We start from the raw sequence: 144,179 nt of genomic DNA, 5'->3' as shown, positions 1-144,179 counted from the left end.
AAGTACCATCTTCTAAACTGGGTCAAAAATTCATAGGACCTTTTCAAATTTCTGCACAAATTACCACCAAATTACTACCATTTTGAACTTCCCAACAGCCTTAAAAATTAACCATGTGCTCCATGTGTCCTTGCTCAAGCTAATCAGTGAGAACCCATTTCCAGAAAAAACTCAACCAGCTCCTCCACCTGATAAAGTCCATGGTGAAGAAGAGTACATCATGGATAAAATTCTGGACTCTAGAAAATTTAGAGGGAGACTACAATATTTGGTGCAATGGAGGGGTTACAGACCAGAAGATAATTCATGGGAGCCAGGAGCAACGTCCATACTCCCAGACTTACAAGAGCTTTTAATCTGAGACATCCAGAGAAGCCAGCACGTGAGATGTCCAAATGCCATCCTGGAAGGAGAGGAGTACTGTCAGGATTCGAATCCAGCAGCTCCTGTGCACCACATGGCAGCTCTTCATTCTGAGCTATTCAGCTCGCTGGACAGTTTTGTGCTAACCCAAATACTTGTACCTATGTTGTTTCTGATGATCTCCACGATGAGTTCCTGTTGGTCACCACCCTGTGTTTCGGATTGGCTCCATCCTGATTGAACACCCTATTTAAACATGGAATAGCACTCAATTCCTTGCAAAATTATTGAGTTACCAGCCTCTAGTCAAGCTTCCTTTCACCTGCTGCATATCCTTAAGATACTACATTGCTGTTCCTGTGTACTGACTTCTGGCTATCCCTGACTACGCTGCCAGCTGCTGCTGCCCCTAGTGGTTGCAACACTACTGCTCCAAACCAGGTCAGTCCATAACACTCTTAATATTCTATGCATCACAATATGGTCAATTTTTTCACACAAAAAAAGAATATGCTGCAGCTATATATTTTGCAACAGACTGCAAAGCCCTAATCCCTGCCTAGAGACTATATTCAACCACTTTCACTGCTCCTGCGACTCTCTCTTCCTCACTATGCTAAATGCAGATTGTATCTGATACAAACAGCAAAGCACAAGATTGGCCCTTACAAGGACTGTTAGTATGATGGTTCAGCTTCAGCACCAGTATCGACACTACAGGACTCTAATTTGTTAAACTGTGCAACACACATGCCTGGATAAGCGCTCGCTCCCTCCAATAATAACTGTCACTGATGATCGCATTGCTCCCCCAAATGCAAGCACAAAGCCGATGGGTCAGTCAGCGACTTTCTAATATCGATCACAGGAGTGCTCTACTGACCGAAAACTCTTGTCTGTTGGATAGTCAGGTGAACTGGCTGTTGGCCGAACAATGGGATAAGTATTATTGAAATCCACCGCACTCCCTGTGTGGAATATCTTAGAAACAAAAGGATTTTTTGAAATTTGCTAATTTATTCAAGTGAAAAACAGAAAATCAAATGTGACAGATCAAATAGTAGGCAGTATAAGCGACTGAGTGATTTGACGTTTCGACCCTCCCGGGTCTTACTCTAAAGTCGCACTTAATCCAGGATTTATGAGTGGCTCTTATGGTAGTGAGGATGTTATCCCTGTAGTGTCAAGGGGCAGGTACAGTCTTTTTGATACCAAGTATGGCCTGATAGTTGATTTCTCTCTGAGTATGACCTTGCTGAGGAATAGCAGCGGTGCATCAGCGTCTTGCTGCTGTTTTCATACGCGATTCAAATAGAAAGTTGGTATGTCACTGGAGACAACCTTTCTTGCAGGTGCCAATGTATCAGCCTTAAATTGCTGGTAAGTTGTATGTGGTTTAATGGATTTGCCAGTTCTGGATAAAGCCTTGTAGTGGGGTAACAGCGGCGCAACTGCGTCTTGCTGGTGGACATGTAGGCTTAGTACCCTTAGTGGATGGGGGATAGCGCTCCTGCGTCCTGTGGGAAAGCTGCTATTCCTCAGCAAGGTCATACTCAGAGAGAAATCAACTATCAGGCCATACTTGGTATCAAAAAGACTGTACCTGCCCCTTGACACTACAGGGATAACATCCTCACTACCATAAGAGCCACTCATAAATCCTGGATTAAGTGCGACTTTAGAGTAAGACCCGGGAGGGTCGAAGCGTCAAATCACTCAGTCGCTTATACTGCCTACTATTTGATCTGTCACATTTGATTTTCTGTTTTTCACTTGAATAAATTAGCAAATTTCAAAAAATCCTTTTGTTTCTAAGATATTCCACACAGGGAGTGCGGTGGATTTCAATAATACTGATACTAGACCTTACGGTCTGTCTCACCAGCACCCCGATCTAAATTTAGAGTGCAGGCCAAATTATATTTACATTTATGAACAATGGGATAAAGCATTGTTTGTTCGACAGCCATCTAATGTGTATGGCCGCCTTAGCAACTTTTTAGTGAAAGTGGCAAGGCAGGAAATAAAATGTGCCAGATTTTTTCCATCAAATTTGTCATTTTCTGATGCAAATACTGGTTTAAAGTATTGTGTATTTGATAACATGTAGTCTGTATTTGTAATACATTTGGAACCTTTTCTGCCTGTTTAGTCTAGTTTTATCCTATTCTTTACAATATGCTGAAATTATACTGAAATGTGCCCTGATCTTCAAATATCGCCACTAATTCTGGGTTCTGCAGCTCCACTTCCAATCCTGTTTTCCTCTGTTGGCACAGGATCAATGCAATGTGAAGGGGGTTGGCTAACTTGTTCATTTCAATATCTAACCCAGCCCCTTTTTCTGCCATGGCTGATGCATAGAAAGAGAAGAGGATTGGCTGGGCTATTGAAATGAAGTCAGTCAGCCCCCTTCATACACAGCAGTAGAAGGCGTGATAATGCTTATTGCATAATACTGACTGCACTGCTCAGCTTATGTGACGTTTCTCATACTAACCCATTCATGCTGCAAATAAGTATAATGCACTCATGAAAACTCGGATCACATGATTGGAGCATGCACTACATGATACGGCTGTATGACTGTAATGTGCATTCCTTTGGAAGGAGCAGAGGCCTAATGTGAAGACCTTGATATATATCATGTTTCCCTCCACTGCTGTAAACAGAAGCCAGAAAGTGTCTGTTCCCACTCCTGCTACTGCAGAGCAACTGCTCACTACTTTTATGTCATGTGATGCATATGAAATTGGTTATGAATAATACATTGTTTCATCCTGAGCTTAGTTGTTATATAGTTCTATTTTTACTCCTCAAAACTTCCCATTTCATGTGTTGCGGACTTGCACTTTTCTGTACTGAGATACAAGATTCAATCAGTCCTCATAGAGGACACATGAAATGGTTTGTGCCCTATTGGATTATTGTATTATGCAGATACCATTCTTAGACATCATTTGCCTGATGATACAGAGTCATGTTATTTTATTATTATGCATTGCTTATATAGCGCCATCATATTCTGTAGCGCATTACAGATGTCATCATTACTGTCCCCATTGGGGCTCACAATCTAAATTCCCTATCAGTATGTCTTTGGGGTGTGGGATGAAACCAGAGAACCCAGAGGAAACCCACGCAAACATGGGAAGTAAAAAAAGAGTATGAACCCCACCTTCAAAAATCATACATTGATCTAATGCTGCTAAGCAAAAATGTATATATAACTGAACATGAGGTTCTTAGTATAATATTATGATCAGACTGTATGAAGCCCGCTACCACTTCATGGCGAACCTCTTAGTGGGTCCCTATCACTCTAACGGAGTGAAGCCTTACTCCGACCATCGCCGCAGCGACAATGCACCGGCAGGGCAGATGGCCTGGTGCCTCACAGCACCCGTGCTACAAGACTGAGTCCCCATGACTTCAGACCACATCACCCCACCAGCACAAAACCACAGCAACAATGGCCGCCACACAGCACTCACAACAAATGAAAGGAGCATTGAAACTCACCTTCCTCAAGCCCTCCAGTGAGAGCAAAAATGGGCTAGACCCTTTTCCTTGCAGTCTCCTGCTATGTTAAATCAACTCTGCCAAATGGGAGGAACGCTGGTCCGAGAAAGGGGAAAGAACATGCTATATACCAAAAAAAAGAGCATGGACCGCACCTCTAATAATCATACATTGATCTATGCCGCTAGGCAAAAATGTATAAATAACTGAACATGCTCCGTTAGGGCGGTAGGCCCCACTACGAGGTTAGCCGTGACGTGGCAGTGGGCTTCATACAGTCTGATCAGAATGTTAAACTAAAAACCTCATGTTCAGTTATATATTTTTTTTTTGCCTAGCGGCATTAGATCAATGTATGATTTTTGGAGGTGCTGTCCATTCTCTTTTTCAACATATTGCAAACATGGGGAAGTATACTAACTCCTTGCAGATGTTCTCCTTGGTGAGATTTGAATTCAGGACCCCAGCGCTGCAAAGCAACAGTAGTAACCACTGAGCCACCGTGCTGAGTCTAATGGGTCTGCTGAACGGCTAATAGTTTGGTGGCCAAACGCTGGACCTCGTAGTGGGAACAGTATTTCTCAATGCAAGATCTTTAGGCTATGTGCACACGTCAGGATTTCTAGCAGAAATTTTCCTGATAAAAACTGGACACTTCTGCCAGAAATCTGCATGCGTTTTTTTCGCGTTATTTTCGCAGTTTTTGACGCGTTTTTGACGCGTTTTTTTGTGCGTTTTTCATGCGTTTTTTCCAAATGCATAGAATTGCGGGAAAAACGCAGAAAATCCGCAAAATTAATGAACATGCTGCTTTTTTTACCGCGATGCGTTTTTTTCGCGGAAAAAAATGCACCATGTGCACAAAACATGTAGAATGCATTCTAAATGATAGAATGCATAATGCATGCGTTTTTAATGAGTTTTTATAGCGTTTTTATTGCGAAAAAACCTGAACGTGTGCACATACCCTTAGGCTTCTCTTCACCACAACAGTGGGAAACAGCATCCTCAAAAGTTTGTGTACATTTCATTATGGTGTGGCTGCCTTCATCTTGGATGTGTGCTCCTATCATCTGTACAAGGATGTTTTTTATTTAGGGCAGGATATTGCTGGATTTTTCATGTCCTTAGTTTATCGTGTAGGTACAGGAGAGGTGACTTTAGTAGTGTCGGGTCTGCCTGTCTGAAGAGTCCAGTAAATGACTTTGCAAGCCTTGGTCTGCCTCTTTAAATTAACATAAAGGGTCCATTTATACAGTATTTCCTTTGGTAGAGAGGATACACACATGGACATAGACACGTCTACATAGGCTTGCTTACCAACCAATAAACTTAATTCTCACTTTTGGTGGTAAAACTCCCCATTGTTTTGCTTTGTTTGCCTATTTCTTACACAAGGACAATATGTCTCCTATGACTTCAAAGCGGCAATATAGGGAACTCTAAATGGAAATGAAAGCTTTCTCCTCTCATTAGCCTAGAAGTTAGCACACCATCCGCAATGAGTAAACACAGATGAATATAAAACAAGCATTATCACTGCTCAATGGGCAAATTGTTGTCACATGAGAGCGCTGCTCCTTGGAATGAAAACCTACATTATTCCTGACGAAAAACCAAGAGCTGAGAAGGATTCCTACTTATGCAGAATGCATGTAATGCTTTACTTTAAATAAGTCTGGAACATTAGACAATTGGGCATGTGGTGAATACCCGATGATATATTTGGTCCTCCTGCACAGAAAATATTTAATACTGACAAATGGTTGTCTATTTCCATGTTATACCATGTATATGCTTTGAAATACTGTTTCAGACACGTTATTTTAGCACTAACCACCTGTTCAAATGCCCCTATCAATCTGATTAGGGCAACTAGTGCATGAAATTCATAGCCCTCTCTATGGTACTCTCTCGTTATGGTACTTAGCTTTTCTTCTACATCTGACTTTGCAGTGTTGGTTCTCACTGAAGATTAATGTATGGACACTTACACGCAATGCCCCATGGAAATAAGTATGCAATTTAGATGTCCTCCTAAAGGAAAAAAATGGTCTCATGTCAAACAAACCAAACAATTTCTATTTCACAACCTAATGCCCCTGTATTCTTATTACATTAACCTATTCTGTGAAATATAACCCACATAATGGACCTCTAAAGTCCTAGAAGCCCTAGTGGAGAAGGGGAGCAAAAAGAAAAGTACTCTATGTGCCGACAGACCTTTCAGTTAGGCCAGAAGACAATGTCTCTTTCTATAGTTTCCAAACTATAGGAACTTTTAAGTACGATACATATGCCTAAGTTTCTGATTTTTTTAATGCATTATAACAGTTTTGACAATGCCGCTTTTTGAAAACCAGCAATCTATGACATGTATTCTCAACAGCTCAAGGTGAGTGCATAATACATGTCCTTGATAACAGCACAAATCCACAATAGGCTAGTACAAAAATGCCTGACGGGATATAGACCTACAGCGCTGACCTCATATTACAGATTAGTATTCCAAACCTTGTATTTGGAAGTTGATTATTTGGAGCACTGAAAGGTCAAATGATTACCATTAAACCCTCTACCAGCAGAATGAAAGAGACATCGAGGACGTTCCTTTACCGCTACTGACAACACTCCAAAAGACAAATACGTTTTGGAATCATGTCTTAACGACGTGCTCTGGAGAACAAAAAAGTTGGATTAGTAGCTTAGACTTTAGTTTGTGTACTTCTTGGATGTAAAGCTAGCATTAACAAATCTGTCAGATTCAAAATAAGGCTCTGTTCACATGGAGGTCAAAGTATCTCAAACGCCATCAGAGATTGCAAGCTTGGGGCTCACTCACATTAGAATATTATGTGATTAAATGAGTCAGTGCTCATCTGCGAGTTTTTTCTTAGCTTCGGACTGAGAAAATAACACAGTATGCTGCGATTGCGAGAATCGTATTTCACTAGCCAATGCAAGTCAATGGTTGGGAGAAAAAAAATCGCGCAGCACACAGACCATGCGTTTGCCGTCCAATATTTACTCACACATCTCAAAGGAAACCCAACGTTTCATCAGCCAAGTACAGTAAATTCACAGCCAGAACCGTCACAGCAGAATAGATAGATTAGTCAGTTTGATTAGGTCAGTTTACGCAGAGTCAAAAAGAAGCAAAATGGGCATGGGATCGTTTTTGATGTAGCAAAAATATGCAGTGTCTAAAACTCATCGTGGGCACACAGCCTAGTTCACTAAAAAGGCAGCAAAAATGCAGTAATAACCTGTTTGCTATGGTTTTTTTGCACTTTTTCCCTGCTTTGTATGGGTGAGAAAATGCTGTCAGAACGCTGAAAGAATTCAGTATGTGCATGACATTAATGAAATCTCATAGCTGTTGGTACTGTAAAATGGAGCTTTTTTTCTGCAGAAAAAAAAAACACGGCAAAAAATGGTGCAGGTAAAACATAGCCTTAGAATAACTATTAGTTTATTAACCCTGTAGTGATCCGACCTGAAAGGGCCTTTTTACATTGTTTCAATGGCAGGGCTATGTGAGTCTTTCTTTCAAATTGCATTATTTATTAGCGTTATTTTAGGTAATCAAAACATGAGAAATCCAGCTCAACAAACTTGTGAACAAACTCCTTCTTTATTCACCAAGAGGTGCTCAGCAGAGGATAAAACAACATCAGCATTGACAGTTATATGATATGCGACATCAACGCATTTCAGGTGACTACACACCCTTAATCATGATTCGTTGAGCTGGAACATACTGACACATGCAATGTGTATGTCTATATGTATATACACTGCTCAAAAAAATAAAGGGAACACTTAAACAACAGAATATAACTCCAAGTAAATCAAACTTCTGTGAAATCAAACTGTCCACTTAGGAAGCAACACTGAGTGACAATCAATTTCACACGCTGTTGTGCAAATGAAATAGACAACAGATGGAGATTATTGGCAATTATCAAGACACACTCAATAAAGGAGTGGTTCTGCAGGTGGGGACCACAGACCACATCTCAGTACCAATGCTTTCTGGCTGATGTTTTGGTCACTTTTGAATGTTGGTTGTGCTTTCACACTCATGGTAGCATGAGACGGACTCTACAACCCACACAAGTGGCTCAGGTAGTGCAGCTCATCATCAATATAAGCTGTGGCATGGTTTTCTGTGTCTATCAGCGTAGTGTCCAGAGGCTGGAGGCGCTACCAGGAGACAGGCCAGTACACCAGGAGATGTGGAGGGGGCCGTAGGAGGACAACAACCCAGCAGCAGGACTGCTATCTCAGCCTTTGTGTAAGGAGGAACAGGAGGAGCACTGCCAGAGCCCTGCAAAATGACCTCCAGCAGGCCACAAATGTGCATGTGTCTGCACAAACGGTTAGAAACTGACCCCATGAGGATGGTCTGAGTGCCCGACGTCCACAGATGGGGGTTGTGCTCACAGCCCAACACCATGCAGGACGCTTTGCATTTGCCACAGAACACCAGGATTGGCAAATTCGCCACTGGTGCCCTGTACTCTTCACAGATGAAAGCAGGTTCACACTGAGCAGATGTGACAGAGTCTGGATATGCCATGGAGAGTGATCTGCTGCCTGCAACATCCCTCAGCATGACCGGTTTGGCAGTGGGTCAGTAATGGTGTGGGGTGCCATTTCTTTGGAGGGCCGCACAGCCCTCCATGTGCTCGCCAGAGGTAGCCTGACTGCCATTAGGTACCGAGATGAGATCCTCAGACCCCTTGTGAGACCATATGCTGGCGCAGTTGGCCCTGGGCTCCTAATGCTGGACAATGCCAGACCTCATGTGGCTGGAGTGTGTCAGCAGTTCCTGCAAGATGAAAGCATTGAGGCTATGGACTGGCCAGCCCTTTCCCCAGACCTGAATCCAATTGAACACATCTGGGACATCATGTCTCACATCATCCACCAACGTCATGTTGCACCACAGACTGTCCAGGAGTTGGCGGATGCTTTAGTCTAGGTCTGGGATTAGATCCCTCAGGAGACAATCCGCCGCCGCATCAGGAGCATGCCCAGGCATTGTAGGAAGGTCAAACAGGCACGTGGAGGCCACACACACTACTGAGCATCATTTCCTTGTCTTGAGGCATTTCCACTGAAGTTGGATCAGCCTGTAACTTCATTTTCCACTTTGATTTTGAGCAGCATTCCAACTCCAGAGCTCCGTGGGATATTAGTTGTGATTTACGCTGATCATTTTTAGGTTTTGAATAAAGATTTACAACTGGAATATTTCATTCAGTGATATCTAGGATGTGGGATTTTAGTGCTCCCTTTCTTTTTGAGCAGTATACATATATATATATATATATATATATATATATATGTACAGTATATATATATATATATATATATTATACATAGTATATACATATATTTTTTTTTTACATAATTTGTCCACTAAGGAATGATATTTATTGATCACAATTGATCATTTTTTTCATTGTAACTGAGCTGCAGTTACAGGTAAAAGTAACTTCTGATTATGACAGAAGTCACTGGCAGAGCTGATATAGATCTGCTAGGTCCCATCAATAGTGCTATTCCAGGCAGAAACCTGGCAATCATCTGATCCCAAGGTCCTACAGAAGCATCGGCAGCTTATGTTCGTTACATGGTGTTCACTAAGCACTGTGTAGCCAAAAAAAGGGAAGTGAGACATAGTAATAAAAACGCTTCTATCTTCTCAGGGTTTTGGGCTGTGTCTGCACCACAAATTTACAGCGCTTGGTTGTATTGAGTTAATTTAAATTTCCGTTCCTTCTGGTCTTAAGATTCCAATGGGTAATCGTGCTCAGTCAGTAAATAGTGCCACCTGCTAGTTTTCTAAGTCCAGAATGAACAGAAGTTTAACAGGTTATCGAATACTGAAAACTTTTTTTATTACCTAATCACCATAATCACCCCCTGTATCCTGTGCAGGCAGCTCTGGAGGTCAGCACCAGTTCTGAAAGCAACATCTGCGCTGCGTTGAAGTCAACAGGACTGCTGAAGCCTGTGTTTGGCTAGAAGAGTGCGCCATCAGAGAAACCCTCGATACTGTGCTCTTGTAGTCACCTGACTGCTGAAGACAAACACTGACTTCAGAGGATCTGTTGACATCCAAACAGTGGAGACTTCACTTCTAATTGTCAAAGAGAGATCCACGTTAGTGACAGAAAGTGGACTATGTCCTCGATTGCTATGATAACATATGTGACTTATAGAGACAAGTTGCAGTGTTGGACAAAAACAATCCCTGTAGATGAATAATGAATGAGTTCTACAGAATCGTTACCCACAAATATATATTACAACCTGCAAAGCCCAGTCTGCTCTAAAATACAGGCCCAGGGAAAACATTTTTAGCACAACAGTTTCTCATTTACCAATGGACAGAACTGAGCATTGGAAGCATTGTCGCTTCCATTATGACCACTTGTCATCATAGCCTGTTTCACATTTCTTAGTAGAAAGTTAAGAACATACAAAAGTAATGATATTTAAAAACTGCTAAAATATATAGAGTATCTGCCATTAAAAAAAATTGTACTGCTATTAGAGAACAGTATAATGATTTACATGATCACCCACCCCTGAAAGTGCCTTCTGCTACATGATAAAATAATACTACCATATTGTGCTGCCCTAGACCTAATGACATATAATGCTAGGTGCTAGAACTGCAACATTTCACGTTACAATTATTTATCTTCAGGAGATAAACTAATCTGCAGTAAGATTTCGATTTGATCTGCAGCACAGCTAAGGGACCATGTTCATGAACTGACCAGCGGAACTAAACGGTCGAATAATAGCCTGTTTACACAGGCTGACCAAAGTAAATAATGCACACTGAGCGATCTGTAATAGATTGTTCAGTGCATACAGACTGCCATGTTTCTCGCCAGTAGACTCCTGTTTACACAGGATGATGAACTACCGAGAACGATGATCTTTTGCACTGCGCCAAAGATCATTTCACCTGATGATCTCCAGCCTATTTACAAGCAAAGATTATCACAAAATTAGAGTTCTTAACCCCTTTCTTGGCATCTGAGATCCATACTGTATAGGGCGAAACTCAGGAGCGGGCGTATGGAGCTGGTTCAAAGGCCAGGATGTGCTTGGATGGTGTCATTGAAAACTGCAACTCGTCCCACAAAAAAAAAACAAGCCCTCAAATGTAAAAATTAAAAAAAATGACTTTTGGAAAAAGGGAAAGAACAAAGAAAACACAAAAAACGCAAAAACAAAAATTAGTCGCAATGGGAAGGGGTAATGATCTTTTGTGTGTGATAATCTTTCAGCGTAAATGAACCTTTAGGATCAGTGTTCTGTTCCTATGACAAAGAGAGAGAATGGAAGTGAAGAATAATGAATATAATGAAAGTAATGGATCTGTCTCACAATGGTCTCCTTTCACCAGGCCTAGTTTAGAGATGATACAAGCAGGCGTCACTTACATTGCACGTTCCCACACCACAATCCTGAATTCTAAACTATACGTTACAGTATATTTCTGTGCCACAGCTCTGTCACTACACAACAGGTTATCTTTTAAGCATCTATCTATGCTTGTAAATACACAAAGGCACCATGTTTTATTACAAAGGTTTGGGGATTTTCACACAATAAACAGTTTACTCAAAGTCAAGTCTGAGTCAACCGGGTTATTTGCAGAGTGCACGCTGGTATTTGTAATTGTCTTTGTGAAATGTTTTACTTTTTAATCATAAAAGATAGCATATCATTCACAGATATTTGTTGAAGTTGTGGCATTGTTTCATTTGACGGTATCAGGAACTGGCCATAGAGAAAAGCAGTGAATAATATTGACAGCATTCAATAGCTAAATTATTACTGCAGGTTTTCAGAACTTTTTAAAAACTTTTTTATGTCACATTTTGCATGTGTATTTTACAGTGTTTTTAAAGCACCACTCCAGTTTGTTTTTGTTTTTTTTCACCACTGGAGGAGTGCTTTAAAGGGAACCTGTCACCCCATTTTTTCCGTATGAGATAAAAATACTGTTAAATAGGGCCTGAGCTGTGCATTACAATAGTGTATTTTGTGGACCCTGATTCCCCACCTATACTGCCGAAATACGTTACCAAAGTCGCCGTTTTTGCCTGTCAATCAGGCTGGTCTGGTCAGATGGGCGTGGTGACATCGCTGTTCCTTCCCCCAGATCTTGCTTATTTTTCCGTTGGTGGCGTAGTGGTCTGCGCATGCCCAACTGCCGAATCCACTGCACAGGTGTGGAAAAAGAGCGCAATCTGCGCTATTCCCCTGGTGATCGGTGGGGGCGGCCATCTTCCTGAGGCCGCGCGTGCGCAGATGGAGCGCTCTGCTGCCCGGGGCTTCAGGAAAATGGCCGCGCATGCGCAGATGGAGATCACAGTGGCCATTTTCCTGAAGCCGAGTTCGCATCTCGGCTAAGATATGGTATCTTTGGTAAAGTGCTGTGTCTAATGACTTTTCAATATGTTAAAATAATCTTTAAGACATTCTTCCAATTATACAGAACAACTCTAATGATGCAGAAGTGTGCATTTTTTCTACATAACTTTTGTTGTACAAATCAGCCCATGGTCAGTGGTGTCTTCTACGGTCAAATCTCCAGTGACCTTACATTCTACAGTACTGGAGATGGAAACCAAGGAAACAGCTTGGCCCATGGTCAGTCTTAATGACCATTAAGAGCAAAATAATGTATAAAAGTAACTTATCACAATAATGTCTCATACTGTATAATTCAAGGTACACTTTAGGCTACATTCCCGTGAAGAGTATATGGTGTGTTTTTGATTGCAGATTTTCTTCATCATTTCTGCACCTATTTTTGTTTTTTGTCTTTTTATAGCGTCTCTGAAGCTGAGGTTTTTGGTCTCTTTTTGATATGTCATGTTCTAAATAAATCTGCTTTGTTTTTCATAGAATCATAGAATAATAGAATGAGTTGGAAGGGACCTCCTGGGTCATCTGGTCCAACCCCCTGCTCAAAACAGGATTCACTAAATCATCCCAGACAGGTCTCCACTACTCCCACGCAGGCGCAGTAACAGCTGGGTCGTTACTACCCATGCGCAGGAATAGTGATGACGTGTATGTCCAAGCATTATTTCGGCTCGCCACCAGGTGTTGCCTCCAGGAGTACCGCGATGCTCTGCCTGGAAGCTCCGGTAGGTGGCGCTGGCATGGGGGAGGGGGAGGAAATGATGCAGCCAGTTCCTCTGGGTCGGGAGCCATTATCCGCATGCTGCATGGATGGCCTGGAGCTCCGCGGGCTTAGGTGACCCGGACACCAGCTTTACCCCGCTCTTCTCAGCACACCAGGGACCGAGAGCCACTCACACTGCAAGGGTGAAGCTGCCTGCGTCTCCTGGAGGACAGAGCGGTGAGTGAACAATAGAGCCCGGGCCATGAGCCGGACAGCAGGGGGCCAATGCCCGGGAAAATGTGGAAGACACGCCGCCTGGGGGAGGGGTGCACCTGTGTCCAGACCTCCGAACTCTGCGGTCCCATGTACGGGGGTAATATGGGTGAATACTGGGGTTTGTATATGGGGAATGCTGGGGTCTGTATATGGTGGGATACTGGCATGCAGGCTCTGAATATGGGGTAATACTGGGGTGGGGTCTGTACATGGGCAAATAGTGGGGTTCAGGCTCTGATTATGGGGGATATTGTGTTGCTGGCTCTGTATATAGGGAGGATACTGAGGTGCAGGTTTTTATTTTTCAGGGGGATAATGGGTGTGGGTTCTGTATATGGGGGGATACAGGCTCTGTATATGGGGCATACAGGGGGGAGTGATCTGTATATGGGGGGATACAGGGGTGGGTGGTCTGTATATAGGGGGATACAGGGGTGGGTGGTCTGTATATGGGGTATACAGGGGTGGGTGGTGTGTATTTGGGGATACAAGGGTGGGTGATTTGTATATGGGGGATACAGGGGTGGGTGGTCTGTATATGGGGGATACAGGGGTGGTGGTCTGTTTATGGGGGAAACGGGTGGGTGGTCTGTATATATGGGGATACAGGGGTGGGTGGTCTGTATATGGGGGATACAGGAGTGGGTGGTCTGTATATGGGGATACAAGGGTGGGTGGTTTGTATATGGGGGATACAGGGGTGGGTGGTCTGTCTATGGGGGGATACAGGGGTGGGTGATCTGTATATAAGGGGGATACAGGGGTGGGTGGTTTGTTTACCCATCATTACTGATTCCACCACCTTCATCATTTCCTCCTCCCTCACCACCCCATCATTGTCCTTTCCACCGCCATCATCATTGTCTTCTCCCCCACCACCCCATCATTACCCATTCCATGACCTCCATCATTTCCTCCTCCCCCACCATCCCCATCATTGCCCTTTCCACCAACACCACTGTCTTTTCTCCCACCACACCCATCATTACCCATTCCACCACCCCATCATTGTCCTTTCCACTGCCATCATCATTGTTTTCTCGCCCACCACCCCTATCATTACCCATTCCACAACCTCCATCATTTCCTCCTCCCCCACGGTCCCCATCATTGCCCTTTTCACCACCAACATCATTGTCTTTTCCCCCACCACCCCATCAATGACCATTACACTGCCTGCATCATTTCCTCCTCCCCACCACCCTATTATTGCCCATTCACCACCTCCATCATTTCCTCCTCTCACATTATTGCCCTTTCCACCACCCTCATCATTGCTTTCTCCCCCACCACCCCTATCATTACCCTCTCCTTCAACCCAATCATTGCCTTCTACCCCATTACCCCATCATTGCCCTCTCCGTCAACTCGATCATTGCCTTCTGCCCCATCGCCCCCATCATTGCCCTCTCCTCCACCTACACTTACACACCTCCCTTTGTGCATGGTATCCTGAAGCAGCACCATCGCCGGCAGCTTCCTGTCTCGCACAGCTGTGGCGCTGAATGATGATATTTTCGCAGTTTCAAAGGTGAGAAAAGGTTGGATTCTCTTTTCGCTGCTCTATCTAGAAAAAATCTTTACCCTGCATGAATCATCGCACTCTTCAACTCCTGACCCAGATGCTCCTCCTCCCTGCCATGGAGTTTTGCAGTGATGACTCTTGCAAGTAAAATAGACTTTTTGTTTCTACATAGAGCTTAGAAGGATTCAGCCAGTCCATTTTTAATCAAGTAATGTCATAGACCTAATGGAAAAGAAAAGAATCAAATGAGTATAAGGGCAAAATTAGCAATTGTAAGTACACAGTGCTATATAAAATGATGACTGCAATGTACTAATAGTATAAAAGTTTTGATGGGTGTGCTTCTTTAAGCATGACACAGTGCTCATGTAAAACAGTACTTATCTGTGTAATGCAGGAGCAGAAGACAGGTCTTCCAACATGAAAGAGTCTGTTTGTAACTGCTTTCTCCCCTGGCCAACAGATGAGATCATAAGGCTATGTGCACACGTTCAGGAATTTTCGCGTTTTTTCACTTTTTTTGCTATAAAAACGCAATAAAACCACAAAAAAAATGCATACATTAAGCATCCTATTTATTAGAATGCAATCCGCAATTTTTGTGCACATGCTGCGTTTTTTTTCCTCGGCGCAATCGCATTCCGGAAAAAAACGCAGCATGTTCATTCTTTGTGCGGAATCGCTGGGATTCTACACACATAGGAATGCATTGATCTGATTACTTTCCGCATGTGGCTATGCCCACCATGCGGGAAGTAAGCGGATCATGTGCGGTTGGTACCCAGGGTGCAGGAGAGGAGACTCTCCCCCAGGCCCTGGGAACCATATAATTGTTAAAAAAAAATAATTAAAATAATAAATCGTGATATTCTCACCTTCTGGCGTCCCTCGCAGCGTTCCCACTCCTCGCGATGCTCCCGTTCCCAATAATGCATTGCGAGAATGACCTGTGATGACGTGCGGTCTCGCGAGACCACTACGTCATCTGGGGTCATTGCCACAAAGCATTACTGGGACCGGAGCATTGCGAGGAGCGGGAATGGCTGCCGGGGACCACGGAAGGTGAGAATATCACAATTTATTATTTTTTTTATTATTTTTAACATTATATCTTTTTACTATTGATGCTGCATAGGCAGCATCAATAGTAAAAAGTTGGTCACACTTGTCAAACACTATGTTTGACAAGTATGACCAACCTGTCAATCAGTTTTCCAAGTGATGCTACAGATCGCTTGGAAAACGCTAGCATTCTACAAGCTAATTACACTTGCAAAACTTAGTGTTTAGCGGGAAAACGCATGCCAATTCCGCATGCGTTTTTCCCGCGGCAGGAAGTTGCGGAATTGCCGTGGAAATTTCCGTGGCAATTATGGACATGTGCACATAGCCTAAACAAGGATTCCTCCTCACCACCTAGTCACTTAACTCTGAATTCTCAGCTTCATTAGATTAGACATTTTTTGTACAGTTAAGTCCATATATATTTGGACAGAGACAACATTTTTCTAATTTTGGTTATAGACATTACCACAATGCATTTTAAACAAAACAATTCAGATGCAGTTGAAGTTCAGACTTTCATCTTTCATTTGAGGGTATCCACATTAAAATTGGATGAAGGGTTTAGGAGTTTCAGCCCCTTAACATGTGCCACCCTGTTTTTAATGGGACCAAAAGTAATTGGACAATTGGGACCAAAAGTAATTGGACAATTGACTCGAAGGCTATTTCATGGATAGGTGTGGGCAATCCCTTTGTTATGTCATTCTCAATTAAGCAGATAAAAGGCCTGGAGTTGATTTGAGATGTGGTGCTTGCATTTGGAAGGTTTTGCTGTGAAGTAAACATGCGGTCAAAGGAGCTCTCCATGCAGGTGAAACAAGCCATCCTTAAGCTGCGAAAACAGAAAAAACCCATCCGAGAAATTGCTACAATATTAGGAGTGGCAAAATCTACAGTTTGGTACATCCTGAGAAAGAAAGAAAGCACTGGTGAACTTATCAAAGCAAAAAGACCTGGGCGCCCACGGAAGACAACAGTGGTGGAGGATAGAAGAATAATCTCCATGGTGAAGAGAAACCCCTTCACAACAGCCAAACAAGTGAACAACACTTTCCAGGAGGTAGGCATATCAATATCCAAATCTACCATAAAGAAAAGACTGCATGAAAGTAAATACAGAGGGTTCACTGCACGGTGCAAGCCACTCATAAGCATCAAGAATAAAAAGGCTAGACTGGACTTTGCTAAAAAAACATCTAAAAAAGCCTGCACAGTTCTAGAAGAACATTCTTTGGACAGATGAAACCAAGATCAACCTCTACCAGAATGATGGAAAGAGAAAAGTATGTTGAAGGCGTGGTACAGCTCATGATCCAAAGCATACCACATCATCTGTAAAACACGGCGGAGGCAGTGTGATGGCTTGGGCATGCATGGCTGCCAGTGGCACTGGGTCACTAGTGTTTATTGATGATGCGACACAGGACAGAAGCAGCCGAATGAATTCTGAGGTATTCAGAGCCATACTGTGTGCTCAGATCCAGCCAAATGCAGCCAAACTGATTGGTCGTCGTTTCATACTACAGATGGACAATGACGCAAAACATAAAGCCAAAGCTATCCAGGAGTTTAGTAAAGCAAACAAGTGGAATATTCTTGAATGGCCAAGTCAGTCACCTGATCTCAACCCTATTGAGCATGCATTTCACTTGTTAAAAACTAAACTTCAGCCAGAAAGGCCCACAAACAAACAGCAACTCAAAACCACCGCAGTGAAGGCCTGGCAGAGCATCAAAAAGAAGGAAGCACAGCGTCTGGTGATGTCCATGAGTTCAAGACTTCAGGCAGTCGTTGCCAACAAGAGTTTTCAACCAAGTACTAGAAATAAACATTTTATTTCAAATTATTTAATCTGTCAAATTACTTTTGGTCCCTTTAAAAACAAGGTGGCACATGTTAAGGAGCTGAAACTCCTAAACCCTTCATCCAATTTTAATGTGGATACCCTCAAATGAAAGCTGAAAGTCTGAACTTCAACTGCATCTGAATTGTTTTGTTTAAAATTCATTGTGGTAATGTCTATAACCAAAATTAGAAAAATGTTGTCTCTGTCCAAATATATATGGACGTAACTGTATATCAAGCTTGTCAGGAATATTCACTCACTTACAGTATCATTCAGTGCCAAGAGTAACATCACAAATCCCATATATGATGCTAAGGGGTGCTTTCACATTGCCTTTCTTTGTGTCCTTGTCAGTGCATATGTCCGAAATCCCCCACAAAGCGAGCTCCGGACACATGTGCCGAAGGGGCCATAGATGGTAATGGTGACAGCAAAGTGAATTTGCACTCTTCCGTGCATAATTTTCTGGAGTGTACGGCTACAAGAGGCGGACACTCAGACGTAGTAGACTGTGCCTGAGTGTCTGCCTCCTGTAGGGGTACACTCCAGAAAAAAGTGCACGGCAGAGTTAAAATCTGTTCTGCCATCACCATTACAGTCTATTATCCCCATCGGCGCATGTGTCCGGACTCTGTTTTGCGGGGAATTTAGGACCTATGCCCCGACAAGGACACAGAAGGCAATGTGAAAGCACCCTAACTATTGACCTGAGCATTCTGATGTGTATGCATGAAAATCTAATAACATAATAACATCTTTTATTAATATTGCTATTTAAGAAATTAATTGATATGTAATAGTGATGAGCGAGGGTGCTCGGGTAAGGAGTTATCCAGCATGCTCGAGTGCTAATAGAGCATCTTCGGCGTGCTCTAATGCTATGTTTAAGTCACCGCAGTTGCATGTCTCGCGGCTGTTAGACAGCCGCAACACATGCAGGGATTGTCGGTTTATTGTGTTGAGACATGCAGCCACTGTGACTCAAGCAAAGCATTAGAGTACACCAAAGACACTATTAGCACCCGAGCACACTTGGATAACACCTTATCTGAGCACGCTTGCCCATCACTAATATTTAACAGCCACAGAATCAAACTAGTATTAGTCATGATATTTCCTAATGGCATTTTATAATGCTCTTATTTGACGAAAAGAGAAAGCTCATCTTTCTGTCATTGTTAAAGTGTTGGCAGATCTTTCAGGTGATTTTCTAAATGGAAAAGTGCCAGTGGGTTTAAAGTGCACATTCCATAAACGTAGGATGAGGCAGATGGTCAGAGGCCAAATTAACCCAATATTCTTAATTATTTACTCCTCTATGCAACTACCTTTGAAACTATGCTAAGACCCTTCAACTGAGAGCAGTGACCAGTGCCCCACATTGTTTGATAGTGATATAACACAAGTCTTACTGACATACCAAAAATGTGCATGCCTCGGAAAACTTCAATACAGAAGACCTGTCGTACATGTTGGTTCCACACTCCCTCATTTAACCATATTCAATTCTTTCTGAACGTTGCATTATTTGCGCAGGTGTGTTTATTGACATTTGCCTTTTGTTTTGGTAAGAAGAAAAATGTTGACAAACTTGCATAGATTTACAGGTCTCTCCCTTAGTGGGAGACCTGTCAATCACCTGCCACAACGCTAGGAGAAGCCTGTCTAGCGAGGTGCTGGGATAGTATCGTCTTCGGCTATGTCCCATGGCCAGAACTCCAAATTATATTTGTTTTGAGTTCAGAGAACAATATACCTGGATGCAATTGCACAGTCAGGCTCTGATTCATGCTGACCGTGGCCTGGGCAGTGGCTGAATCCGCTGAGGTTGACGGGCTCATCTGAAAGTCTAATGTGTATGGGGGTCTCCCGACTCTCTCATGACTGATAAAGTTGCAGGAGATAAAAATCCAGCATATTCAATTTTTGACTGCAGATCCTTTTGCTATCGAAGAGATAACTGCTAGGAATCTGGCAGAAGCTCTCTAATAGACAACACTGCTATGACGTGCACTCCTGTATGAAGGAGTCAGGAAAGATCTGGTCTATCTATTCTACAGCTATCTATTACGTATCCATTGCTTAAAGGTAGTGAAACACATCAGTATCAAAGAAATCCATATTTTTTTAGTACGTCAAGATCTATGGGTCGGATATATGGGCGTTACCAGTGTGAGACATTTAATGACTGACAGTCTGCTCTCCTGATCTGGTAACACCCCCTGTTATGGACTGACCTGAGTTGGAGTAGTGATATTGCAACTATTATGGGCAGCACCAGCAGGTAGCGTAGTCAGGGAATCGCTTGAGGTCGGTAACGGAGCAGCAGTGCAGTTGGGAGGATAAGCAAGAATCGCAGTCAGGAGATAGCCAGAGGCTGTACACAGAGCAGCAGTGTAGTTGGTTGGGTAAGCAGGAATCAAAGTCAGAAGATAGCCTGGGGTCAGTATACAGAGCAGCAATGTAGTTGGAAGAGAAGCAGGAATTGTAGTCAGGAGGGAGATAGCCAGAGGTCGGTACATGGTAGAAGCAGTAGAATCTTGAGGATAAGCAGCAGGTGGAAAGAAGCTAGACTAAATGCTGGAAGCTCAATAATCTCTCAAGAAAGGAAGAGCAGTGCCGCCAGGTGTAAGTAGGGTGTTCAATCAGGAGATCACAGGTTTTAGCCAATCAGGAACTCAGAGTGGAGACCATCAGGAACAACACAGGTACTAGCATCTGATTTAGCAAGAAACTGTGCAGCAAGCTGAATAGCTCAGAGGGAAGGGCTGCAGCCTGGTGCACAAGAGCTGCTGGGTTCGAATCCTGACAGTACTCCCCTCTGCTTCCAGGATGGCCTTTGGATATATCAGACACTGGCTTCTGGATGTCTCTGGTGAAAAGGCTCTTGTAAGCCTGGGTGCATGGATGCTGCCATGCGGCTCCCATGAATTATCTTCTGGTCTGTAACCAAATATTGCAATCTTCCAGAGTTCTGAATTTTATCCACAATGTACTCTTCTTCACAATGGATTTCTGGTGGAAGAGGTAGCTGAGCTCTACCTGGATTCTCAATGAATGGTTTGAGCAAGGATAAATGGAATACAGGATGCATTTTCAAGCTGTTTGGAATTTTCAAATGGAAAGCAACTGGGTTAATTTGTGCAGAAATTTGAAAAGGTCCTAGGAATTTTTGACCCAATTTAGAAGACGGTTCGTTTGTTTTCAGATTTTTTGTAGAAAGCCAAACCTTGTCACCAACCTGAAGGGTAGGAAGGGCTTTGCAATGTTTATCCTCTGTTTCTTTGCAATCTTTTGGGGCCTTTTGTAACATCTCAATTAGTTCTTCTTGAGCTTTCCGCAACTGTGTAAAGGTACCTTCACACGAAACGACTTTGTAACGATATCGCTAGCGATCCGTGACGTTGCAGCATCCTGGCTAGCGATATCGTTTAGTTTGACATCCTGCTGTGATGTCGCTGGTCGCTGAATAAAGTTCAGAACTTTATTTGGTCGTCAGATCGCCGTGTATCGTTGTGTTTGACAGCAAAAGCAACGATACCAGCGATATTTTACACTGGTAACCAGGGTAAACATCGGGTTACTAAGCGCAGGGCCGCGCTTAGTAACCCGATGTTTACCCTGGTTACCAGTGTAAAATGTAAAAAAAACAAACAGTACATACTTACATTCACATCCCCCGCCGTCTGCTTCCCACACTGACTGAGCGCCGCAAAGTGAAAGTGAAAGCACAGCACAGCGGTGACGTCACCGCTGTGCCCTGCTACTGCCGGCGCTCAGTCAGTCAGTGCAGGAAGCGGACGCTGGGGGACGCGAATGTGAGTATGTACTGTTTGTTTTTTTTACATTTTACGCTGGTAACCAGGGTAAACATCGGGTTACTAAGCGCGGCCCTGCGCTTAGCAACCCGATGTTTACCCTGGTTACCCGGGGACCTTGGCATCGTTGGTCGCTGGAGAGCCGTCTGTGTGACAGCTCTCCAGCGATCAAACAGCGACGCTGCAGCGATCGGCATCGTTGTCGCTATCGCTGCAGCGTCGTTTCGTGTGAAGGTACCTTAAGTCTATCAGTAACAGCAGGAACCAAAGTATTCAATGGAAGATTAAGAATAAATACCGGATGCAATCCATAGTTAGCAAAAAATGGGCTTTGGGCTGTAGAACTGTGCTTGGAGATATAGGAAAATTCTGCTGTTAGTAAATCCACTTAGCCATCCTGTAGGTAAGAAATAAAATGTTGCAGGTATTTTTTGAGAGTTTGGTTAGTTCTTTCAGTCTGACCAATGGATTGTGGGTGGAAGGCAGTAGACAAACTGACAGTAACTCCTAAAGCTGTACAGAATCTTTTCCAAAATTTTGATATAAACTGAACACCTCTATCAGAAATTACATTGTCAGGAATTCCATGCAGCCTAAATATCTCTTTACCAGTAATTCTGCGGTTTGTTCAGCTGTAGGAATCCTTTTAGTTGGAATAAAATGGGCCATCTTTGTGAGCCGATCCACCACAACAAGGATAACAGTCATTTCTTTAAAGGGAGGTAGGTCCACGATAAAATCCATTAAGATTGATCCCCAAAGCCTGGATGGAACTGGAAGAGATTAAAGGAGTCCTAGAGGTGATGATCGTGGCGTCTTTTTCCGTGCACATGTTAAACAGGAGGAAACATATGTTCTCACATGCTTCCTACAACTAGTCCACCAAAAAGAACAAAGCAGTAGTTCTTGAGTTTTCATGACTCCAGGGTGTCCTCCAAATTTAGAATCATGGACAAGTTTGAAGACTTCAAGTCGAGCAGATTCAGGGACATATATTTGATGGTTCAGCATCCAAAACCCCTTTTTAAAAGAAAGATCACTGTCTTTAGAAGGATGGTTAAGAAAAAAGTCAGTTTGGTATCCATCTTTAATCTTTGTTAAAAAATCTTTAGTGTCCAGTATTCCCCAAAAAAAATTTAGGGGTAGAAAGGTGCAGCCAATTTTAGATCTCTCCTGAGGTTTGGTAAATATCCTGGACAGAGCATCAGCCTTGCCGTTTCTTGAACCAGGCCGATGAGAAATTATAAAATTACACCTGGAGAAAAATAAGGCCCAACGTGCTTGTTTTGCAACCTCTTAGTTGTAAGGATGAATTCTACGTTTTTGTGGTCAGTAAGGACAGTCACCAGACGACTGGTCCTTTGCAAAAGATGTCCCCATTCGGAGAAGGTGACTTTAATAGCTAAAAGTTCTTTATTTCCAATGTCATAATTCTTTTCTGAAGAAGACATGATATGAGAAAGGAATGCACATGGATGAAGCTGCATCTTGTCTCCAACTCGCTGTGATAACACGGCTCCCACAGTAGAGTCTGAGGCATCTACTTACAGAAGTAAAAAGTGTCTTTAGTCGAAAGCCACGTGTGAATCTGGAGACCAGGAAAACACTTTGGTTTTCTTTGTGAGTGAAGTAATTGGTAAAATGATTTTTTTAAAGTTTTTAAAAGTTTTTAATGAATCTTCTGTAGAAATTTGAAAATCCTAAAAAGTTGAACTTTTTTTAGATTTATTGGGGTAGGCTAGTCAACTATCGCTCTAATTTTACTGGGATTCCATGTTCAAACCTTCTGGGGAGATTATATATCCCAGAAATTGAGTCCTGGTTTGTTCAAATTCTCCTGTAGACGTTTCAGGACTAACTGGACATGCCTGTGATGCTGTGTATCTGAAAATAAATATGTCATCGAGATAAACATCAACAAATCAATCCAAGTAATCTCACAAAACATCATTAATGAAGTGCTGAAAGGTGGAAGGGGCATTGCTAAGGCCGAGATCTAGTTCTAAAGGCGGTTTTCCACTCATCTCCAGGGCGAATTCATATGAGAATACAAGTCCCTTTTTAATCTAGTTTGGTAAAAATTTTGGCAAAATGCAGTCTCTTCAGCAATTCAGGAATTAGAGGGAACCTGTCACCTCAAATTGGCGGGATATGTAAATTGGACCGGAAAAAAGGCATTTACATATCCCGCCAATTTGAGGTGACAGGTTCCCTTTAAGGGGAGTGGGTTGAGACTTTAATGGTAATCTTATGTATTTCCCTATAATCAATACATGCCACAGGGTTGAGTCCTTCTTTTCTACAAAAAAACAATCTGCTACCTCCTCATCATTCTTGAATTGCTACCTGGAGCATCCATTCAGTTTGGGCGAATTTACAATCTTTCTGAACCGGAATTGGAAGTACTAAAGGAATACTTATATGAAAATTTAGAGAAAGGCTTCATGCAACCTTTTTCTTTGCCAGCTGGAGCACCCTTGTTTTTTGTAAAAAAAGAAGGACTCAACCCTGTGGCATGTATTGACTACAAGGAAATACATAAGATTACCATTAAAGTCGCAACCCACTCCCCTTAAAGGGAACCTGTCACCTCAAATTGGCGGGATATGTAAATGCCTTTTTTCCGGTCCGATGGGCGGCGTTTCGTCTTCATTTCTCCACCCCATCCGTCCCTGTTGTCCGCAATATGTTCAAGAATTAGAGTACTTGTCCTCCATAGTTCACGCGGGAGCAATGCAATCTTTGCTCGCGCATGCGCAGTATGCTTTGCCCAACTGCGGGCCAAGCCGAAAAGCATTACTGCGCATGCACCTGCGCACTATGCCCCGGAACACAGCAAAATACTTCCGGGATATAGTGTGTGGGTGCATGCACAGTAATGCTTTTCGGCTTTGCCTGCAGTTGTGTTAAAGCGTTCCAGAGTTATAACCTCATAAAGTGACAGTGGTCAGAATTGTAAAAATTGGCCTGGTCATTAAGCTGCAAATTGGCTCCGTCACTAAGGGGTTAACCAAAGCAGGACAGTGCCATTTTACCTCGTTTCCTGAGCAGGCACATTTTCAAGTTTTTTCTTACACATACTTTTAGCCAATCTAAAAAATTATTTCATTGTCCTTAATTTTTAGGTCAAATTCTATATTCCTTTCTTTTTTGCTGATATTGGGGAAAATGTAAATAAAGCTAGCAAATGCATGTCAGTTTTAGTGATGAGCAAGTATACTCATTGCTCGGGTTTTCCCAAACACGTTTGGGTAGTCTCTGAGTAAGTGATCGGAAATTTTGTTTTCGTTGCCTCAGCTGCATGATTTACAGCTGATAGACAGCCTGAGTACACGTGGGGATTCCCTAGCAACTAGGCAACCCCCACATGTACTCAGGCTGTCTAGCAGCCGTAAATCATACAGCTGCGTCAACAAAAACTAAATCTCCGAGCAGTTACAAATACTCGTAGACCACCCGAGCAACGAGTACACTCGCTCATCACTAGTCAGTTTTTCACATTTTTTTGTGCACCAGCAGCATTCCAGAAGTGCTGTGTTTTACTAATTATTGCCCACTGACAAAGACATGAACAGTCTATAATTTTAAGGTTAGGTTAATTTTAACATTGAGAGATAGAATATCAAAAATAAATTATATATATTTATTTGCATTTTGCAGTGAGAAATAAGTATTTGATCCCCTACCAACCTTTAAGAGTTCTGCCTCCTTCAGACCAATTAGACGCTCCTAATCAACTCATTACCTGCATTAAAGATAGCTGTCTTACATAGTCACCTTTATAAAAGACTCCTGTCCACAGACTCAATTAATCAGCAAGATTCTATCCTCTACAACATGGGAAAGACCAAAGAGCTTTATACGGATGTCAGGGATAAGATCATAGACCTGTACAAAGCTGGAATGGGCTACAAAATCATACGTAAGATGCTGGATGAGAAGGAGACAACTGTTGGTGCAATAGTAAGAAAATGGAAGAAATACAATATGACTGTCAATCGACATCGATCTGGGACACCATTCAAAATCTCACCTCGTGGTGTATCCTTGATGATGAGGAAGGTGAGAAATCAGCCTAAAGCTACACTTGTTAATTATCTCAAGGCAGCTGGGACCACAGTCACCAAGAAAACCATTGGTAACACATTGTGCTGTAAAGGTTTAAAATCCTGCAGTGCCCGCAAGGTTCCCCTGCTCAAGAAGGCATATGCGCAGGTCTGTCTGAGGCTTGCCAATGAACACCTGGATGATTCTGTGAGTGACTGGGAGAAGGTGCTGTGGTCAGATGAGACAAAAATTGAGGTCTTCGGCATTAACTCGACTCGCCATGTTTGGAGGAAGAGAAATGCTGCCTATGACCCAAAGAACACCGTCCCCACTGTCAAGCATGGAGGTGGAAACATTATGTTTTGGGGGTGTTTCTCTGCTAGGGGCACAGGACTACTTCACCGCATCAATGGGACAATGGATAGAGCCATGTACCATAAAATCCTGAGTGACAACCTCCTTCCCTACAGGACATTAAAAATGGGTCGTGACTGGGTCTTCCAACAAGACAATGACCCAAAACATACAGGCAAGGGAACAAAAGAGTGGCTCAAATAGAAGCACATTAAAGGGAACCTGTCACCACGTTTTTGGAAGATGGGATAAAAATAGCGTTAAATAGGGGCAGAGGTGGGCGTTACATTAGTGTGTGTGTTATGCGTTTATTACCCACCTAAGTTGCCGAAATAACTTTGCAAAGTCTCCGTTTTCGCCTGTCAATCAGGCTGGTCAGGTCGCATGGGCGTTGTCTTCCCCCAGATTTGGCGTAGTTTTCCGTTGGTGGCGTAGTGGTGTGCGCATGCCCAAAGTCCGGAATCCTCTTCCAGGGGATTTAAAATAGCGCGGTGTTCGTTATTGCATTGGTGATCGGTGGGCGCGGCCATCTTCCTTTGGCCGCGCGTGCGCAGAAGCGGCGCTCTGCTGGCCGCGGCTTCAGGAAAATGGCTGCCGCGATATCCATCTGCGCACGCGCGGCATCCCGCGGCCATTTTCCTGAAGCCGCGGCCAGCAGAGCGCCGCTTCTGCGCACGCGCGGCCAAAGGAAGATGGCCGCGCCCACCGATCACCAATGCAATAACGAACACCGCGCTATTTTAAATCCCCTGGAAGAGGATTCCGGACTTTGGGCATGCGCACACCACTACGCCACCAACGGAAAACTACGCCAAATCTGGGTGAAGACACCACGCCCATGTGACCTGACCAGCCTGATTGACAGGCGAAAACGGAGACTTTGCAAAGTTATTTCGGCAACTTAGGTGGGTAATAAACGCATAACACACACACTAATGTAACGCCCACCTCTGCCCCTATTTAACGCTATTTTTATCCCATCTTCCAAAAACGTGGTGACAGGTTCCCTTTAAGGTCATAGAGTGGCCTAGCCAGTCTCCAGACCTTAATCCCATACAAAACTTATGGAGGGAGTTGAAGCTCCGAGATGCCAAGTGACAGTCTCAAAATCTTAATGATTTTGAGATGTTCTGCAAAGAGGAGTGGACCAAAATTCCTCCTCACATGTGCACAAACCTTGTCATCAACTACAAAAAAGTCGGACTGCTGTGCTTGCCAACAAGGGTTTTGCCACCAAGTATTAAGTCTTGTTCGCCAGAGGGATCAAATACTTATTTCTCACTGAAAAATGCAGATAAACTTATATAATTTATACAATGTGATTTTCTGAATTTTATTTTTGATATTCTATCTCTCAATGTTAAAATTAACCTACCCTTAAAATTATAGACTGTTCATGTCTTTGTCAGTGGGCAAACTTACAAAATCAGCAAGGGATCAAATACTTATTTACCCCACTGTATATGCAGCAATAAGATTACTTTGTCCTGGTTGCATTACTTTACATTTATCTACAGTGGGTACAGAAAGTATTCAGACCCCTTTAAATTTTTGACTCTTTGTTTCATTGCAGCCATTTGGTAAATTCAAAAAAGATCATTTTTTTCTCATTAATGTACACTCTGCACCCCACCTTGACTGAAAAAAAGACAGAAATGTAGACATTTTGCAAATTTGTTAAAGAAGAAAAACCGAAATATCACATGGTCATAAGTATTCAGACCCTTTTCTCAGACACTCATATTTAAGTCACATGCTGTCCATTTCCTTGTGATCCTCCTTGAGATGGTTCTGCTCCTTCATTGGAGTCCAGCTGTGTTTAATTAAACTGATAGGACTTTATGTGAAAAGGCACACACCTGTCTATATAAGACCTCACAGCGCACAGTGCATGTCAGACCAAATGAGAATCATGAGTTAAAGGAACTGGCCAAGGAGCTCAGAGACAGAATTGTGGCAAGGCACAGATCTGGCCAAGATTACAAAAGAATTTCTGCAGTACTCAAGGTTCCTAAGAGCACAGGCCATGCGGATGTATGCGGATGCCTCCATTTGCGTCATTTTGAAGCTGCGCCAACCGCTACAAAATGCAACATGTTGCGTTTGATGCAGGTCAGTGCAGCGTCAAGACGACACATGCGGATGCATCCGCATACATCTGTATGGCCTGCGTACCCAATGTAAAGGATAGGGTAAGCAGTACGCATGCAGACATAGGCGGAGCTGAAGGAAGAGGTGCAGCAGTGGGCGGGACTTCACGGAGGAAGACTGTTTTTGTCCGCAGCCTTGCCGAACACTAGTGTGAAACTAGCCTAAGACACCAATATTATAAATGGCACATGGTTTTAGAAACTGTTCCCAAACTATCAATCTGTGAGGCCCAAAGGTTCCCTCAGTTATATTTAATTCATATAGTGTGCAAAACTCCAAGCTTTCTACACATGATTGGGTATTGCCACAATGCAAAATGTCCTAAGTGTGCAATTGATGATGTGCATTTGATGCATAAGATGTGGGAATGTAGACAGATAGGCCCATTTTGGAAAGAAGTCATCTCCTTAATAGAAAAGGTGTATGGAGTGACACAATTAACAGATCCCCATATATGTACTGTATATTGGGATTATTTGAAGATGGAGAGAATCCTGACTTGCCCCTATTCATAGGTATCTCTTGCATCCTATTTCAAGCACATAAATGTCTTGCATTACACTGGTTAGATACACAACTTCCAACTAATGGAGAGCCAAAGTGAAAGATAAACACTATATACTCTGGATGAAAAGAGGAGTCTATCTTAAAGACAACTCGATTCGCAATCTTGAAAAGATATGAAGACCTGTTTTATATTGGATCCCTGGCAGATTTCAAGTTATCCTTTGTGGTGAGCAGGGCCGGACTGGGACTAAAATTCAGCCCTGGCATTTGAAGTTACACAGGCCCACTTGTCACATGGTGACTGTATAATATCTTTGTACACTTGTAGGCAGGGCCGGTTTTAGGCAAAGTGGGGCCCTAGGTAAAGTTTAAAATGGGTCCCCAAATGCTAACATATTGCACATCACACAGAAGCCTTTCTGTTGTATTTACGTGCGCTGAGTTTAGGCCGCTAAACGAGTTTGATCGACAATACTGAAGTTGTTCAACGCTTGTTTCCCGGCCTCTTTCCACCAGCTGAGGAATAATGATGAGACAGAACGATCACTAATAGATCACCATACAGTATCATGTTTTCAGCAGCACATCTACAGTTTACACTGGCAATGTGCTGCTGACAACAAGGCTTTTTGTTCCAGCAAAAACAATCCGAATATGCAGCATTTTACTTGTTTAGTAAAATACACCCCATAGTCCTCCATATATTATAATGTGCTCCATAGTCCTCCATATAGTATAATACACTCCCTATAGTCCTCCATATATTAAAATACACTGCTCAGTCCTCCACATAGTATAATACACTCCTCATAGTCCTCCATATAGCATAATACAATCCTCATAGTGCTCCATATAGTATAATGCACCGCCAGTCATCCATGTAGTACAATTCACTTCCCATAGTATAATGCACCCCATAGTTCTTCATATAGTATAACGTATTCCCCATAGTCCTCGATACAGTATAATGCAGCCCACATATAGTATAATGCAGCCACCCCAGAGTATAATGCAGCCACCCCAGAGTATAATGCAGCCACCCCAGAGTATAATGCAGCCACCCCAGAGTATAATGCAGCCACCCCAGAGTATGTAACCCCCATAGAATATAATACAGCCCACCTCCCCATAATATATAATGTAGCCCCCCATAGAATATAATGCAGCCCCCCATAGTATATAACGCAGCCTCCCCCATAGAATATAATATACCCCCACAATAGTATATAACACAGCCACATAGTACATAACATGGCCTCCCCCATAGAATATAATATACTCCCCATAGTATATAGCAAAGCCCGCATATTATATAGCACAAACCGCATAGTATACAGCACAGCCTGCATACTATAGCACAGCTCGCGTAGTAGATAACACAGCCCACACAGCAGTATTCAGCACAGACCACACAGTAGTATACAGCACAGACCACACAGTAGTATACAGCACAGCCCACGTAGAAGTATACAGCACAGTCCACACAGTAGTATACAGCACAGCCCACAGAGTAATATATACAGCACAGCCCACAAAGTAATATATACAGCACAGCCCACAGAGTAATATATACAGCACAGCCCACAGAGAACTATATACAGCACAGCCCACAGAGAACTATATACAGCACAGCCCACAGAGAACTATATAAAGCACAGCCCAGAGTACTATATACAGCACAGCCCAGAGTACTATATAAAGCACAGCCCAGAGAGTACTATATACAGCACAGCCCAGAGAGTACTATATACAGCACAGCCCACAGAGTACTATATACAGCACAGCCCACAGAGAACTATATACAGCACAGCCCACAGAGAACTATATACAGCACAGCCCACAGAGAACTATATAAAGCACAGCCCACAGAGAACTATATAAAGCACAGCCCAGAGTACTATATACAGCACAGCCCAGAGTACTATATAAAGCACAGCACAGAGAGTACTATATACAGCACAGCCCAGAGTGTACTATATACAGCACAGCCCACAGAGTACTATATACAGCACAGCCCACAGAGTACTATATACAGCACAGCCCACAGAGTACTATATACAGCACAGCCCACAGAGTACTATATACAGCACAGCCCACAGAGTACTATATACAGCACAGCCCACAGAGAACTATATACAGCACACAGTAGTATACAGCACAGAGCACAGCCCACAGAGAACTATATACAGCACACAGTAGTATACAGCACAGAGCACAGCCCACAGAGTACTATATACAGCACAGCCCAGAGAACTAAATACAGCACACAGTAGTATACAGCACAGAGCACAGCCCACAGAGAACTATATACAGCCCACAGTAGTATACAGCACAGAGCACAGCCCACAGAGAACTATATACAGCACAGAGCACAGCCCACAGAGAACTATATACAGCCCACAGTAGCATACAGCACAGAGCACAGCCCACAGATAACTATATACAGCCCACAGTAGTATACAGCACAGAGCACAGCCCACTGAGAACTATATACAGCACAGAGCACAGCCCACAGAGAACTATATACAGCCCACAGTAGCATACAGCACAGAGCACAGCCCACTGAGAACTATATACAGCACAGAGCACAGCCCACAGAGAACTATATACAGCCCACAGTAGCATACAGCACAGAGCACAGCCCACAGATAACTATATACAGCCCACAGTAGTATACAGCACAGAGCACAGCCCACAGAGAACTATATACAGCACAGAGCACAGCCCAGAGAACTATATACAGCCCACAGTAGCATACAGCAGAGCACAGCCCACAGAGAGCTATATACAGCCCACAGTAGTATACAGCACAGAGCACAGCCCACAGAGAACTATATACAGTCCACAGCAGTATACAGCACAGAGCACAGCCCACAGAGTACTATATACAGCCCACAGTAGTATACAGCACAGAGCACAGCCCACAGAGAACTATATACAGCCCACAGCAGTATACAGCACAGAGCACAGCCCACAGAGAACTATATACAGCCCACAGTAGTATACAGCACAGAGCACAGCCCACAGAGAACTATATACAGCCCACAGTAGTATACAGCACAGAGCACAGCCCACAGAGTACTATATACAGCCCACAGTAGTATACAGCACAGAGCACAGCCCACAGAGAACTATATACAGCCCACAGCAGTATACAGCACAGAGCACAGCCCACAGAGAACTATATACAGCCCACAGTAGTATACAGCACAGAGCACAGCCCACAGAGTACTATATACAGCCCACAGTAGTATACAGCACAGAGCACAGCCCACAGAGAACTATATACAGCCCACAGCAGTATACAGCACAGAGCACAGCCCACAGAGAACTATATACAGCCCACAGTAGTATACAGCACAGAGCACAGCCCACAGAGAACTATATACAGCCCACAGTAGTATACAGCACAGAGCACAGCCCACAGAGAGCTATATACAGCCCACAGCAGCATACAGCACAGAGCACAGCCCACAGAGAACTATATACAGCCCACAGTAGTATACAGCACAGAGCACAGCCCACAGAGAACTATATACAGCCCACAGCAGTATACAGCACAGAGCACAGCCCACAGAGAACTATATACAGCCCACAGTAGTATACAGCACAGAGCACAGCCCACAGAGTACTATATACAGCCCACAGTAGTATACAGCACAGAGCACAGCCCACAGAGAACTATATACAGCCCACAGCAGTATACAGCACAGAGCACAGCCCACAGAGAACTATATACAGCCCACAGTAGTATACAGCACAGAGCACAGCCCACAGAGAACTATATACAGCCCACAGTAGTATACAGCACAGAGCACAGCCCACAGAGTACTATATACAGCCCACAGTAGTATACAGCACAGAGCACAGCCCACAGAGAACTATATACAGCCCACAGCAGTATACAGCACAGAGCACAGCCCACAGAGAACTATATACAGCCCACAGTAGTATACAGCACAGAGCACAGCCCACAGAGAACTATATACAGCCCACAGTAGTATACAGCACAGAGCACAGCCCACAGAGAGCTATATACAGCCCACAGCAGTATACAGCACAGAGCACAGCCCACAGAGAACTATATACAGCCCACAGTAGTATACAGCACAGAGCACAGCCCACAGAGAACTATATACAGCCCACAGCAGTATACAGCACAGAGCACAGCCCACAGAGAACTATATACAGCCCACAGTAGTATACAGCACAGAGCACAGCCCACAGAGTACTATATACAGCCCACAGTAGTATACAGCACAGAGCACAGCCCACAGAGAACTATATACAGCCCACAGCAGTATACAGCACAGAGCACAGCCCACAGAGAACTATATACAGCCCACAGTAGTATACAGCACAGAGCACAGCCCACAGAGAACTATATACAGCCCACAGTAGTATACAGCACAGAGCACAGCCCACAGAGTACTATATACAGCCCACAGTAGTATACAGCACAGAGCACAGCCCACAGAGAACTATATACAGCCCACAGCAGTATACAGCACAGAGCACAGCCCACAGAGAACTATATACAGCCCACAGTAGTATACAGCACAGAGCACAGCCCACAGAGTACTATATACAGCCCACAGTAGTATACAGCACAGAGCACAGCCCACAGAGAACTATATACAGCCCACAGTAGTATACAGCACAGAGCACAGCCCACAGAGAACTATATACAGCCCACAGTAGTATACAGCACAGAGCACAGCCCACAGAGAGCTATATACAGCCCACAGCAGTATACAGCACAGAGCACAGCCCACAGAGAACTATATACAGCCCACAGTAGTATACAGCACAGAGCACAGCCCACAGAGAACTATATACAGCCCACAGCAGTATACAGCACAGAGCACAGCCCACAGAGGACTATATACAGCCCACATCTCTTCTCTTCCTCCCCTCACCTCCTCCGAGAATGGCCCCACAGTCCAGAAAAAAAAAAAACTCTCCTCACCTCTCCTCGTGCCCAGCGTTGCTTCCTGGTTCCTGCTCCTGTCTCAGCAGCTGCAGTCTGCCCGGGACACAGCAGGTGCGCGATGATATGACATCATCGCGCACCCGCAGTGTCAGAGGCAGAGCGGGGAATGATGGGAGAGGAGCGTCTGTAGACGCTCTCTGCTCCATCATTGCATTCAACTGTACCGGCGTCTATACGCCGGTATAGTTGAATGCGACGGCGGGGGCGGCGGATTGAGCGGCCCACCACTGGCACCGGCCCTTCTGGCATTTGCCAGAAGTGCCCTATGGCCAGTCCGGCCCTGGTGGTGAGACCTCACACTTTAACAACTGAGCCCTGTTCTTCGCTAATGAAAATCTTGCAACTTGTGTAAGTAACCCAACGACGGGCGCCATACTGTCCTTGGTGTGGGAACATCTCTGGTTATGTGAACACGATGACATGAGCCACATCGATCACAGTGCAGGCACATCTCCAGTCATGTAAACACAACTACAAGTGCCTCATTGATCAAATGTGCGGGCACATCTCCAGTCATGTGAACACAACAGGTGCCACTTCGTCCATCATGTAGACACATCTCAAATGATGTGAACACAATTTCAGGTGCCGCATCGTCCTTAATGCGAGCACATCACCGGTCATGTGAAAGCAATGACAGTTCGATGGGTGCCACATCATCCATAGTGCGGGCACATCTCCGGTCATGTGAACGTGACGAGAGATGCCACATTGTCCATAGGGTGAGCACATCTCTGGTCATGTGAACGCAACTACAGGTGCCACATCGTCCATTGTGAGGGCTCATGTCCGGTCATGTGAACACAACGACAGGTGCCACATTGTTCTCAATGCGGGCACATCTCCATTCATGTGACTTTAACAATAGGTGCCACACCATCCGTAGTGCAGGCTCATCTTTGTTCATGTAAACACAACAACTGGTGCCTCATCGTCCATACTGCGGGCACATCTCTGGTCATGTGAACATGACAACAGGTGCCACATTGTCCATAGAGCAAGCCCATCTCAAGTCATCTGAACACAATAACAGGTGCCATATTGTTCTTAATGTGGACACATCTCCATTCAGTGAATTCAACGATATGTGCCACATCGTCCATAGTGAAAGATCTTTTCCGTTCATGTGAAAATAACGACAGGTGTTATATTGTCCATACTGCAGGCAAATTTCCGGTCATGTATACATGACAACATGCGTCACGTCGTCCATATTGCATAGCCATCTCTGGTCATACGATCATGATGACAGATGCCACATTGTCCACAGTGCATAACCATCTCTGGTCATATTAACATAACAACAGGTGCCACATCGTCCATAGTGCGGATAAATCTCCGGTCATGTGAACAAGACGACAGTTGCCACATCGTCCATAGTGCAGGCACATCTCCAGTCATGTGAACAAGACGACAGGTGCCACATCGCCCATAGTGCAGATACATCTCCAGTCATGTGAATATGACGACAGATGCCACATCGTCCATAGTGCTGGCCCATCCCCGTCATGTGAACACATCAACAGGTGCCACATCGTCCCTAGTGTAAGCCCATCTCAAGTCATCTGAACACAATGACAGGTGCCATATTGTTCTTAATGTGGGCACATCTCCATTCATGTGAATTCAACGATAGGTGCCACGTCGTCCATAGTGAAGGCTCATCTCCGTTCATGTGAAAATAACGACAGGTGTCATATTGTCCAAACTGCAGGCATATTTCCGGTCAAGTGTAAATGACAACATGTGTCACGTCGTCCATATTGCATAGCCATCTCTGGTCATGCGAACATGATGACAGATGCCACATTGTCTACAGTGCATAGCCATCTCTGGTCATATTAACATAACAACAGGTGCCACATCGTCCATAGTGCGGATAAATCTCCGGTCATGTGAACATGACGACAGGTGCCACATCGTCCATAGTGCGAGCATATCTCCGGTAATGTGAACATGATGACAGGTGCCACATTGTTCATAGTGTGGATACATCTCCGGTCATGTGAGCAAGATGACAGGTGCCACATCGTCCATAGTGCGGATACATCTCCGGCCATGTGAACATAACGACAGGTGCCACATCGTCCATAGTGTGAGCATATCTCTGATCATGTAAACATGACAACAGGTGCCACATCATCCATAGTGCGGATACATCTCCGGCCATGTGAACATAACGACAGGTGCCACATTGTCCATAGTGTGAGCATATCTCCGGTTATGTGAACATGACAACAGGTGCCACATCATCCATAGTGTGAGCATATCTCTGATCATGTGAACATGATGACAGGTGCCACATCGTTCTTAGTGCGGATACATCTCCGGTCATGTGAACATAACGACAGGTGCCACATCATCCATAGTGCGGATACATCTCCGGTCATGTGAACATGACGACAGGTGCCACATCATCCATAGTGCGGATACATATCCGGTCATGTGAACAGGACGACAGGCAGGGCCGGACTGGTCATCTGGCAATTCTGGCAAATGCCAGGAGGGCCTGTCTGGTTGTGGGCTGCCTTGTCTGCAACATTGTTAACAGAATTATCATTATTATTATTATACATTTTTATAGCGCCATTTATTCCATGGCGCTTTACATGTGAACAGGGCAAATATAGACAAGTACAATAAACATGAGTAAAACAAGGTACACACAAGTACAGGAGGAGAGAGGACCCTCCCGCAAGGGCTCACAGTCTACAGGGGATGGGTGAGAATCAGTGTTTTCAAGACACCCGTACTGTTAAGAGTTGTGACGAAGCACACTGGTATCATTAGAAATATTGATCTTGTAGAAAATCTTCCTTTCCTCTATCCAGGGTAGTATTAGTAATATTTCCCATCTAGTGCTTGGCGACGGGGATAGCATGGGCCTGTGTGATTTGAAATGCCAGGGCTAAATTTCAGCCCCAGTCCATATCTGACGACAGGTGCCACATCGTCCCTAGTGCGGGCACATCTCCGGTCATGTGAACAAGATGACAGGTGCCTAGTGTTGAGCATTCCGATACCGCAAGTATCGGGTATCGGCCGATACTTGCGGGTATCGGAATTCCGATACCGAGATCCGATACTTTTGTGGTATCGGGTATCGGTATCGAAACAACATTAATGTGTAAAATAAAGAATTAAAATAAAAAATATTGCTATACTCACCTCTCCGACGCAGCCTGGACCTCACCGAGGGAACCGGCAGCGTTCTTTGCTTAAAATGCGCGCGTTTACTTCCTTCCGTGACGTCACGGCTTGTGATTGGTCGCGTGCCGCCCATGTGGCCGCGACGCGACCAATCACAGCAAGCCGTGACGTAATTTTCAGGTCCTCAATGCCTAATTCTAGGCATTCAGGATTTTAAAATTACGTTCCGGCTTGTGATTGGTCGCGTCGCGGTCACATGGGCGACGCGACCAATCACAAGCCGTGACGTCACGGGAGGCAGGAAACGCGCGCATTTTAAAATTACGTCACGGCTTGTGATTGGTTGCGTGCCGCCCATGTGACCGCGACGCGACCAATCACAGCAAGCCGTGACGTAATTTCAGGTCCTGTATGCCTAATTCTGCATTCAGGACCTGAAATTACGTCACGGCTTGCTGTGATTGGTCACGTCGCGGTCACATGGGTGGCACGCAACCAATCACAAGCCGTGACGTAATTTTAAAATGCGCGCGTTTCCTGCCTCCCGTGACGTCACGGCTTGTGATTGGTCGCGTCGCCCATGTGACCGCGACGCGACCAATCACAAGCCGGAACGTAATTTTAAAATCCTGAATGCCTAGAATTAGGCATTGAGGACCTGAAAATTACGTCACGGCTTGCTGTGATTGGTCGCGTCGCGGCCACATGGGCGGCACGCGACCAATCACAAGCCGTGACGTCACGGAAGGAAGTAAACGCGCGCATTTTAAGCAAAGAACGCTGCCGGTTCCCTCGGTGAGGTCCAGGCTGCGTCGGAGAGGTGAGTATAGCAATATTTTTTATTTTAATTCTTTATTTTACACATTAATATGGATCCCAGGGCCTGAAGGAGAGTTTCCTCTCCTTCAGACCCTGGGAACCATCAGGGATACCGTCCGATACTTGAGTCCCATTGACTTGTATTGGTATCGGGTATCGGTATCGGATTGGATCCGATACTTTGCCGGTATCGGCCGATACTTTCCGATACCGATACTTTCAAGTATCGGACGGTATCGCTCAACACTACAGGTGCCACATCGTCCATAGTGCAAGCATATCTACAGTCATGTGAACATGATGACAGGTGCTACATCGTCCATAGTGCGGGTACATCTCCGGCCATGTGAACATGATGACAAGGTGCTCACTATACAGATGGTAACAGTGACAGAGCTCCAGCCTCCTCAGGTCTCTCGTGATTAAATGCCCGATGAAGAGACCTGAGTAGGCTGGAGCGCTCCTTGTTACCGTCTTAAGGGTATGTGCACATGTTGCAGATTTGCCTGCGGATTTTTCTGCACTGAATCTGCATCTCTCGGCAGAAAACGCAGGTGCATTTTTGATGCATTTTTGTATGCGTTTTTAAAAGCTAAATAAAGGTGTACTATTGAACAATAAAAAAGATTTGTGATGTCATTACTTGTCCAACCTCCTCTTTTACATTTGTCCAACCCACATTCCATTAGATAGATAGATAATTATAGATAGATATAAATATAGATAGACAGAAGGAATGAGATAGATGGATGGATGGATGGATGGATGGATATAGATAGATAGATCTATACATAGATCGATAGATATTATCCGTCTATAGATCTATCTGTCATCTATCTATCTAGCTCATTCCTTCTGTCTATTCTATCTATCATCTATCTATCTCATTCCTTCTATCTATTCTATCATCTATCTATCTATCTATCTATCTATCTATCTATCTATCTGTCTATCCCATTCCTTATATCTACCCATTCCTTCTATCTATCTATCTATCTATCTATCTATCTATCTATCCCATATCTATCTATCTATCTATCTATCTATCTATCTCATTCCTTTTGTCTATCTATCTACCTATCTATTATATCTATCATCTATCTATCTCATTCCTTCTATAGATAGATAGATAGACAGAGATAGATAGATAGATTCATTTTATCTATCTATACCTTCTAAAGATAGATAGATGGAAGGAATGGGATAGATAGATAGAGAGATAGATAAATAGATGGAATGAGATAGAGAGATAGATAGATAGATAGATAGATAGATAGATAGATAGATAGATAGATCGAAGGAATGAGATAGATATATCTATTCATATATCTATCTAAAGATATATCTATGGATAGATGTAGATAGATATATGGATTCTATCTATCGATAGAAGGAATGAGATAGATAGATAGATAGATAGATAGATAGATAGATAGATAGATAGATAGATAGATCCACTCTGAACTTTCCTCCCACCTCTCATCTAACTTGCTCTTTGACAATCTACAATCTGGTTTCCGCCCCCATCACTCAACTGAGACAGCCCTGACCAAAATCACTAACGAGTACGACCTACTTACACCGCCAAAGCTAATGGACAATACTCTGTACTCCTCCTTCTAGACCTGTCCTCTGCTTTCGACACAGTTGACCACTGCCTCCTACTACAGATCCTCTCCTCCTTTGGCATCAAAGACCTCGCCCTATCCTGGATCTCCTCGTACCTTTCCAACAGCACAGTCAGCGTCTCCCACTCCCACACTACCTCCTCATCCTACCCTCTCTCTGTTGGAGTCCCCCAAGGCTCTGTTCTAGGACCCCTACTCTTCTCAATCTATACACTTGGCTTGGGACAATTCATAAAGTCCCATGGATTCCAGTACCACCTCTATGCTGATGACACTCAGATCTACCTCTTTGGCCCAGAAGTCACCGCTCTGCTGTACAGAATCCCAGAGTGCCTATCAGCCATATCCTCCTTCTTCTCCTCTCGCTTCCTCAAACTCAATGTGGACAAATCTGAACTCATCATCTTTCCTCCATCCCATAGATCTTCCTTACCTGACCTATCTATCGCAATCAATGATGTCATGCTTTCCCCCGTACCGGAAGTCCGCTGCCTCAGAGTAACCTTCCACTCTGCCCTGTCCTTCTAACCGCACATCCAAGCTTTTTCCACCTTCTGTTGCCTCCAGCTCAAAAATATCTCCAGAATCCGTCCTTTCCTCAAACGTCAACCTACTAAAATGCTTGTGCATGCCCTCATCTCCCGCCTTGACTACTGCAACATCCTTTTCTGCGGCCTCCCTGCTAACACCCTTGCACCTCGCCAGTCCATCCTTTTTTTTAAAAAATGGCGTGGGCTCCCGCGCAATTTTCTATGCCAGAGGGGGAAAGCCGATGGCCGGGGGCTAATATTTGTAGCCTGGGAAGGGAGTAATACCCATGGCCCCTTCCCAGGCTATGAACATCAGCCTGAAGCGGTCTGTGTAGCCTTTACTGGCTATTAAAATAGGGGGACCCCCCAAAAAAATGACATGGGATCCTCTTATATTTTATAGCCAGAAAGGCTACGCAGACAGCTGCGGGCTGATATTCATAGCCTAGAGAGGAGCCATGGATATTTGCCCCCCCGGTTACAAATACCAGCCCGCAGCCTCCCCAGAAATGGCGCATCTGTAAGATGCGCCAATTCCGGCACTTAGCCCCTCTCTTCCCACTCCTCTGTAGCGGTGGGATATGGGGTAATAAGGGGTTAATGTCATCTTGCTAATGTAAGGTGACATTAAGCCCGGTTAATAATGGAGAGATGTCAATAAGACGCCAATTCATTACTAATCCTATAGTAGTGCAAGAGTTAAAAAAAAAGACACAACCAGAATAAAGTATTTTAATATTCTTAATTTCACCATACTTACCATACTCACTCGCCTGCGAAAAATTTAAAATAATAAACCAACCGTATACTCCCTTTCCGCCGTAGTCCAATTAATAACGAGTGTCCCACGACAATCTGCCCTATAGAACAGTGACATCGGGTGATGTCACTGCTCTATAGACCATCAGTGACACACTGACAGGAGACAATGGCTCCTGCAGTGCATCACTGAAGAGGTTACCTGAGTTCATTGGTCTCACTTTATAGCAAAGCTGTGTGGGAATTTTCCCACACAGCAGTGCCACAAGTGAGAGTAGGAACTATACTCACAGCGGCGGAGGGATACAGTGCGGAAGAATGCCTGCCGTCATTGTATCCCGGAGCCCATGGAGAGTGGTCGCATCAGCTGATGTGGCTGCTCTCCACGGGAGATCGTCGTGGGACACTCATATTAATTGGATATTTGCGGATCAGGGAGTATATTGTTTATTATTTTAATATTTTTTACAGGTGAGCAATGGCTTCGGTATCAATGTGATGGTGAGTATGTACTCTATGTTGTATGTACTGTATGTCTATATGTATGTACTGTATGTCTATATGTATGTACTGTATGTCTATATGTATGTTGTATGTACTGTATGTTGTAAGTTGTATGTTCTGTATGCTATATGTTGTATGTACTGTATGTTGTACATACTGTATGTCATATGTTGTATGTAGTGTTGTATGTACTGTGTTATATGCTGTATGTACTGTATGTTATATGTTGTATGTACTGTTGTATGTTGTATGTACAGTATGTTGAATGTACTGTTGTATGTTCTGTATGTCATACGTTGTATGTACTGCTGTATGTTGTATGTACGGTATGTCATATGGTGTATGTGCTGTATGTTGCATGTTCTATGTTATTGAACAAAAAAAAAGGAGTGCTATACGAAAATAAAATTAATAATTTTATTACCATAACTTGTAAAAAGACATGATAATCCAAAATTTTATACACAAAATTTACAATCAAAGAAGAAAAGGAGACCCTAGTACAAAAAACACGGCATGTGCACAGTGGATTTGGTTTTCCATTGGTTTACATGGTACTGTACAACGCATGGAAAACTGCTGCAGATCCGCGGGAAAATCCACAACGTGTGCACATAGCCTTATAGTGAGCCATTATAAGGTATCAGCCACTGAGGACTCTCACATGGTAATATTTCTCTCCCTGAAGAATAAGACCCTCCTTCTCCCACGAGTAAGGCGCATGCGCCTGGCAGGCAGGCCTGTGTGGAGTGCGGTGAGGGGACGTTTATTCACGTACAGAGCAATATGGCACTAGTGGAGCGGTTGTCTGGGCAACAGGGAGAGCAGGGGGCGCCGCCGTACTCCCCTCAGCCTGTAGGCGGGACAGCGCGGTACAGGAATGCGCACACATCACTACTCTTCATTGAGAGCTGCATCCACCGACCCGCCCTCCTTAACGCGCATGCGCCGCAGTCTTTCTCTCGCTCGCGCCGTGGAATGCTCTACTCTCCTAGAGAGACGTGCAGTGTGCGCGCAGCCAGGGGCGGGAGTGACGGGGCAGTGCAGGCGGCGGGGCCGGACCAGCTGAACGGACACAGACCGGAGACGACACAAGTCCATGGAGAGGCGCGTCTGCTCCGGGTGCTCACTTCTCAACAGCAGCACCAGCCTCCTCTAACCCCGGGCCGGCTCTCCTCCTGCTCCGGCCGCTCGGACGTGTGGTGCGGATAGAGGCAACGGCAAGGCTCTCGGTGACGGCAGCTGTAGCATCCGGGGAGGCTGGAGGAGTAGCCGCCTCTATGATGAAGTTCAAGCCGAACCAGACTCGGACTTATGACCGGGAAGGCTTCAAGAAGCGGGCGGCCTGTCTGTGCTTCAGGAACGAGCGGGAGGATGAGGTGAGACCGGGAGACCCGCCCCCAGCACACCGGCCTGCATCCTCCTGTGCCCGGACGGCCGGCACCTCTCCGCGGTGCAGAGGAGGCCCTGTGTGAGCGCTGCTGTGTGCCGGGAGCTGGGCTGCCGCTGGCCCCGAGAGCTGGGCTGCCGCTGGCCCCGAGAGCTGGGCTGCCGCTGACCCCGAGAGCTGGGCTGCCGCTGACCCCGGGAAGCTGGGCTGCCGCTGACCCCGGGGAGCTGGGCTGCCGCTGACCCCGGGAAGCTGGGCTGCCGCTGACCCCGGGAAGCTGGGCTGCCGCTGACCCCGGGGAGCTGGGCTGCCGCTGACCCCGGGGAGCTGGGCTGCCGCTGACCCCGGGGAGCTGGGCTGCCGCTGACCCCGGGGAGCTGGGCTGCCGCTGACCCCGGGGAGCTGGGCTGCCGCTGACCCCGGGGAGCTGGGCTGCCGCTGACCCCGGGGAGCTGGGCTGCCGCTGACCCCGGGGAGCTGGGCTGCCGCTGACCCCGGGGAGCTGGGCTGCCGCTGACCCCGGGGAGCTGGGCTGCCGCTGACCCCGGGGAGCTGGGCTGCCGCTGACCCTTTACTGGTGGCGCCTGGCATCTGAAGCTCAGGAACCTCTGCTGTTGCACCCTGTGGCACCTTATCTCCTGGGCCAGACTTCTACCTTCAGTGACAGATAATGAGCCTGAGTCATTGTCATATCATCACCCTGATGTGCCCTGTGCCGCCTGCTGTAGTGTCATTGTGTCTGGGGACATGGAGGGCACGATTCCCATTCAGAATGCATACCAGGGTCTCTTTGTGGCCCATTTTTTCCCATACTGTGCAGCAGGGTATATCCCAGGTTATGGTTTCTGTTTCCAATGGATGTCTTATGTAACTAGTTTATAGTTGTATTCATGAGGTCGCACGGATGCTATTGCTTTCTGACAGTCCCCAAAAAATAGTGTGTGAGAATGGATCCAAGCATGTCCGATACAAAAAGCCATGACACCCGTGTGAACAGAGGCATCCAAATCGGGGAGCTGTCATCTATTTTATTTTTCCCCTGCACACATTCACGCTCAGTTTGGTTCAGTGTGTATGTTCTCTCTGTGAGGAAGAAGCTGCCCAAAATCTCTGTTGTTCATCTCCCATGACAAAACAACATTGGGCATTGAAATTGAACATGCGAAGCCGTCAGCACCCATTGGGAGTGCCCCATTCTTGTCAGCCCATGAGTTCAGCAGTCATGGAGGCCTGTAATTAAGTGGGGTGGGGGGGTTGTTGCTGCAGGTTAAGGAGTCTATAATGGTTTTATATTTCTGTTAAACCAGTGTTCCCCCAACTTCGGTCCTCAAGAGCCACCAGCCAATGTTTTCTGGATTTCCTTAGTATTGCACAGGTGATAATTGCATCACCTTCACAGGCACTAATTCTATCACCTGGGCAATACTAAAGGAATCCTGAAAACATGACCTGTTGGCTGCTCTTGTGGACTGGAATTGGGGAACACTGTATTAGAAAGTATTCCCATAGATGATAGCCATTGTCAGACCCAGGCATTTCAATTAACAGTTTTGGTCAGCAAATTAAACTAAACTTCGAACATTTTTTTTTTTTTTTTCTTCTTAAACTTTTGAGCTGAAAAAAGCAGACGTGATAGCACCACTGAACTATACTGTGTATTGTCTGCACTACAATAGTAGACTCGTGCTTATGGAAATAGCAAGGCATAAATAAATTGGAGTGTATCTAATGTGTAATTTTATTTATTTTGCACAACTTGCCCCACAGACCCCCAGTGAGCGATCCAAGAGCCACATTGAAAGTTGAGGAGGCAGAAGAGCACAGAGCAGTGTATAGGCTCAGTGTGAAGTGTGTGAGCCCGCACACCGTTCTGTGGACAGGCTTGTACACTGTCTGCTGATCTCGCACACCGTTCTGTGGACAGGCTCGTACACTTTCTGCTGAGCCCGCACACCGTTCTGTGGACAGGCTCGTACACTTTCTGGTGATCCCGCACACCGTTCTGTGGACAGGCTCGTACACTTTCTAGTGATCCCGCACACCGTTCTGTGGACAGGCTCGTACACTTTCTGCTGAGCCCGCACACCGTTCTGTGGACAGGCTCGTACACTTTCTGCTGAGCCCGCGCACCGTTCTGTGGACAGGCTCGTACACTTTCTGCGGAGCCCGCGCACCGTTCTGTGGACAGGCTCGTACACTTTCTGCGGAGCCCGCACACCGTTCTGTGGACAGGCTCGTACACTTTCTGCGGAGCCCGCGCACCGTTCTGTGGACAGGCTCGTACACTTTCTGCGGAGCCCGCGCACCGTTCTGTGGACAGGCTCGTACACTTTCTGCGGAGCCCGCGCACCGTTCTGTGGACAGGCTCGTACACTTTCTGCGGAGCCCGCGCACCGTTCTGTGGACAGGCTCGTACACTTTCTGCGGAGCCCGCGCACCGTTCTGTGTGTGCTCTTAGACTGACCTGCCTGACGAGCTGCTCATTGCAGAGCAGGTTTTGAGTGATCAGTGGGGTTCTTAGATCACCACTTTATCTGCAAGACATGTTGGGTAGTACTGATCATTTGAAAAAAAAAGATACTTTTGACGCCTTAAAGTGAACCTCTCATCAGGATTTTGCCAAGTAAGCTAACAGACACTGTCAGGATGATGAAATCCATCTTCTGGTTGTTTAATCTGCATTTGCAATCTTCAGTTAATGAGATTCTCGTGCGCAGGGCCGGCCTGTGTGGGGCTCTATGTTGTGCTCCGCTTACATGCATCTGTATGTCATGGGACAGGTCACTGATCGTTCCCTGACCTGCCTCCTATTTTACATGATGCATATAATGTTGGTATTATTGTTGATAATGCATATAATATTGTTGGCTATTGTGAGGCTTCTAAACAATTTTTACATCCAGCAAGATGATGCCTGTTTCGTTGCATCTATTTCTTACGGATAGATGCTATTGTGCAAGCGCCAGTGCCATTTTGCTGCAGCCCAATTTTTTTTTGTTTCCCCCTCAAAAAAATAGCGGCATTTGTGCAGTAGCATCTATCGGCAAGCGATGGATGCTACTGTGCATGTCGGCACCATTTTGCAGGAGGAAAAAAAATTGGCTGCAGCAAAATGGCGCTGCTGCGGCACTTGCACAGTAGAGTAGCATCTAAGTTCACATTAGCGTTTGAGTCCGTAGCATGGTGCTGCTGACTTCTTTCCTTAAGCCGAACGCAAGAAAATGCAACATGTTGCGTTCTGCGGGCACATCAAAACAACGAACGCATCTGCATACAACGCATGTCCCTGCATACCCAATGTTAAAGATAGGTATGCAGGATGCGTGCGCAAGCAGGCGGAGTGAAGGAAGTCCGCAGCAGCACACTGTAGACTCAAATGCTAATGTGAACCGGCCTAAGAGACAGATGCTACTACTCAGATGCCGGTTCCATTTTGCTGGATGTACCGTAATTTATTTATTTTTTCCTAAGCCTCACAATAGCCAACAATATTATATGCCATATCAACAATGTTGTAGGCATTATGTTAAATAGGGGGCAGGTGACTGAGGGATCAGTGACCTGTCACAAGCCCATATGGATGAATATGTAAGCAGAGCAGAACATGAAGACCCCCCTCCCCCCCCCCCCCCCCCACAGGCTGCTCCGGAGCACAATCTTTTACTGAAAACTACAAATACAGATGTAACAACAACCACAAGACATATTTCACCAACCCAGGTATCATTCTAATAGGTTACTGAGCACAATCCTGCCGACAGGTTCCCTTTAAGGGAGTTTGCCATCACAGAATCAAACCAAGAACAGGCGCTCATGCACGCTTGATGTGGCCAAGCATTTAAGTGCATTTTCCCACCTACTTGATTTCCCTCAATCCCCACCCCATTATTTGATTGACAGCTCTGCCTTTATGGAGCCAGAAAGGACAGATTGATGTGAAGGTGCAGATAAGGCTATGTGCACACGATCCGGATTTTTCGCGGTTTTTTTTTTGCAGTTTTCCGCTGCAAAAATGCTTACATTAAGCATCCTATCATTTTTAATGCATTGCTCAATTTTTGTGCACTTGTTGCGTTTTTTTTCTGCGATAAAAACGCATCGCTGAAAAAAACGCAGCATGTTCATTAATTTTGCAGATTTTTCACGGATTTGCCACTATTATTGCATTGGGAAGCTCCAAAAAAAAACGTGAAAAATACACGTGCGGATTTCCTGCGAAAGTAGTCCGGATTTGCTCAGCAAAATTCTGCACACTTTCCTGAACGTGGGCACATAGCCTAAAGGTTTGGACACACCAAGGATGCACCGACTGCGTGCAGTCATTCTGTGCAGACAGCCTCTTTAACAAAAATCTATCCATTTTTATTTTTTACTATTTTGGATCAGTGTTTGATCAGTATGACGGCTATTATCATCAGAGATTCGTCACTTTTTTCTTTTGCTATCAAACATGCATGAAAATAATAGAGCACATTGATGGTATCTATATGCTGTCTGATTTTTTTTTTTTCTTTTTTTCATGGACCCATAGGCTGGCATTGGATTGTTTGATTCGTGTCTCTCATGAAACACATCTGTGTTTAGATGTGAACCATTTGCTCTGCAAGGCCACGTGCACACTTTGAGCATTTGGTCAGTATTTTACATCCGTATTTGTAAGCCGGCATCAGGAATGGAACAATCAGAGGAAAGGTATAATAGAGACATATACCCCACTTTTACTCACGAGTTAAAGAAGTTGTCCACTACTTGTATAACTTCTTCTCATGCCCGTCACTTGGCCCCCATAAAATAATAATGCTTATACTCGCCTCCTGTGCTGGCGCCGTTCCTGTGGTGTCGGCATGTCTCCTGTGCAGTTGTTGTGGCTTGTGACATGTGCGCCCAATTGGCGCTGGCATTACTGTGCCCGCCTCCCGTCAAATTGAGCATGAAGGGAAAGTCCGAGTTCAGCTGCAGCCCAGACTTCCTCTTCATGTTTGATTTGTCCGAAGGTGTGGACAGTGACGCCATCGCTGATTGGGTGCCAGCGTCACATGTCACAACAACTGCACGGGAGTTCGGGTGTCGACACTGTGGCAATAGCGCCAGCATCGGAGGTGAGTATGGGCTTTATTATTTTATGGGCACCAAACAGTTTGATCAAGAAGGGGTTTTCCTAGTAGTGGACAACCCCTTTAGCTTCTATAATAATTAATATTTATTTTTATATAGTGCTAACATATTCCTCCGTGCTTTACAGTTTGCACACATTATCATTGCTGTCCCCATTAGGGCTCACAATCTAGATCCCCTATTGGTATATCCTTTGGAATGTGGGAGGACACCGGAGTACCCGGAGGAAACCCACGCAAACACCGGGAAAACATACAAACTCCTTGCGGATGTTTTCCTTGGTGGGATCTGAACTCTGGACTCCAGCCCTGCAAGGCTGCAGTGCTAACCACTGAGCCACCATGCTGCCATTTTATAGATGACTAACATTGTAAGTGCTGTACGTGAGTACTACATTCACTACATCATATATTTTGTCTTCCTAGATTAGGATGATATGGTCATTCCTAATCTTCATGGTTTACTTGCTGCTTCTAGGGTCATCAGTCTGCAGAGTAAAGTGGATTAAGAGACCGAAGACCATGTTTCATGGCTTAGGGTACCGTCACACAGTGAAATTTCCATCGCTGCGACGGCACGATTCGTGACGTCGCAGCGTCGTATGAATATCGCTCCAGCGTCGTAGACTGCGGTCACACTTTGCAATCACGGCGCTGGAGCGATGCCGAAGTCCCCGGGTAACCAGGGTAAACATCGGGTTACTAAGCGCAGGGCCGCGCTTAGTAACCCGATGTTTACCCTGGTTACCAGCGTTAACGTAAAAAAAAACAAACAGTACATACTTACATTCCGGTGTCTGTCCCCGGCGTTCTGCTTCTCTCCACTGTGTAAGCGCCATAGCCGGAAAGCAGAGCGGTGACGTCACCGCGTCACCGCTGTGCTCGCTTTCCGTCCGGCAGGCGCTCACACAGTGGAGAGAAGCTGAGACGCCGGAGGACAGACACCGGAATGTAAGTATGTACTGTTTGTTTTTTTTTACGTTTACGCTTGTAACCAGGGTAAACATCGGGTTACTAAGCGCGGCCCTGCGCTTAGTTACCCGATGTTTACCCTGGTTACAAGCGAACACATCGCTGGATCGCTGTCACACACAACGATCCAGCGATGTCAGCGGGTGATCAAGCGACGAAAGAAAGTTCCAAACGATGTGCTACGATGTACGATTCTCAGCAGGATCCCTGATCGCTGCTGCGTGTCAGACACTGCGATATCGTAACGATATCGCTAGAACGTCACGAATCGTAACGTCGTAGCGATGGAAATTTCACTGTGTGACGGTACCCTTAGTGCTGCTTCCCCTTTTCATGTGTCATATAGTAACATTCAGCATGTAACAGGTTACATAAGACCCATGTTAAAGAAAATTCCCATAGTATAGCACAGATTTATTCTGTTCTTATGCATAGGATCGGATTCATATATAATGCACGGTACTGTCTGCTGAGGTAATACAGGCAGCTATATTCTTAGGTTCCCTTATTTAATATTTTTTTTATAGCTGATGCCAAAATTGACAATCTCAGATATTACATATAAGCAAGCCTGATCATAGTGGATCCTAGAAAAGAAATTGGTAGGGTATGAATCGGTTTTGTACAGATCTGTAACATGAAGCTCCTACATTACATCCATGTGCCTATGATTTTATTCCCCAAGGAGGTTGTGGTACACTCAATCAGATGCTCCATTATGGAAGCTCCTTTCGGAATGTTACCATGCCATAAGAAGGCACTATGTAGTAATATACTGTGGATTCTGAAAGTATCCGCCCCCCTCCCTTGGCTTTTTACCTATTTTGTTACTTTATAACCTGTGTTTAAATATTTTTGTAATCCGATTTGTATGTGATGCATCAGCGCTCAATAGTCTTTGAAGTTGGTGAAGTGAGAAAAATATAGGCTTAAATTAAATGTATGGGATCAAATAACTAAAAATTGCTATGTGCATATGTATTCACTAGTGATGAGCGAATATACTCGTTACTCGAGATTTCTCAAGCACGCTCGGGTGTCCTCCGAGTATTTTTTAGTGCTCGGAGATTTAGTTTTCAGCGCCGCAGCTGAATGATTTACATCTGTTAGCCAGCTTGATTACATGTGGGGATTCCCTAGTAACCAGGCAACCCCCACATGTACTTATGCTGGCTAACATATGTTAATCATTCAGCTGAGGTGATGAAAACTATGGTAAATCTCTGAGTACTTACAAATACTCGGAGGACACCCGAGTTTGCTCGGGAAATCTCGAGTACCGAGTATATTCACTCATCACTAGTATTCACCCCTTTTGCGATGAAGCCCCTAAACATTTCTGATGCAAGCCATTACCTTCAGGCTGCCCTCACACTAGCAGTATTTGGTCAGTATTTCACATCAGTATTTGTAAGCCAAAACCTGGAGTGGAACAAATAGAGGAAAAGTATAATAGAAACAGGTCACCACTTCTGCATTTATCACCCACTCCTGGTTTTGGCTTACAAATACTGATGTATAATACTGACCAAATACTGCTAGTGTGATGGCAGCCTCATAAGTCTCATGCTTATTGAAAGGAAGTCCACCTGTCTGCAGTCTTAGTGTAACGTGGTCTCGGTATATACACACCTTTTCTGAAAGGCCATAGGGGCTTAAACACCATCAAGCAAGAGGCACCACTAACCAAACACCGTGAAGACCAACCAAGTCAGGGACAAAGTTGTTAAGTACAAGTCAGGGTTGGGTTTTAAAAAAAATAAAAATATATATCCCAATCTCTGATCCCACGAAGCACCATCAAATCCACCATCCCCAAATGGAAAGAACATGGTATGGTGCCACAACAAACCTGCCAAGAGAGGACTGCCCACCAAAATGATCAGCCCGGGCAAGGCGTGCATTAATCAGAGAGGCAGCACAAAGAAATGTATGGAGGAAGATGCTGTGGTCAGATGAGCCCAAAAGTGAACTTTTGGTCACCAAGGTAGATGCTATGTCTGGCGCCAAACCAACACAGCTCATCACCCCAAGAACACCATCCCCACAGTGAAACATAGTGGTGGCAGCATCATGCTATGGAGATGTTTTTTGATAGCAGGCACAGGTAAAATGGTCTTAAGTTGAGGGGAAGATGGATGGAGCAAAACCTGTTTGTCAGTGATTTGAGACTGGGACGGAGGTTAACCTTCCAACAAGGCAATGACCCAAAGCATATTGATAAAGCAAAAAAAATAATTTCAGGTTAAGGAAGCAAAATATCAACAATGCCAAGGGGGTGAATACTTTCACAATCCACTGTAGAGTGCCAATGACTCCAAAACACAGGCCCAAGGTCCAATTTGTCTGCCTGAGGCTAGGTTCACATTAGCGTTTATGTACGCCGCCGTATCATCTTATGCATGCTGCAAAACCCCCCCACTGTGCATGCGTTTAAATGCGTTTTGGCATGCATTTGCGTTTTTTACGCACATGGTGGAGATGGTGACATTATGTCCTGGACATGCGCAGTCTAAAGTACACGTCCCTGCGTACCAATGTGTTCCCATAGACAGTAATGCGTTTTTTTGACTCACACATCTGCATGTGCATGATTGCGCAATATTTAACGCTTCAAAAATGCAACATGTTGCGTTCGCTGGACAACGCCGCACACCGCGAAACGACGCATGTGTGCGCATCCGCATGCAAACGCATGTCCCTGTGTACACCATGTTAAAGATATGTACGTATGACGCATATGGATCTAAGCGGATCATACGCTGCTCTAATGTGAACCCGGCCTTAGAGGTGCACACAGAATGGCCATGTTGGCAGCTGTCTCAACTTTCATACAAAGGAGCTCTCGCTCTGTTGTGTTCCTGTATTGTCAAAGAGAACCGCTGCCAAACATTTGTCTGCTGAATATCTCAAGAGTACCAAAGGATTGACTGTTTAAAGGGAACCTATCACCCCGTTTTTTTTCGGTATGAGATAAAAATACTGTTAAATAGGGCCTGAGCTGTGCATTACAATAGTGTAGTTTGTGGACCCCGATTCCCCACCTATGCTGCCGAAATACGTTACCAAAGTAGTCATTTTCGCCTGTCAATCAGGCTGGTCAGGTCGGATGGGCGTGGCTTCTTCCCCCAGATATTGCGTAGTTTTCCGTTGGTGGCGTAGTGGTGTGCGCATGTCCAAGGTCCCCAATCCTGCACGGGGGGGTGAAAATAGCAGCGATGTCCGTTATTCCATTGGTGGTCGGTGGGCGCGGCCATCTTCCTTTGGCCGCGCGTGCGCAGAAGCGGCGCTCTGCTGGCCGCGGCTTCAGGAAAATGGCCGCCGCGATCTCCATCTGCGCACACGCGGCATCCCGCGGCCATTTTCCTGAAGCCGCGGCTAGCAGAGCGCCGCTTCTGCGCACGCGCGGCCAAAGGAAGATGGCCGCGCCCACCGACCACCAATGGAATAACGGACATCGCTGCTATTTTCACCCCCCCGTGCAGGATTGGGGACCTTGGACATGCGCACACCACTACGCCACCAACGGAAAACTACGCAATATCTGGGGGAAGAAGCCACGCCCATCCGACCTGACCAGCCTGATTGACAGGCGAAAATGACTACTTTGGTAACGTATTTCGGCAGCATAGGTGGGGAATCGGGGTCCACAAACTACACTATTGTAATGCACAGCTCAGGCCATATTTAACAGTATTTTTATCTCATACCGAAAAAAACGGGGTGATAGGTTCCCTTTAATATTAGACATTCCGGTTATTTCTCTTCCCTGACAATCTTCTGCTGCGGACCCTTATACACATCCGACTGTTGGCTAAACCCGTTGATATCGGCAGGTTTGCCGAAATTATGCCGTGAATGCTGGCCTCCAGCCTTTGCTCTGAAAGCCCCTATACGCATTAAAGTCAATACTAATATTAGTGGGATTGGCCCACTGTCTAATGTGCAGATGACTGATGTTTAGGCAGCTTGAAGTAAAATGCCCATCTCTTTTGTTCTCTGGAAGATAAGCCACCAAGAGATCTATCTCCATTCAGCCAACAGCTATTGAATGTATATTGCTATTTGCAGGATTCAATCCAGTGGCCAGGTCAGTAATCTCTGGCTGTTGCACGTGAGCACTGAGAACCACCTCCTACTTTACGACATCTGTGGCTCCTCTTTTGATTACCCGGCCTGATGTGGCAGCATGACTTGCATATCTAATCATACCAGGCCAGCTAATTAAAAGATGTTGTGGGTGCAGAAGGTAGGTGGCGGTTCTCAGGGTTCCTGTCATATGACCAGAGGTTACTGACCTTTCCTCTGAACTTGGTTATGCAAATCAATTTTCACAAACACTGATTTTCAGGAGATTTGATAAGTAAATGTCCCACAGTTGATATGGACTTCTGATGGTTTCTTGTCCTTTGAAAATCGGCTAGTTTGGTAAGCTCCCAAAAATCTCATCTACATGTTGGAATTAGAAGTGCACTTCATGTTGAGGGGGAAATCTGCAATGAAGTCTGTAATGTGGATGAAACCTGTGGCAAGTATGCAACTAAATCCTGAGCGAAATCCTCTTGTAGAAAAAAACCCAAAACCCTGTATGATGAAATTTTGAGTGTTCGAATGACGTTGGTTTTGAAAATGATCAGTGCTATTCCTGTCTTACCTCTCCAGCCACAAATGCCTGCTTGGCATACATGTTTCCGGGATGTGTGGTGACAGTTTTCACACGTACCGTAGACACTGACACACATAGAGCCATTCAAATTAATGGGTCTGTGCACATGTCAGTGTTTTTCCACAGACGGTGTGTCCGTGGGCAAAACACGCTGACATGTCCGTTTCTTTACCATCAGCACGGGCCGCAAAAAGTCCTGTATACGTGCACACGGAGAACACACATGGATACCATCCATGTGACACGCATCGGCGCCAGGGAAGAAGCGTTACAGTTAGCGCTGTTCCCCTGCGCCGGGTGCTGAAGACGCTATCATCATTCTCCCCTGCTCTGTCGACGATCAGCTCAAGCAGGGAGAATGAGAGCTATATTCAAGTGACAATGACATCAGGCATTGACTGATTGGACTATTACTCACATCAGCCTACACCTGCTGCTAATAACCATGAGAGCAGGAGTGGCGGATGGGATTATTCATCAGCCGGCTCCTGCGCTATAAATGAATAATTTTTTTAAAAAAAAATGGCATGGGTGTACAGCCTGCTAAAGCTGACAGCTGGGGGTCATGGATATTGCGCAGCCTCAGTGACTGGTAGTGACGTCATCGTGGTTACCTCCGGTCACTGAGGCTGAACTGCTGTGACCTCAGCATTGTGGGAAAAAGCCAGTCATGAGGTCACCGCAATTCAAGCTCAGTGTCTTCACAGCAGATCACCGTGAAAAACTGAACAATTCCCCAAACCATTGTTCGGTCAGCAGCCATTTATTGTGTATGGTGGCCATTAGCAGCCAGTAGATTGTTCAGAGGAGTGGAAACCATGCTACTATGTGCACCACACAAGATGATATAGACCAGGGGTGGGGAACCTCAGGCCCCAGGGGCCATTTACGGCCCTCGGTGACCTTTTATCAGGCCCCGAGCAGATTCTCAGGGACCGCATTGTTGGGCAGGGAGGTGTATTTTGATTGCCACCAGCTCATTAATTTCTTCTTGCTCTGTTAGCATGCACATGCAGTGTTCACTACTGAGCACTGAAGGGCACACAATGACAGATTATGTCCTGACACCAGTGCCAGAGTCAGGATGCACTTTGTGGGCGGAGTTTGTACGGCGCCCGAAGGATGGTATAAATATCCAAATGGCCCTTGGCAGAGAAGATTCCCCCACCCCTGTTATAGACGTTCTGTAATCAATTTTTTTCCCCCTAGAAACAAATTTACTATCTACGGTAAATCCTTGATTTTATATTTTTCAGGTTTTTTTTAATAACTTTTTTTGAATTGATTGTGTAGCTTGGAATAATCTTTTTCAGATTGTAGGCATAATTGGATCCTGGGGTCCTGCCGCTATTATACTCAGTGATGAGTTGTTATTGTCCTGGGAAGAGCTATATAAATTCTCGTTTTCCCTGCTGTAGTGCTCATTACACAATCCACAGATTGTTGGCACAGTTTTTGGCTTTCACTAATAGTCATGGGATGCTCCTCTATCACCTCAGCTTGGGGTTAGCTGCCATAGTACCCCTTGTGGCCAATTCATATGTTCCTGTTTAATAGAAACAATACATTTTCTGGAGTTTGGCAATTCTCTGTATCAGAAGCCTATACCGGCAGTTGAATTTAGGCATATGCCACTGAAACAATTCATACTGCTGTCAAAGCTTTTATGGTGTTATTTAGCATGATTGTCTTCTTTGGAAGAAGATTCCTATGATTGCCTGGTTTATGCACGGTCCTACAAGCTCTTCAAGCAGCACTGGTCATAGACCTCAGGCCCTGTTCACATGACGTGTTTTTATTTAAATACTCTAGTTAACATATTAGACAGGAGAAACTCTATCTATCTATAAACATATGCATGTATGTATATATATATATATATATATATATATATATATATATATATATATATATATATATATATATATATATATATATATATATATATATATATATATATATTACAGCTGTAAGTGAAGCCTGACGGTAGCATCCATCACCCATTGGATCTGTTTCACTAATACATCAATAGCCTGTCATGATTTGGACATTACTGACACCATTATTGTCTATGAATACCACCATTGGACACATGTTTAACTAATCCGTCACCCACAGGGTAATAGATGCTTGTTACAGATGCCACACATTGACATCCGTCTTTTTTTTTTTTTTGTATATGCTGTTTTGGCCTTCAGTTATTGGTCCCTGTGGGCAGGTTTAACTTGTGCGCCTGGAGTTAAACTGAAAGGGAATCTGTCACCCATTTTTTGCGATATGATGTAAAAATATCATTAAATTTAGTGCCACATAAGCATTATAGCAGTACTTTTGATACCCCCTGACTCCCCACCATTGATGACTAAATACCGTTTTTATCTCTCCTGCGGTGTATGTAAATCTCATCGGTCCTTTCAGATGGGCGGGGCTTATTCTCCTCGCCCCCCCTCCTGTCTTGCGCTACACATTTCTTTCTGGTCATTCCTGCATTCACGTAGTTGCCGCGCGTGTGCAGTATGCTTTGCCAAACTGTGGGCAAAGCATAAAATCCGTATTGCGCTTATGCTGGCATTTTTCATTACGTTCTATGCCCCGGAAGTCTTCCGATGCAAATTGTGTGATTCTGGACTAAAGGGGCATAGAATGTAATGAAAAATGCGAGCGCATGCGCAATACTGATTTTATGCTTTGACCACAGCTGGGCAAAGCATACTGTGCACGCGTGAGAGGCCATTTCAGTGCATACGCTCAGCAACTCTGGGATCTGTGATATTCACAGATCACATTACGTACAGCAAGCCGAGGAGGAGGGGGGGCGATAGGGAAAATAAACCCCGCCCATCTGACCAGACCGATGAGATTCACATACACGGCAGGAGAGATAAAAGCGGTATTTAGTCATCAAAGGTGGGGAGTCAGGGGGTTTCAAAAGTAATGCTATAATTCTTGTGGCACTAAATTTAATGATATTTTTACATCATATCGCAAAAAATGGGTGACAGATTCCCTTGAAGTACGCACTAAACATTAGGAAAAGTGTGATGTCAGCAGAGCCGTAAGGAAGCAGGTCAAGGTCTACTTCCTATTGCTCTTTCTGTTACTTACCCTGTGTGTATCCAGGAAGAAGGTGATACTATGATATGTAATGGAGACTAAATTGTGAAGAATCTCTAACCACACATGTAATTAAAGAGAAAATTTAAATTCTACTTTTTAAGTTAGTATCTTGGTATCGACAAGGCCAGTTACAAAAATTGTAAGTGTTGGTCCGCTCTTCTGCCCTGTTCTCAGTGTGTAGCCAGTTTAAAAGGCAATAAGTCATGGAAGGCCCTCTTTAAATGATTAGTCTGTTATATCTTGCCCCTGACAGCACATTTTCTGGTTATAAGCTACATGCACTTTTAAGGGCTCCAAAAAACGTATCTTTCGGATATTCAATATTTTGCTTTTTTCCCCTTTACGATAAATGGGTGGCTTAATTTGTCGTGTTTGTATTTATTTTTCTTGCTGATATCATGGGAAAATGTAAAGAATTACATAAAATGAGTGTCTATCGTTTACGTTTTTTTATTTTAGGACCACAAAGGATTGCTATAAAAATAAAATCTTTTTCTTTGACATTACTTTTAAATAGCAGACATTTTTTTTATTTTTAATTTATTTTACACACTATGCTCTTTATAAGGACAGAAAATACCTTTACGGGGTTTGCGAGCATAGTATCACATTGTTTATTGCCAGTTTTCCCTGTAACTGGGACTTATATATTGGCCCCAATTCAGCTTCAAGGCTCCATAGCAGAGCTGACTGAGTCTCCAAGAACCCTGTAGCTTTTGTTACCTCACTAGACCAAGTGATCACATGAACACTGGATCCAGAGAAGGAAGCACTATCAGTGATTCATAATCTGTATACACAATACTTGTTCAGCGATGTACACACAGCAGTCAAACATGATAAATTATCTTTACCTTCTCTGTGGGCTGTCTTGGCTACCACTGCCAGCCAGCTGCTTGATTTCCTGCAAGCTACTTGCTATACAGTGACGTTTTAATACATCACTGCTAGGTAAATTGTGAACTGCCTGGATGTTTAACTCCTTTACAACATGTGCCGTATATGTACAGTGCAAGTCGGAAGCAGGTGTATGGAGTGGGCGCTCAGGATGAGCGCACCCCATTCTCAGCAGGTGATGCCATAGTGTTACAGCCAGGACCTGAGTGAAGTAGAGCTCCACCTTCGATTGTTAACCTGTTAAATTCCCTTGTCAAACTCTTACCGTGGAATTTAACATGCACCTCATGCCGTACACCCATTGGCGCTCCTGTGACGTGATCGCGAGTAGCCAATGGATTTCTATGACCTCAGGGTGTCTGTTGAAGTCCTCCATGCTTATAGTTATGGAGCTCCTTTGAAACCAAGCCTCTGTCCAGGCTTCAAAGGAGACTGTGACTGTTACTATATACAGCAATGCTTTGGCATAGCTTGTGTTATATACAGCAGTCAGACAAGTGCAGCTTCAAGTCCCGTAAGGACTAATTGAGAACAGTTAGAAAAAAAAAAAGTTCAAATTGCCCTCCTTTTCCCCATTAAAATAAAGATAATGTATAAAAAAAAAAACGTGGTATCGCTGTGTCCGATCTATGTAAATATACAAATAATTAACCCGATCTGTAAGCCTAAACAAAAAAATTCAAGAACTCTAAAATTAAGTTTTTTTTGTGTTTTTTTAAGCTGTGATATTACAATAAATTCTTTAACCGGCAATGAAAACGACAGATCTATCCCAAAATGGTAGAATTGAGGATTTTTTTTTTTCCACTTAGAATTTTGTTCTCGGTTTCCAGTCCACTGTGGTAAGATGAATGGTGCCATTCAAAAGTACAAATCATCTCACAAAAAGCAAGTCCTCATATGTCTGTGTACAGAAAAATAAAAGTTATGCCTCTGGGAAGAAGGGGACGAAAAAAACAGAAATTGGCCTAGCTGTGAAGGGGTTAAAGTCTATGGGCAGTCCAGAAGTAGTTAAAGGAAACCTGTTGCCTAAGGGTACTGTCACACAGTGGCACTTTGGTCGCTACAACGGTACGATCCGTGACGTTCCAGCGATATCCATACGATATCGCTGTGTCTGACACGCAGCAGCGATCAGGGACCCCGCTGAGAATCGTACGTTGTAGCAGATCGTTTGAAACTTTCTTTCGTCGTCAAGTGTCCAGCTGTGGCGGCATGATCGCATCGTGTAACAAAGGTGTGCACGATATTGTATTCTTCTACATCGCAAATACGTCATGAAATTATCGCTCCAGCGCCATGCATTGTGAAGTGTGACCGCAGTCTACGACGCTGGAGCGACGCTGGAGCGTCACGGATCGTGCCGTCGTAGCGACCAAAGTGCCACTGTGAGACGGTACCCTTAGAAAATGCTATTTGCTCGCAGATGAAAGGTTAATCCGTAAGTAAAGCTCCTTTACTGAAAGTCCAGCTACCAGGAGAAAATTAACTTTTTTTTTTTCTACCAGTAGCCACTGACTTTCAATCATGGGGGGCATGCACGGAGTACCAATCACTATACTGTGAGCGTAGGGTTAACCACTTCCCAGCACTGTGATTGCATACTGTGCGGCATGGGCATACTTATAGCCACTGCTTGCACTATAATGAGCTGTGACTGCAACCACTCCGTGCACACCCCTATGACTGAAAGATGGAGGCCCACGTGAGGAAATAAGTAAATTTTTCTCTGCGTACGGACAGCATTATAAAGCTATTTACCTGCAAATTAACTCTCTATCTTCAGGTTAATAGCATTTTTTTAGGTTCCTTTTTAAGAAGGGGTTGTGAATAAAGTCAACAACTCTTTTAACCTATGGAAGCCAATTGGATTATAGCTTTCATTTTATGCAGAAGTAAAATGCTTTTCTAATCTGTTTTTGTGCATGAGATTTATAGATGTCATAGACTTCAATTTTAAGTAATATATATTGCAGAATGTTTGTGTTAAACCTGGGGAAAAACAGAATATTTCCCCATTGTTGAAAGTGGAGTGGTTAGTGTGTCTGCGAGTGTGTTCGTGTGTGTGTGTGTTCTATGCAGTCCCATGTATCTACCTGTTAGAATGTGGATTATAGGCACGACATCGTATAGCAAACTCCTGGCTCCCCAGCAGCCTGACTGTTGGCTAGTCTGGAGCTTGTCTTCTGTAAGGTGAATCATTGGTTTGACAATTCAGAGGCAAGGAGCTGAGAGCTTTCATTCTCATTGAAAGATTATATTAATACTAGATGGTGGCCCGATTCTAACGCATCGGGTATTCTAGAATATGTATGTCCACGTAGTATATTGCCCAGCCACGTAGTATATTGCCCAGCCACGTAGTATATTGCCCAGCCACGTAGTATATTGCCCAGCCACGTAGTATATTGCCCAGCCACGTAGTATATTGCCCAGCCACATTGTATATTATTATTATTATTTGTTATAGTGCCATTTATTCCATGGTGCTTTACATGTGAGGAGGGGTATACATAATAAAAACAAGTACAATAATCTTAAACAATACAAGTCATAACTGGTGCAGGAGGAGAGAGGACCCTGACCGCGAAGGCTCACAGTCTACAAGGGATGGGTGAGAATACAGTAGGTGAGGATAGAGCTGGTCATGCAGCGGTTTGGTCGATCGGTGGTTACTGCAGGTTGTAGGCTTGTCTAAAGAGGTGGGTCTTCAGGTTCTTTTTGAAGATTTCGATGGTAGGCGAGAGTCTGATGTGTTGTGGTAGAGGGTTCCAGAGTAGGGGTGATACGCGAGAGAAATCTTGTATACGATTGTGGGAAGAGGAGATAAGAGGGGAGTAGAGAAGGAGATCTTGTGAGGATCGGAGGTTGCGTGTAGGTACCGGGAGACGAGGTCACAGATGTATGGAGGAGACAGGTTGTGGATGGCTTTGTACGTCACGGCTAGGGTTTTGTACTGGAGTCTCTGGGCAATGGGGAGCCAGTGAAGGGATTGAGAGAGGGGAGAGGCCGGGGAATAGCGGGGGGACAGGTGGATTAGTCGGACAGCAGAGTTTAGAATAGATTGGAGGGGTGCGAGAGTGTTCGAGGGGAGGCCACAGAGCAGGAGGTTGCAGTAGTCAAGGCGAGAGATGATGAGGGCATGGACTAGGGTTTTTGCAGATTCTTGGTTGAGGAATGAACGTATTGCTCAATGACGTAGTATACAGCACAGAGCCACATAGTATTTTGCCCAGCCACGTAGTATAGTGCCCAGTGACGTAGTATACAGCACAGCCCATGAAGTATATTGCCCAGCTACGTAGTATATTGCCCAGGCACGTATGACACAGGTTAAAAAAATAAAAAATAAACATATACTCACCTTCCGCAGGCGCGTTGTAGCTCTGTCTCCTGTGTGGGGTGCAGGCGGCAGCTTCCTGTCCCAGGGTGTGATGACGTTGCGGTCACGTGACCGTGTCGCGGTCACATGACCGTGACGTCACGGCAGGTCCTTGTCGCGCAGGACCTATGATGACGTCAGTCACATGACCGTGTAGCGGTCACATGACCGTGACGTCACTGCAGGTCTTTGGCGCGCAGGACTTGTGATGACGTCGCGGTCACATGACCGTGACGTCATGGCAGGTCCTTCTGCCAGACCATCCTTGCCACCGGAACGTGCCGCTTGCATCGCGAGGAGCGGAAAAGGCGGCGTAGGTGAGTATATAATCATTTTTTATTATTTTTATTATTTTTAACATTAGATGTTTTTACTATTGACGCTGCATAGGCTGCGTCAATAGTAAAAAACTTGGTCACACAGGGTTAATAGCAGCGGTAATGGAGTGCGTTACCCGCGGCATAACGCAGTCCGTTACCACCAGCATTAACCCTGTGTGAGCGGTGACCGGAGGGGAGTATGGAGCGGGCGCCGGGCAGTGAGTGCGGGGAGTAAGGAGCGGCCATTTTCTTCCAGACTGTGCGCGTCACTGGTTGGTCGTGGCAATGGTCGTGGGCGTTTTGCCACGACCAATCAGCGACTTGGATTCCATGACAGACAGAGGCTGCGACCAATGAATATCCGTGACAGACAGAAGGACAGACAGACGGACGGAAGTGACCCTTAGACAATTATATAGTAGATATCAGCTATTGTGCTTGTACACTATTAGGCTATTATGTGCGCACATTGAGTATTCGCTTGCAGAAATTTCTGCAAGGTTTCTGCATCTCTAGGCAGAAAAAAAGTGCGGTTTTGTATGCGTCTTTTTTTTTTGTGTACAGCAATGAATGCGTTTTTGAGCTAAATAAAGATATTTAAAAAAAAAAAAAGATTTTGTGATGTAATTTCTTGGCTCAACACCACCTTTTTCATGCTGAAGCAGTAGTAGGGCTTGATGTCAGCAGCTGTCATTGACACCTAGCTCTAGGTAATGAATAGGTGTCAGCCCGATACCCTCATTACTAAGCCGATAAGTAAACACAAACCCACACATTGTCACCAGCCTATGTAGGAGTGTTTACAGAGCGAACCTACATAGGCTGTAACCAGACATCAACTGTTAATTTTAAGGAGAAAAAAATAATAATTGCATGGGCTCCCGCATAATTGTAATAACCAGCAGAGGGAAAACTGAGGCTGATGTTAATATTTTGGGAAGGAGCCAATAGCCATAAAGGTTCCCAGGCTATTGATATCAGCTCACAGCTGTTTGCTTAGACTTTACTGGCTAGTTTACAGGGGGACCCCAGAAAAAAATTGACATAGGGTCCCCCTATAAAATCTAACCAGCAAAGGCTAGTCAGACAGCCGTAGGCTGATATTAATAGCCTTGGAAGGGGCCATGGATATTGGCCCCTCCCAGTCTAAAAACATCAGTTCTCAGCCACCCCAGAAAAGGCACATCTATAAAATGCACCAAGTATGGCGCTTATCCTCGCTCGCACTGCAAATACTGACAAAAATTTACTGATCATGTGCACAACACTTCAGGATTGTCATAGAATTAGCTTGCATTAGGATTCCATTGTGTTTTTGGTTCCTTTCTGCATAGGAAAAAACGCCACAAAAACCCATGGTGTGCACATAGCCTTACTGTGTATCCCCAGTCACATGGAAGGGGTCCAGGGAGCAGTTACCATTGATTTCTGCAACAAATAGAGGAGGATTTTCCTCAAGTCATCGCTCCTAGGCACTTATCTGCAGTAAGAATTGCTTTCTATTTAATTGTTTATAAGCAAAGTTTAGTCCACATTTTTTTTTTCTGTTAAAGGGCTTAAGGGGCCTAATTACATTATCCTCAGAATAGGGGAATAACAGCAGAAAGGTGAGGGTCCAGCCCCGACACCCCCACTGATCAGCTGTTTTCTTCTAAGGTGACCATATGTAAATACTTTGAACAGAGCTACTGAGCGCTTATCTTTTAAGTGTAGCTTTTACTGCCAGGTGCTGCAGATCAGCTACTATTTTGAATAGACGCTCTGCTGCAGTGGCTGTGCAGTGTGTTTACATTCGGCTGGCTTAAATAACAACTGAACGGCAGGGGTGCTGGGTGTCAACCAGAACTGTTGAGTCCTGAGTCAATATATACAGTGGACCAACTTCCACTTTTTTTTTTAAAGGGAACCTGTCAGCAGGATTGTGCACAGTAACCTACAATGTCAAGTTGGTGGCGCTACACTGATTAAAATGATACCTAGGTTGACGAAATCCGTTTTGTGGTGGTTGTGTAATCTTTATTTTCAGTTTTGAGTTAATGAGATTCTCGTGCTCTGGGTCGTCCTGGGGTCTTCATGTGGTGCTCTGATTAGGTATTCATCTCTATGGCTCCTGACAGGTCTGATCCCTCACTAACCTGCCCCTTATTTTACATAATGAATATTATATACATATATTGTTAAAAAAAATCACGTGTGTGTATATATATGTATGTATGTATGTGATATTGATATATATATATATAATATTATATTCGTCTAAGGTCCACTTCCATCTGTTTGTCTGTCACGGAAATCCTGCGTCGCTGATTGGTCACGGCCGGCTGGGCGCGACAGGTACAGTCCGGCCGCGAATTGGCCCCTCCCTACTCCCCTCCAGTCAGTGCCCCCTCCATACTCCCTCCAGTCAGCACCCACATAGCGTTTTAGCAGTTACGCGGTGTAACGCAGTCAGTTAACGCTGCCATTAACCCTGTAAATGTGACCAACTTTTTACTATTGATGCTGCCTATGCAGCATCAATAGAAAAAACATATAATGTTAAAAATAATAATAATAAAAAAAATAATTATATTCTCACCTTCCGGCGTCCGCGGCAGCCTTTCCCGGGCCTCGCGACGCTTCGGTCCCAAGAATGCATTGCGGCAATGACCCCAGATGACGTAGCGGTCTCGCGAGACCGCTACATCATCACGGGTTATTGCCGCAAGGCATTACTGGGAACGGAGCGTCGCGAGGAGCATCGCTAAAGGCCTGGGCTGGATCCGGGGGCCGCTGGAAGGTGAGTATATAACTATTTTTTTTTTATTTCAATTCTTTTTTTTTTTTTTTAACAGGGATATGGTGCCCACATTGCTATATGGTGCCCACATTGCTATATGCTGCGTGGGCTGTTATATGCTGCGTGGGCTGTGTTATATGCTGCGTGGGCTGTGTTATATGCTGCGTGGGCTGTGTTATATGCTGCGTGGGCTGTGTTATATGCTGCGTGGGCTGTGTTATATGCTGCGTGGGCTGTGTTATATGCTGCGTGGGCTGTGTTATATGCTGCGTGGGCTGTGTTATATGCTGCGTGGGCTGTGTTATATGCTGCGTGGGCTGTGTTATATGCTGCGTGGGCTGTGTTATATGCTGCGTGGGCTGTGTTATATGCTGCGTGGGCTGTGAGACTCTTTCGCCCGGGGCCCTCAAAAACCTGGAATTGGCCCTGGCTTCACTGATTGGTCGCGCCCAGCCACGAACAATCAGCGACAGACGCAGTCCGGCCTCGAATTGGCGCGGGATTTGAACCATGCTTCGCTAATTGGTTTCGCCCAGCCGGCCGAATCCTGTGTATTCATTGCATTATTCTGAAATCTTCATAAATAAACTACATACATATTCTAGAATACCCGATGCGGACCTGTCAGAAGCCATACAGATGAATACCTAATTAGAGCACCACATGAATTAACCCTCCCCCACAGGCCGCCCCGGAGCACGAGCATATCATTAATCTTCATTTTCAGTTTTGAGTTAAACAACCAACACAAAACGGATTTCATCACCCCAAGTATAATTTTAATTGGTATAACTGCGCCGACCTGACACTGTCTGTAGGTTGCTGTGCACAATCCTGCTGACAAGTTCACTTTAAAATATATAAACTGGGAGCCAGTCATGTGGTAGTGAAGGCTGTTCATATTCTGGCAAATTTGTTAAAGGAAATCTGTTACCAGATTTTTGCAACCCCATCTGAAAGCTGCATCATGTAAGGGTAGAAACCCTGATTTAAGTGATATTGCTTATTAAGCTGCATGCTGTGTTTTTGACAAAATCATGGTTTTATCTACTGCCGATCAACAGTTCTCTGAATGCTGAGCTCTGTATAACCCCCCCTGCACCACTGATTGGCAGCTTTCTGGCCATGCAGAGTGTGCACAAAAGTTGCCAATCAGTGGCTGGGTTATTCAGAGCTCATGAATATGGAGGACTGTATGGCAGCAGGCTTACTAGCCCTCTAATGGTGATCTCCCAATTTTATCAAAACTACAACAAGCAGCCCAGTGAGTGATACATTGCTGGAATCAGGCTGTCTGCTCCTATATTATGCTGCTCTCAGATTGGGGGGCAAAAACCCGGTGACAGATTCCCCTAAAAAAAAAAAAAATCTTCAGGTGAAATGTGGACTTGCTGTCATCATTCGTCAGCACATCGAAACTTGACCTTAGTTTTATGTAAGTCTGACCATGTGCTAGTCTCGGCTTACGGTAATTCTGCTGTTCATTCCCAAAATGTTATTTAATCAAAAGTATGTTTCTCTCCTTTTACAAGGGATAAGTGGTAGATGTTTAGTGTCAATTGCACAATATGTAGTAGTATATTGGTGAAGCTTTCTATTACCAGGATTTGTTCAGCTGAATGGGTTCTTTATGGTGGTTCTGGTCAATGTGATGTTATCCTTGTAGATTGCTTTAGCACTAGTGTCACCTGCTGGCTGGCTGGATGTAGCTCTGTAGAACTTTGTGTACATCTATGTATCTTTGCTTGTGACCCAAATCCTGTACTGCCTCATATGTGCCAAACACCCTTTCTTGTGTGTGATGCAAAACAAGAGTCTTTACTCTGCTTTGTTGTTGGACCTTGTATATCAAATTATAATAAAGATCTGTAGCCATATGGCACTAAACGAGATGTAATATCATCAAATAAGTGTGTATCGTGAGGAGAGGGTACGTGTAGATAAATCTATGGGTTTGCTGAACCAAAACCTAGATTAGGCACCCTGTTGGTACAGTACACAGCAGTACATAGTAGATGTGGTTGTCCACTAATTTTTGGATTAACGACAACCATAGCCACTACAGTTTATGGAACTATAGTGTTCTGTTTACATCCTGCAGCACCTAGCTGATTGTGGGAGTGCCTTATACTGATGCTATGGATAAGTCATCAATATAAATGTGAACAACTCCTTTAGTCTGTCACCTGGTTTATGCTCTTCTGTGTTAATGGCAGCATAAGGTACTGACAAAACCCTGGCTTATAGTGCAGTCACTTGCTGGTTTCTATAGTCACCCTTTATTGGTACAATGTGAGCCAGCTGGCTTCTTCTGTTCCTCTCATGACTGACAGCTTATTCCCTGTGGACTAGACCACTAAGGGGCAGCTAATAACGCATTTTGTGTATGTGTGCACACACACACAGCTCTGGCAAAAATTAAGAGACCACTGCAAAATGTTCAGTTTGTCTGATTTTTCTCTTTATAGGTATATTTTTGAGTAAAACGTAAATTGATCTTTTAGTCTATAAACTTCTGACAACATGTCTCTGAATTTCCAAGCAATAAACTGTGTTGTTTTTTTTTTCTGAAAAAGAAAAGTGGTCAAAATGTAAAAAAAAACCAGTGCTTTCAGACCTCAAGTAATGCAAAGAAAACAAATATTATATATATATATATATATATATATATATATATATATATATATATATATATATATATTTTTTTTTTTTTTTCTCTCTCTCCAGACATGTGGACTAAAGAAAGGACCTAGTCCTAAATAAAAGGAACTCCCAAAGTAATTCAACCAATGGATAGGGAGCGTAGAGTAAACTAAGAAAAGGCACATGCCCTGTTTATCATAAAATTCAATACTTTATTTGAATTATATCATAAAATCAGGTTCAATTAGTCATGTCTGGAAATAAACAAAGTGTAAAGTGAACAGTCGGCCATCAGTACAATCATTAGGTGATGACACAGGCAGTATTATTAAATCAGTAAGGGTATTGCTTGCAAGTAAATTTTGTGTCCCAGTACACAAGTCATCATCAGACTCGTAAACCAATATGTAAAATGGGGAACAAGAAAAGAAACATGCCTCCAATCCAAACACCATTGTTTATGGATGAAAAGTTAGATTAGATTGTCAAAAAGTACGCCTTATACAAGTCAAATGACAAAATAAGCATGGGCACAACCCACTGTACCTATAGCTAATAGGGATAAGGAAAGTCCATTGTATCTTTGTTGATCTGCAATATATTTTTCACAACAAGGAAAATGCCAGGTGCATATATCTAGAGAGAGGCACAAAGCAGGTGAAGATAGAAAATCTTCTTACCCATATAATATGAAGGTGCTTGTGCGTCACACCAAAGCCCCTACGTGCATTTCGCGTTGGCTTCCTCTGAGTTATGTCACTAGAAAATTTTTAGAGAAACCCTGATGCGAGTGCTCAGCGTAGAGCGCAGGATAAATGTGATCCCAAGTGTTATGTAAAATGTTCCTAACAAAGCTTCAACTCGGTCCACAAAAAAAAGCAAGTCCCCACTCCGGTCCGTCATCTGTTAACTGAAATCTAGTGGGCTTCCACGTTACTGATGGTACAAAGGCTCTGGAAAAGCGAAATGCCATCGCCGCCCCCCCAAAAGAAATAAAGCAAATTCTGTGCTCCCAAATACAAATGCCCCCTCCCTTTTGAACCCCAGTGTGCCTAAACTGCAGTTAGTGCCCATATGTTTGGCATTTCTGTAGCGTAGAGAGCCCGCCTAATTTGCAGGTGCATGAGCTGAGCACAGCGTACTGGTCTCTACAACAGCAGTTTGCAATTTTCACTCGCCATCATGCACTGCTGTTTGTTTCTGGAAAACACCCATGGAGTCAAAATCATCACTACATCTGTAGATAAATTCCCAAAGGGGTATAATTTCCAAAGTGGAGTCACTTGAGGGGGGATTCTGCTCTTCTAGCACTTTGGGACTCTGTATATGGAGTCCTTAAACTATTAGACAATTCTGAGCTCCACTGTGACTCCTGTCCCTCCAGAGTCTCACCATATGGCTATTTGCCAATAGCGCTTCGTCCCTCCCCGGTTTCGCCGTATGGTTAAGCAAAACTGTGCAGCTACATATGGTGCACTTCTACATTCAGCATAAATTGTGGGACAAATTTCGGTGCCATTTATTTTTTTTTCCATTGTAAAAATGTAAAATCTGGGGCTAAAACTAAATTTTTGGTGGTAAAAATGTAATTTTTTTTTTTTTTCATTGCCCAATGGTATAAAATTCTGACACGCCTATTTTGTCAATATGATCACTGCACCCATAGATGAATTCTTTGAAAGATGGTTTGTAAAATGGTGTCTCTATGGGGGATTCTGCTGCTCTGCACCTCAGGGGCTCTGCCAATGTAACGTGGCACCCTCAAACTATTCCGGCAAAATGTGAACTCCAACATGGCACCTCCTTCCCTTCCAAGCTTTGCACTGTGCCTCAGAAGTAATTTTCGACCACATATGGGGGGTATCATCCTTTTTCTCCTGCTATCCTTGTGAAAATAAAAACATTGGGGCTAAAATAACATTTTTGTGGGAACATTTTTTTTTGTTTTGTTGTTTTATTTTCACTGCTCTACATTATAAACTTCTGTGAAGCACCTGAGGGTTCAAGGTGCTCACCACACATCTAGACACATTGCTTGAGGGTCTATCTTCCAAAATGGTGTCACCTGTGGGGGTTTTTCACTTTTTAGGCACATCAGGGACTCTCCAAACGAGACATGACTCCGGCAGACCATTCCGTTAAAACTTCATTCTTTATCTGAGCCCTACTGTGAGCCTAAACAGTAGTGTCCCTCCACATATGGGGTATCGGCATACTCAGGAGAAACCAGAGGGTAAGATTTACATGTCACCATTGGCATCTTCAGCCAGGGATGTATGTAGCTGTGCTGAGAATGTGAAGCAGCTACTCTGCAGTGCCTGGTCTATCATTGTTTGAGGAATGTTAATGGGATTGTGAGCACGTAACAAAGCCCGATCTCATGCTCTGCACAGTGCCTGTGCATAATATGCCTGCCCTGCTCCTCTATATCACTAAGCATGGAGATGTGGAGACAATTGAAATATCAGAATGAGCAGAATGTTACCTTTTGATGTTTGTCAGTGTCCTTTTCCTGCTTTTCACCTGTCTGAACCATTGTTTTCTTCAGTGTTGGTCCACAGCAGGTAAAGCACGCCATTTGTGCTTTTCAGTGTGCGCTTTGGGATAATGGACAGCTTGGGACTTTATTTGCATTGCAACAGGAATATTGCTTTTACCAACTCTCAGCTGTGGCCCCAGTTGTTGACTGGATCAAAGCAAACCATTTATATGAGGTAGGAAAGCGCATGGAGCATTGCTCCAATGATAGAGGGGCTGAATCCTTACCCACGGGTCATTGCTCCAATGATAGAGGGGCTGAATCCTTACCCACGGGTCATTGCCCCAATAATAGAGGGGCTGAATCCTTACCCACGGGTCATTGCCGCAATAATAGAGGGGCTGAATCCTTACCCACGGGTCATTGCTCCAATGATAGAGGGGCTGAATCCTTACCCACGGGTCATTGCCGCAATAATAGAGGGGCTGAATCCTTACCCATGGGTCATTGCCGCAATAATAGAGGGGCTGAATCCTTACCCACAGGTCATTGCTCCAGTAATAGAGGGGCTGAATCCTTACCCATGGGTCATGCAGTTGTCTGCAGATTTTCTTTTGTCACATTACTATCTATGGTACCTTTTATCTTGTTTACTGGTGTATACAATCTAAGTGGCTCTTGTTCCTTGTCCCCAAGGCTATCATAGGAGATATTCAAGAACACCCAATATTATGGCAGAGATGTTTTTTGATCAGATGTGTGACCAGTGTATTGATAAGTAAACAAGCATACAGGTATAAAACTTGCGCACAACTTTTTCCGTTTTTCTCGGTATAATATGGAGAGGTTACCTATCCACTGTAGTGAAGTGACACAGAACATTGAATGTAATGCATAGCTCTCCGAGTAATGGGTCATGTCAAGGGCTCCCATAATTGTTTTAGCAGTACTGGCCACATACACTTTGCTCTGGAATATGGTAATTACTCTATAGAATTTGGAAAAGTACAGACAGAGGGGGCTATTAATTGCATAAAGCGTGAGAGAACATGATAATATTGGCAACTCCGGGATAGTTAAATCAATGTTTTGAGGCGGTAGGCCAGTCTGAAGAAATGCGTTTTTAGGACACACTTAAAACTGTGGGTATTGGGGATTATTCGGATTGTCCTGGGTAGTGCATTCCAAAGAATTGGCGCAGCTCCTTTTAGGCATGTGCAAGTAGACAGAATTACAGTAAATTTTAATAACTCTTACAATTCGGATATGAAGGAGGCAAATTACAAATATTTATAGCTTATTTTATTGAGGCAAAATTCATTGATTCTTGACACTAATATAATGGCATCAGTCAAAGCCACTAAAGCATATTATACAGTAGAAGAAGTCTCGCACTCAACTTAAGTATAGATTTTTTTTCAGGTTTTATTGGTACTGAAGTAGCACTGGAGAAACGTTTCAGCCTATACTAGGCTTTCATCAGTCACTACAACATTCAAAATGAAAACAAAAATATAGTATAATACAGTGTACAGATAACACCCAATACGTATAACAAAACAAAGTATGTACAATTCATAAAACAGAGCCATATTTGTAAATTATTACAAGATCCATAAAGTATAACCGAGCACAATATTCTCGCTGAGTATAGCGATCTACCAACCAAATGTGAGAAAGACAAAACGGGAGAAACACATACCGTACTGTATCTTATCAAAGTGTGTGGACAGTTCCAATAGTCGGGACGCAGATATTGCGTGTTGCCTGAAATGGCGTGATAAAGGAAGACAGTCATTCACAGCTGTGAGACGTGAGTGTATAGCTGATAGTGCATGGTGGTACTCACAAAAAGTAGTCGCTTGTGGAAGCATATGTTGCTGTATGGATAGGGACCTGTGATAAACTGTGGAATAATGATGGTAATATAAGAGAGGGATGTAGATATGTCTACATAGTGTAAGGCCATATTTATTCAGGGGACACCCCACCTATTTTGTATTTACCTCAGGTAACGTTGCCCAGATGCAAAGTACTGGCCTCCCAGGGCGACCTATTTGTGGTTTGTGCCGGCTGGAAAAGACATAAGGGGGCTGGATGTTACATAAAGTGGATTACCAGTTATACGGTCGTAGTGGTCCAAATGCTCTTCATACCTGGAGGGGAGCCGCTGTGGGGAAATGCGTTCCTAGCAGACACGGTATCCACCGCTTGTCTGTAACCATGTGGGAGCGGTACTGTTTTATCCCTGGGTATGAGTCATATACACGCGTTCTAACCGGAAGTGACGCTGTATAGGAACGGCCAGACCGGAAGAACATGGCCGTGCGTGTATACTAAAGCATATTATGTCATGTTATGTGCCTAGACTGCAAATAAGGCTACTTTCACACTTGCGTCGTGCACTGCACGTCGCAATGCGTCGTTGTGGCTAAAAAACGCATCCTGCAAAATTGCTTGCAGGATGCGTTTTTTGTCCATAGACTAACATTAGCGACGCATTGCCACACGTCGCAACCGTCGTGCGACTGTTGCGTTGGACCGTCGGCACCAAAAAACGTTGCATGTAACGTTTTTTGGTGCGTCGTGTCCGCCATTTCCTACCGCGCATGCGCGACCGGAACTCCTCCCCCCTCCTCCCCGCACCTCACAATGGGGCAGCGGATGCATTGAAAAACAGCATCCGCTGCCCCCATTGTGCGGCGCTTTCACTGCTTGCGTCGGTACGTCGCAACGACGCAATTCGTCGTGCGTCGTACGACGCTAGTGTGAAAGTAGCCTAAGATGAGCGGTGCAAATCTGTTGTGCAGTCAGTGTATCACTTCCAATATGTCTTTTTTTTTTTTTGTATTGTTTTCTTGTTTGTTTCTTTAGTCCTTTACGTTTGTTTTTTTTCACGTCAATATATTTAAAAAAAAAACAAAATCACTTTCACCATCCCTGCAGAATGACACAGAGCATGTGTTTAAAACACTCACATAATCATGCATAGAAAGAGAATAAAAAAACTACAATTTAAAACCAGCTGAATATATGTATCGCTAGTTTGTTTCAATGAGTACATACAGCTCTGGCAAAAATTAAGAGACCACTGCACAGTTTTATAACAATCAGCTTCCCTACATGTCTGACAGCTATTCCATTCCAGTGTCGGTTGAATTCCAACCAGAGGACACCTCGTTTTACTTAATGTGCTTCTGATTAGCTGATCACCTGAACCAAATCTTATTTAGCAAAGGAAAGTATAAAATAACACTGCTGTGGTGTTCACAATCCTCTTGCAATAGGACAAGGTGGATGGTAAAACAAGTGCTAGTAGTATCCCAAAAGTAATAGGAATGAAAAAATATTTTTTACCCATGCCAAAGGAGTTGAAAAGTCTTGAGTGAGGAAAACATCTCAATTCTGACTTTATTAGCAAACGGGCACAGTGAGCGTCATGTTGCCTCCATCCTTAAAATTTCTAAGACGGTAGTCCATTACAACAAGGTCAAGCAGCAGACATTGAGGACAACAAAGCTTCAGACCGGCAGAGAGAGAAAACGACTCTCCACTGACCGGGATGACCGTCATCTTATTCGAATGTCACTCAGCAATCGTAGGAAGATATCAAGTGACCTACAAAAGGAATGGCAAATGGCAGCTGGGGTGAAGTTCATGGCAAGAACAGTTAGTAACAGGCTCCTAGAGGCAGGACTCTAGTCATGTAAAGCTGGAAAAAAGCCTTTCATCAATGGAGAAGCAAAGGAGAGCCAGGCTGAAGTTTGCCAAAGACCATAAGGATTGGACCATAGAGGACTGGAGTAAGGTAATCTTCTCTGATGAGTCTAATTTTCAGCTTTCCCCAACACCTGGTCGTCTAATGGTTAGACGGAGACTTGGAGAGGCGTACAAGCCACAGTGTCTTGCACCCACTGTGAAATTTGATGGAGGATCAGTGATGATCTGGGGATGCTTCAGCAAGGCTGGAATTGGGCAGGTTGTTCTTTGCGAAGGACGTATGAATCAAGCCGCATACAAGGTTATCCTAGAAAAACAGTTGATTCCTTCTGCTCAGGAAATGTTCCCCAACTCTGAGGACTGTTTTTTCCAGCAGGACAACGTGCCATGCCACACAGCTAGGTCAATCAAGGTGTGGATGAAGGACCACCACATCAAATCCCTGTCATGGCCAGCCCAATCACCAGACCGGATCCCCATTGAAAACCTCTGGAATGTAATCAAGAGGAAGATGGATAGTCACAAGCCATCAAACAAAGAAGAACGTCTTAAATTTTTGTGCCAGGAGTGTCATAAGGTCACCCAAAAGCAGTGTGAAAGACTGGTGGAAAGCATGCCAAGACGCATGAAAGCTGTGATTAAGGGTACCGTCTCACAAAACGATTTACCAACGATCACGACCAGCGATACGACCTGGCCGTGATCGTTGGTAAGTCGTTGTGTGGTCGCTGGGGAGCTGTCACACAGACATGTCACCGCAGTGCTCTGCTTTCACTTTACGGCCGGGAGTCAGTCAGAGCGGGAAGCAGACGGCAAGGGACCTGACGGACACCGGAATGTGAGTATGTACTGTTTTGTTTTTTTTTACTTAACCAGGGTAAACATCTGGTTACTAAGCGCGGCCCTGTGCTTAGTAACCCGATGTTTACCCTGGTTACAAGCGAACGCATCGTTGGATCGGTGTCACACACACCGATCCAACGATGACAGCGGGAGATCCAGCGACGAAAGAAAGTTCCAAACGATCTGCTACGACTAGTGTTGAGCGATACCGTCCGATACTTGAAAGTATCGGTATCGGAAAGTATCGGCCGATACCGGCAAAGTATCGGATCCAATCCGATACCGATACCCGATACCAATACAAGTCAATGGGACTCATGTATCGGACGGTATCCCTGATGGTTCCCAGGGTCTGAAGGAGAGGAAACTCTCCTTCAGGCCCTGGGAACCATATTAATGTGTAAAAGAAAGAATTAAAATAAAAAATATTGCTATACTCACCTCTCCGACGCAGCCTTCACCTTACCGAGGGAAGCGGCAGCGTTCTTTGTTTAAAATTCGCGCTTTTCTTTCCTTTACGTGAAGTCCCGGCTTGTGATTGGTCGCGTGCCGCCCATGTGGCCGGGACGCAACCAATCACAGCAAGCCGTGACGTAATTTCAGGTCCTTCAGGATTTTAAAATTACGTCCCGGCTTTGTGATTGGTTGCGTCGCGGTCAACCAATCACAAGCCGGGAGGCTGGACACGCGCGCATTTTAAAATGCGCGCTTGTCCAACCTCCCGTGACGTCCCGGCTTGTGATTGGTTGCTTCGCGGTCAACCAATCACAAGCCGGGAGGCTGGACACGCGCGCATTTTAAAATGCGCGCTTGTCCAACCTCCCGTGACGGCCCGGGTTGTGATTGGTTGCTTCGCGGTCAACCAATCACAAGCCGGGAGGCTGGACACGCGCGCATTTTAAAATGCGCGCTTGTCCAACCTCCCGTGACGTCCCGGCTTGTGATTGGTTGCTTCGCGGTCAACCAATCACAAGCCGGGAGGCTGGACACGCGCGCATTTTAAAATGCGCGCTTGTCCAGCCTCCCGGCTTGTGATTGGTTGATCGCGACGCAACCAATCACAAGCCGGGACGTCACGGGAGGCTGGACAAGCGCGCATTTTAAAATGCGCGCGTGTCCAGCCTCCCGTGACGTCACGGCTTGTGATTGGTTGCGTCGCCCATGTGACTGCGACGCAACCAATCACAAAGCCGGGACGTAATTTTAAAATCCTTAAGGACCTGAAATTACGTCACGGCTTGCTGTGATTGGTTGCGTCGCCCATGTGACTGCGAAGCAACCAATCACAAAGCCGGGACTTCACGTAAGGAAAGAAAAGCGCGAATTTTAAACACAGAACGCTGCCGCTTCCCTCGGTAAGGTGCAGGCTGCGTCGGAGAGGTGAGTATAGCAATATTTTTTATTTTAATTCTCTCTTTTACACATTTTTACATTAATGTTGTTTCGATACCGATACCCGATACCACAAAAGTATCGGATCTCGGTATCGGAATTCCGATACAGCAGATATCGGCCGATACCCGATACTTGCGGTATCGGAATGCTCAACACTAGCTACGACGTACGATTCTCAGCAGGGTCCCTGATCGCTGCTGCGTGTCAGACACAGCGATATCGTATGGATATCGCTGGAACGTCACGGATCATACCGTCGTAGCGACAAAAGTGCCACTGTGAGACGGTACCCTAAAAATCATGCTTATTCCACAAAATATTGATTTCTGAACTCTTCCTGAGTTAAAACTTTAGTATTGTTGTTTCTAAATTATTATGAACTTGTTTTTTTGCATTATTTGAGGTCTGCAAGCAATGCATTTTTTTTTGTTATTTTGACCATTTCTCATTTTCAGAAAATAAATACAAAATTTTAATTCTTGGAACTCTGGAGACGTGTTGTCAGAAGTTTATAGAATAAAAGAGCAATTTACATTTTACTCAAAAATATACCTATAGAGAGAAAAATCAGACAAACTGAAAATTTTGCAGTGGTCTCTTAATTTTTGCCAGAGCTGTATGTTTGGTGATGCCTTCCTTTTTAAATGCACTTTTCGTTTACAGCTCTGATTTTTTTTTTTTCCCCATTGTGTAAAATCCCTTGTATTAAAGATTAACTGAAGCTGCCGGCACTTGCACATTTTATGCATTCCATGTTGCCAGGGGTAAGTGACTCAGTAGGCCGGCTTATCTTGATTTTGCTCCAGATTCGGGTTCAAGGCTCAGAATTGAGTAGAGTGTAAATGATTGATCTCCGAGTAGCATGTTCATTACTCCATTTCCAGCCTAAGCATCATAGTGGCCTATGTTCATTCTGTAGAAATGCTGTTTTCTAGTTACAGTGCTCTATATTGTTTTGTTGGCTCGGACGCCAGGGAGGTTCCTTAAACATCTAAACCATAAGTATATCCTATCCATGCTGCTATCATGATATTTTTTCTTTATGTGCCTTTGAATATATATCTGTCTTAGGTTTGACATTATATTTTGTCTGCCTATACTGCTTGTTGCAAGGCTGCTCTGAGGGTTTAGCTTATTCAGCAAAAGGGATTCCCAGGGTCCGCTGCCATTGAGTGGGGGCACCATATCCACTGACGGGCTATGTGCACACGTTGCGGATATGCCTGCGGATTTTTCCGCACAGAATCTGCATCTGTTGCCAGAAAACGCAGCTAAAAATCCACGCATTTTTTGTGGGATTTGATGTTTTTTTCATGCAGATTTGTATGCGTTTTTGAAGGCTAAATAAAGATCTATTATTGAACAAAAAAACAGAATTGTGATGTAATTTCTTTTCCAACCTCTTCATTTACATACTCCATTGAAGAATAATATTTACACACAGATGGGTATATCGATAGGTAGATCGATAGGGCCCTTGAATAAGGCTAATTTGAGCCAAAACGTTGCCACAGCATGTGGGTTTGAAATAAAACCACATTTTTTTCACCTTTAAGCTATGGAGTGCTGCCTGCATTTTTTCCCATGTCTGGATCGAGGCAAGTCTTGGATATTTTGTCTGGGAGGCGTGCACCCACCTATTGGTTAAGTGCTGTTCCAATTTTCTATGTTTAGATGGATCTATAGATAGATCTATACAAGAAATAGAAAATCTGGGTGCACAAGAGCTTCCACAGGCATATACCAAACCTTGCATGTAGTAGTCCAAAAAAGGAAGCAGCACACCACTTTCTGTGAATAAGGAGTTATTTTATTTAGCCCATGATGGCAACATTTCAGTTCAGTGTAGCGAACCTTGAAAAAGATTCGCTACACTGAACCGAAACATCGCCATCATGGGCTAAATAATACAGCTCCTTATTCACAGACAGTGGTGTGCTTCTTCCTTTTTTGGACTACTAGATAATTATAGACAGGCAGACAGATCGATAGACAGGCAGACAGATCGATAGACAGGCAGACAGATCGATAGACAGGCAGACAGATCGATAGACAGGCAGACAGATCGATAGACAGGCAGACAGATCGATAGACAGGCAGACAGATCGATAGACAGGCAGACAGATCGATAGACAGGCAGACAGATCGATAGACAGGCAGACAGATCGATAGACAGGCAGACAGATCGATAGACAGGCAGACAGATCGATAGACAGGCAGACAGATCGATAGACAGGCAGACAGATCGATAGACAGGCAGACAGATCGATAGACAGGCAGACAGATCGATAGACAGGCAGACAGATCGATAGACAGGCAGACAGATCGATAGACAGGCAGACAGATCGATAGACAGGCAGACAGATCGATAGACAGGCAGACAGATCGATAGACAGGCAGACAGATCGATAGACAGGCAGACAGATCGATAGACAGGCAGACAGATCGATAGACAGGCAGACAGATCGATAGACAGGCAGACAGATCGATAATACCAAGCCCAATGTTTAGTAATAAAAATTAAATGGTACACAAAAAGTTAAATAAAGAGACACACACACACTCACACACAATCTGTGTTAAGCCGGGGTCACACTTGCGAGTAACTCGCACGAGTCTTGCACCTCAATACCCGGCACTGCCGCCGGCACTGGGACCGGAGTGTCCGGCTACATAGAAATACATTGCCGCACACTCTGGTCCCGAGTGCCGGCGGCAGTGCCGGGTATTGAGGTGCGAGACTCGTGCGAATTTCTCGCAAGTGTGACCCCGGCCTTAAATGCAATATCTGTTTAATTTAAAAAAAATTGTGTGGGCTCCCGTGCAATTTTTAAGTCCAGAGTGGGAAAACTGGCAACTGGGGGCCGATGTTTGGAGCCTGGGAAGGGGTTAATACCCATAGAGCTTCCCAGGCTATGAATATCAGCCCTCAGCTGTATATTTAGCCTTTACTGGCTATTAAACTAGGGGGACCCCCCAAAAAAATTGGCTATAATTTATAGCCAGAAAGGCTACGCAGACAGCTGCAGGCTGATATTCATAGCCTAGAGAGGGGGCCATTGATATTGCCCCCGGCTACAAATATCAGCCCACAGCCGCCCCAGAAATGGCGCATCTCTTCCCACTGCCCTGTAGCGGTGGCATATGGGGTAATAAGGGGTTAATGTCACCTTTGTATTGTAAGGTGACATTAAGCCCGGTTAGTAATGGAGAGGCGTCAATAAGACACCTATCCACTACTAATCCTATAGTAGTGACAGAGTTAACAAAAAGAAGACACAGCCAGAAAAAAAAGTATTTTAATATTCTTAATTTCACCATACTTACAACCACGCCTAATTCCTGAAGCCATCGATCCCCTGCAAAAAAAATAATAAACCAACCGTATTCTCCCTGTCCGACGCAGTCCAATTAATAACGAGTGTCCCACGACGATCTCCCCTTTCGAACAGTGACATGAGGAGATATTACTGCTCTATAGACCTCCAGTGACACACTGACAGGAAACAATGGCTCCTGCAGTGTTATCACTGAGGGTTCAATGAGTTCATTGCTCTCACTTTACGGCACTGCTGCGTGAGATTTTTCCCGCGCCGCTGTGCCGCAAGTGACAGTATGAACTTTACTGTACTCACAGCGGCGGAGGGATACAGTGCGGAAGGATACCTTCCGTCATTGTATCGCCGGAGCCTCTGGAGAGCGGTCGCATCTGCTGATGTGACAGCTCTCCACGGGAGATCATCGTGGGACCCTCGTTATTGCATGCATTACTGCGGATCAGGGACTATTTTGTTGGTTTATTATTTTTATATTTCTTACAGGTGATCAAGGGCTTCGGGGACTGGTGATTGGTGAGTATGTACTCTGTTGTATGTACTGTATGTCTATATGTATGTACTGTATGTGTGTGTTTTTTGTTTTGTTTTTTACACTTGAACACAGTAGCCGGATGATGGGACTTTACTGTCCCATCATGCGGCTAGGTGTCACTGTAGCATAAAAAACTACTGTATCTTGTTAAAAATCTGTAAAAATTGTACCTGTGGCCAATTTAAGTGTAGCACACCTCCTAGTAATAATATTGCCACTCGGCTTTTCTCAAACTCTTTGAGTAGCTATTTTTCCTAGTTAAAGGGAATTTATCACCTTCGAAAAGCAATGTACCTGTAGCTATAGTGATAATCTGCATTTACATAGTGTTTTAATCAGGTTAGTCTGGTTTACTGCATGGCTACAGGGAGACTACATCAGCTCACTTCCAGTCATCAGGCCGGTGCAGGGAACAATTAATCACAGCTCTCTGCACAGTAAGGGAATCTGTATCACTCCTATGCACCTTGATTGACAGCTTGTGCACCCACATCATGTGTACAGAGAGGTCTGTCCAATCTAATTGCAGAGCCAGTGACATTCCCGATTTACCATCTAAATCCCTCGTTTCCATTTCATATACTCACCTTATGCGATACTTTCATGATTATTTCTTGCTGTGCCTTCAAAACCAGTTGGGTAATGTATCTACCATGTATAATTCTTGCATCTTCATATTGAGCTAACTCTGTTAAGCTTTTTAGGCATTCATATGTATGTATGTGTGTATATATATGTGTATATATATATATATATGTATGTATATATATATATATATATATATATATATATATATATATATATATATATATATATATATATATATATATATAATTGTCTAAGGGGTACTTCCGTCTGTCTGTAGCGTAAATCCCGCGTAGCTGATTGGTCAGCGACTGGCACAGTCCGGCTGAGAATTAGTCCCTCCCTACTTCCGTCCAGTCAGTGCCCGGCGCCCGCTCCATACTTCCCTCCAGTCAGCGCTCACACAGGGTTAATGGCAGCATTAAAGGACCGCGTTATGCCGCGGGTAACGCACTCCGTTAACGCTGCTATTAACCCTGTGTGACCAACTTTTTACTATTGATGCTGCCTATGCAGCATCAATAGTAAAAGATCTAATGTTAAAAATAATAATAAAAAAACCTGCCATTCTCACCTTCCGTCGTCCGCCAATGCGTGCGCGGCTGCCGCCAGCTTCCGATCCCAGAGATGCATTGCGAAATTACCCAGAGGACTCGCGAGGCCGCTAAGTCATCTGGGTAATTTCGCAATGCATCTCTGGGAATGGAAGCTGGCGGCAGCAGAGCGCGCATTGGGACAGCTTCGCTTGACGACGGAGGGTGAGTATATAACTATTTTTTATTTTAATTCTTTTTTTAACATGGATATGGTGCCCACATTGCTATATACCGCGTGGACTGTTATATTTTGCGTGGGCTGTGTTTATATACTGCGTGGGCTGTGTTTATATACTGCGTGGGCTGTGTTTATATACTGCGTGGGCTGTGTTTATATACTGCGTGGGCTGTGTTTATATACTGCGTGGGCTGTGTTTATATACTGCGTGGGCTGTGTTTATATACTGCGTGGGCTGTGTTTATATACTGCGTGGGCTGTGCTATATACAGTTGTGGCCAAAAGTATTGACACCCCTGCAATTCTGTCAGATAATACTCAGTTTCTTCCTGAAAATGATTGCAATCACAAATTCTTTGGTATTATTATCTTCATTTAATTTATCTTAAATGAAAAAACACAAAAAGAATTGTCCTAAAGCCAAATTGGATATAATTCCACACCAAACATAAAAAAGGGGGTGGGCAAAAGTATTGGCCCTGTTCGAAAAATCATGTGATGCTTCTCTAATTTGTGTAATTAACAGCACCTGTAACTTACCTGTGGCACCTAACAAGTGTTGGCAATAACTAAATCACACTTGCAGCCAGTTGACATGGATTAAAGTTGACTTAACCTCTGTCCTGTGTCCTTGTGTGTACCACATTGAGCATGGAGAAAAGAAAGAAGACCAAAGAACTGTCTGAGGACTTGAGAAACCAAATTGTGAGGAAGCGTGAGCAATCTCAAGGCTACAAGTCCATCTCCAAAGACCTGAATGTTCCTGTGTCTACCGTGCGCAGTGTCATCAAGAAGTTTAAAGCCCATGGCACTGTGGCTAACCTCCCTAGATGTGGACGGAAAAGAAAAATTGATAAGAGATTTCAACGCAAGATTGTGCGGATGTTGGATAAAGAACCTCGACTAACATCCAAACAAGTTCAAGCTGCCCTGCAGTCCGAGGGTACAACAGTGTCAACCCGTACTATCCGTCGGCGTCTGAATGAAAAGGGACTGTATGGTAGGAGACCCAGGAAGACCCCACTTCTTACCCCGAGACATAAAAAAGAAGGGCTGGAGTTTGCCAAAACTTACCTGAAAAAGCCTAAAACGTTTTGGAAGAATGTTCTCTGGTCAGATGAGACAAAAGTAGAGCTTTTTGGGCAAAGGCATCAACATAGAGTTTACAGGAGAAAAAAAGAGGCATTCAAAGAAAAGAACACGGTCCCTACAGTCAAACGTGGCGGAGGTTTCCTGATGTTTTGGGATTGCTTTGCTGCCTCTGGCACTGGACTGCTTGACCGTGTGCATGCCATTATGAAGTCTGAAGACTACCAACAAATTTTGCAGCATAATGTAGGGCCCAGTGTGAGAAAGCTGGGTCTCCCTCAGAGGTCATGGGTCTTCCAGCAGGACAATGACCCAAAACACACTTCAAAAAGCACTAGAAAATGGTTTGAGAGAAAGCACTGGAGACTTCTAAGGTGGCCAGCAATGAGTCCAGACCTGAATCCCATAGAACACCTGTGGAGAGATCTAAAAATGGCAGTTTGGAGAAGGCACCCTTCAAATATCAGGGACCTGGAGCAGTTTGCCAAAGAAGAATGGTCTAAAATTCCAGCAGAGCATTGTAAGAAACTCATTGATGGTTACCGGAAGAGGTTGGTCGCAGTTATTTTGGCTAAAGGTTGAGCAACCAAGTATTAGGCTGAGGGTGCCAGTGCTTTTGTCTGGCCCATTTTTTGGAGTTTTGTGTGAAATGATCAATGTTTTGCTTTTTGCTTCATTCTCTTTTGTGTTTTTTCATTTAAGACAAATTAAAATGTTTAATATTTTTTAGTTTTTTCATGTTCCCCTTTGGTTTATAATAGTTTTTGTTTGGTGATCCCATAGTGTTTGCATGCTTCTTCACTATATTTTTTGGGGTAGCGATCACAACGCAGTGGCTGTGTAGCGAGCAATGAGTGTAACAGCCCCCGGCACCACCCAATGAGTGGAAGCGATTGGCTACAGAGAGAATATAACTTCATTTTCTCCTTGTAACCATTTTTCCAATAGGCCTCCAAGCAATGATAGAAATGCCTGCAAATTATCACTATTTGCCCAGCTAAATATCATTTTTGGAGGTGACCGATTCCCTTATACAGACAACCTGTCGGTTCTTCTGCTTGCATTCCCTATAAAATAACAATAGTGGAGCATCTTCATTATAACTGTGGTGTTGTTTCGCTGTTATTCCGGAATGAAATTTAGAAAGAAACAATTGCCTGTGACCATTTAGGCCTCTTTCACACTTCAGTTGTTTGGCGTCAGTCTAAATCCGCCATTTTCGTCAAAAAACGCATCATTTTTTTTTTTCGACGGATCCGTTTTTTTTTCCCCATAGACTTGCATTAGCGACGGATTGTGACGGATGGTCGTCCGTTCCATCCGTCATGCGACGGATCCGTCAAAATTTGGCGGACGTCATCTAGACATTGACGGTCATTGCAACGTTTTTTGTCTGCGTTGAAATGGCGGATCGCGATGGATCCGTCGCATCCGTCATTTCATAGAATGGCCACCTATGGGCGACGGATCCGTCGCGACCGTCATTTCGGCGCCCCAATCCGTTTTTTCAATTTTTTTCAATTGCACATGCTCCAAAAAGTATATACAACCCCCGAGTAACGGATCCGTCAAAAAAACGGATCCGTTACATTTGTTTTTTTTAACTATTGTGACGGATCCGTCGATCAGTCATTATGTCGGAAGTGACTGACGCCAAAAAATTGAAGTGTGAAAGAAGCCTTACTTGTCAAATGGGTAGTGTGACTGCAGGGACAAACTATCAACTGGAATAGCGTCATGCAAAAAAGAATTGTGTTTTTCTGGGTCAAGTATTTCCTAAAATAGGCTTGTCAGGAGACCTGTAAAGATGTGATTATTGCCTCACCCCCAAATTCTTGGCTGAGGCAGTTTTGGATCTATCACTTCTTTCCTCTGCCTTTTTTTATCCCTTTCTCAATGTTCTGTATCTGTGTTTAGAGTTTGTTGTTCTTCCTGTATGCCAGGGGTTGTCTGTTAACTTGCTTGTCATGATTATATACACACAGTGTTGGGGGATTATTACTGGAATGTTCGCTGAATCTTACACATTATTCTGATGATGTGACATGTCTAAACATGGGTGACTTACATGTCATTGATTTGTAGTCGCTTAGTCCATCAGCCGGTTTCTGCCATTACATAACTATATATGTCCCACTGAGGTTACTAACGTGATCATATATAATGACCACCAGTTGCTGTTGGTTGATGGCCTAGTGAGATAGTCACTTAAGTTGTTATGAAAATCAATACTCTTCCAAAATGACAATACTCATTTAGACGTACCTGCTGCAGTGGTTAAATATTCGCTAGTTTGCTACATGCATGCCGATCAGTGGTTGCTTGGTGGACAAATGATCTAGGCACATAGAATGATTGATACGATCAGTCTGTGCTCATAGGTTATCGCGTTAAATCGGCAGCACATCTCCTATTAACAAAGGACAATGTCTGCCGAGATCATTATTTTTAGGCTTGCTTAAAAATCATTACACCTCAAAAGATACAGTATTGCTTGTTCTTGTGGTTTTCCAGCCAGACAGGCCGACAGTCGAGAGTTCCTATGAATGCTTGTTCCCCTATTATCAACCTGTCTAAATGGGCCTTTATGGCATTGTTCTATGCCCGTTAGTGGCAAGCTGATATTTACTAACAAGATTTCTTAGAAATGGCGATGACTACATTTAGCAGCAACCCAAAATATCCAACACATCATACCAATTTTTTTGCTGTGTTCAAGCTACATCTGGTGGTATTTCATGTTAATTGGTTTCAAATCGTTCAGAAACTGCTATAATCCTTAGTGTACAGTCATATGAAAAGGCAGATCCAGTCACTGAGCTGACGTTTAGGGTATGTGCACACGTTGCGGATTCCATTGCGGATTTAGTGCATTTTTTGTGCAGATTTCACCTGTATTTTTACCCCTGCGGAGTCCTATTAAGGAGCAGGTGTAAAACGCTGCGGAATCCGCACAAAGAATTTACATGCTGCAGAAAATAAACCGCAGCGTTTCGTGTGGAATTTTCCGCAGCATGGGCACTGCGGATTTGGTTTTCCATAGGTTTACATGGTACTGTACAACACATGGGAAAACTGCTGCAGATCCGCAGCCAAATCCGCAACCTGTGCACATAGCCTTAGGTCCAGTTGTTTTGGGTGAAAGTCCTCGACATCAAAAGCTTACGGTTGTTGCCATGAGGGGCAGGGTGAACACATGTCTGTGTCTGTTTTGTGGGCATCAATTAGGATTGACAGTGTTGCAATGTGTTGACTATCTTCCAGATCCTCTTGGTCAGCAGCAGTCGTTACCCAGATCAATGGATTGTACCAGGCGGAGGAATGGAGCCAGAGGAGGAGCCCGGTGGAGCTGCAGTGAGAGAAGTGTATGAAGAGGTATTGTAAAAAGCTTTTCCTTATCTCTGAAACACTCTTTATTTTGTGGGTGTTGTGAAATCATGTGTTTATGTTCACCTGACATTTTACATTTCCTTTACCACGAAAGATAAAAATAAAGCCATTGACTCCAGTGAGTTAGTATTGTTGATATCAAGTTTGTTGACCCGTACCACAATAATGTAGAGAACGAAACCTTACAGAAGCAATGGAGATCGAAGGTTTTTTTTTTCTTTTCTTTGGTCTTTTATGCTCTGCATTTGCCACAAGCATGACCTTGATTAGATAGCTTTTTTTTTTTTAACCTTGTAGTGTTTAGAATTAGATAAGCATATACTCAAACTGCTGATAAATCAGTTGGCTATTAACTTAAGAAAACCCAGCATATTGTGTTTCATTGTGACAGCATTAAAACAAAAGACCTTTTTTAATAGTGTTGTCTATTAAAAGGAAGCGATCACTCAAAAATTACCCATTTTTTGAATCATGTTTTTTGTGTTACATACACTATGTTCCAAATTATTATGCAAATGATATTTTTCTCGGATTTTCCTAAATGGTCGGTCCAAATGACAGTCAGTCTAATAAGTCATCACCCTTTTAGAGTATACATCGAATTTTATTGAAGAAACCTCCCAATAATAACAGCATAATCTCCAAAATGAATAAAACCTCAAAATGCACTGTTCCAAATTATTAGGCACAGTAGAATTTCTAGACATTTGATATGTTTCTAAAGAATTAAAAATGCTCATTTGTGGAATTTGCAGCATTAAGAGGTCACATTCACTGAACAAAAAAGCTATTTAACTCCAAAACATCCTAACAGGCCAAGTTACATGTTAACATAGGAACCTTTCTGTGATATCACCTTCACAATTCTTGCATCCATTGAACTTGTGAGTTTTTGGAGAGTTTCTGCTTGTATTTCTTTGCATGAAGTCAGAATAGCCTCCCAGAGCTGTTGTTTTGATGTAAACTGCTTCCCACCCTCATAGATCTTTTGCTTGATGATCTTCCAAAGGTTCTCTATAGGGTTGAGGACAGGGGAAGATGGTGGCAACACCATGAGTTTATCTCCTTTTATGCCCATAGCAGCCAATGACTCAGAGGTATTCTTTGCAGCATGAGATGGTGCATTGTCATGCATGAAGATGCTTTTGCTGCTCAAGGCATGTTTCTGCTTTTTATACCATGGAAGAAAGTTGTTACTCAGAAACTCTATATACTTTGCAGAGATCATTTTCACATCTTCAGGAACTTTAAAGGGCCCTACCAGCTGTTTCCCCATGATTCCATCCCAAAACATGACTCCTCCACATCCTTGCTGACGTTGCAGCCTTGTTGGGACATGGTGGCCATCCACCAATCATCCACTACTCCATCCATCTGGACCATCCAGGTTGCTCGACACTCATCAGTAAACAAAACTGTTTGAAAATTAGTCTTCATGTATGTCTGGGCCCACTACAACCGTTTCTGCTTGTGAACACTGTTTAGGGGTGGCAGAATAGTAGGTTTATGAACCAAGGCAAGCCTTTGAAGGATCCTACACCTTGAGGTTCGAGGGACTCCAGAGGCATCAGCGGCTTCAAATATCTGTTTGCTGGTTTGTAATGGCTTTTTAGCAGCTGCTCTCTTTAGCTGATGAACTTGCCGGGCAGAAACCTTCCTCATTATGCCTTTATCAGCACGAACACGACTGTGCTCAGATTCAGCCACAAATCTCTTAACAGTAAGAAGATCACGCTTAAATTTTCAAGAAATATCTAATGTTTTCATCCCTTGACCAAGGCATTGCACTATTTGATGCTTTTCGGCAGCAGAGAGATCCTTTTTCTTTCCCATGTTACTTGAAAACTGTGACCTGCTTAATAATGTGGAACATCATTTTTAAGTAGTTTTCCTTTAATTAGAATCACCTGAAAAACTAATTATCACATGTGTTTAAAGGGAACCTATCACCCCGTTTTTTAAAGATTAGATAAAAATAGTGTGAAATAGGGGCAGAGCTGGGCTTTACATTAGTGCCTCTTTGGTGCCTTTACACCCCCGTTAGGCTGCCCAAATACCTTTGTGAAGTGTCCGTTTTGTCCTGTCACTCAAGCTGGTCAGGTCGGATGGGCGTGGTCACAGCGCTGTTTGTCCCCCAGGATCCTGCTCATCATTACGTTGGTGGCGTAGTGGTGTGCGCATGTCCAGCAGATGAATCCACTGCCCAGGAGATGAATAACGGCGCGGTCTTCGCTATTCAGCCGTTTACCGGTGGGCGCGGCCATCTTTCCTGTGGCCGCGCCTGCGCAGATGGAGCGCTCTGCTGCCCGGGGCTTCAGGAAAATGGCCGCGGGATTCCGCGCGTGCGCAGATGGAGATCGCGGCGGCCATTTTCCTGAAGCCCCGGGCAGCAGAGCGCTCCATCTGCGCAGGCGCGGCCACAGGAAGGATGGCCGCGCCCACCGGTAAACGGCTGAATAGCGAAGACCGCGCCGTTATTCATCTCCTGGGCAGTGGATTCATCTGCTGGACATGCGCACACCACTACGCCACCAACGTAATGATGAGCAGGATCCTGGGGGACAAACAGCGCTGTGACCACGCCCATCCGACCTGACCAGCTTGAGTGACAGGACAAAACGGACACTTCACTAAGGTATTTTGGCAGCCTAACGGGGGTGTAAAGGCACCAAAGAGGCACTAATGTAAAGCTCAGCTCTGCCCCTATTTCACACTATTTTTATCTAATCTTTAAAAAACGGGGTGATAGGTTCCCTTTAAGATTGATTTCAGTGATCCATTGAGCCCTGAGACACAATGCCATCCATGAGTTTATTTGAAAAACAAAACAATTAAATTGTTTTGACACTTAAATCCAATTTGCATAATAACTTGAAACAGTGTATGTTTATTAAAAAAATTGGAATTTTTTCAGATTTCAGAAAATGTTGACTGAGTGCTCACACTTCCCATTGTTTTCACTGGCGGTGGAATTAAACACAAATGGCCACCGGGGGCGGCGCATGCGCAGATTGAGCTCTCGGGAGCCGAGATCTCAATCTGCGCATGCTCTGCCTTCAGCAGCCACTTTCCCAAAGTCCAACGTAGTAAAAACAATGGGAAGTGCGGGGACTCCGCCGACATATTGCGACATCCCGGGGCTCACCGCAGCCTCGCACAGCTGAACACCCCCTCCTCCTGGGGCCCACAGCGTTTCCCCACTCCTGCCGCCACCAGCTTCTTGCAGCAGCGACCCTGCCTCTCACCCTGCTCCACTGCGGCCAAGCTGCGGTTGTCTGATCGCTTGTGCTATACAGATGCACTATGTATAGCTAAAATCACGATCTCTTCAGCAGACCTCTGGCTGTCATGGCAACCCATCAGTGCTATGCCCTGCGAAGACGTCACAGGCGCGCCTTTGGAAGCGTAGAATGACTCGCCCCCCCTGCCAGCGCATTTTAAATGTCAGAGATTGAGTGTGTCATTTAACAGCCGCAGGCGCAGTTCCGCTACACCTGCGGCTGTTAAAGGGAAGGTACCGCATTGGTAGATCATTAATAAATCAATGTAATGTAGCATAACATGCTGTTATAACCAAGTTTTGAATGCATTTGAAACATTTCATGTGTTATATGAGTTTAAAGGCGGCACTGGGGGCTGACATCTTGTTTTCACAGTAGCAGCACTACACTTTAAGTGTCATTATACGGCACCCCATGGCCATAGGAGATATCAGACTGACTCTGACTCCATGTATTGTAGTGGATCTGTTACTGTTGTGAACTAGGCACGCCTCTGTGGGCTGCACCATTCACAGTAGTGGTAGTGTTCTGCTGCCATATTCATGGAGCCCACGGATCTGCTAACATTATCAGTATTGTTTCCAGCAGAACAGATCCTAGGGCTGATGGGATTAAAATGCTGGAGAAAAGTATGGGCAGAATAGCAGAGACATCAAGGAGATACAGTGTACCATTAAGGTACCGTTACACTAAAAGACTTACCAACGATCACGACCAGCGATACGACCTGGCCGTGATCGTTGGTAAGTCGTTGTGTGGTCGCTGGGGAGCTGTCACACAGACAGCTCTCTCCAGTGACCAACGATCAGGGGAACGACTTCGGCATCGTTGAAACTGTCTTCAACGATGCCGAAGTCCCCCTGCAGCACCCGGGTAACCAGGGTAAACATCGGGTTACTAAGTGCAGGGCCGCGCTTAGTAACCCGATATTTATCCTGGTTACCATTGTAAAAGTTAAAAAAAAAAAACCCACTACATACTCACCTTCTGATGTCTGTCACGTCCCCCGGCGTCCACAGGGTTACGCGCTGCTGCCGAGAACTTCCTGCACTGAATGTGTCAGCGCCGGCAGTAAAGCAGAGCACAGCGGTGGCGTCACCGCTGTGCTCTGCTTTACTGCCGGCGCTGACACATTCAGTGCAGGAAGTTCTCGGCAGCAGCGCGTAACCCTGTGGACGCCGGGGGACGTGACAGACATCAGAAGGTGAGTATGTAGTGGGTTTTTTTTTTTAACTTTTACAATGGTAACCAGGGTAAATATCGGGTTACTAAGCGCGGCCCTGCGCTTAGTAACCCGATATTTACCCTGGTTACAAGTGAACACATCGCTGGATCGGCGTCACACACGACGATCCAGCTTTGACAACGGGTGATCTGACGACGAAATAAAGTTCTGGACTTCTAGCTCCGACCAGCGATATCACAGCGGGATCCAGATCGCTGCTGCGTGTCAAACACAACGAGATCGCTATCCAGGACGCTGCAACGTCACGGATCATCGTCGTTCTCGCTGAAAAGTCGCTTAGTGTGAAGGTACCTTTAGCATTATTGGAGCAGGAGCTGTCAGCTGCTCTGCAGGAGTTGTGATTCATCCTTTCCTAAGATAAGATAAGGAGCTGCAGGTTTGCAGTGAATGGCCAGACATTGTGGAGGGGGGTGAGAGAATCATTTAATCTGGGTGAGAGAGAGACTGATGGGAGAGAGAGAGACAGTAACTGCTGGTGATAGCAGATCACAGGGCAGTCACCCACAAAATGGCGCTGCCCTGTGATGCTGCTCTTCATTCTTCCCCAGGGATACTAGAACAACCAAAAGGGGAGGGAAATGGTGATGTCAACAGTTACTGCCCCAATTTTCGAGCAAACAGTAAAGCTGGTAAGTATTACTATAGCTGCTTGAGGTCTAAACCGGAAAATTCTTCCCCTAGTGGTAAATATACATATTTGTAAGAAAAAAAATATTTTTCATACAGAAATGTTTGAAAACAGTGCAGACATTGCATTGATACATTTTAATTACTATTTTAAACTTAATTTCACAAAAAAACAAACAAGAAAAATGGTGGCACCTTCCCTTTAAAGGCACATAATGGCTGATTTAGATCAGCCATCATCTGCCGAGAAAGATGCAGGCTCAGTGTGCGAGCCCGCATAAGTCCGGGACACGACGTATGACGTTAAGGTACGTCAAATGTCATAAAGGGATTTCATAAATAAAATTGTTAGTCTTGCAGTTTTCACACTGGCCATTGGGCTTTTTTAGACTTAGTTTTCAGGAGGCTCTTTATAGGTAAAACCTCTTGTACACAGCTCTCTCCTATGACCTTTTTGCAGTCTTAAGTACATGCATCAATACAAATGATAAAATTGGAGCCTATTCATTGTGGCTAATGTACAGTGGCTGAAAAGTCTACATACCCATGTTAAAATGCCAGGTTTTTGTCATATAAAAAAAAATCGTATCAAGAAGAATAATTTCAGAACTTATTTCCACCTTTAACCCCTTCCCGACCTTTGACGCCACGTAGGCGTCATGAAAGTCGGTGCCAATCCGACCTATGACGCCTATGTGGCGTCATGGCGGGAATGCTTCCCTGCGGGTCCGGTGACCGGGGTCATTCAAATGTCACCGTACCCGCAGGTGCAGGGGGACCTGTACTTCACCCCAGGGGGGGTGGCTTTGCCCCCCCGGGTGTACGATCGCTCCCGGTGACCTTTTTTTAACCCCCTCCAGCTCTGATTGGAGCTAGCGTCCTTGTGACGCTAGCTCTCCAATCAGACCTGGAGGGGCGGAGTAAAATAGCTCTGTCCTCGTTCTCCATACTCATCCCGTTGCTGGAAGCTGGAGAACGAGGACCCTCCCCTCATATCTCCCGCCGATCGCCGCCGATTGCCGCCGCTGCCGCTCCTCTTGCCGCGTGTGCCGCCGCCGCTTGTGTTCCTGCCGCCGCCGCCGCTGCCGCCTGTGCTCCTGCTGCCGCCGCCAGGTACTCCCCTCTCTGCCATCTACCTCTGCGCTCTGCTCCCCTGATCACCCTCCCCCCCGATCTTACCCCCTGCCCCCCTTTTCAACCCCCCCCTGCTGCTGCTGCCAGCTCCATCATCCCAGCTCCCCTAGCTCCTGACAGCCCCCGCCTGCCCCCTGGTGATCACCCCCTGCCCCGGTGATCACCCCCTGCCCCCCTGATCACCCCCCCACCCCCCTGATCACCCCCCGCCCCCCTGATCACCCCCCCCGATCACCCCCCCCCCGCCCCCCTGATCACCCCCTGCTGCTGCCGCAGATTTCATCTGCTCCTGCTGCATTGCTTCAGCCCCCCCGTGCCTGACAGCCCCCTCCTGCCCCTCGGTGTTCACCCCCTGCCCCCCCCCGATCACCCCCTGCTGCTGCCGCTGATTCCATCTGCTGTTGCATCGCTTCTGCCCCCCGCACCTGACAGCCCCCTCCTATCCCCCAGTGATCACCCCCTGCCCCCCTAATCACCCCCTGCCCCCCTAATCACCCCCTGCCCCCCTGATCACCCCCCCGTCCCCCTGATCACCCCTGCTGCTGCCGCTGATTCCTTTTGCTGCTGCTACTGCATCGCCTCTGCCCCCCGCGCCTGTCAGCCCCCTCCTGCCTCCCCTGATCACCCCTACCCCCCTGATCACCCCCTGATCACCTCCCGTCCCCCTGATCACCTCCCGTCCCCCTGATCACCCCCCGTCCCCCTGATCACCCCCCGCTGCTGCCGCAGATTCCATCTGCTGCTGCTACTGCATCGCCTCTGCCCCCCCACGCCTGACAGCCCCCTCCTGTCCCCCGGTGTTCACCCACTTCCCCCCTGATCACCCCCTGATCACCCCCTGCTGCTGCTGCCGCCGATTCCATCTGCTGCTGCATCGCCTCTGCCCCCGCGCGCCTGACAGCCCCCGCGCGCCTGACAGCCCCCGCGCGCCTGACAGCCCCCGCGCGCCTGACAGCCCCCGCGCGCCTGACAGCCCCCGCGCGCCTGACAGCCCCCGCGCGCCTGACAGCCCCCGCGCGCCTGACAGCCCCCGCGCGCCTGACAGCCCCCGCGCGCCTGACAGCCCCCGCGCGCCTGACAGCCCCCGCGCGCCTGACAGCCCCCGCGCGCCTGACAGCCCCCGCGCGCCTGACAGCCCCCGCGCGCCTGACAGCCCCCGCGCGCCTGACAGCCCCCGCGCGCCTGACAGCCCCCGCGCGCCTGACAGCCCCCGCGCGCCTGACAGCCCCCGCGCGCCTGACAGCCCCCGCGCGCCTGACAGCCCCCGCGCGCCTGACAGCCCCCGCGCGCCTGACAGCCCCCGCGCGCCTGACAGCCCCCGCGCGCCTGACAGCCCCCGCGCGCCTGACAGCCCCCGCGCGCCTGACAGCCCCCTCGCGCCTGACAGCCCCCGCGCGCCTGACAGCCCCCTCCTGCAGTGGAAAGTTTCACCAAACACTCGCACATACACACACGCACACTATAATAAAGTTTATTTTACACACACCACACACACAATGTCCCGCTCATCCCAGTCCCAGTCACAAAGGCTGTACTCAGCTGAGGAGGCATATTCCTTTCTTGCCTCCGAAGCTGATAGTGAGGGTGAGGACCCCACTTTTCTGTATTCCTCCCCCTCTTCCTCCTCCAGTGACACGGACTCGCCACCCCCAAGATGTCGCAGGACGAGAAATCGCCCGGAGCCCAGCGGAGGAGAGCCGGAGCCCAGGGGAGAAGACACACAGCCAAGGGTGAGTATCCCCCAACCTAGTGCTAGTCACGCCCAACCTAGCACTAGTGCCCCCACCTGGACCCCCGTCCCTCAAAACTTTGCTCCACGGATTCCTGATTTCATTCCCCAATCAGGAATCCAATTTGAGACTGCCAACCTCAGGGAAATAGACTTTTTCAAAGTCTCTTTCTCCGAGTCAATTGTCAGTCTCATGGTGGAGCAAACAAATTTGTACGCCCTGCAATTTTTTGCCGAAAACCCAAGTTCATCATTTACTACTTGGAATCCCGTTGACTCCGTAGAAATGATGAAATATTGGGGACTGGTCCTTCACATGGGGATTGTGAAGAAACCAGAAATTCGCCAATACTGGAGTACTGATATTTTATATCAAACTCCAGTATATGGCATGGTTATGATTCGCAAACGCTTTGAGGCGATTCATAAATTTCTTCATTTTAGGGACAACACTGACATCCTTCCCCGCGATGACCCGAATTTTGACAGACTGTTCAAAATTCGGCCTGTCATCGAACACTTCAGCAACAAGTTTGCTGAAGTGTACATTCCCCAAAGGGAAATTTGTGTGGATGAATCCCTCATCCACTTCAAAGGGCGGCTTCAGTTCCGTCAGTACCTGCCCAGCAAACGGGCAAGGTACGGGATTAAGCTCTATAAGCTCTGCGAGAGTACCTCAGGGTACACGCTCAGCTTTAGAGTTTATCAAGGAAAGGACAGCAGTATCCAGCCCCCAGAATGTCCACCCGCTCTGGGGGTGAGTGGGAAAATAGTGTGGGATTTGGTTCACCCACTGCTTGATAAAGGTTACCATCTGTACGTTGATAACTTTTATACAAGCATCCCACTCTTTCAATCCCTCTCTGCCAGATCTACCGTCGCTTGCGGTACTGTGCGCAGAAACAAGAGGGGTCTCCCTTTGTCGCTAATTGAGCAGGCTCTCCCAAAGGGTGAGAGCCGGGCCCAATCTAGCGGCAACATGCTTGTGGTCAAGTTCAAAGACAAAAGGGACGTCTTTTTCTTGACCACAATCCATGGTCCCGGCACCACGGCCACCACCGTTCGAGGTACCCCAGCACAGGTCCACAAACCGGACTGTGCCCTGGGGTACAACAAACACATGGGGGGAGTTGATCTTTCTGATCAAGTCCTCCAGCCCTATAGTGCCATGCGGAAAACGAAGGTGTGGTATAAAAAACTGGCTGTGCACATCGTACAAATGGCACTATATAACGCATACGTGCTATCACGATGTGCAGGCCAGACCAACAACACCTTCCTTCAGTTCCAGGAGGTGGTGATAAAGGCCCTGATGTTTGGAGGCGAGGAAGGAGCGGGCCCCAGCACCACTGGAACTCAAGGTTCCCGTGTGGTACCAGGGCAACATTTTCCCTGTGAGGGGAGAGCAAAAAAAAGGTGCCGGGCGTGCTATAAAAGGGGGATAAGAAGGGAAACTCGTTTCCAATGTGAAACGTGTCCCGACAAACCTGGACTGTGTTTGAATGAATGCTTCAGAATTCATCACACGTCCGTGGACTAGCCACATCCTGATATTCCACTACAGAACTCACCCACACCAGGCTGATATACACAACACCACACACACACACCAACCTGACGTACACTACACCACACACCAACCTGACGTACACTACACCACACACCCCAACCTGACATAGTGTACGTCAGGTTGGTGTGTATGGCGTAGTGTACGTCAGGTTGGTGTGTGGTGTGGTATAGTGTACGTCAGGTTGGTGTGTAGTTTGGTATAGTGTATGTCAGGTTGGTGTGTGTGGTGAATACTACACCACACACACCAACCTGACATACACTACATACCTTCCACACGCAACATGGTGTCCGCTAATGATTGGAGCTAATTTTCCATTCAAAAAGTGAAATGGCGCTCCTTCCCTTCCGAGCCTTGCCGTGCGCCCAAACAGTGGTTTACCCCCACATGCGAGGTATCGGTGTACTCAGGAGAAATTGCCCAACAAATTTTAGCATCCATTTTATCCTGATGCCCATGTAAAAATGAAAAAAATTGAGGCTAAAATAAAATTTTTGTGAAAAAAAAGTACTTTTTCATTCTTATGTATCAATTTGTGAAGCACCTTGGGGTTCAAAGTGCTCAATATGCAGCTAGATAACTTCCTTGGGTGGTCTAGTTTCCAAAATGGGGTCACATGTGGGGGAGCTCCAATGTTTAGGCACACAGGGGCTCTCAAAACGCGACATGGTGTCCGCTAAAGATTGGAGCTGATTTTCCATTCAAAAAGTCAAATGGCGCTCCTTCCCTTCCGAGCCTTGCCGTGCGCCCAAACAGTGGTTTACCCCCACATGCGAGGTATCGGTGTACTCAGGAGAAATTGCCCAACAAATTTTAGCATCCATTTTATCCTGATGCCCATGTAAAAATGAAAAAAATTGAGGCTAAAATAAAATTTTTGTGAAAAAAAGTACTTTTTCATTCTTATGGATCAATTTGTGAAGCACCTTGGGGTTTAAAGTGCTCAATATGCAGCTAGATAACTTCCTTGGGTGGTCTAGTTTCCAAAATGGGGTCACTTGTGGGGGAGCTCCAATGTTTAGGCACACAGGGGCTCTCCAAACGCGACATGGTGTCCGCTAAAGATTGGAGCTAATTTTCCATTCAAAAAGTCAAATGGCGCTCCTTCCCTTCCGAGCCCTGCCGTGCCCCCAAACAGTGGTTCCCCCCCACATATGAGGATTCAGCGTACTCAGGACAAATTGGCCAACAACTTTTGGGTTCCAGTTTCTCCTTTTACCCTTGGGAAAATAAAAAAAATGTTGCTAAAAGATCATTTTTGTGACTAAAAAGTTAAATGTTCATTTTTTCCTTCCATGTTGCTTCTGTTGCTGTGAAACAACTGAAGGGTTAATAAACTACTTGAATGTGGTTTTGAGCACCTTGAGGGGTGCAGTTTTTAGAATGGTGTCACTTTTGGGTATTTTCAGCCATATAGAACCCTCAAAGTGACTTCAAATGTGAGGTGGTCCCTAAAAAAATGGTTTTGTAAATTTTGTTGTAAAAATGAGAAATCGTTGGTCAAATTTTAACCCTTATAACTTCCTAGCAAAAAAAAATTTTGTTTCCAAAATTGTGCTGATATAAAGTAGACATGTGGGAAATGTTATTTATTAACTATTTTGTGTCACATAACTCTCTGGTTTAACAGAATAAAAATTCAAAATGTGAAAATTGCGAAATTTTCAAAATTTTCGCCAAATTTGCATTTTTTTCACAAATAAACGCAAAAATTATCGACCTAAATTTACCACTAACCCAATATGTCACGAAAAAACAATCTCAGAATCGCTAGGATCCGTTGAAGCGTTCCTGAGTTATTACCTCATAAAGGGACACTGGTCAGAATTTCAAAAAACGGCAAGGTCATTAAGGCCAAAATAGGCTGGGTCATGAAGGGGTTAATGTCACCAGTAATCCGTACAATTCAGTTGAATAATAAACTGAATTTATTTTAGGTTTTTCTTAGCGTGGGGGAATAAAAAATGTGGTTACATAATTACATATGTACACCGTTAAACTAATGCTTTGTTAAAGTACCCTTTGAATTTATGAAAGCTGAAACATGCCAATTGCCTCTGCTGAAAAAAAGAGGACTTAACTCTATAGCGCCACCTGTTGGAAGTAGCGATCCTACAAGTCACAATCAACCCTTTAACGAGTCGTGCAATATGACTTAGGATAAAAGCCAAATCAGTATCTCAATTCGCAGACACGGTGGTATGTCACTCTCCATAAGGAGAAACGTTACCCCTTAGACCCCAGTCCAGAGCCTCTCACCTAGCCAAATCAGTTCTCATGCTTCGCACTGACTAGGGCCAACAGCCCGAAACACCGTGTCTGCGAATTGAGATACTGATTTGGCTTTTATCCTAAGTCATATTGCACGACTCGTTAAAGGGTTGATTGTGACTTGTAGGATCGCTACTTCCAATAGGTGGCGCTATAGAGTTAAGTCCTCTTTTTTTCAGCAGAGGCAATTTGCATATGAAAGCTGAAAGTCTTTTTCGGTAGGAGTCTTTCATGGTACATCTAGAATTGGCCATCTTTGCCCACTCTTACTTGTGGTAGCACTTTAAATCTGTCAGATTACGCGGTTGTCTCCAGTGTGTAGCCCTCTTTAGTAAAGTTGAGCAATCTTGTTCGGAAAACGTTTGCCAATCTCAAATTCAACACGAATGTAGCTCGTTTGGATTCCCAAGCATTTTTCCTCAGTCTGCAAAATTCGGGCACAGTTTGGTAAATTATCGCTTTCCACTAATGCTTTTGTTAGGACTTTAGCTAGGATAGTGGTGCTTTATGATGAGCAGTGTGTGTGGGGGCGAGGGGGGTGTTTTATGAGGGGAGGGTGTGGGCTAATATTGGTTTGCAGGCACCAGGCCACATTTCCTAACCAAAATCGTTTGGGCTAATATTGCTGTGTGTGCAGGCACCAGGCCACATTTCCTAATCAAAATTGTTGGAACGAATATTAATGTGCAGGCAACCCTATCTTAGAAAAACAAATACAGATCATTTAGTGACAGGTGACTTCCAGGTCTGGACCTAGGGTTGTGAAACAGCTGATTAATAGAGGGCATGGGTACATCCAACATGAGTGGGGAAATAGCGACGTTGTGGTGGAAGGAGGAATGGGCTTGGTGTTTACGTGTGGGTTAGGTGGTAATGTTACTGAAAGCTCTACTGAACAAACACTGTCTCATCCTATCCACAGACAACTGACAACATCTGTTACTGGATGGGCTCCTTCACTCCCTTTCTTTGGCAGCCGCACAGCAGTGCACCTTGTAGATGAGGGCTAGAAAATGCATGTGCTTCTGTGGATGGCAAGCGCTGCGTCAAGTGGCCTCTTCTCCTCTTCCTCCATCTTAACATCACACACAGTACAGTCCTTAGAGGTGGCTCCCAAATTTCCCTAGTTTCCCTCCTCATCACAACTCTCCAGCCGGCCTACTGATTGTGGGGAACCACAGAGGGGTGAGTCTGCAGAGATGTTCACACATTCTATTCCATGGGCATCAGAGGTCTGCTCCAAAGATTCAAAGAATCAAGAGGAGGAAAGCATTTTCACCGATGCCCCAAATTTTTTGTCCGTTGGATCCAGGGCCTGATGAAGTAGGGTCTGAACTGAATCCAGATCCTTGTCACCAGACGTTAACCCCCGGGGTATAGGTGATCCTGATGAGACTCAAATACCTGAGGCGCACACGGACTGTACTATGTTATCATAGCAGGAAGATGAGAGTGACTCAGGCCGAAGAGTGGGAGAACAGATAGGATAAGGTTGTAGATACCACTTGATATGAACCCAGAGGCATGCAGCTGAGTAGCTCAGCAGAGGAGGAGGAAGACAAGGAGGTTACATTGTGGCTTGCAGCACAGACACTGAGTGATGCAACCACGGTAAGCACTGCATCCTCAGCCACAACTCTGGCTGTGGCCAGCAGTGGTCGAGTGTGCAGTTCAAAGGGACAGCGAAGGTTGCCTAGCCTGGGCCTTTTTTGAGAAGGGTTGACCCAACTCACATTATCTGCCAACTTTGCAAAAAAAAATACTCAGTAGAGGCAAAAATTGCTATAATTTGACTACTATATGCATGAATCGGCACATTTAACATCAACATTAGTGATGAGCGAATACACTCGTCACTTGAGATTTCCCGAGCACGCTCGGGTGTCCTCCGAGTATTTGTAGGTGCTCGGAGATTGTTTTCATCGCCGCAGCTGAATGATTTACATCTACTAGCCAGCATAAGTACATGTGGGGGTTTCCTGGTTGCTAGGGAATCCCCACATGTAATTAAGCTGGCTAACAGATGTAAATCATTCAGCTGCTGCAAGGAAAACTAAATCTCCGAGCACTTACAAATACTCAGAGGACACCCGAGCGTGCTCTGGAAATCTCGAGTAACGAGTATATTCGCTCATCACTAATCAACATGTGTTAGTCTGGGCATCTCAATGCGCAAAAAATGCGGACTAGCGGATCTCGCCAACCAGCGGCCGTCCCAACAACCGCTGCTGCTTCTTCAGCCTCTGTCACCGTGACAAGTGTTCTCACACTGGTCTCCGAACCTCCACTTGTTTATCCCCGACAGTTGGGGTGAGTATGAGCCCGTCAGCTGTTATGGAAGTGGACATGCCTGCTGGTTTTGTGTCACCTAGCACAACACATCTTTCTCAATCCACCAAGAACCTCTCTGCCTTCACCGCACTCAGTCCAGCAGTTTGTCGTGTTCACCCTACTCCACCCTCTCTCAGCACAGCAGCTAGCCTTGGGTCCTGCAGTTGTGGTCAAAAGAATGTTTCATCCTACACAAGCCCAAGCTAAGAGCTTGAACTCCACCATCTCCAATCTGATGGCCACGGAAATTATGCCTTTTCGCCTGGTGGAAACAGTCGGTTTGTGAAAGCAGATGGCTGTCCCCTGTACCAGTTGCCCAGTCACCGTTACTTCTCTAAGAAAGCTGTTCCAGTACTACACCAGCATGTCTCAGACAACATCCCCCGTTCCTTGAAATCTGCCAGTGTGCATTTCACCACAGACACCTGGACAAGCAAGCATGACCAAGGGCGTTAAATATCGCTGTCTGGGTGAACCTCGTGGCTGTGGGGGCAGGTGGGCAAGGGGCTGCTCCACAAGTCTTGAAATCTCCAAGGGCTGCGAGACAAACATCTATTTCTAACACTTTCTACACTGCTTCTGTCTCCTTCAGGGCCTCCACCTGCACACGCAACTTCTCCCTTAATGAGACATGCCTTACAACACTGCAGAAAGAGCCCCCCGCACTTCCGTACTGTGCATCCAGGGCTCACCGCGATCATGCAGTGTTTAAATTAATATGCCTTGGAGATTGCAGTCAGACAGCTCAAGAATTGTGGACAGCAATCCAGGCTGAGTTGGAGTAATGGCTGTCTCCACTGAACCTGGAGCCAGGGAAGGCCATGTGCGATAACTGTGCAAAACCTGCTGGCGGCCCTACACCAGGGCAGCGTCGCACACGTGCCTTGCATGGCTCACGTCCTCAAGCTCTGGGTATGGCAATTTCTTCGCTACTATCCTGGCCTGGATGTGCTGCTGCAGAAAGCACTGTTGCTGTGTGCTCACTTCTGCCGTTTGCACCCCGCAGGTCATCAATTTGCATCACTACAGAGGTTTTATGGCCTACCGGTTAACCGATTGATATGTGATGTGCCGACACGGTGGAATTCCACTCTCCACATGTTGCAGCGGTGCAGTTCGTCCTTTTGCATAGCCTCTGCCAACATAGTACAGACATGGTGCAAATCATGCTTGCGGAGTGGGCACACATGAAGGACCTCTGCACCCTTCTGCAGAGTTTCGAAATGGCTTCTAAGATGGTTAGCGCTGACGATGCTGTTCTCCGCATCACTATTCTGGTAATCTACAAGCTGTAGCACACTTTGTATAATCTGCAGGAAGAGGTGTTGGTCCCAGAGGAAGAGGTGGAAGCAAAGGAGGATGCGAAAGGGATAACAATATCTCGAAGTTCTGGACTGTCGTTGCACAGGCTGGTGACATGGGAGGATGGATTACACTGATCGAGGGGGGCTCTTGATACCAGACAAACTCTTAGTAAATGTGCAGGAGCCAAGGAACAAATGGAGGAGAAAGAGGTTATGGGTGTGCAGCAGTAAGGACATAAGGAGGAAGCAAGCTTGTGTTACCTTGCCACCAACACACCATGGACTTGGACCTCATGGATGCGCCGGACACATGAGTGCCTTCTTGCTGCACTATATACAACATGATGCTCTTATTGTTGGGATTAGAAGTAGTGCTGACTACTGGATTGCCACTCTGTTAGATCCACGGTACAAGAGCACATTTTGCCAGATGCTTTTTCCCCGGAAAAGGGACGCGCACATGCTGGAGTAACAAAACACGCTTGAAGACTATCTTAATAGTGGTTTTCCCCAAGACAGCAGTGAGGCACACAATGTGGTAGACTTCCAATCCTTGGAACGTCGAGTCGTCAATGAAAAAAAAATTTGCAGCAGCATATGTGGCATAAGCAATTTCTGTGAGTCGTTTCACACATTTTTTTAGACCAGCCCATGCACCAGCAGAACAGAGTACAAGTCTGACACGTTGTGAACAACTGGAGAGGATGGTGCAGGAGTATCTCAAGCTCAATATAAATGCCATCTGGAGGAATTTGGACCCTTTTGCATTTTGGTCTTCAAAAATGGAAGAGTGGCCTGAGCTCGCCTGTCATGCCCAGAAGCCAGCGTTCTCTCTCTGTTTGTTGGGCTCTCCATGCATGTGTCGTGACTGCGACACATGCAGCTGCTACGCCGATCAGCTAATGAGATGGCGCGATCCAGGAACTGGGTTCCCTCTGCAGTTTATTCAGCAAGCGCTATAGCAACCAGAGCAAATTCACTCATTTCTACTGGGCAGAAAAGCATTTTGAGCTGTTGCATGAGGTATTAGGGCTCCCAGTAAAGCAGGCTTACATCGGCCCCTCGCCCACCTCATCTTAATTGAAACTTAAATTCAAAGCTGTAAATGCTTGCCCAGTTCCTCATACATGGCCCATGCCTGACTGCCATTATCAAATTCTTACTGTGGATCAATTGAAGCCACTTTTCCTGTTGTCTGCCCCTACTTTTTGGAAATATTTGGACTCAAAGTTGGTTCTGCATGTGTGTTGCCTGAATTTGGCAGACCTGTCAGAGCACCAGGCCTTCTCCAGTCACTCATCCATCTGATCAATGTTTCAGCTAGAAATGCTGTTCTAAGCACTGTCCCATGCTGCGCAGTTAAACTATTTGTACTCTGGGTAAGTTGATGCCACTTTTCCTGGTGTCTGCCCCTAATTTGATCTGTTTGGGATGCTTTTGGCCCCCCTTAAGATGTGGTCTATGCGTTTTGGTTTTGCCTCCCATTGAATTCAATGGTGTCCAGGGGTGTTTGACGAACATTGGGACGTGAACCGAACCTTGAAAGATCCGCTCATCTCTACTCATTAGTTACTCCACAGATTTTAAGTGGATTCAGGTTTGGCTTTAGCAGGGCAATTCCAAGACTTTGATCATCTTCTGACAAAGCCATTCTTTTGTTGATTTGTAGGTATATTTAGGTCATTGTCGTAACAGTAGTAACAATCACACTCGTAACTCCTTCTTATATTTAAAATTAGAAATAGGCCCGATGCTATCGCATCGGGAGTGCGGTGAAATTAAAATCTGTGTATGCTTAATTGTGCTGACAGGAGCAGCGGACATGTCTCACACCGTTTGTGCTTTCCAACATATCTGTTCTATATCATCCCTCTGCATTTTTGTATTTTTGTGCAGGCGAGGTTCATGACAATGAACTGCGCCTGCGCAAGTGACATACACGTCACCGCTATTCCCATGCATGCGTAGTAACGTTGCAGCTGTTACTGCGCCTGCGTGGGAATAGCGGAGATGTGTGTCACATGCGCAGGCGCAAGTGACACGGAAGATGTCATTTATATAAAGTGATAAAAGATGATTTCTCAGCAACAGCACATCTGATATGAGACACACACGTAGGACATTTATCAGCATTCTGTAACCTGTGTGCCCATATTAGTAGTTTAGATAGGTCAGATGTGATGACAGCTTCCCTTTCAGCACGACAACAACCCTACATTTTCCATCTTGCCACTCTCCCTCACAGGCAAGACATATGAAGAATACGGGAGATTATTGTCACATGCAGTACACAATCAGTACTTGCCAGAGATTTCTGCAGCTCCCTTAATGTTGCTGTAGGAGTCTTGGCAGCTTCCCAGACAATTTTATTCTTGTCTTTTCATCAATTTTTGAGGGATTTCCCTTTCTAGGTATTGTCATTGTTTTGTCAAATTTAAGCCACATATTGATGAGTCTTCAGTATTCCATGGTTTATCCAATACCATGCAAATTGGTTTGTACCCTTCTGATGACTTTGAACTTTGATTTCAGTTTGTTTCAAGGTGGATTTGTACAGATTATAGGTGACATTAAAGATTGGAAAAGTTCTGAAATCATTCTTGTTGAGATGATTTCTTTATATGACCAAAAAACTGGCATTTAACTGGGTTGTGCTGATGTTTTATTTCCATTGTACTTATGGGCAGTGTGAAAATTGTAACATTTCTGGGGTTTTTTAAGGCCGGGTTCACATTAGCGTTTCTGTGCGCAGCGTATGATCCACATGCGTACGTATCTTTAACATGGTGTACGCAGGGACGTGCTTTTGCATGTGTTCGCATGCAGATGCGTCGTTTCACTGTGTCCGGCGAACACAACCTGTTGCATTTTTTGAGGTGTCAAATATTGATTGCATCCAAAAAACGCATTACTGTCTATGGGAATGCATTGGTACGCAAGGACATGCGTACGCATACGTTCAAGATACGCATGCGTACTTTAGACTGCACATGTCCAGGAAACGTCACCGCCTCCACCATGTGCATAAACAATGCAAACCTATGCCAAAACGCATTTAAGTGCATACACACGCAGCATTGTTTGCGTCATGCGTAAGATGATGCGGAGGCATAAGCATGCGTTTTGGCATGCGGATGATACACTGCGCACAAACGCTAATGTGAACCTAGCCTAACATAGATTTTGGAGGAAAAAAAAAACATTGGCAACAATAAATCCATTTAATACAAACACCTGAATTAAAAAATAGGTAATTTTCTGATGATGGCTTCCCAATTCTTATTTGACAGCTATCTCACAATTGCACTCACAAACGTGACCATTGGGAAGAGGAGAATAAGTCACTATCTGACCCCACTGTGCGAGCTTCTCTGTGAATAATTGTGCATGTTGAATTTCCACATCTAATCTCTTTCCTCTGACTTCACTTGATCGGTGGCCATATACATAGAATAGATGTGTAGTTTTGCCAATATCAGTTTGGTAGACTCCAATCCAATGTGTATGGGGACATTTAGGCCATGTTCACAGTTTGCGGCGTCCCTCTGCGGGTTCTCCCGCAGCGGATTTGATAAATCTGCAGGGCAAAACCGCTGCGGTTATCCCTGCAGATTTATCGCGGTTTGTTCCGCGGTTTCCGCTGCGGGTTTCCGCCTATACTATTGATGCTGCATATGCAGCAATATGCAGCATCAATAGTAATGTTAAAAATAATAAAAATTGGTTATACTCACCCTCTGACGTCCCGATCTCCTCGGCGCTGCACCCGGCGCTCCGGTTCCAAAGATGCTGAGCGAGAAGGACCCTTCGTGACGTCACGGTCATGTGACCGGCGTCATCACGGTCATGTGACCGCGACGTCACCGCAGGTCCTGTTCGCACAGCAACTCTGACCGGCCGGCCGCGTGCAGCGCTGAGAGGTGAGTATATCATGATTTTTTATTTTTATTCTTTTTTTTTTTTACCCCAAATATGGTTCCCAGGGCCTGGAGGAGAGTCCCCTCTCCTCCACCCCGGGTACCACCCGCACATTAGCCGCTTACTTCCCGCAACGTGGGCACAGCCCCATCCGGGAAGTAAGCGGTTCAATGCATTCCTATGGGTGCAGAATCGCAGCGATTCTGCACAAAGAAGTGACATGCTGCGGGTTTTAAACCGCTGCGTTTCTGTGCGGTTTTTCCCGCAGCATGTGCACAGCGGTTTGCGGTTTCCATAGGGTTTACATGTAAATGGAAACGCTATTCAAAACTGCTGCAGACCCGCAGCATCAAAATCGCGGCGGTTCCGCGGTAAAAACCGCAAAGTGTGAACATGGCCTTAGAGTGGATGAAATAAACAAGATGGGAACCAAAGTCAATATAAAAATTGTTGTCTGGCCCCATACACTTCAGCATCATGAGGTGAGCAATGCTGGTGACATTGCACACATACTGCCTTAAAGGGAACCTGTCAGTAGGATTGTGCTCAGTAACCTACAGTCACTGTCAGGTCGGCGCTGTTACACATTCTAAAACGATATATTGGTTGATGAAATCCGTCTTGTAGTTGTTGTTTAATCTATATTTGCAGTTTTCAGTTAATGAGATTCTTGTGCTCTGGGTCGGCCTGTGGGGGGGTCTTCATGTGGTGCTCTGCTTACATGTTCACCTGTATGGCATATGACAGGTCACTGACCCTTCAGCAACCTCCCTCCTATTTTACATAATCCATAGAATATTTTTGATATGCATTATTGTTGATAATACAGTACCTATACTATTGTTGGCTATTGTGAGGCTTAGGGTACTGTCACACTCTGCAACTTTCCAACGATCACGACCAGCGATACGACCTGGCCGTGATCGTTGGAAAGTCGTTGTGTGGTTGCTGGGGAGCTGTCACACACAGCTCTCCAGCAACCAACGATGCCGAAGGCCCCGGGTAACCAGGGTAAACATCGGGTTACTAAGCGCAGGGCCGCGCTTAGTAACCCGATGTTTACCCTGGTTACCATCGTAAAAGTAAAAAAAAAATAACAGTACATACTCACATTCTGGTGTCCGTCAGGTCCCTTGCCGTCTGCTTCCCGCACTGACTGAGTGCCGCCGTAAAGTGAAAGCACAGCACAGCGGTGACGTCACCGCTGTGCTCTGCTCTTACTTTACGGCCGGCAGTCTGTCAGTACGGGAAGCAGACGGCAAGGGACCTGACGGACACCAGAATGTGAGTATGTACTGTTTTTTTTGTTTTGTTTTTTTTTTTTACTTTTACGATGGTAACCAGGGTAAACATCGGGTTACTAAGCGCGGCCCTGCGCTTAGTAACCCGATGTTTACCCTGGTTACAAGCGAACGCATCGTTGGATCGGTGTCACACACACCGATCCAACGATGACAGCGGGAGATCCAGCGACGAAAGAAAGTTCCAAACGATCTGCTACGACGTACGATTCTCAGCAGGGTCCCCTGATCGCTGCTGCGTGTCAGACACAGCGATATCGTATGGATATCGCTGGAACATCACGGATCGTACCATCGTAGCGACAAAAGTGCCACTGTGAGACAGTACCCTTAGAGAAAAAAAATCCAGCAAAATGGCACCAGCGGCGGCACCTGCACAGTAGCATCTATCTCTTACTGATAGATGGTACTGTGTCTGCGCCATTTTGCCCCAGCCACGTTTTTTCTTCCATCAAAATGGCGGTGGCGCATGCACAGTGGCATCTACTGCTTGCCGATGGAGGCTGCTGCGCCATTTTGTTGAAGGACAAAAAATTAGCAGCAAAAGGGAGCAACAGATGCTACTGGGCATGCGAAGCCACCGGCAGCGCCTTTTGCTGCAGCAAAATTGGGGCGGCGCTTGCGCGACAGCATCTATCTGTAAGAGATAGATGGTACTGCGCAGGTGCTGGTGCCATTTTGCTGGATGTAAAACTTTTTTTCTAAACCTCACAGTATCCAACCATATTATATGCCATATCAATAATATTCTGTGCATTATGTAAAATAGAAGGCAGGTGACTGAAGGATCAGTGACCTGTCATATGTCCATAAGGATGCATATGTAAGCGGAGCACCACATAATTACCCCCCCACCACCACCACCACCAAGGCCGCTCCGGAGCACAGGAATCTCATTAACTGAAGACTGAAAATACAGATTAAACAAGAACCACAAGGCTGATTTCATTAACCCAGGTATCATTATAATCCGTATAACAGCGCCAACTTGTCTGTAGTTTTCTAATCAAAATCCTGCCGACAGGTTCACTTTAAAGGGGTTGTCCACCACTACTAGGACAAACCCTTCTTGAGCTAAATGTTTGGCCCCAATAAAATTAAAAACCTATACTCGCCTCCTGTGCTGGCGACTTTCCAGTGGTGTCCGCATTCGCGGTCCCGGAGCTCTTGCAGTGTTTTTACACATGGCGCCCAATCAGCGCTGGCGTCACTGTCTCCGCCTGCGTACAGATTGAACATGATGAAGAAGCCGGGGGTCAGCTGCTTCCCGGATTTCCTGTTGATGTTTCAGTTCGTACGAAGGCGGAGACAGTGATGTCAGCGCTGACTGGGCGCCATGTGTAAAAACACTGCAAGATCGTTCTGGGACCGCAACTGCTGACACTCCTGCAACGGCACCAGCACGGGAGGGGAGTATAGGCTTTATTATTGTATCTGGGCCAAACTAATTCAAGAAGGGGTTGTCCTAGTAGTGGACAACCCCTATAATGAGTAGGACACAAGTATGTGCAGATGCAGCATCATTCCACCTCACGCCTCCCAATGCAGATGTCAACAGCAATGGACACTCCATTTAGCAGCTTTTATATTCTTTAGTAGCTTCATTTTACTCATGAAAAAAATGCACAAACTGTACCTTTTTTTTTTTTTTTTTGTAAATGATTTTTTTTTCTTTATACAGGCTGGTGTAAAGGGGAAGTTAGGTAGACTCCTGGGAATATTTGAGGTAAGTGTACTTTAGTTGTATTTTCAGGCACCTTAATGTCTTGAAACCGTAAATGGACATCACTGGAATGAATACAAGTAATGGTCTATGGGGCACAAATAAAGCGATCCATTGACATGGTTTCATTTTTAGTTAAACTCAATATGATGAATATTGGGGTTATTCTGTCTGAGAAGTGGTTCTGTGGACCATTGATCCAGTAGGTTTTTGTAGATCTTACCTAGAAGGCCAGCACCCTTTAGGGTAAGTTCACACAGGGCGTTTTTGCTGCTTTTTTTTTTTTCTCTGCAACAAAACCTGATCATCTTGGCAGGAAAGAAGCGTCAAAAATGCAGGTTTAGGTGCGTATTTGGTGTGGGTTTTTTTTTTGGTGCGTCTTTTTACTCTTTGTCCATGCTAATGTCCTTGGATTTTCAGAAGCAAAAACGCAGCAAATAATGATACCTGCGTTTTTGCTGCGTTATTTTCAACACCCATTCAAGTTACTGGGTGAAAAAACGCAGCGAAAACGCTGAAAGAAGTGACATGCTCATGTCCAAAAAGCGCAGCAAAGCACAAATTACTGATCACACAAAAAAACAGTGTGTGCATGAGAGTTCTGAAATCTCATAGGCTTTGCTCGTATTGTAAAAAGCAGCTGAAAATTAGCATAAAAAAGGCAGCAAAAAAACGCAGCAAAAACGTCTTGTGTGAACTTACCCTTTATTCTGATAGTGACACTGTACATTCTGATTTCAGTGATTTGTTTGCTGGAGTAATGTCACCAGCTACAGCTTTGCTGGAGGGACATTATTGAATCGACCCCTGATGGTGCTGTGTGAACTGTTAGTTTTATTTTTACTTTGTACTGCATGTCCTTTCAGTTGTTTTGTCAGTTCCTTCCTGATGTACAATAAAAAATGATATTGTGGTACTGTGTTAGCCAGAAAAATCGATGTAAATGCTTTCATGCCCAAAGAAAAGTGTTAAAGGAGTGATAGATACCTTTATTGGTAACCAGAAATATATATATGCAGCATTCAGAGCATTGAAGTTCCTTCATCAGGCAAGTTGAGAAATTAATTACTCAGGCATGAGCACAATATTTGAGATGTTACAACAGGACATTTGTGAATGGGGTGATGTCTCCTGAAGATAAGCCAAGGTTATAAAATTAAGGTTCTTACAAATGGACAGGTGATGGCCTAGGAGTTTGGTGATGGAGTGAGTCTAGTGGAGGTGTGAAGTGTACATGTAGTGGGTCATAAATCCAGACAGTACTTGTACCTACATATTATCAACAAATACAGTCCGCACCCCAAACACAAACTAGGGCTATAGATCATGGATGTCTTCTCATGCACATCCTCCAGTGTGGTGTACATGATACAGTGTACAAACTAAACAAAAACTACAAAGGAACTACACAAGCCTGTGGGAAAACATTTTTCTAGACCTAGACACACTATGACAGATTTAAGAGTCTTAATACTGAAAGGTCATTTTAAGGATGACCGAGAGACAAACATCTGGGAATTCAAGCTGCGCGCTGTGTGGATTCGGCAGTGCCAGGAGTGGTGATCATGTGACTGCTAGTATGCGCTATGCGTGCTCCCTGCCACATTCCAACTAGACGGTTTCCAGCCTCACGCGATACGCTTACATTGGGCTAGTCTACACCCATCTCCTCTGAATGTGACCGGGAGTATGCATATTGTACTCGATATTAGAATTCACAAGTAGTTTTTGACTGGACAACTCCTTTACCAATAGGACTCAATCTAACAATTGGATTTATGACTCTCTACTTCAGAGTTGGGAATCTTTTTTTTTTTTTTTTTTTTTTCTTTCTGCCAAGGGCCATTTCGATATTTACCATCCTTCTGGGGCCATGCAAAATGCACGCTAAGGGTGCGTGTCCATGGTCCGTATTGCCGGCCAAAGCCCCCGCCCCCTTCTGTACACGCGGTGATTCCTGATGTGTTCATTGCACACATCCGGAATCACAACACCCCATAAATAGGGCCCTGTGATTTACCTTGCAGCGACGGAGCGTCGCCGCAAGGTAAACAGACATGCTGCGTTCTAAAAAGACGGCTGCGCCACATGTCCGTAAACGCAGGGCCACCCGATGTGTGTTCGCATGCATAGTGGAGACAGGATTTCATAAAATCAGCACTATGCTGTAACATCTGGACGCTGCAGGTTGAACGCTGCGGTTATACACAGCGTGCAATCCGGATGTGATCCAGCCCGTGGAAATATACCCTAACTCAGCCCACAAAATACATCCGGGCACAGGGGTCAGGAGGTAATCTCTCATTGCATGCGCCTCATCGTTCAGTAGTGAACACTGGGTCCTCGTAATCACAGAGCAAGAAGAAATTAATGGGCCAGTGGCCTTCAAAGTACAGCTTCTGGCCCAAGCACTGCAGTCCCTGGGAATCTGCCTGTGGGTTGGATAAAAGGTCATCGTGAGGTTCCCCATTCCTGCTCTACATGGACACAATTCACACCTCCAGTAGACTGACTCCAGATTACCAAACTCCAAAGCCATCAGTCCCACCACCTCTCCATTACTTTAGCTTATGTTTAGAAGCTATCCAGCCCACGCACAAATGTCCTGCTGTAACATCTCTTAAATGTTCTATTCTCCCAGCAATTCATTTGTAAACTCTCCTGACGAAGGTGCTCCAGTGCTCTGAAAGCTTCCAAATGTCATTGTTCTGGTTAGCCAACAAATGTATCTCTTAGAATACTTCTGTCTTTGTGGGGCATAAAAGTATTTACACCTGTTCCTTCCTGTAATCCTCCATGCTCGTAATGATTGAGATAATGGTTGTAGCATGTCCAAAGTACAACAGTTAATTCTCTCTCAATATCTAAATGCTGGTGATTCTCCTGAAACCTGCAGCACTGTTGTGTCGGTTATGTCCTTTTGGAAAAATGTGTACTGAATTACTTGCAGCAACGGCATTGTATTCATGATTTGCAGAGCTAGAGCACCACTCCAAGCCCTCAATGCCACTCCCTTCCTGACCGCTGCTGACTGACTTCCCTCTTACCGGTCATATACAGCTGGCTGTCAGTCAATGTTGGAGGGAGGCGTAGGCTTCCAGGTGGTAAATACGGAGGACTCTGTGCTCACCTTTTTGCAGACTCTTTCCTCATGAGTTCTGCACCTGACAGTCTACATTTCTACAAAACCACAGAGCAGCAGGTAAACCGAGGTCTGAAATCAGTGTCACCACCCTACATTTGCCTCTACTGCAACCTCTGGACCGGCATTTATAGCCTAACATTTTAACGTGGCTCGGTTTTGCGTTCTCAATTTTTTACATTCTATATGAGGTAAACATGTCTGCCCTGCTTTATTATACTAGATATATATTTTTTTGTCTCCTTTTTAAGCAGAATCAAGATAGAAAGCATAGGACATATGTATACATACTCACCGTCACCGAGGTTCTGGAAGACTGGGAGGATTCTGTGAATATAGGCAAGTACCAGTTGTTGCGCTACCCTTTAGGCCTGGCTCTCCATACCTCTCATCTACACTCTGGAGAACACCACACATTTATGGCAATAGATGTCCATTACATGGTAGTGACTGGAATATGTGACCATTTATCGTTCATGCTGAAAGTTTACACTTGTCTACGCCATACGTTTTACATTACAGACCTAGGTCAGGAGTTTAAATGGATCAAGATGACTGTGCATTAAGAGCAAGTAGTCGTGGCCAAAACGTTGAGGCCCGATACACATTTTGGTTTTCATAAAGTTTGCTACTTCATTATTTATAGTGACCATTTGCATTAACTCTAGATTAGGAAGCGTGATCAGATAAATTGTAGAATCATTCCACTGAATTTTTGCCTTGCCAGTAAATCTTCTGCCTACATCATTTCAGTGATCTTCTCTTTAACTCAGAAAAAGTGTTAACAAGCAATAAGGCATCTGATATCACTGTTATGTTGATTGAATTAGAAGAGCGGACTGATTGCTATGAAAAGGGCCTGTTCGAAATCATTGTCGTCTTCTGTTAACCATGTTTACCTCCAAGGAAATATGCAGTCATCAGTGCTTTGCATTAATAGGGCTTTATAGGTAAAGACATTGCTACTTGTAATATTGTCCATAAATCAACCATTTATTGGATCATCAAGAACTTCAAAGAGAGAGGTTCCATTCCTGTGATGAAGGCTTCAAGGCCACCAAGAGAGTTGAACAAGTGCTAGGACTGTCTCCTAAGGATCGGTTTAACACCAGTGCAGAGCTTGCTCAGGGAATGGTAGCAGGCAGGTATCTGTGCCTCTGCACGCAGAGTGAGGTTAATGGTTTTGAAGGCTGGCCTGGCATCAATAAGGACACCAAAGAAGCTTCTCTCCCAAGAAAAGCATTAACGACAGACTGACATTTTTCAGGAAGTACATGGATTGGACTACAGAGGACTCGCTAAAGTTATATTCTCTTATTAAGCCCCCTTCAGACTATTTGGGACATTTGTAAGCATGATAAACCGGAGAAGAAAACGTGAGCGCTACCATGAGTAATGCGACATGCCCCTATTGTAAAGCATCCTGAGACCATTCATGTGGGATGTTGCTTTTCATCCAGAAAAGTGGGCTTGCTCACAATTTTGCCTAATAACACTGCCATGAATAAAGAATGGTAGCAAATTGTCCTCCAAAAACAACTTTTCTTGATCTAGGAGAAATTTGTCAATAAGTAACACTTTTTCCAGCATAATGGCAAAAGTGACAACTAAGGCTACTTTCACACTTCCGTCTTGTCACATCGCAATCCGTCAATTTTTGAAAACGCAGGATCCTGAAAAAAAAAATTGCAGGATCCTGCATTTTCCCATAGACTTGTATTGACGACGAATCGCGACGTATGGATGCGTCTGGTTTTGGCGGCCCGTCGCCACAGAAAAACGTTCAAGGGAACGTTTTTCTGTACGTCGCATCAGTGTTTCAGACTGCGCATGCCCATAAGGAAATATCGCTCTCTTGATGTTTCCTCACCCTGCAGTCTGACGGAAATGTGAAACTTCCGTCGGTACGTCGCGCCGACACTTCATGACGGCCCCGTACCAACGGAAATGTGAAAGAAGCCTTAGGCTGCTTTCACACATCAGGTTTTTGCCATCCTGCACAATCCGGCCAATTTGGAAAAAAAATGGATCCAGCAAAAGTTGCCGCCGGATCTGTTTTTTTTTCTCAGAGTTGTATTAGTGACTGATTGTGACTGCTGGCCTCACGTTTCATCTGTCTTTCGCTGGAGAAAACGGACATAGTAACTTTTCTTGTGTCCGTCGAAAAAACAGACGTTGCCGTCCGTCATTTGCTATAATGGAAGCCTATGGCGCCGGAATCGTCAATTTTTTTTTTTTTTTTAAGGATCCAATTAGCTGGATCAGCTAGTCGGATCCATCGAAAACTCGGATCCGTCGCATCAGCTTTTCACAATCTGCGACTGATCCGTTTTTTTTCAACATTCGACTGATTGTGCCTGGCGGGAGAAAACTGATGTGTGAAAGCGGCCTAAGGCTACTTTCACACTAGCGTCGGGCTCGGCCCGTCGCTGTGCGTCAGGCCGACGTTCCCGACGCTAGCTTTGTCTCCGCCGCACAACGGGGGCAGCGGATGCATTTTTCCAGCGCATCCGCTGCCCCATTGTGAGGTGCGGGGAAGTGCGGGGAGGTGGGGGTGGAGTTCCGGCCGCGCATGCGCGGTCGGAAAAAGCGGACCGTTGTGAGCAAAAAACGTTACATGTAGCGTTTTTGCTCCCGACGGTCCGCCACTGCACGACGGGTGCGACGTGTGGCAATCCGTCACAATGCGTCGCTTCATGTTAATCAATGGTGAAAAAACGCATCCTGCAAACACTTTTGCAGGATGCGTTTTTTCGGCAAAGCGACGCATTGTGACGGAATGCAGTTAACGCTAGTGTGAAAGTAGCCTAAGAGGTCGGTGAACAAAACCTTGAAATTTTAGGTTCATGGCCAGGAAACTCCCCAGATCTCAATCTCATTGAAAACCTATGGTCAATCCTCAAAAAGTGGATGGACAAACAAAAACATAGGAAATGTGATAATCTCCAAGAATGATTTTTCATCAGGCAGGATTTGGTCTTGAAACTGATATCCAGCATGTCCTGGTGAACCCTGTAATTGTTGAGTCTTTTTATAAACTTCATGTATTTATCCATAAAAGTATAAAAACGTCTGAAAATCTGATAATTCTACTTCAGTAACCATGGAATCCTCTCACTAATAGACCTAAAAACACTGTAGCCACAAACTGTGAAATGCAAAATTTATCACTCGAAACTTTTGGCAGCGACTAGCTTGTGCACCATTCTGAACGATGGCATGGGCTCAAGGCGCTCCTGTGCAAACCACAACAAGTGTCAGCCGTAACATACACCGACACCCTGCTACAGTGGATGGGATCAGAGTAAATTCCTGTCAGATGAAAGGCGTTCTCAAATGGGTTTTTCACTTCTACAAAAAACTGACTCCAACCGGTCAGGTAATAAAATAAACGAATAGACCTTGTACTCACTCTCCCTTGGTCTAGTCCAGTCTACCTGTAAATGCTCAGGGGTCTGTGTTTTGGTTGCACCATTGACATCACAACTACAGCTTACATTACGGTACGCACTGTAATCGTGACCACTGAAGTAAACAGACAGTCTGGCGCTGGACCGATGGAGAGCAAGCTCTGATTTATTGCTTTCTGATAAGAACTGGTCCACTTTTCTAAAAGTGGAGAAACCTTTTAGAGGGATCCTGTTTTTAAATTCATGCTGCCTGAAGCGTAACTCAGTACCTGGTTTGGAACCGTAAGGAGAGACGTGCCTTGTCTGACACAGCACTTGCCGGCTTACCCCTGCCCATTCTCCATGTGATTGATAGGTCTCCATACATGTGTACATAGAGAGACCTGCCGGTCAACTGAAGTGGTCAAAGTTAATTATTGGTCTGCACTCAAAATGGAGGTGCTGTTTCAACTGGATCATGCCTCTTTGATGTCCAACAATCAATGAAGTATATTTAATATATCAACTTTAGAGTGCGGTGGATATTCCTTTTTAGTCAACTAAAGTGAGAAGGGGAGAAACTGGACCGGGACTGCAACGAACTAGTCAGGTCTCTCCCTATACCTACAGTTCATGGCCAGCTATTCATACTAGGTTGTTTGTTTTGTTTTTTCTAAAATCCTGCAGTGTTTGAGAGGGCATTTGGCTGCAATTGTGCAGGAAATTTCTGATTTTTGCTTCCCATAGGTCACGAATATGAGATAACATTGTGGGTGCACCTGATGGTCCGGCACCCTGTTAGCAAGTTCTGTTGTCATCGGCAGTATGTAGATGGGTGCTACAGTTAATCTCCCATTTACTTCAATAGAGTTTTGTATGGTGCTATGCTTGACTTCGTATACCCTGTACATTCATCAGCCGAATATTGTGTGTTCACAGCCAGGGCTATAGTCAGTAAGCCAAATCTGACTCCTGATCCACGACCCCACAGCACTGATAACTACTGAGCATGTACATAAAGTGCAGCACAGATTCATCTCCACTAACAGCCCAGATCCTTAGATCAGGAACAGAACAGGCATTTATAGGACATTTCATAACGTTACCAAATTTATGAAAAAATATTCAGCACCTACTTCAGTGTACTACTGTACCTAATTTATTATACATTTTAGGAGTCTGTCCATTTTATACCGACTCCACAGCCCTGTTCACAGCAGTGATTTTAGTTTGTCTCTTTCAGGCCGGCACTACAGCTTAGAGTATAATGTCTAACTCTGCATTTTTTCCCTCTGATTTTAGGGAGGAAGAGGGAGTGGTTTAAAGTTGAAGATGCTTTGAAAGTTCTGCAGTGCCACAAGCCAGTTCATGCAGAATACTTGGAAAAACTGAAATTGGGATGCTCCCCAACCAATGGAAATTCTGTAGGCCCACCCTTATCGGACAACAGTTCTTTATATGTAACATCTGCACAGACTTCTGGTTTGCCATCAACCGTGAGATAAACTCTGCACTTTACAAGGCGACTTGCTGATTCAGTGGGAAAAATGGCCTTTTGTGTTCTCATGCGGACATCCTAATGTTTAAACCTGGATCCTCTTCCAAAATGTGCTAAAACCATTTTGGTTTCTTTTCATTTTTAACCATGTAAAATAGCATTCAGCAGATAAGCCATAGGAAGTTTTTTTTTTTTGTTTTTTTTTTTTTTAGATGCCTTACATGGCCACTTTTTCTGGTCTTGTTTATCCACACGATTATCAATATGGCTTCTGTGCCGCACTATGGCATTTTTTTTCCTACTGCTTTCTTTCTGTAAGGGCTTTAACTACCGCTGGATGCGAGAGGGGCCTTTGGTGTACTGTTAGGTTCAATACCAAAAGATGAGAATGCTTATAGATTAAGACTAGTTTAATCTCTATTTGGTCTCTTCAGCTTTAAAGAGGGCTGCTTTCACATTACTGGGTACTCCGTACTGCGAAATCTGCTCGTACTGCGAAATCTGCCTGTATGTGATCGATTTGATCTGGTTCGTGTAGGGTTGAGTTGTGACCTTTAAGCCTCTACTTTTAGGTGCAGATGCATTTCAGACCTAGCCTGCCTTTTAATAATGTGGTTATTGCTACATAAACCCATACAATTCTCGGAAACATGTTTGTTTGGTTTTTTAAGCCCTTTTCTTTTTTTTTTTTTACTCTGGACTTGCATGTTTTGTGGAGCCTGCAAGCTTTTTTGTTTCCCTCTGTTCAGTCTCTTTAAATTAACCATTGACATGTATGAATGTAGTAGTAAGCTAAGTACATTACTTTCGGTGTTTTAGGATAGGGCTTGGCAAGTTCCAGGAGCCAGGTAGCCAAAACGTGTAGGGAATTACAACTAGAGCCTAACTTAGAGTTGCTTACTATTGATGTCTATGGCAGTTTTTCACCTGGCCTCGGGCTTTTACAGTATTTTTGTCCATCTCTGGCTTATAATTTTTGTTCACTCACATTTAGAGGCAATAAAATGTTTTTGCGAAGTCCAAATTTAAAGTGGCTATGAAAATAGCTGGCACCTCCCCATGATGGTATTTTAAGAGGAGAAGCCCAGATATGGTACGTTATCCTTAGCAGGTACCCAGCAACAATATCTTACCAAGATGCACATATATACTCGACACCAGGTGCTGGGGTGTTTGGGACACTAATGGGTCTCTGACATTAGATTTTTGCTCATCTTGGGGAAAATGCCAAACATGTAAGATAGCTGGGGGGGAGGGGATTATGGCCAGGTCTACTGCGGACTGAGCTACCTTCTGATGACACAAACAGCACTTCGGTGCGAATAATACAGCTATTTCCCCCTCCCTGTGGTCTGTTGCAATCGTAGTCTGCATTTCCACCTTTGTCCATCAGTGTATGGAGCGGCATGAATTATGGGAAGGTCTAAGGGTAGAATGTAGCAGAAGAAATGTACGGAAAGCTGTATTGCTACAAGACGTAGATCCATGAGCCATTGATGCATTAGCCTTGGCTGCCAAAGAAATTGACATTTTGGCCTTTTAATGCACTGGTAGACTGATAATCAGGGACACATTGCTTTTTTTCTTTATTTCCTGCATGGTAACTTCACTTGAAGTAGCAAAGCCAAGCCTTTCCTTGTAACCCTTTAGACCTAAGGGTGCCTGCAGTGTTGAGGACGTTGGACATCTGAATGTGCCTCCGATTCACAGGAGACACAGAAGGCGAGCGATTTCTCTCAGGTTTAATACCACAGAGCTGTATATACAATTCTGAACTCTTTTTGTCAACATGTCTTGATTAGGATGTCTATTGGGCATCTTGTTCAGATCACAGTCTGCCATACTTGTGTTAATTAAGCGTTTGTATGCTGGGGCTATCTGCGTTTTCCTGACTTTCAGTACTCCGTTAGAGGAGAAGACCCTTCTTATTTCGACACCGCCAATGAGATTTTGTAAGTCACTGGCTCCTTAAACTTCACATTGTGAGGACGTTGCACATTTGTCTTTGGTTTCTTTTCCTGCGCACAGTCCACACCAGACACTACTTGTATATGTGTACAGTATTGTGGCTCCTCTCTCTTTTTTGTTCACTGCAGATACGATGGTTGGCGTCACCGTTTTTAGAATGCTGAATTTGACAATAGCAAGGCACTTCCCTCATAGTAAGGTGAATCCTGACACATGGGGTTCGTATCTCAACACATGTCCCTCGTTGTATTAAAGTATCTGTAGATAAGTTGTAATTTTGCTTCCTGCAATACCATATTCCATGTAAAAAACAAATATTCTTTGTAAATAATCAAATCGGTAAATTTCCAGTGAGTGCACAAAGGATTGTTGTAATTTAAGCATTTTGTTACTCAACATTGTTTTCTTCTACTTTTTTAACACAAACTGTGTAAAATGCTGCTATAAATTAAAATAATTGTGAGTGCTGTTACACTTTTTGTTAAAGAAAGGATGGTGCCACAATTGTTCTGTTAGTACCTGTGCCATATGATTGCCTTTATACTTTTAAGAGTAATGTTTGTACCACGCGTATTTACAATGATTCTTTTTAATTCTATGAAGCTTTTAACCCCTCTTTCTATCCTCCTAAGTTTCTAGATTGCTCATAGATGTCTCCATTCGTTTTGAAGGGCTGGAAAAGGTTTGCAGATAAGAATGCAGTAGTGCCGAGCGAACGTGCTCTGGTAACGTGTTCTCCGAGTATCTTGGGCGTGCTCAAAAAATGTTCGAGTCCAAGGCTGCATGATTCGCGGCTGTTAGGCATCCACAACACATACAGCCACACGGACTCGAACTTATTACTCGAGCACGCCCAAGATACTCGGAGAACACGTTACCAGAGCACGTTCGCTCGTCATTAGAGTGCAGCCATTTTCTTCTGGCTGAGCTGTCACTACGTCACAACCTTATAAATGAAGTGAAAGAGTGGTCATCAGCGCCACTGCAGGACATCACAGTACATAGAGAATGTTAAAATGGTCTGGAGATTCTTAAGGGGTTTTCTCAACATCATAAATGGGTAAAATTGTAAAGTGCTTGTCAAAATAAGGTGCTCTGTAATTTACAGTACTTAATTAAAATCCTCTCTGACTTCTAAAACATTCTTTATTGCTTGTTGTGTAGGACGCTGGCCACTGCTGCAGTCCATAAGCAATCCGAGACTGGGCTCCTGGGCACAGCGCCTGAAAGCTGGCTGGATCTGGCCAACTTTAGTGCCACTGTGCTCCTGTGATGAGGCAGAGTTTTTGAGGTGGAATTTGAGCCTTGTGGGAGATGGGATGAAATATCCTTCATTATTTAATTAGGCTGTGCTCCCTAAGTGAACTTTTTTAGGGCTCCTAAGTCAACTGTTTTTGAATAGTTGAATGCACGTGTTGAGTTTGGGCTATCTGGCATCTTGTGGTGGTGTGACATCCCAAAGTCCTGTTCCTTCATCACCACAACTAATAGTGAATGTGGTTGTAGTTGGCAAAAGTACATCCCTGCTAGTTTTAAGCACTACGCATTCACTATGAATATTCCTAACTGGCTGAGCAACACGTATGATCTCAATGTCACACAGCCACAAGTAACCATGAACCCTAGCTGGAGAAATGTAGGATTTATTCCTGTGTTGGTCAGAATTTCCAGTGGTGGTAACCCACACTCCCAACTCACTGAGCTTAGGGAATCTGCATGTGTTTTTCTAGTTTCATAGTGAATGAGGCAATACTTGAATTCATGTTCTTCAGGTAATGAGAAATTAGACGAGGACTTCACCGCTGAATGTTGCAGCCAAAGCAGGATTCTCTTCCAACATTACTTTCCTTGTGGGATACATGGCTCATAAAATGTTTTGGGGGCTATCACTCAGAGGTGCAAGATCTGGCTTATAAACTAGACATTTGTGAGCTCATCCCAGCAAGTCTATGTCCACTTTGTGCCTGTGATGTCCTGCCCATGGCCAGATGACTAGAAAATATAGTGAATTGACCATTAGTTATGTTATGGACCACTATGATGTTGGAAAAGCACAGTTGTGATGGGTTCTGGGCAGTTGTGTACTTCTACTTTCCCACACTACTGTAGAGCAAGGAAGGCAAAGTGAGTTGTCAAGAGTTCTAAGAAATGAATCTTGCGGCAGGACGTGTTGTAAAATATACCTACCCTGGTGCAGATGGTTTCTGCTGGTCTGTTATGTTTTCGTTTTGTTTTTAAGTGAGAGCATGACCTGTATCCATGTGACCAGCTGTATATTACAGCATTTCCGTAAACTCTGGGACAGTCCCTTTGAAGAGCTGAGTTACCGGTTTGTTGGAGTGATGCAATCTTTGTTTGGAAAGGTCCCTTTCCTGCCTTGCCTTCCTTTGCATGTTGTGTATGGCAAAGGGTTTACGTGTTCTGCATACTAGTAGCTTGATAACTCCGTACAAACGCCAGTCATTGATCAGGCATTTTCTCCTAGGTAAAATGTATCTTTTCACATAATCTTTTTCACAACATAAACGTCGGCTTTAGTTATGTTCAGTTTTTTGTTTTTTTTTTTTCAGAAAATATTTTCACTGTTCCTTAAGGGTATGCACCCATGATCCGGAACTGGCAGCGATTTGGACGCAGCATCCAAAGTACTGCCATGTATTGAATGCAGGTGAATCCACATGTGTTCGTACTAGTGATGAGTGAGTGTACTCGTTGCTCTGGTTTTCCCCCCAGCAAGCTTGGGTGATCTCCGAGTATTTGTTAGTGTTTGGAGATTTAGTTTTCATCACCTCAGCTGAATGATTTACAGCTATTAGCCAGCATAAGTACATGTGGGGGTTGCCTGGTTGCTAGGGAATCCCCACATGTAATCAAGCAGGCTAGTAGCTGTAAATCATTCAGCTGAGGCGATGAAAACTTAATCTCCGAACACTAACAAATACTCGGAGATCACCCGAGTGTGCTCTGGAAAACCCAAGGAACGAGTATATTCGCTCATCACTAGTTCTCACAAGAGAAATAGAAATGCTGCGGTCTGGAGAGATGTGCCGCATGTCTGTCTCCGCGGGGGTCTGTCTGGGCATGGGGTTTCTTGAAATCCCATCCACTGTACTGTAACAGCTGGGCACTGCAGGTTCTAGGCTGCACAAGTACTTCCAACCTACAGTGTTTACTGATCTTGTGCAAATACCCTAATTGTTGTACCTTCTTCTGGAGTGCACCACTCCCTGGCATCCTGCTTCAGTGGTAGCGACGGGGCAGTCCTTTAGTGATTGACCGTTTGGACCAGTGGCATGGCTGAACTGTACGCTTTCCCATGCTGCAAGCAGTGGCAGCTTTGCCTCTGCAGCATTAGAGGAACAAAAGGAATCTGAAGCTCGCACGCTCTATAGCATACAGCTTGGAAGTGCTGTGCTCCATGCATAGGAGACCGACCACTGTTCATAGACTGCAGAGGTGGCCAGTAACCTAGCCAATGAGAAATAGCCTATAAAATTAAAAATATGTTCTTTAATAAGAGTATTTTTTACTAAGAGGTAAATTGCAAAGTTTTTTTTTTCTTTATTATAAAGCATTTTGCAATTTAACCCGTTTAAGAAGGTCAGACAACCCCTTTTAATGACCTTTCAAAATGTCAGTGTGTTGTTATGAATCGTAGATGTGTGGGGAAATCCTTTCAAAATTTGAGGATTCTTCAAGTTTTATGAAGCGAGATCTGGTCACCGGTAATTCACATGTAGATCTGTTATGCAAATTTCAGATGAATGTGCCCTGCAAAAACCATCAAATATACCTATTATTGAGCATCTAAGCTGTGACTTTCCTGGTGCCAGGCTGAAGGACTGTATCATTTTAGATGTCTTGCAGGTTGGCACTGTTGGTTTTTGCGCACCGCCGCCCCCACACGCTACATACAACATATCATTCTTGTTGTTTGCGGCTTACTCTAGCCCTCTGTGCTACTAGCTCTTTAAGGCCGGTGTCACACTTGCGAGCGCAATGCGAGAAACTCGCGCATCAATACCCGGCACTGCCGCCGGCACTCGGGTGCCGGGTATTGATGCGCGAGTTCTCGCTTTGCGCTCACAAGTGTGTCTCCGGCCTTAGAAAGGCAATCATTGCTGGTATTCTCACACAGATGTTTATGTAGATCCTCCTGGACATGAGCCCACGTTCCCCAACCTTACCACCTTGGAGGTGGTATCGCATGGTATCACTGAGCGTGTGCTGCAGCCCCCACTGTAAATGTGTTTTCACATGTGAAATGCTGACACAAGTGCATATCCTGATCTCCTCCCTACTGTCCTATTCGCATAGCTTGAGCCCTAGTAAAACGTGAAATACACATCCCCATCGCATCCTACACAAATCAAGGGCATGAAGGTCAAATGGTTCCATCTTTGGTTTTTCCTGAAAAAATGGGTAAGCTTGCATCACTGTATTCTTAGAGATTTTGCTGCATGGTCTTTTGTAACTGATGCAAATTGTATGTGACAAATGTAAAGTAATATGTATTGATGTTGGTTTATCAACGTGTGTTGATGGCTTTAACACATCATTTTAGTTAAGATTAATGTACGCCATTCAATCTTTGGCTATTAATTTGTGCCAAAATTGTACAACAGTTACTGAACGCACGCAACCTCTATGCAATTTAAGAACATAACCTCTAGTGAACAGCTTGTGTAATAGTCCTTTCTTTCTGTAAAGAATGTTTACCTAGACATTTGGATTTTTTCCCATGCACCATCACTAAATAGCAGTATCACGGTGATGGCCATTTTACTGAATGGTCTTGTGACGTCTGTATGGTTGCCAAAGAACTGGATCTACGATGAATCTGGCCACGGGTAGAACTTGCCAAGTTACATTCTGACTGATGGTCGACTGCTCATGTGGTCAAAGTGGCCTCAACCAGAGCTCAGATTTAGGTCTCCCACAAGATGAACACAAAAATGGCCAACATGGGTAGAGGCGTACTATGGTTTAGAAAAGTCTGCATGGTAATTTACTTAAGGTTTTCCATTAAACTGGATATCTGCCCTTTTTTTCTGGGGGGGAGGGGGCGTCTGAATGCTTTATTTGAATTGATTGTGGTAATACCTTGACATTTATGAATGTGAATGGCATATCAAGAGGTACCCTAAATATTGTACTGAAATGGCATAACAAGGGGTATTCTTCAAAATGATGTAATTGTTCTACATGATGACATCTACAAGGAATAAAATGTGAAATGCCTGTTGCATACATTGCCGTTTTCTAGGTATAACATATAGCACATGGGAACATGTACATATACTTCACTAACCCATGTCTAATGTACAAATTTTTCAGTATACAGAAATGGGCTGTATATATATTTTTTGTTTTTAGTGGAACAATCAAATGTTATTCAGCGTATGAATTTGTTTATTAAATCAGTCATTTAATTAATGAAAATGTTCACACACGCCCGGTCACTTTGTTGTTCATATGCATATTTTGTTTGATTTTTTTTTTTTTTTTTTTTTTTGAGCCAAATAGGTTTGTTTTACTGTGAGAGCTTTGAATGACCTAGGCTGGCTGTAGTGGTAGCACTGAATGTGGCTTCCTGACTGCATATGAAAAGAAAGATGCACAAAACAACCATTTGTGATTTTCTAAAGATGAGTGTAAGTGTTGTGTATGACATGTTAATGGTGCTTTTTTGACTTTTGTCTTTTTATAGACGAGGACTAATTAATAAAAATAATTCCTGGCTTGCAGTGCGGTTTGTTTATTTAAATGGCAGGGTTTATCCCACTTATATTGTAGACTTTGTTTTCTTTGTATTGTTAATACTTTGGTAGTCCCCTCTGGTCTTTGTATAGATAACTGCAGCCAATCATTGACATTCATAGTTTAGGCCTGATGACATCGACTGTGTACGCTACATCATCACTGCTGGTATCTACACAAAGATCATCGAGGACCTTTATGATGTATACCAACTGGAGGGATTCACGCCGGCAATGCTGTTTGGTCCAAACAGGTGCATTTTTACTGTTTTCATAAAACTCCTAAGGGATTCAAAAACGGCCTCTTCTGGACACAAAGGTATCACAGCAAATAAACAGTTCATTCAGCAGGGCTCATATGTTAGGGTTTTCTCCCAGAGTAAACTTCATGCAAAGGAAAGGCTTGGTATCCCCTTCAGCTTTAGCTCCAGCAGCTTCCAGTACCAAACGACTGCTCGGCCTTCTTAGCGGACTCATGCAGTCTCCATTCAGAGAGGGACCCCGGTATGTCTCTCTCCCAGCTACAGCTCACATTTTAGCTGGTCACTCACCAGCAGCACACTCAACTTTGCTCCATCCAGCAGACACACCTAGTGAACACAGGCCTTGATTATAATGAAAAAAAAAAAAAAGGTAGGTGGATCTAATCAAATCTTGCAGAGCTAGGACTAAACCCTGTCCTACCTGGCTCTGCTACACAAGATGCCAAAGATTTTTTTTTTCATGGGAACTGTGCTGCTGTTGGTGAGTTGTTTGTGACTGGCCAGAACCCTTCATGGGCACACTGCCTGATTCCTCTGAAAATGTGTTGTGGTGTTGTTGATTACTAGGCCTCACAGTGCAATCCTGTCTAGTCTTCTCAGGGGCTTCAATGTGTATTCAGCAGACTCTGTATCAGGGGACTTCAATGAAATGCCTTACTAAGCTTTGCACCTGCATCATCTGGGACTGTTCAGCATGCCCATCCCCATTTAAATCTTCAGATGCTGAGAAAATGTGCAATAAGTTTAATAGAACAAACTCATTAATCTAGTTAAAAAAAAAGGAAGTGACCCACACGTAGACATGTCCATTTTTGTGCAGCTGCACAGATCATACAGACCCATTCAAGTAAATGGGTCCATGTAAACACATACCATGCACAGATGCCATCTGTGTGATGCATCAGTATCACACGGACGGCCGCCGGGGAAGAAGCGTTACAGTAAGCGCTGGTCCAAGGCGGCAGGTGCTCAAGCCGGCTCTCATCATTCTCCCCTGCTCTGCCAACGATCGGCGCAAGCGGAGGAGAATGATGAGTTATTTTAAAGTCCGAACGTTGACAGCAGGTAAGGACTTTTGGGACTCTTACCCCTATCATCCGACACCTGCTGCCGCTAATAAATGACAGCAGGAGAGGATGATTGGGGTATTCCACAGCCGCCGCCTGCGATCTAACAAAATGAATGAAAAAAATTCTTGCACCTACCAGGCAAAACTCACAGCTGGGGGCTGGAATCCTCAGCTGTCAGCTTCAGCAAGGTTGGTTATCATGACTAGAGGGGTCCCCATGCTGTTTTTTTTTAATTTATTTAAATAATTTAAAAAAAACAGCGTCAGGCCCCCCATTTTTGACAACCAGCCTTCAAAAGCTCACAGCTGGGGTTGGTATTCTCGGGCTGGTAAGGAGCTATGGATATTGATCCCCCCCAAGCCTAAATATAGCAGCCTGCAGCTGCCAGGAAATGGTGCATCTATTAGATGTGCCTATTCTGGCGCTTTGCCCGGCTCTTCCCACTGTTGCTGATCGCTGACAGAGCAGGGGAGAATGATGAAAGCCATCTTCAGTACCTGGCGCCAGGGGAACAGCGCTTACTGTAGCGCCTCCCCCCCCGGTGGCCGTCTGTGTGGTACTAATGTGGCACATGTTTGCCGCACGTAGTACACACACGGACACGGATATCTCCGGTACTGGAAATATTAGGAGGTGTGAAACCAGCCTTATATTAAAAAAAAAAACGTACAACACACTGATGAAAAACTGACGTATGACACACTAATACAGACAGGCCGGAAAAATGGACACCCCTATATAAGCTGCAAAGGGTATTATCTAAGCAAGCGAAAAAAGCATCTACTATATAATTGTCTAAGGGTCACTTCCGTCTGTCCTTCTGTCTGTCTGTCACGGATATTCATTGGTCATGGCCTCTGTCATGGAAATCCAAGTTGCTGATTGGTCGTGGCAAAACGCCCATGACCAATCAGCGATGCACACAATCCGGAAGAAAATGGCCGCTCCTTACTCCCCGCACTCAGTGCCTGGCGCCCGCATACACCCCTCTGGTCACCGCTCACACAGGGTTAATGCCGGCGGTAACGGACCGTGTTATGCCGCGGGTAACGCACTCCGTTACCGCCGCTATTAACCCTGTGTGACCAGGTTTTTACTATTGATGCTGCCTATGCAGCGTCAATAGTAAAAACATATAATGTTAAAAATAATTTAAAAAAAACAAAAAATCATTACTCACCTTCCGCCGCCTTTCCCGCTCATCGCGATGCTCCGGCCGGTCCATGCAAGCGGCACGTTCTGGTGGCAAGGATGGTCTGGCAGAAGGACCTGCCATGACGTCACGGTCATGTGACTGCGACGTCTTCACAAGTCCTGCGCAAGCAGGACATCCTGTGACGTCACGGTCCTGTGACCGCGACACGGTCATGTGACCGTGACACGGTCATCACAGGTCCTGCGCGGAAAGGACCTGCCATGATGTCACGGACACGTGACCGCGACGTAATGCACCCCACACAGGCGACAGAACTACAACGCGCCTGCGGAAGGTGAGTATATGTTTATTTTTTATTTTTTTAACCTGTGACATACGTGGCTGGGCAATACACTACGGCGCTGTGCAATATACTACGTCACTGGGCAATATACTACGTGGCTCTGTGCTGTATACTACGTCGCTGGGCAATATACTACGCCGCTGGGCAATCTACGTCGCTGGGCAATCTACTACGTGGCTGGGCAATATACTACGTGGACATACATATTCTAGAATACCCGATGCATTCGAATCGGGCCACCATCTAGTGTAACTTATAAGAATATATATATTTTCTTATTTTATAAGGGTTTTAAATTGATAAAAATCCCACTTTTATCGTGTTAAAACTGCTTTATTTGGGATTTAGAAAAGGTAATTGGTTTCAGAATACTTTTTTTTTTTTTTTCCCAAGTCTTATCATCCCAAGTGTATTGTCCTAATCTTACATCGAAAAACCCTTCTAAAACCAGCTTGCCAGTTACACTGAATATTGTTTTTGTAACTTACATTTCTTCTGCTTTCCAAAAGTGTAATAGTGATTATAGGTCACATGATGGCAATGAAAACTAACTTATCTCTGCAGCCTGTGAGGACAGTAACACTTTTTACACAAAGAAGAAAAGCAATTAAGTTTTATGTACTCAAAAATGGTGTCTGAGCAACACAAGTTATAGCACAAAAAATAAAAACCCTCGTGTGGCTTCACTGTCAAAAGAAAATAAAACCTAATTTGGCTTCTGGAATGCGCCGATAGGAAAATCGTAATAACAGGTCAATGGAAATGCGACACTGTACCGGTAGTGACCTGATGTTAGTTGCAGCATAGTGCCATCAGCTTTATAGTGGCCGTGGTGAGGTACTGCAGATCCACTCCACGGCCACTGTGCAGTTGACCGAGCTATGCTGTGCAGCTCTGCAACCCCTAACATCTGGTCACACCGACACCAGAAATGGCTGATCGGGGGGGGGGGGGGGGGGGGGGTGTTTCTGGGTGTTACACCCTTGTCATTCAGACAATAATGAACGATCCTAAGGCTAGAGTAGGCATGAACCCTAAGGATTATTACATACCAAACTTTGTGCTTAGTATGCCTTTTGTATCAGAAAAAAAAAGGACTACTTTGCGGTTTACAAGACGCATCCCAAATTTTGGAAAGGAAGAAAAAAAGTTGTGTGTTATAATCTGCTTTGCAGTAGCTTATCTGGGGGGCAGCGGTGGTGGAGCGGGGTCCCAGGTTGTAGGGTCACTGCTGGTGGAGATGCTGCGAGCTCCTGGCTGGTAGGACAGGATGTTCCGTGGTGGCAGGAGTTGGGCTATGGCTGTGGGCCACAGGCTAGTATGACGAGGTGTTTGGCAGTGCGGGGGCTCCGCCGACATTATGTGACAGCCTGCAGCCCTGCACCTTCCATACTTTGTAATGCAGCCAACTCTAGGAAAATGGCTGTCTGGGGCGGCGCATGTGCAATTGAGATCTCGGGAGCCGGTTTCCTGGGGTCCATCGCTTTGAAGAGTATGGAAAGTGCGGGGCTTCAGGCTTTCACAAAATGTTGGCAGTGCCCCTACACCGCATAGCGCCTTGTCGTACCAGCCTGGGGCCCAAAGCCATCGCCAGACTCCTGCCTTCACCAGAAGCTTCTGGCAGCAGCGACCCTGGGACGGGGTAAAAAAAAGTGCGTCTTATAATAAAATAAAAAATATGCTACTTAGAGTTCTAATTGCTGTGACATTTCCTTTAAAGACTGGTGTAAGAGATAACATGCTGGCTGACTGCCACTAGGGGGAGCATACTGCATACCATGGTATTATTGAATGACTTGTCAAACAGTATGCCGTAAGCGCCCTCTAGTGGCACCTGAGGTATTTAGGGCTGTCCTGAGGTTTTACAGATCAGTGTCAGAAAGTGCAGACCTCCAACTGCAATACATTTTTAGATTAGGCAATTAACCAGCAAAAAAATCTCTGCACCAAAAGCCACATGATAAAATGTGGAGATTTACCATAAGCATTTATAGCAATGGTCTGTTAAGGTTGCTGATATTTGTAGTTTCACAGTTGGTGATGAGAGGAAGTTTTAGACCGTTGGTCAAAAGCAATTGTTAGTTTTTAGGATGAGTGAACAATGAATTTGTGCACTTGGATCAAAGTATACATTAGGATTTTTTTCATTTGGCCATCATTTATCAGATCAAGACAGTGTTCTTTTGGCCTACGTCTTGCCAGTATGCATCTGTATGCTGTTTATGTAAAGCATATCCAGACTTTCTCAAGAAAACTATTCTAGTCCAGGACTTTTCAGTATAATAGTTTTCCTAAATCATTCTATTGTGGCTGCAGCACGGACCGCCCCAAGTCCTTGCTACATTTTGAAGGCCGATTGCTCTCCGCTACCATCTTCAGTGCGGGAGGGAGCACTGTGAACTCTACACGCTTGTTCACACACTGCAGCCTGTAGCATAGCGCTCGGACACCACTTAGTGCAGCCCACAGCGCAGATTTTGGACTGTCCTTGCTGCAGGTTACCAGCAAAAAAAAAAACAAAGTGATTTATAAAGCGATTATATTGTAGAGTCCTGCACTATAATTGTTTTCTTTTGATAGTGGAGGTGTAACTCTGAGTGCAGCTTGCTCTCCTACATAGAGGGACCCTGCAAAAAACATCTTGTACACATTACACATTCACGTTTAACAAAAATATCCTGTGAAACGATTAGGAATTTTTCTACAAAACCTCCTCAGTTCAGGGGCTCAAAAGTAATTGGATAAATTAACTTACCGTAAATAAAATGTTTCTTTTTAATACTTTGTAGAGAATCCTTTGCAGGCGATGACTGTCTGATGTCTGGAAGCCATGGATGTCACCAAACTCCTGGGTGATGCTTTACTGTCACTGACTTCACTTGTTGATTGTGGGTGTCTCTGGCTTTGTCTTAAAGGGGTTATCCGGTCTAAGATGAAAAGTCAGCAGTCACTGTGTTGCTGCAGATTTGTGAATCCTCCCACCGTGTGCACTGCCAAGATTCACCATTGTCTGCCCTGGGAAAGGCGGTCTTGTACGTAATATGCATACTCCTGGGCAGAACCCGTCTAGTGTGCGCTGCCTTCGCTGATACAAGTGTATTTAGCAAGGCCATGTCCTGTCTAGTGGGTTCTGCTTGGGAGTGTGCATATAACTTGACCACTGTTCACGTGGCAGATAACCGTGAATCCATGCCGGGCATGTGATGGGAGGACTCACAAGTCTGCAGTCACACAGTGACTGCAGACTTTTGTTTTAGACCAGACAACTCCTTTAAGCATGTGAAATGCATGCTCAATGGGGTTGAGATCAGGTGATTGACTCGGCCATTGCAGAATATAACACTTCTTTGCCTTATAAAACTCCCGGGTTGCTTTCGCAGTATGCTTTGGGTCATTGCCCATCTGTACTCTGAAGCACCGTCCAATCGACCTTCCTACATTTGGTTGAATTCTGAGCAGAAAGTATAGCCCTGTACACTGCAGCATTCATCTGGTTGCTTCTGTCTTCAGTCACATCATGAATAGACATGGGTAGTCATCTTTAGTCACTAATGTTTATTAATACATGTAGGACAAATGACACAGCAAGAAAGGACCTGGAAACAATAAGCAGAGACTTTGAAGACCTAGGCCGGAAAGTGGAGGAACTGGGAGCGCAGGTCGTCTTTTCATCCATCCTCACACTGGATGAACATGGAAAAAGGAGATTGAACAGGATTCTACAGGTAAACAACTGGCTACGTTGATGGTGTCGTGAGCAATATTTTGGATTTCTTGACCATGGAGTGAATTACTAGTCATGATTGAATAGTGAAATATTTGGATTCTGGAAAATTGGCACAAATAATTTCTACTATCTGTGTATTGGTACCGAATAGCGAATCCAATGCAAATAAGTGGGAAAGGCAAATATTTTTCTGCTAAACCCAACAAACAGGTCTGGGGCCCAGAGGAAAAAAAAAAAAGCTGAAATGGATGGGACAGAGCTAAAACTAAATGGGAACAGCATGGAGAAGATGCCTGCATGTCTTTCTGACTCACATATGGTATCTGGGAATAATATTGTCAGACTATTGTTCCGGTTTTATGGTTTTCCTTCATAATTATGTGTATATATAACGCAAAATTAAATAAAAAAAAAAAAAAAAAGATACCTCCCTTTTAGCATCAGTTCACATGGAGCGTTTTGGATTTAGTTTTTCCTTTAACATTTACATAGTTACATAGTTATTAAGGTTGAAGGAAGACTTTAAGTCCATCTAGTTCAACCCATAGCCTAACCTAACATGCCCTAACATGTTGATCCAGAGGAAGGCAAAAAAAAAACATGTGGCAAAGAGTAAGCTCCACATTGGGGAAAAAAATTCCTTCCCGACTCCACATACGGCAATCAGACTAGTTCCCTGGATCAACACCTTATCAAGGAATCTAGTGTATATACCCTGTAACATTATACTTTTCCAGAAAGGTATCCAGTCCCCTCTTAAATTTAAGTAATGAATCACTCATTACAACATCATACGGCAGAGAGTTCCATAGTCTCACTGCTCTTACAGTAAAGAATCCGCGTCTGTTATTATGCTTAAACCTTTTTTCCTCCAGACGTAGAGGATGCCCCCTTGTCCCTGTCTCAGGTCTATGATTAAAAAGATCATCAGAAAGGTCTTTGTACTGTCGCCTCATACAGTCATGGCCAAAAGTATTCACACCCCTACAATTCTGTCAGATAATACTCAGTTTCTTCCTGAAAATGATTGCAAACACAAATTCTTTGGTATTATTATCTTCATTTAATTTGTCTTAAATGAAAAAAACACAAAAATAATTGTCCTAAAGCCAAATTGGATATAATTCCACACCAAACATAAAAAAGGGGGTGGACAAAAGTATTGGCACTGTTCGAAAAATCATGTGATGCTTCTCTAATTTGTGTAATTAACAGCACCTGTAACTTACCTGTGGCACCTAACAAGTGTTGGCAATAACTAAATCACAATTGCAGCCAGTTAACATGGATTAAAGTTGACTCAACCTCTGTCCTGCGTCCTTGTGTGTACCACATTGAGCATGGAGAAAAGAAAGAAGACCAAAGAACTGTCTGAGGACTTGAGAAACCAAATTGTGAGGAAGCATGAGCAATCTCAAGGCTACAAGTCCATCTCCAAAGACCTGAATGTTCCTGTGTCTACCTGTGGCTAACCTCCCTAGATGTGGACGGAAAAGGAAAATTGACAAGAGATTTCAACGCAAGATTGTGCGGATGTTGGATAAAGAACTTTGACTAACATCCAAACAAGTTCAAGCTGCCCTGCAGTCCGAGGGTACAACAGTGTCAACCCCTTACTATCCGTCAGCGTCTGAATGAAAAGGGACTGTATGTTAGGAGACCCAGGAAGACCCCACTTCTTACCCCGAGACATAAAAAAGCCAGGCTGGAGTTTGCCCAAACTTACCTGAAAAAGCCTAAAACGTTTTGGAAGAATGTTCTCTGGTCGGATGAGACAAAAGTAGAGCTTTTTGGGCAAAGGCATCAACATAGAGTTTACAGGAGAAAAAAAGAGGCATTCAAAGAAAAGAACACGGTCCCTACAGTCAAACGTGGCGGAGATTCCCTGATGATTTGGGGTTGCTTTGCTGCCTCTGGCACTGGACTGCTTGACCGTGTGCATGGCATTATGAAGTCTGAAGACTACCAACAAATTTTGCAGCATAATGTAGGGCCCAGTGTGAGAAAGCTGGGTCTCCCTCAGAGGTCATGGGTCTTCCAGCAGGACAATGACCCAAAACACACTTCAAAAAGCACTAGAAAATGGTTTGAGAGAAAGCACTGGAGATTTCTAAGGTGGCCAGCAATGAGTCCAGACCTGAATCCCATAGAACACCTGTGGAGAGATCTAAAAATGGCAGTTTGGAGAAGGCACCCTTCAAATATCAGGGACCTGGAGCAGTTTGCCAAAGAAGAATGGTCTAAAATTCCAGCAGAGCATTGTAAGAAACTCATTGATGGTTACCGGAAGCGGTTGGTCGCAGTTATTTTGGCTAAAGGTTGTGCAACCAAGTATTAGGCCGGGGACACACACAACATATAAAACAACGGTCCGTTTTTCACGGACGAGAATCGCACAAATGTTTCCAAAACAGTGATCCGTGTGCAGTGCGAGGATGCGATTTCCTCGCATCAAATGATCCCTTTGACATCCGTGTGACATCCGTATGGCATCCGTATGCCGAGATTTTCGCGCAGGCTTGCAAAACCGACATCTAATGGATTTATGTGCTCAAATGTTCGTTAAAACATATATACAGTATACATATATATATATATATATAATATGTCATTGAGATAGATAGATAGATATATATATATATATATATATATATATATATATATATATATATATATATATATATATATTCTGTATTTATATTTAATTCAGCACAAGATATGTTAAAATCCGGTAATTCAATTGCCGGCTTTTCATTTCTCCTTCCCAAACCCGACATGATATGAGACATGGTTTACATACAGTAAGCCATCTCATATCCCCTTTTTTTTTGCATATTCCTCACTACTAATGTTAGTAGTGTGTATGTGCAAAATTTCGGCGCTGTAGCTATTAAATTTAAGGGTTAAATCGCGGAAAAAATTGGCGTTGGCTCCCGCGCAATTTTCTCCGCCAGAGTAGTAAAGCCAGTGACTGAGGGCAGATATTAATAGCCAGGAGAGGGTCCATGGTTATTGCCCCCCCCCCCCCCCCCGCTACAAACATCTGCCCCCAGCCACCCCAGAAAAGGCACATCTGGAAGATGCGCCAATTCTGGCACTTGGCCACTCTCTTCCCACTCCCTGTAGCGGTGGGATATGGGGTAATGAAGGGTTAATGCCACCTTGCTATTGTAAGGTGACATTAAGCCAGATTAATAATGGAGAGGTATCAATTATGACACCTATCCATTATTAATCCAATTGTATGAAAGGGTTAAAGAAACACATTATTAAAAAGTATTTTAATGAAATAAACACACAGGTTGTTTTAATATTTTATTGTTCTCTTAATCCCTCCGGAACACCCTCGCTTGGCAAAATAAGAAACCCACAATATACATACCCTCTCTGATGTACTGTCAGGTCCCATGAGGTAATCCATCTGAAGGGGTTAATTATTTTACAGGCATGAGCTGCGCTAAAGCACTCGCTCGTGTCTGTAAGCCCCGGGGAATGAAAGGAAAGCTGGGTGACCTGTACTCACATTGAGTTGCGGTGAGGCGCCCTCTGGTGGATGAAGTCATATGAACTCGAGCGTGGGAACTTTTCCAAGGCTCCAGTTCATGAGAACATCCACCAGAGGGCGCCTCACCGCAACTCAATGTGAGTACAGGTCACCCAGCTTTCCTTTCATTCCCCGGGGCTTACAGACACGAGCGAGTGCTTTAGCGCAGCTCCTGCCTGTAAAATAATTAACCCCTTCAGATGGATTACCTCGTGGGACTTGACAGTACATCAGAGAGGGTATGTATATTGTGGGTTTCTTATTTTGCCAAGCGAGGGTGTTCCGGAGGGATTGAGAGAACAATAAAATATTAAAACAACCTGTGTGTTTATTTCATTAAAATACTTTTTAATAATGTGTGTTTTTTAACCCTTTCATACAATTGGATTAATAATGGATAGGTGTCATAATTGACGCCTCTCCATTATTAATCTGGCTTAATGTCACCTTACAATAGCAAGGTGGCATTAACCCTTCATTACCCCATATCCCACCGCTACACGGGAGTGGGAAGAGAGTGGCCAAATGCCAGAATTGGCGCATCTTCCAGATGTGCCTTTTCTGGGGTGGCTGGGGGCAGATGTTTGTAGCCACGGGGGGGCCAATAACCATGGACCCTCTTCTGGCTATTAATATCTGCCCTCAGTCACTGGCTTTACCACTCTGGCGGAGAAAATTGCGCGGGAGCCCACGCCAATTTTTTCCGCGATTTAACCCTTAAATTTTAATAGCTACAGCGCCGAAATTTTGCACATACACACTACTAACATTAGTAGTGTGGAATATGCAAAAAAAAGGGGATATAAGATGGTTTACTGTATGTAAACCATGTCTCATATCCTGTCGGGTTTGTGAAGGAGAAATGAAAAGCCGGCAATTGAATTACCGGCTTTTCTCTAACACCGCTGCGTATTTCTCGCAATGCACATGCATGGTCCGTGTGTAATCCGATTTTTTTCTCGCACCCATAGACTTGCATTGGCGAGTCTCGGCCGAGATACGCTGACAATCGCAGCCTGCTGCGATTTCCCTCGGATCCTGAATACGGTGGAGAAAATATCGGATGATGGGAGCTGCACCATAGATTAACATTGGGCCGAGTGCTATGCGATTTTTTTTTATCGCATACCACTCGTCCGTATTACGGTCTAGTGTGACCCCGGCCTTAGGCTGGGGGTGCCAATACTTTTGTCTGGCCCATTTTTGGAGTTTTGTGTGAAATGATCAATGTTTTGCTTTTTGCTTCATTCTCTTTTGTTTTTTCATTTAAGACACATTAAATGAAGATAATAATACCAAAGAATTTGTGATTGCAATCATTTTCAGGAAGAAACTGAGTATTATCTGACAGAATTGCAGGGGTGTCAATACTTTTGGCCATGACTGTATATTTATACATTAACATAAGATCACCCCTTAGTCTTCGTTTTTCCAAACTAAATAGCCCCAAGTGTAATACCCTATCTTGGTATTGCAGACCCCCCAGTCCTCTAATAACCTTGGTCGCTCTTCTCTGCACCCGCTCCAGTTCAGCTATGTCTTTCTTATACACCGGAGACCAGAACTGTGCACAGTATTCTAAGTGTGGTCGAACTAGTGACTTGTATAGAGGTAAAATTATGTTCTCCTCATGAGCATCTATGCCTCTTTTAATGCATCCCATTATTTTATTTGCCTTTGTAGCAGCTGCCTGACACTGGCCACTGAATATGAGTTTGTCATCCACCCATACACCCAGGTCCTTTTCATTGACAGTTTTACCCAGAGTTTTAGAATTAAGCACATAGTTATACATCTTATTACTTCTACCCAAGTGCATGACCTTACATTTATCCCCATTAAAGCTCATTTGCCATTTATCAGCCCAAGCTTCTAGTTTACATAAATCATCCTGTAATATAAAATTGTCCTCTCATGTATTGATTACCCTGCAGAGTTTAGTGTCATTAGCAAATATTGAAATTCTACTCTGAATGCCCCCTACAAGGTCATTAATAAATATGTTAAAAAGAAGAGGGCCCAATACTGACCCCTGTGGTACCCCACTACTAACCGCGACCCAGTCCGAGTGTGCTCCATTAATAACCACCCTTTGTTTCCTATCCCTGAGCCAGCTCTTAGCCCACTTACACATATTTTCCCCTATCCCCATTATTCTCATTTTATGTAACAACCTTTTGTGTGGCACCGTATCAACAGCTTTTGAAAAGTCCATATACACTACATCTACTGGGTTCCCTTGGTCCAGTCCGGAACTAACCTCTTCATAGAAGCTGATCAAATTAGTCTGACATGAACGGTCCCTAGTAAACCCGTGCTGATACTGGGTCATGAGGTTATTCCTCTTCAGATACTCCAGTATAGCATCCCTTAGAATGCCCTCCAGGATTTTACCCACAGTAGAGGGTAAGCTTACTCGCCTATAATTACCGAGTTCAGTTTTTGTCCCCTTTTTGAATATTGGCACCACATTTGCTATACGCCAGTCCTGTGGTACAGACCCTGTTATTATGGACTCTTTAAAGATCAAAAATAATGGTCTATCAATGACTGTACTTAGTTTACTTAGTTCCTGCAGTACTCAGGGGTGTATCCCATCCGGGCCCGGAGATTTGTCAATTTTAGTGATTTTTAGATGCCGCCGTACTTCCTGCTGGGTTAAGCAGGTGACACTTAATGGGGAATTTTTGTTATCACTGATCATATTGTCTGCCATGGGATGTTCTTGTGTAAATACTGATGAAAAAAAGTCATTTAGCATATTGGCTTTTTCCTCATCCACCATTTCACCCAGACTATTTTTAAGGGGGCCAACACTATTATTTTTTAGTTTCTTTCTATTTATGTAGTTAAAGAATATTTTGGGTTTATTTTTACTCTCTCTGGCAATGAGTCTCTGTCTCAATCTTTGCTGCCTTGATTTGCTTTTTACAGAATTTATTTAATTTTCTGTATTTATTTAATGCCTCATCACTACCTACTTCCTTTAATGCTCTAAACGCTTTCTTTTTGTCACTTATTGCGCCCCTTACAGCTCTATTTAGCCATATTGGTTTCCTCCTATTTCTAGTATGTTAATTCCTATACGGCATATACTGTGCACAGGTCCTATCCAGGATGCTAATAAACGTCTCCCATTTTATCGGTCGTCCATGACAGCACTACGGAGAGAGGGGATCCGCCCTTCAGGAACAGGAAACCTACAGATACATAAGGGCGGCACCTCTCCCACGCATCAGTTGGTTTCCTGTTCCTGGAGGACAGGATTCCCTTCAGATACGACTTCATTTCCCCTATCAATACCCAGGCCGGCTGTCCGACCCAGGTAGCGAGGGGGTCTCCTACCTCGGGCAGTGCGGGTCCCTGGAAGCGCCACGGTGGGTCTGGGTAGGACTCCACGACAGTGAGCGGTGCAGGGTGGAGCGATGTCCGGAGGAGGTCCATCCCCAGTGGTCAGCGAGGTGAGTATGCCCCCTGGGGTCCGCTCACCCTCCTGGGCCTCGGTCTTCCCCGCCTCTAGTCCCCGTCTGTGCGGTGTGGTGCGGCGCCCTGTGCGCTCCTTTTTGGTCGGCAGGCCGGGGGTTGGGCACCGGCTTCTGCCGCTTTGCTGCGGCCACGGGCGGCGGTGGTGTAGCGGCGGGCGGTTAGGGGGTCCGGCGACGCTGTCCCCGGCTTCCGGGTGCGTTCCTGAGCCCTCAGGCCGATACCGGAAGTGACGCGCAGGGGGCGGGGCTAAAACCGGAAGTTGGACGCCGGCCGGTTTTTTGCAAAAACCACCACTGTCCTGCATGCGGCGGGGGCGGGCGGTTGGAGGCAGGGGGGTGGGGCACGGATTTGCAGGTGGAGGAAAAGATTCTGGCCACACACCTGCACATGTTCCGGATTCGGGGGTGGGCTATATATAGCCGAGCATAACACTGCAGGGCTGCTTGTGAGCCCATCTGCAGCTATGGATGAGCCGGAAGCTGCCGTCGGTCTGCTGGAGCAGGAGCAGGACAGATCCTCAGAGAAGTCCCATGCGAACCCCCAGCCGAAGGCCTGCGGACGCAGTAACCAGCCCGGTCGCAGATATAAACAGAAGGATCTGGACCGACCCCCCCAGTAATCCGGTACCTACCGCTACTGCCTGGGTAAGAGATCTTCGTGAATGTACCCTGATGCAGTCTTTTCCTATGTTTATTTCCGTAGGGGAAAAAAAGCGCTGGTAAAACAAAAAACAAGGAGTGCGCACTATGCGCTTGCCCTTTGCCAGACGCCTACCCTAAGAGACTTTGTCAGTCGTGTGTACGGCAGACGGTAGGAAATAAATTGATGGGGACTCTGATAGCGGTAGCGCCAGATAAATTACATAGCCTTTTTCTCCGCTCCCATAGGTGGCGGAAGAGTCTCCTGATTTCACATCAAACCTTAGGGAGATTATCAGGAAGGAGGTGAAAGATTCCCTGAAATCCCTGTCCCGGGAGCCTTCCAAAAGAAGAAGGGAGCTTAGCGCCTCAGATTCGGATTCGTCCGCTGGCCCTAGTAGGGAGAATGAGTCAGACACCTCTGTCTCCTCAGCGTCCTCTTCGGAAGAGGAGTCTAACCGGTTCTGTTTCCCATTGGACCAAATGGACAAACTAATTAAATCAGTTAGATCCACCATGGGTGTGGCTGATGAAAGGCCAGAACTCTCTACACAGGACCTAATGTTTGGCGGTCTAGACCCTAAAAAACGTAGGTCTTTTCCGCTCAATGACAAGGTCCAGAACCTCATCAAAAGGGAATGGAAAAAACCAGAGAAGAAAGGCTCTTTTCCACCTGCCTTTAAACGCAGATATCCCTTTGAGGACCCCATGGTGAATACATGGGATAAGGCGCCGAAATTGGACGCAGCGGTGTCTAAGGCGTCTAAAAAATCATCTATCCCCTTCGACGACATGGCTTCCCTAAAGGATCCTCTCGATAAGAAGGCTGACTCATTCCTTAAAGGGACATGGGAGATGTCAGCAGGTGCCCTGAGACCTGCTGTAGCTGCGACATGTGCAGCCAGATCGATGATGGTCTGGCTGGATCAGCTAGTGTCTAAGTTGGAAGGCGGTGTTTCCAGAGATTCTATGTTGAAATTCCTGCCAACAATTCAGAATGCCGCTGCCTTTCTCGCGGACGCATCTGCGGATTCGGCAAGAATGGCGGCTAGGGCGGCCGGACTATCAAACGCAGCACGCAGGGCCCTATGGCTGAAATGTTGGCCGGGTGACCTTCAATCCAGATCCCGTCTGTGCTCTATCCCATGCGAAGGGGAATACCTGTTTGGTCCAGTCCTAGACGAACTGCTGGAGAAAGCTGGAGACGAGAAGAAAAAGTTTCCCAATCTACCAACTACCTCTTACAGGCGTCCCTTCGCAGGGAAGAGATTCTTTCGGAGGAGACCAGCCAGAGACCAGAGCAGATGGGATGAGAAAAAGAAGAAAGGTACTGGATTTATGTTTGGAGGTGGAGGACGTCCGGAGCCATCCCGTGAGGTCAAAAAACCACCCCAATGACTAGTCGCCCCGGTGGGAGGTAGACAATCTGCCTTCTACCCGGCCTGGTCCAAAATCTCCAGTAGTGATTGGATTTTGGGGTTAATAGCTGCGGGTCTGCGGCTAGAGTTCTCTTCCATCCCTCAGAACTTCTTCAGAGTTACCCCACTCAGGTCCTCTCCAGCAGAACAGGCGGCCCTGGAAGCAGAAGTTCACGACCTGCTCAATAAGAATGTCCTGTCAGAGGTTCCGGAAGGAGAACAGGGTAGAGGATTCTACTCTCCTCTATTCCTAATAAGTAAACCTGATGGCTCCTTCAGAACAATTATTAACCTTAGAGCTCTTAATAATTTCCTGACCGTCCAATCATTTAAGATGGAAACTATTAACACCGCAATAAAGCTGCTGTTTAAAAACTGCTTTATGGTAGTATTGGATTTGAAGGACGCCTATTACCATATCCCTATTTATGCAGGTCACCAACGATACCTGAGGGTGGCGGTAAGGTTGGATGGGGTAATCAGACACTTCCAGTATAGGGCCCTCCCCTTTGGTATATTGGTCGCCCCTCGAGTGTTTACCAAAGTTATGGCGGAAGTTATGGCACACCTGCATGAGTCCAACATTCTAATTATCCCCTACCTGGACGATCTCCTTATCGTAGGTAAAACGGCGGATCACTGTCTGGAAAAGTTACATAAAGTGATGTCTGCTCTGGAGCGTCTGGGGTGGATGCTAAATGTTAAAAAATCACGCTTACAGCCCATGATGGTGCAGCGATTTTTAGGCCTGACCCTGGATTCCCAGGTTCAGGAATGCCGTTTGCCTCAAGAGAAAATTGATCGCCTGCACCTTCAGGTGCTGAATGCCTCTAAAAACCCCACCATGTCCCTTAGAAGAGCCATGTCTCTGTTGGGCTCTCTCTCGTCCTGTATTCCAGCGGTCCGATGGGCCCAGTATCATACGAGGATACTTCAGGGCGAGGTGCTGTTACAACAAAAAAGGTTGGGGGGATGTCTGGAGAGCCTGATGACCCTATCCCAAGACGCTATTATGTCCCTCGGATGGTGGCTAGACCAAGAGAACCTGTCCACAGGGGTCCCCTGGGAATATAATGTAACTCGTATAGTCACCTCGGACGCTAGCCCTTCTGGGTGGGGGGCTCACATGGGGGATACGTTGGTCCAGGGGCTATTCGTCTATTCCATCTAGCAGAGCAACATCTTCTCTCATTGACGGCTCTTCACATAAGAGGGGCAGAAAACACTACGGCGGATTTCTTAAGCTGCAATACATTGAGGCAGGGAGAGTGGTCCCTGAACGACTCCATCTTCAACCTCATCGCGGAAAGATGGGGTCAACCAGAGGTAGACCTGTTTGCCACAAAAGAAAACAGGAAAGTGGCACAATTCTGCTCTCTCAACCCCAGAGAAAATCCTCTGTCAGTAGACGCCCTCCTCATAGACTGGAACTTCAGGCTAGCCTACGCCTTTCCTCCCCTGTCTCTACTTCCTCTGGTGGTGAGGAAAATCAGGAAGGACAAAGCCACAGTGATAATAATTGCCCCCTTCTGGCCCAGAAGGACGTGGTTTCCATGCCTGAGGGCTATGTCGATATCCGACCCATGGGTCTTGCCAGACATCCCGGATCTCCTATCCCAGGGCCCAGTCTACCATCCTCGGGCGGTTGGCCTTCATCTGATGGCGTGGATTTTGAGCGGGCGCTGTTAAAGGATAGGGGGTTCTCTCCGGGCCTCATTAACACACTGCTGAAGAGCAGAAAAATAATCACCACAAAGATTTATGTTAGGATCTGGAAGAAGTTCCTTCAAAACTCGGGGGTAATAGCTGGTCAGTCAATACCAATAGACCAGATTTTAGAATTCTTACAGAAGGGGTTGGATATGGGGTTATCCCCAAATACACTTAAAGTGCAGGTATCAGCCTTAGGGGCCCTCTTTGGCTGCAACATTGCTGAGAATCACTGGGTCAGCAGATTCATCAGAGCGACAAAACGGTCTAGGCCTATGGTGAAGAATAGGGTCATGCCATGGGACCTGAACCTAGTCCTCTCAGCCATGACAGAGGCTCCATTTGAGCCAATTGCATCAGCCTCTATTAAAAATTTATCCCTTAAAGTAGCCTTCCTGGTGGCCCTAACATCGGCGCGTAGGATAGGCGACATCCAAGCATTATCCAGGGTTCCCCCTTACATGCAGCTTAGGGATGATAGAGTGATTCTCTCCCCTGATCCAGCATATCTTCCTAAAGTAGTGTCCAGGTTCCACAGAACACAGGAAATAGTTCTTCCATCTTTCCTCCCCAATCCTACTAACGATAAGGAAAGGAAGCTACACACTTTAGATGTAAAAAGATGTATCCTGGAATATCTGGCAGGAACTGATCCCTGGAAGATAGATAACGCCCTATTTGTGTCCTATCAGGGTAGTAGGAAGGGTCACAGGGCATCAAAATCTACTTTAGCTAGATGGATCAGGGAGGCTATCTCGCTGGCATACATCTCAAAGGGCAAGCCGGCGCCTGAAGGTCTGAAAGCGCATTCCACTAGAGCTATGGCGGCTTCGTGGGCGGAAAGATTGGAGGTGTCGATCGACCAAATTTGTAAGGCTGCTACTTGGTCTTCCCCAAACACATTCTATAACCACTATAGATTGAACTTGGGTGCCTCTTCTGACCTCTCTTTTGGTGTAAGGGTGCTGCAAGCTGTAGTCCCTCCCTAGTTAGTTACTCTCTGTAATTCTCTCCGTAGTGCTGTCATGGACGACCGATAAAGTCTTAGTTACTCACCGGTTAACGGTGTTTTTTGGAGTCCATGACAGCACCTGTACATACCCTCCCGTCTTCTTAAGTTCTGGGTGTACACCTCTTCCTTTATTTATATATTTCACGGGTAGTGAATAGTTAGTTATTTGTGTCATTATTATGTATGCTATTAACCTTGGTAGTCCTCTTGTGCTCTGTAAACCAACTGATGCGTGGGAGAGGTGCCGCCCTTATGTATCTGTAGGTTTCCTGTTCCTGAAGGGCGGATCCCCTCTCTCCGTAGTGCTCTCATGGACTCCGAAAAACACCGTTAACCGGTGAGTAACTAAGACTTTCTTTGTGTATTTTTACGTCTCAGGATATCGTCCCAGTTAATTGCACCAAGATCCTCTCTCATCCGTTGGAAATTTGCCCTCCTGAAGTTTAGTGTCCTTGTAACCCCTCTACTACATATCTTATTAAAGGATACATGAAAACTTATTATTTTGTGATCACTATATCCCAAGTGACCCCCAACCCTTATATTTGATGTGCGGTCTGGCCTGTTGGTTAATATTAGGTCTAGCAGTGCCCCCCTTCTTGTTGGGTCCTGAACCAGTTGTGAAAGGTAATTGTCTCTCATAGTTGTCAAAAACCGATTATCTTTACTGGAACTGCAGGTTTCTGTTCCCCAATCTAATTCAGGGTAGTTGAAGTCCCCCATAATAATGACTTCTCCTTGAGTCGCAGCTTCATCTATTTGCTTTACGAGGATATTCTCATTTGCTTCCATTATTTTTGGAGATTTATAACAAACCCCTATCAGTAATTTATTATTTTTTCCCCCTCCCCTTATCTCGACCCACAGGGACTCTACATTTTCATTAAATTCACCTATATTATCACGCAGGATGGGTTTTAAGGATGATTTTACATATAGACACACACCTCCCCCTCGCTTATCTGTACGGTCATTTCTGAACAGACTATAGCCCTGCAAGTTAACAGCCCAGTCATGGCTCTGATCCAGCCATGTTTCAGATATCCCCACCATGTCATAATTATGCTCCAACAACATTAATTCTAATTCGTCCATTTTGTTGGCGAGGCTTCTGGCATTAGTATACATGCACTTGATGTTCCTCTCTGTACCTCTATTCTTTCTTAAATTATTAACTGTACTAACCCCACCCCCCCATGCCACCGCCACCCCCAACTTCCTTATTTGTTCCCAGGTCTCTGCACTATCTTCCCCTCCTATAAAATGAATACCCTCCCCTCAATCCCTAGTTTAAACACTCCTCCAACCTTCTAGCCATTTTCTCCCCCAGCACAGCTGCACCTTCCCCATTGAGATGCAGCCGGTCCCTAGCGTAGAGCCTGTAGCCAACTGAGAAGTCGGCCCAGTTCTGCAGGAACCCAAACCCCTCCTTCCTACACCAATTCTTGAGCAAATTATTAACCTCCCTAATCTCCCGTTGCCTCTCTGGCGTGGCACGTGGTACAGGCAGTATTTCGGAAAATACCACGTTGGAGGTCCTTGCTTTCACCTTGCAGCCTAAGTCCCTGAAATCATCTTTAACCCCTTTCTGCCATTGGACATACTATTCCGTCCATGTGGGGTGGGCCCTACTTCCCAAGGACGGAATAGTACGTCCTGCCTATCGCAGCTGACATCCGGCACTATGTGCCAGGAGCGGTCACGGACCGCCCCCGGCACATTAACCCCCGGCACACTGCGATCAAACATGAACGCGGTGTGCCGGCGGTACAGGGAAGCATCGCGCAGGGAGGGGGCTCCCTGCGTGCTTCCCTGAGACCCCCGCAGCAAAACGAGCCGCCATACACCATCATCAGCGAAAAAATAAAAAAGTTATAGTCCTCAGAATAAAGCGATGCCAAAATAATTATTTTTTCTATAAAATAGCTTTTATCGTATAAACGCGCCAAAACATAAAAAAATGATATAAATGAGGTATCGCTGTAATCGTACTGACCTGAAGAATAAAACTGCCTTATCAATTTTACCAAACGCGGAACGGTATAAACGCCTCCCCCAAAAGAAATTAATGAATAGCTGGTTTTTGGTCATTCTGCCTCACAAAAATCGGAATAAAAAGCGATCAAAAAATCTCCCGTGCCCGAACATGTTACCAATAAAAACGTCAACTCGTCCCGCAAAAAACAAGACCTCACATGACTCTGTGGACTCAAATATGAAAAAATTATAGCTCTCAAAATGTGGTAAAGCAAAAAATATTTTTTGCAAAAAAAAGCGTCTTTCAGTGTGTGACGGCTGCCAATCATAAAAATCCGCTAAAAAACCCGCTATAAAAGTAAATCAAACCCCCCTTCATCACCCGCTTAGTTAGGGAAAAATTTAAAAAATCTATTTATTTCCATTTTCCCATTAGGGTTAGGGTTAGGGCTACATTTAGGGTTGGGGCTAAAGTTAGGGTTAGGGTTGGGGCTAAGGTTAGGGTTTGGATTACATTTACGGTTGGGATTAGGTTAGGGGTGTGTCTGGGTTAGAGGTGTGGTTAGGGTTAGGGGTGTGTTTGGATTAGGGTTTCAGTTTTAATTGGGGGGTTTCCACTGTTTAGGCACATCAGGGGCTCTCCAAACGCGACATGGCGTCCGATTTCAATTCCAGCCAATTCTGCGTTGAAAAAGTAAAACAGTGTTCCTTCCCTTTCAAGCTCTCCCGTGCGCCCAAACAGGGGTTTACCCCAACATATGGGGTATCAGCGTACTCGGAACACATTGGAGAACAACTTTTGGGGTCCAATTTCTCCTGTTACCCTTGGAAAAATACAAAACTAGGGGCTAAAAAATAATTTTTGTGGAAAAAATTTTTTTTTTTATTTGCATGGCTCTGCGTTATAAACTGTAGTGAAACACTTGGGGGTTCAAAGCTCTCACAACACATCTAGATGAGTTCCTTAGGGGGTCTACTTTCCAAAATGGTGTCACTTGTGTGTTTTTTTTACTGTTTAGGTACATTAGAGGCTCTGCAAACACAATGTGACGCCTGCAGACCATTCCATCTAAGTCTGCATTCCAAATGGCGCTCCATCCCTTCCGAGCCCTCCCATGTGCCCAAACGGTTGTTTCCCCCCCACATATGGGGTATCAGCGTACTCAGGACAAATTGGTCAACAACTTTTGGGG

At 44.9% G+C, this 144,179-nt stretch overlaps 1 protein-coding gene across 2 annotated transcripts; it reads left to right on the top strand.

Moving 5' to 3' along the window:
- The first annotated feature begins 41,820 nt into the window (after positions 1–41,820).
- On the top strand, positions 41,821–117,350 carry NUDT4 (nudix hydrolase 4). Of its 2 annotated transcripts, none has more exons than XM_077265411.1 (5): positions 41,821–42,405; positions 84,326–84,436; positions 106,845–106,889; positions 110,283–110,367; positions 114,720–117,350. In XM_077265411.1, exons 1-5 carry the CDS (start codon positions 42,307–42,309, stop codon positions 114,920–114,922), a joined length of 543 nt encoding a protein of 180 aa, XP_077121526.1. In that variant the 5' UTR covers positions 41,821–42,306; the 3' UTR covers positions 114,923–117,350. The 2 variants fall into 2 exon arrangements, with proteins under 2 accessions (XP_077121526.1, XP_077121527.1); XM_077265412.1 differs by having other exon boundaries at positions 42,069–42,405; positions 110,280–110,367.
- The last annotated feature ends 26,829 nt before the right edge of the window (positions 117,351–144,179 follow it).

This window comes from Ranitomeya variabilis, chromosome 5 (genome assembly GCF_051348905.1).
Source record: "Ranitomeya variabilis isolate aRanVar5 chromosome 5, aRanVar5.hap1, whole genome shotgun sequence".
NCBI lineage: Eukaryota > Metazoa > Chordata > Amphibia > Anura > Dendrobatidae > Ranitomeya > Ranitomeya variabilis.
The sequence above is the reverse complement of the archived record's forward strand: the minus strand, read 5'-3'. Positions and strand labels throughout refer to the sequence as shown.

Bases quoted from the DNA above. Each gene is read 5' to 3' on its own strand.
- NUDT4 (XM_077265412.1), top strand. From the start codon at position 42,307: ATGATGAAGTTCAAGCCGAACCAGACTCGGACTTATGACCGGGAAGGC. The intron at 42,406-84,325 runs GTGAGACCGGGA...ACTATCTTCCAG, and splicing joins GGAACGAGCGGGAGGATGAG to ATCCTCTTGGTCAGCAGCAG. The intron at 110,368-114,719 runs GCAAGTACCAGT...CTCTGATTTTAG, and splicing joins GGAGGATTCTGTGAATATAG to GGAGGAAGAGGGAGTGGTTT.